The sequence below is a fragment of the Scomber scombrus genome, chromosome 16, assembly GCF_963691925.1.
Source record: "Scomber scombrus chromosome 16, fScoSco1.1, whole genome shotgun sequence".
NCBI classification, from domain to species: domain Eukaryota; kingdom Metazoa; phylum Chordata; class Actinopteri; order Scombriformes; family Scombridae; genus Scomber; species Scomber scombrus.
In genome coordinates, this window is record NC_084985.1 from 11,262,021 (window position 1) to 11,403,551 (window position 141,531).

At 39.1% G+C, this 141,531-nt stretch overlaps 10 protein-coding genes and 1 long non-coding RNA gene across 17 annotated transcripts; 4 read left to right on the forward strand and 7 right to left on the reverse strand.

Moving 5' to 3' along the window:
* Positions 1-30,940: 30,940 nt before the first annotated feature.
* LOC133996135 (adhesion G protein-coupled receptor B1-like) lies at positions 30,941-48,869 on the forward strand. The gene is made up of 31 exons (XM_062435699.1): positions 30,941-31,643; positions 32,575-32,724; positions 32,817-32,915; positions 33,024-33,185; positions 33,641-33,805; positions 35,078-35,242; positions 35,367-35,531; positions 35,636-35,737; positions 35,861-35,967; positions 36,108-36,302; positions 36,476-36,544; positions 37,678-37,786; positions 38,180-38,323; positions 38,416-38,485; positions 38,701-38,803; positions 39,186-39,229; positions 41,485-41,611; positions 44,994-45,097; positions 45,211-45,313; positions 45,462-45,612; positions 45,746-45,815; positions 45,923-45,989; positions 46,096-46,181; positions 46,369-46,540; positions 46,683-46,778; positions 46,893-46,932; positions 47,131-47,753; positions 47,869-47,904; positions 48,021-48,125; positions 48,383-48,433; positions 48,672-48,869. The coding sequence occupies exons 1-31, from the start codon at positions 30,941-30,943 to the stop codon at positions 48,867-48,869; spliced, it is 4,581 nt and encodes a 1,526-aa protein (XP_062291683.1).
* Positions 48,870-59,706: 10,837 nt separating this feature from the next.
* atp5if1a (ATP synthase inhibitory factor subunit 1a) lies at positions 59,707-61,843 on the forward strand. The gene is made up of 3 exons (XM_062436017.1): positions 59,707-59,993; positions 61,359-61,471; positions 61,550-61,843. The coding sequence occupies exons 1-3, from the start codon at positions 59,922-59,924 to the stop codon at positions 61,689-61,691; spliced, it is 327 nt and encodes a 108-aa protein (XP_062292001.1). The 5' UTR covers positions 59,707-59,921; the 3' UTR covers positions 61,692-61,843.
* Positions 61,844-62,933: 1,090 nt separating this feature from the next.
* Positions 62,934-70,575, forward strand: LOC133996086 (heterogeneous nuclear ribonucleoprotein R). 3 transcript variants are annotated; one of them, XR_009927190.1, is made up of 14 exons: positions 62,934-63,090; positions 63,900-64,060; positions 64,152-64,270; positions 64,367-64,474; positions 64,583-64,696; positions 64,907-65,083; positions 65,256-65,391; positions 65,510-65,715; positions 65,801-65,950; positions 66,034-66,155; positions 66,252-66,790; positions 68,937-68,997; positions 70,053-70,113; positions 70,438-70,575. XR_009927190.1 is itself a non-coding variant. In XM_062435647.1 (12 exons), exons 2-12 carry the CDS (start codon positions 63,904-63,906, stop codon positions 68,969-68,971), a joined length of 1,863 nt encoding a protein of 620 aa, XP_062291631.1. In that variant the 5' UTR covers positions 62,934-63,090; positions 63,900-63,903; the 3' UTR covers positions 68,972-69,105. The 3 variants fall into 3 exon arrangements, 2 of the variants coding, with proteins under 2 accessions (XP_062291631.1, XP_062291630.1); XM_062435647.1 differs by lacking the exons at positions 70,053-70,113; positions 70,438-70,575 and having other exon boundaries at positions 68,937-69,105; XM_062435646.1 differs by lacking the exons at positions 68,937-68,997; positions 70,053-70,113; positions 70,438-70,575 and having other exon boundaries at positions 66,252-67,687.
* Positions 69,417-70,915, reverse strand: LOC133996088 (uncharacterized). The gene is made up of 3 exons (XR_009927191.1): positions 70,793-70,915; positions 69,540-70,582; positions 69,417-69,447 (listed from the first exon to the last, which is right to left on the reverse strand). It is a non-coding gene; the product is annotated as an uncharacterized LOC133996088 (long non-coding RNA).
* A 992-nt stretch (positions 70,916-71,907) lies between these two features.
* On the forward strand, positions 71,908-75,077 carry dnajc8 (DnaJ (Hsp40) homolog, subfamily C, member 8). The gene is made up of 9 exons (XM_062436546.1): positions 71,908-71,980; positions 72,469-72,570; positions 73,259-73,315; positions 73,448-73,514; positions 73,669-73,763; positions 73,872-73,943; positions 74,164-74,255; positions 74,408-74,483; positions 74,593-75,077. Exons 1-9 carry the CDS (start codon positions 71,909-71,911, stop codon positions 74,710-74,712), a joined length of 753 nt encoding a protein of 250 aa, XP_062292530.1. The 5' UTR covers position 71,908; the 3' UTR covers positions 74,713-75,077.
* A 144-nt stretch (positions 75,078-75,221) lies between these two features.
* Positions 75,222-77,803, reverse strand: si:ch211-81a5.8 (uncharacterized protein LOC560648 homolog). The gene is made up of 4 exons (XM_062436547.1): positions 76,926-77,803; positions 76,221-76,566; positions 75,796-75,883; positions 75,222-75,699 (listed from the first exon to the last, which is right to left on the reverse strand). Exons 2-4 carry the CDS (start codon positions 76,445-76,447, stop codon positions 75,535-75,537), a joined length of 480 nt encoding a protein of 159 aa, XP_062292531.1. The 5' UTR covers positions 76,448-76,566; positions 76,926-77,803; the 3' UTR covers positions 75,222-75,534.
* Positions 77,804-79,481: 1,678 nt separating this feature from the next.
* On the reverse strand, positions 79,482-88,783 carry clk2a (CDC-like kinase 2a). Of its 2 annotated transcripts, XM_062436541.1 has the most exons (13): positions 88,531-88,783; positions 87,263-87,462; positions 86,775-87,060; positions 85,513-85,603; positions 84,581-84,647; positions 84,045-84,161; positions 83,678-83,844; positions 83,048-83,142; positions 82,630-82,759; positions 82,062-82,144; positions 81,407-81,486; positions 81,189-81,279; positions 79,482-81,062 (listed from the first exon to the last, which is right to left on the reverse strand). In XM_062436541.1, the coding sequence occupies exons 2-13, from the start codon at positions 87,460-87,462 to the stop codon at positions 80,874-80,876; spliced, it is 1,596 nt and encodes a 531-aa protein (XP_062292525.1). In that variant the 5' UTR covers positions 88,531-88,783; the 3' UTR covers positions 79,482-80,873. The 2 variants fall into 2 exon arrangements, with proteins under 2 accessions (XP_062292525.1, XP_062292526.1); XM_062436542.1 differs by lacking the exons at positions 85,513-85,603; positions 87,263-87,462; positions 88,531-88,783 and having other exon boundaries at positions 86,775-86,887.
* A 1,587-nt stretch (positions 88,784-90,370) lies between these two features.
* LOC133997003 (histone-lysine N-methyltransferase SETDB1-A-like) lies at positions 90,371-96,820 on the reverse strand. The gene is made up of 10 exons (XM_062436539.1): positions 96,752-96,820; positions 95,310-95,485; positions 94,486-94,589; positions 93,467-94,342; positions 92,575-92,742; positions 91,960-92,161; positions 91,778-91,851; positions 91,177-91,367; positions 90,926-91,046; positions 90,371-90,831 (listed from the first exon to the last, which is right to left on the reverse strand). The coding sequence occupies exons 2-9, from the start codon at positions 95,477-95,479 to the stop codon at positions 90,954-90,956; spliced, it is 1,878 nt and encodes a 625-aa protein (XP_062292523.1). The 5' UTR covers positions 95,480-95,485; positions 96,752-96,820; the 3' UTR covers positions 90,371-90,831; positions 90,926-90,953.
* A 534-nt stretch (positions 96,821-97,354) lies between these two features.
* Positions 97,355-106,710, reverse strand: LOC133996430 (histone-lysine N-methyltransferase SETDB1-A-like). The gene is made up of 8 exons (XM_062436006.1): positions 106,662-106,710; positions 105,454-105,617; positions 100,737-100,846; positions 99,948-100,634; positions 99,374-99,575; positions 98,850-98,923; positions 98,005-98,195; positions 97,355-97,907 (listed from the first exon to the last, which is right to left on the reverse strand). The coding sequence occupies exons 2-8, from the start codon at positions 105,606-105,608 to the stop codon at positions 97,794-97,796; spliced, it is 1,533 nt and encodes a 510-aa protein (XP_062291990.1). The 5' UTR covers positions 105,609-105,617; positions 106,662-106,710; the 3' UTR covers positions 97,355-97,793.
* Positions 106,711-108,513: 1,803 nt separating this feature from the next.
* On the reverse strand, positions 108,514-113,768 carry LOC133997005 (histone-lysine N-methyltransferase SETDB1-B-like). 3 transcript variants are annotated; one of them, XM_062436545.1, is made up of 8 exons: positions 113,628-113,768; positions 112,095-112,206; positions 111,529-111,891; positions 111,121-111,288; positions 110,553-110,754; positions 110,320-110,393; positions 109,400-109,590; positions 108,514-109,309 (listed from the first exon to the last, which is right to left on the reverse strand). In XM_062436545.1, the coding sequence occupies exons 2-8, from the start codon at positions 112,198-112,200 to the stop codon at positions 109,208-109,210; spliced, it is 1,206 nt and encodes a 401-aa protein (XP_062292529.1). In that variant the 5' UTR covers positions 112,201-112,206; positions 113,628-113,768; the 3' UTR covers positions 108,514-109,207. The 3 variants fall into 3 exon arrangements, with proteins under 3 accessions (XP_062292529.1, XP_062292528.1, XP_062292527.1); XM_062436544.1 differs by having other exon boundaries at positions 111,121-111,261; positions 113,486-113,767; XM_062436543.1 differs by having other exon boundaries at positions 113,486-113,767.
* Positions 113,769-120,330: 6,562 nt separating this feature from the next.
* Positions 120,331-134,611, reverse strand: cers2a (ceramide synthase 2a). Of its 2 annotated transcripts, XM_062436014.1 has the most exons (11): positions 134,213-134,611; positions 128,157-128,330; positions 127,906-128,023; positions 127,622-127,740; positions 125,241-125,298; positions 124,925-124,975; positions 124,692-124,784; positions 123,399-123,527; positions 122,909-123,015; positions 122,040-122,193; positions 120,331-121,946 (listed from the first exon to the last, which is right to left on the reverse strand). In XM_062436014.1, the coding sequence occupies exons 2-11, from the start codon at positions 128,327-128,329 to the stop codon at positions 121,800-121,802; spliced, it is 1,149 nt and encodes a 382-aa protein (XP_062291998.1). In that variant the 5' UTR covers position 128,330; positions 134,213-134,611; the 3' UTR covers positions 120,331-121,799. The 2 variants fall into 2 exon arrangements, with proteins under 2 accessions (XP_062291998.1, XP_062291999.1); XM_062436015.1 differs by lacking the exon at positions 134,213-134,611 and having other exon boundaries at positions 128,157-128,619.
* Between the last annotated feature and the right edge of the window lie 6,920 nt (positions 134,612-141,531).

A 141,531-nucleotide genomic window follows, 5' to 3' on the forward strand; every position in this document is an offset into this window, starting at 1 on the left:
AGACAAAAAGAGACGGAAAATATAGTCCAGGTTGAAAAATGTTTTAAAGTTGGTCTTATCAAATGATAATGTGTAATGTTAAATGACACTCTTTTAGAGAATTAGCTGCGTTCACCTTAGCTTTACCTCAGTTTCAACTCATTGTTTTGGTTTTACTGTTTTGGTTCAGTTTCACTGCTCACGTCAGCCTCATTTGCTGAGGCAGGCTGTTTAAAAAGAAAACAGAAACAAAAAAACCTGTCAATCAGACAAAGTTAGCTGTGGTTGCTGAACACAGTGAAGCATTTAACTACTAATGAGCCAAACAGCTTGTGGAAAGGAAAATATCAACATGCCTCCACATGCCATCAACAACATGCCTGCAAATGATTGCTAATAGGCAATTATTTATTAATAACATTATAAAGTGATAACATTACAATTAAATGCTTAATAACTTGATGCTACAGACTGGCTTCAAAAAGTAAAGTTATGCTGCTTTAAAGCTTCATTAGCATTATTATTAGTCAGGAAACAGACATGACATTTCAGAGGTTTACATGAATATTTGTCTGCACCTGCTGTGACACGAAGCAAAGTTTTATTTTAGCATGCATATTTGCGCCTGGTTATATAATGTGTCAAATAACAGCTTAACATTTTCATTCCAGAGCGAAATGAAGGCAGAGATGTGAATGTAGCTAATCTAAGTGGTACGATGTGATAAATGAATTTAAAAAAAACAGGAATAAAACCTTATCATGTAACAAAACCCTTTCAATTTAAACAATACTTATAAATAAATCCACTTTTGCCAGACAAAGCACTTGTGCTGTCTGTGTTCTGTGTTTTAAAGGAAAAGCTATAATTCACATGCTCATCTTCTGAAGAAATGAGCCGTGAAGGCTGCTTATTTTGAGAAGCGTCCTGGTTTTTTTCCCACCACACGCTGCCAGGACAAAACAGGAATTATTAATTCATACTGTAAACTTGCCAGTTCCTTAAAATGTGCCATGTATAGAGCTTGTGAAGTTGTTATGGTGATAACAGAAGAAGAAAAAAGAACGAATACATGTGTTACAGTATGTGCATGTAAACATCTGAATATTGTAGAACATTGATAACAGATATCAGAGTGTCGTCATTGAGGTCGTTATGAATGAGTCACCGGGAAGCTCCCGCTCTGCTGTGTGTTGTAATGGTTCAGTTAGTACGCTGTGATGTCATTAAGGAAGATGACATCAACGGGAGATTCCAGGACAGGCTGTGGGAGGCCGTCGTCCCCTCCCACAGTCTTTCTGCTTCTCTTTCCCTGCCTTGAAGTGAGGCTCCACGCTACTTTTGCTCCTCCATGCTGATTGCTACATGAAAACATAATCACTGTACCTCTATGTGACCCTCATCTTGGGAATAATCAAAATGCCTTCTGACAGTTTTTTCTGTCTTTCTCACTCCTTCAACATTTCACATCCACCCTCCTCACTTTAAAACACAATTCAGGACTCCTTTATACTATGAGACTTAAAAAAAACCAAAAAAAAAACCTCAAGTATTCTGTATTTGGTGTATGCAAAATAGGTTGTACTTCCTGAGCTCCTAGTGTGCCAGCTGACCACATCATCTGCCCTCTTTCCTCCTCTGATCCACCTACCACTCTCTTTAACTCAGTGAGCCTACCCTCACATTGCACAGTGGGTATTGCATGAAGGAAACCCACACAGATATATTTAGCACAAATCTATGACGAATCATGCAACAAATCTAAAGACACCTCATGATAAATGTATGAATGGAGGAGGGTGAAAGGGGGCAAAAGAAATACATGTATCACCCTGGAATTGATAAGAATTTGTGTGTGCCGGATATTTCTTTGTACGATTGAGGCTCCTACACACATTCTGCTTTTTGGAAACAGAATGACTCGCATGTGTCTGTGTGTGGGGAGGGATTCCATATTTTGAGTAAGTGTATCAGATAAATCACCAACACCCTAACCCTTACATGAAGTTTGAAAAAAAAACAAAAAAAAAACAAGCTGAGGGCTATGTTATGTAAATGATCTGTTGACCTAAAGTATGTAGGACTTTGTGAAGCAAACATGGATACTGTGCACGCCTGTTTGGGACATACTGTTTTCAGGTCATGCCAAAGGAAAACACACAAAAAAATCAGTTTACATTCATTTACATCTTTTCTATTTTTATTCATTTTCCCTTTTCGTTTATATGTTTCATACGCTTGGCATAGCATCATATTAATAAATAAAAAACAGGCTGGAACAGAAAGAGCTGGGGTCTGCATATGTGTCTGTGGTATGCAGATGTGTCCTAATTACATATTACACACTAAGATTTGAATGTGCTGTGTGTTCACACTGGGAAAGTTACTTATTTAAGTATATTCAAAACAGTGAGAATTCATACTAAAATATCAGAGTTTGCTGTTGATGTGCTGTAATGCAATAAACAAAAGAAATGGAAAGTTTCAAACCATTTAAATAGATTTGAGGTGGGTGATGAGACAGCTCAGAAAATAAAAGTATTACATCTCTTTGTGAGGTTTAACTGGCAGTGGTACATTTTGATTAGTGTCTGTTTTATTATATACTGTCAGTACAAAAGCTTGAAGCACACAGCAGATGACAGGGAGAAAATAAAAAAAAAATGTAGAAATTCAGCTACAAGAAGACATGCATTTAATCTTTAAGTCTAAACACTGATTATGAAACACCATCATTTTTGTTCATGTTAAGTGTTTGTTCCCGTGTCCTGTATGATTCATTTGAAACACCCAGATCCATTTGTTAATGACAAATGCATCTAATGTTGATTTGGTAAACACACGTGAATTTAAAGGCCCAATAGTCATTAAAGGAATGACACATCATGTTCTCATAATGCCACAGGAGAAACAGATGGGAAACATTAAGAAACACTGCTTACCTCCAACTGTTCAGATGTGTTCTGTGTCATTTGTCTGACATTACACCCACTGTGTTGGCAAAATTGTTATTGCTCATGCATCTGTGACATACAGTAGAAGTCCATTGTCCTCCATAAAGGTAATAACAACCCATAAAAGACCTATTCCGCTGTATTTTTGGTGATATTACTTTATTAAAATGAACATATTGTTGATTCTTCTCAAGCAGTGTAAAACTGGAACTGTGTCCAGTGACATCTGGCTCACAAAGAGTTGCTACCCAGAGATCGAAAAATTCAGTTGCATAGTTGGATTTGAAAAAAATACCAACAACGACATTGGTTGTGTTTATTGTAATTAGGGAATATGTCATCTTATAGAATAGTTTCTGGATGACAGTGGATTTCATGGTTTTATTTATACATGTACATAACATACTGTATATATCACATACATATCAGGTTGCGGCCACACAACAATTCATTTTATTAACCCTTACATACTGTTCATATTCTGACTCAAAATTAGTCTCTACATCAATTCACATTCATAAATTCCCCATTAGTTATTAATAAATGTTTGATTGATCCTTAATGAAGCTGTCAGGGAACAAACAGTGTTTATCTATTGAAAAAAAGAAAATTCACATCCACTATATTATGGTCCAGGAGAACATTTAATAGAATATGATGATTTTTTAAAACATTTTTTAAATAAACAAAGGTCAATTTGGACATTTGCATATATACAAATGTGTATCGGCTGCAACCAAAAAAAAAAAAAAGATGCTTTTTGGTATATTCAGGTTACATTAGGAAAAGCCCAGCTAACAGAAATATGTATAGGGTGTTTTTACAGCTCTTAAATGTCATGGGTCAGGACCCTAAACAGTATTTAAGGGCTAAGATGTATTCATTGTTGGTTTTGGTCTCCTCCTGGTATTTTTGATAAAACAATATAATGTCATGTGCTGAAAAATATTAGTTTTCTTTCAGTCAAAACAAAACAATCAAGTTTAGACCAATATAAAGTAAAATAGACTTCAGTGAAGGTATTTATTAAAACTGAAGGAAATAAAGTCATCATTCTTTTTTACAGTTTGTTCTTTTTGGTCAAGTTGAATTTATTTTAAGCAGAATCGTAGCAGATGACGACTTCACTATCTTTAAATCAAAACTGAAATCAAATGCAGACAGTGAGACAAGGTGGTAGCAGATGTGAATGACTCAGGCACCGATCAATGGCACATTAACATGTCTGCCACCACTGCATTTGCTTCCCTCATTAGCTCTGGTTAGGACAGACTTTTTTTGTCGATTGGACAGATCTAATCACAGCACAATGACAGTGTTGAACGTCACTTATTAAGTCTTGGCAGTTAATTTTAGGGCACATTGATAGCAGTGATATGGAAAACTACAGCAGCCGGGGCCGGATGGACGGTACCATCAGCAATGCCGTGAGGCTGAACTGTCACCATATGCACACTAAATTATTTGTTGCTTCTTGTGGAAGACCAGTAGTTGAAAATCAACGCAGAGACTATATTATTCCTGATATATTGCACAGCTCCAAGAACAGAGGACATTGGTGCAACAACTTCCCAACAATAAACTAAAACCTGTGTATGAAGCCTTTAAAAAAACAACTGAATTATGACTATTTGAGACCACTGGCAGAAATCAATTTTCTATGGAAAATTGGATCGTGATTCCCATTTGGAAATAAACAACTCTGTTACAAAAGGGGCGTGTGGGCATCACAAAATGAACAGAAGTCACGAGTCCCGAAGAGAGTAGGTACCTCAGTTTCATTTCATTACAGGTTTTGATATCACAACCACGACCTGTAATTCAAGTACACAAAAGCAATGTCATTATAGGTAATCTTGGTGTAAAGCTGAGGCAGTGGCCCTTGCAGCTCTAAATCCACCGCCTTATACTTCTTATCTGCCTCGGAAATGAAGGTAATTATCAGTCTTTAGGTCATTTGGTGCATCAATTACTTTGTAACACTGGGAAGGAAAATTCTCAGAAAAAGATGTAATGTCAGGCTCAGTTTTTAAAAAGTAAGCTGTTACACATTTAAAAAAGTCGGTTTTTCATGCACATTAACTAAAGCCCCTTTATTATTTCCACTTACTTCCAAACATTTTTTAATCCGTCCACCTATCCTTATAACTCCAGGAAATGTAATTGCTTCCTGTTTAACAGAACACTTGAATTATCATTTTTGGAGAGAGAGAAGAAGGAGGGGGGACATGCAGACAGAGGAAAGAGAGACAGAACAAGCGGCAGAACAAATAAGGGCAGCCAGCTGTGGAAGAAGCCGAAAGGATTAAACAGATTATGCTGCTAAACTGAGTCCAACTGGTTCTTCTCCCAGTGAAAACAACTGAATCAAAATTAAGTCTGTCTAGCAATGGACTTTAAATCTCTGCTTTAGTGTTTGGGTTTACTTTGTATTGTGTGTGTGTGTGTGTGTGTGTGTGTGTGTGTGTGTGTGTGTGTGTGTGTGTGTGTGTGTGTGTGTGTGTGTGTGTGTGTGTGTGTGTGTGTGTGTGTGTGTGTGTGTGTGTGTGTGTGTGTGTGTGTGTGTGTGTGTGTTGCATGGGTGGGTGTGGGTGAATCGTGTAGATATGAGTGCCAGTGCAGAGGTGTGCACAGGTGTGGGTGTGTAAGTGTCTTTTCTTTTAACATAAAACCAAACAAAACTATTCGTGAAAACTATTTTTAGGCCCTTGTAATGAATTTGAGCATAATATTTTTATATTGCTGAACAGGCAGAATGTTTTGAAGGTAGGGGAACGACCATCATTTTAAAAGAATAGTTTGACATTTAGGGAAATATGCTTATTTGCTTTCTTGATTATGAGAAGATTGATACGAAGAAAAAGAGCAGTATTGATCCTCTCAGAAAGAAAGTACATACATTTATTTGCACAAGGTTTAAGTAGATAGATAGATAGATAGATAGATAGATAGATAGATAGATAGATAGATAGATAGATAGATAGATAGATAGATAGATAGATAGATAGATAGATAGATAGATAGATAGATAGATAGATAGATAGATAGATAGATAGATAGATAGATAGATAGATAGATAGATAGATAGATAGTCACTTTATTGATCCTAATGGGAAATTTAGGTTTTAGCATGAAAGTAATAAAGCAACAAACGACAGACAATAAAAAGACAGTAAAAGAGACAAGAGGTGTAAGAGTAAATCAAACCAATAGCAAGATAAAAAACCATATGTACTGTCTAAAAATAAATAAGAATACTAAAACTGTTATAAAAACACATGACCCTAATAAAGTGCAAGTTAAAAAATAAAAACCATTTCACTGGTTAAAGTGCTGTATCAAAAAATGCAAATTAAGAATAAACCACTTATGGTACCTCATGACCTTGTGACCCACATGACCTCCCTTGCCCTCCCCTCCCCCTGACTGAACACACAAGAGTCTAATCAATCTATAATATAATTATAATAATAATATCTTATATTACACGTCATATTCCTGTAACTTTTCATTACACAAGCAAAGTTTTACATTCTGCGCGCGCTCCGCAGTAATGGGAGAGCACTGCGTGGTTAATATTTAAACACTGCTCCCAGAAGAGAGCAGGCTCCTGTCTCCCTGTTTATTCCCCCGGCCTCCTGATACGTGATGAATTCAAATAACATCACGTTAAAACGTAGGAAATACAGTAGGTGGCTCCCTGTGACGTGGTGTCTACTCAAATGGGTCCATATTGGAGCCACTCATGGTGATTGTGCGAGTGGGAGGCCCTGCCATTGGATAGCAAACCCACTGATGACTCAAACCTCATGGCACTTTCTACAAGGAGGAATACTAAGTTGTCCCTTGAATCGGGGACCTGCCAGCCGTCGACAGCATGTTCTGGGCATTTGGCCGAGTTGTCAGTCACAGACCACGTGTACGGCATAATGGTTGCCATGTGATGTGTCACACAAGTGGTATTCTGGTTTGGATGGACAGCAACAGTTAGATCTGAGTTCTGGGCAGTGTGGGAAGAGGTGTGAAGTAAATCATCATTAGCTCCCCGCTGTGATGTTTCATCACCGCACATAGCCTCGCGGGGCAGGATTCTTCGTCACTGGTTGTCTGAACAACGCCTCCCAGCATGGGCATGTTGTTATTTTAAGCAGTGCTGGAGGGATATTTCCATTTACATACTGCACAAACACAAACAACAGCAAAGATGAGGAATAAATCATGAGGCAGTAACCTGAGACATCAGAGGGAGGAGAGGAAGGCCTTTAACAAATCCAGGGCCCCTAAAAAGAGATGACCAAAGTTACTTTTGTGACCCTGAAATGCGTATCGACACACATATTTTGCAGACTTACACAACATTGCGCTTGTGACACTTTGAACTCCTAGAATGCATATAAAGATGCACTTGGTGAGGTGTGACATCACCCATTGGTTTGCATCGCAGCCAGTTTGAAGCTTAAAGTTGCAGTTTATGATCAACAACATCATTACAGTTTGGAGTCAGGAACTTCCGAATAAGGAGTATGACGTGTAGCACACTTATTAGAGGGCCCAAATTTAGTGAATGCGACCATAACGACTGGTTGAAAAATATTATTACATTATTTCTAGAGAGAGATATTGAATGGGAGTCAGTTGAAGTCAGCATTTAGTAGCAGTCTGTAGTGTTGGACTTACTGCATTGACTTCAGCCTCAAGCTGTGGTAGTCGCTGCTTGTTTGAACTGAGCACTGGATCTAACATTTGAGATAATCATTTGATCATCAATCATTAAATCAGTACCACGCTTTGATATAAAGGGTTTGCATGTTGTATCTAATGGATTTATTATTATCATAAATTGAAATGAATTAGTGAAATTTCATTCACTAATAGGTGTAAAACAGTCATAGAGCAACTTTTGTGTTGCCAAGTTGTGGAAAATCAGCTGCATGACACTTGTTTTCTCCTTTTAGATAGTACTTGAACATTTGTTTCAAAGGCTATATGTCATTAACATCTATTTTAAACTACACACTTGATAGATTGTTATAGAAACTTTTTTTTATTAATAACATTTATACATTTTCTGCAGACGTGAGGTAGACAGTAAAACTATGACTCTTTATTCGTGTTGTTTAGTGTTTATAGAAAATCTCTATTTTTCTCTCTCTATTTCGGAGTGTGCCATGAACCACTAGTGAAAGTCCAAAAATACTTGACACCTAACTGAGCTGTGACTAATTTTTTTCCTCTTCCCGCAGAGAGCAGACGCCAGCTTCCACTGATTGGAAACACGAAACACTAGACCGTTTGTTCCAAAAGACAGAGGAAACAACACATTCATTTTTTACAGGTGTGATGAAAAACAACTGTGATGAAATGTCAGCCTTTCCACATCCACTACCTTAAAAATACACCTAAGACTTTATAGAGAAAGGTTTAGGAATAAAACATAACCTAACATACCTGATCACCAATAAAATAAATTCATTAAAATGGTTAAGATCATACAAAAACAAACATACATCCAACATATTTCAAACATATTTCCATTGTGGTCATACTGTATGTGTGCTCTTCAGACTGTGAAAATAAACTTAAATGATTATTTGGTAGTCTCCTAAATTTCTCTGTATTTTTAAAAGTCAAGGGAATGAAATAACACATTTCGTACACAGAATGTCAAATGCATGTAGCCATAACCTATAATAAGGATTTTTTTCTTTTCAAGTTAAGTCTAGCAATACACCTTATTTCAGCAAAAGCAACACTCAGGTCTCGCTGTGAGGCATATTCAGAAACTCTGTGAGTGATATTGAAGTAGCTTATATGTCTGATGTTACATATTTTGGCGAGACTAGAGATCAATCCTGTGACCTTTCTATAGTTGAGAGTATTTGATATAACCATGTTGGCTTTTATATACTTTGGGTTGTGTGTGTATGTGTGTGTGTGTGTGTGTGTGTGTGTGTGTGTGTGTGTGTGTGTGTGTGTGTGTGTGTGTGTGTGTGTGTGTGTGTGTGTGTGTGTGTGTGTGTGTGTGTGTGTGTGTGTGTGTGTGTGTGCGTGTGTGTTATTATTATTCATGACTTATATGTTATAAATGGTGTTATAAGAAGATGTAGAAAAAAACAGATATTAAAGGAATAATTCAACATTTTTGGGAAATTCACTCGTTCACTTTCTTGCTGAGACTTAGATGAGGCGATTGAAACCACTTTTATGTCTGTGCATTTAGTTCGGAGCTGGATCCAGGAGCCGGCTACCTTAGCTTAACATTCTGGCTGTAAGCAGGAGAAACACCTAACCTGTCTTAGTGCGAATCTCAAAAGTATAAATACCAACCCTTCCAACATTATGATTACAACCCAAACTGTGGTCAGCAGGGGCATTACATGCTGCCTTCAAGTGCTCCTCATAATTGGAGTGTGTGATTTTGACAGTGCTGAAAATCGTACCTTCAGGATTTCTAAATATCCTTGTATACCACAATACTGTGCTAACCCCAAAAGCCTCGATACATGTTGTATCTGTTTTTTTACACAAACAGACCCATAAAAACAGCAGTTTGAGAAATTACATGCTGTAACTATGTCTGGGTGAACAGCAGCTGGGTGCAGTGTATCATGTTATTAGACTCAATAGAATTATTACAGCATGCAAACCCCTCCTAAAACTATAAATCATTGTTTTTACATAAACAAACAAGATCTAACATGTTAGTTGGTTAACTTTAGAGGTGACTTTAGAGGCAAGCTGTTTCCCTCTGCTTATTGATGTTATGCTAAGTTAGGCTAAATGCCTTGTGGTTTCAAAAATAACACACAAAAATGAGAGTGCGAAAACATGTACTCATATTTCTCAAAATGTCAAACTATTCCTTTAATGTTTTATTCTATATTCTCTACATGAGTCTATGAAACATGATCAAATGAGGGACACTTACATTCATATAGAAAACTGTCTTATTTAAAAGACACAAGACTCTTTAGACTGTAATATACTGTATTCTTTACCTTTCAAAATCGAATAAAAGGGATGTATAATAGCACTAATCCTGACATCAGGTAACAAGAGCACTTGTCTTTTCCTGCTCTCTGTGCTTGATGGGACATGATGGAATCTCTGACGCACATCTCCAAGAGCCAATGCTAATGTGGACGGTCATGGTGAGCTACATCTGGCTGCTCAAGTGAATTCCTTGAGCCTTTTAAAGATGCTGTCATAGTACTTATTGCTGCTGCCTCAATTGAGAGACTCTAATGGTTGTAACAATCCCAGTTCTGTGTGTGTGAGCCAAGGAGCAACACAATGAATCAGCGAGGAAGTGAGAGAGCCATTTAGTGAGGAAGTACAGTCACTGACATTACTTTAAAAGGATTTATATATATATATATATATATATATATATATATATATATATATATATATATATATATATATATATATATATATATATATATATATATATATTTGGTCCCCTGTGTATGCAACTGCAGATGCACAAAATATTTGGAATACCTTTTAATATAATGGATTTCAATGCAACACCACCACTGACTATAGCCTCAGATGTAATTAATATAGAATTAAATCATCCTTAAACACTTACAAACTCAAAAGTAAAGCTGGATGTATTCCAGGGCTGTCCCCTTGTTTTGCTTTACAGTGTGCAGGAATTTCTCTTTTCCAGGTCATTGAGTGTAAAATACGATGTTGATGGTGAGTAATTAATTAATCAGCAGTAAGTACAACGACAAACTCATTTGCACAGATAATAACATTATCAACAGGTGTTGTGTAACCATAAATAAAGCATATCTACAAATGAATGTATTCTTTATAGAGCATGGTAATCTCTTAAGTTAGCACAGTGTTTATAGTGACTTCACGTCCCGACAAACACAAATACTATATAGTCAACGTAAGGCATATATATATATATATATATATATATATATATATATATGTATATATATAACATATATTTTAAATCAAAGGCAATATGTGATGATCCCCTGAGGTCAAATGTTTTTCTGTACATCTTCCCTTGTTGTGGACGTTTAATGTGCTTTAACATGCTTACATGATGATTCTAGTTTAATGTGGAATTTATTGTACAGGTTTTAAACAAGTGTTTGTAGAAAAGAACACCACTGTGACTGTGATGATGGTGACTGGAAGGCTTTTTCTGAAGCCTATTTGTCAACTCTGCTGTCTTGAGGCTGCACTAGCTGCACCACTTCTAGTCTTTATGTGGTTCCTGTCGTGGCTCTGACTAATGACAGTTTTGTCATCTGTCAATGTGAGGAGCTTTACAGAGGAGCTTGTGGAAGTGCAGTCAGTCAGATAAAGACAGTAGAGGAAAAGGGAACGCATGCAGCCCTGAGGTGATCCAGTACTGTGGAGGTGTGCTTTCACAGCCTCACATGCTGCTTTCTGTCTGTCAAGAAGTTAATGATCCACAGACAGAGAATCTCAGGAACTGCCAGCCAGGGGAACCTGGTGTGGAAGAGCTCTGGCACAATAATGTTAAATGCTGAGCTGAAGTCAACAAACAGGATCCTGGCATATGATCCCCAGCTGCCCCCAGCAGGGGGTCAGTGCTTGATTTAAAGTGGGACATGATGAGTCTCTTAGATGATATAAACATATGTTCATGCTCAGGCTGAAAATGGTAACTGAAACATTTATCTGCTTTAGCAACCCTATCTCTTATTAAAAATGTGTTCTCCCACTCTTTTCTCCATTTCTCCTGATAGTTTGAATGCAGACTGTGGTAAGATTGAGTTTACAGTTCTTAATGCATCCTGACATGGTTGAATGGTGAAAAGCTGCATTATAACTGTGGCCTAATAAATGCAATTATACTCATTTTAAACAGATAACAAATTGAAACGTGTTGGTGGCACACATCATTTCAAAGGGACTATGGCGTGTTTTATTCTATTAAAGCATTTGCCCTAAAGTTTCCAAAAACACATTAATTTGGAGCTTTCCATTATCTTCAACATCTAGTGCTCCAAAAAGAACATGAATAAAGTATTTTTGTTCTTTTCTCTTTTGTAGTTTGTAATTTTATCGTATAGTGTCACACTACACAGAGGAATTGTTCTCCATTGTTTCTCAAACAACTCACCGAGATAGACGAACAAACAGAGACAGATGCTTGACAGAGTCTTTTGTTGAGATAGGATAAACCCACTGCCTAACAATATTTTATGTCCATTGCCGATTGACATGAAATACAACTGTTGCCTTTTTGTGTGTGTTTTGTTTTGTTGTCAGCATCCCCCCCGGTATTTGTTTTCTTGTTTTTTTGCATCGTAAATGATGTGTTGATGGTTTAGGTTTTTTTTTGCAGAAAATAAAACATGCTATCCAAGGTACCTGGTTCAAGGAATATGTCTGTGAAGCTCTGAGAAATAAGCATACAGAGTAATTGAATTGCCACCGCTTTGTGTGATCAGTAGTAATGTTTGTTTTTGCGTCTGAAAATAGACAGTTAAAATGAAGGCAGAACATTATGGAGTGTTGTTGGTTCAAAGGGACCAAAGTCAAGTCTGTTGTGAATATGGACTGATCTTACCATTCAGAGGTAAACAAATGTGTCCATCCTTAATTTTGTATGTCTTACTTCTGCAACTAAGTCTGTACTTCTTAAAGTTTATTTTTCACATAGAAATTGGTTAAAAAAAACAATGTGTTTTTACATTGTGATCTGAACTCCTCTGACACTGTTTTTGCAGATCCATAGAACTAGATTGATTAATTAAGGAACATGTGACGTCAAATCAATCAAGGGAGCAACCAGAAAAGCCATGATGAGAGTAAACCCAGCTGAGCAGGAGAAGATTAATGACAAAAAAACACAGCAGCCATTGAGGAGGGAATGAGAGAGATCCGGTATTACATGATAGGAAAATAAATAGTTCAGTCTTTTTCAGCCAATTCTTCTTCACCCACTTCTCACCAGTATCTATGAGTGGGTATTGCAACTGCAGCCAATCAAATTTTATTGCTACCTCATAGACGTAAGACGATCATATGACTATGTGTCATAATCCCACTGAGGAAAATAAGGAGGAAATTCCAATTGATAAAGTTGTTTTCTAGTAGTTGCAAACTGAGTCACAGCACGGCCCCTGTGGATATCATAGGAGAGTGACTTTTCAGCTTTTGAATGAGCTAAATGTTATTAAGCCTGCATTAATCACTTAAAAAAAACAGAAACAGACACAGTGTGCATTCAAAAAAATGATAGATGCCCCAAAGCAACCACTGTTTGTATAGAATGAGTTGCTTTAAACAACAGGCTGTGTTTGGGGTCCAATAGTGTCCTGTTGGTTCTTCTTGGTCTTCACTGATAGTATAATAATGTGTCTCCATTGAATGACAGCATTAATAGGCCACTTTGAAGTTTTAATTTAAAACTCCTGGTGAGAAACTGTAACTTTTCTTCCAGAAGTAAGTTTAGTTAATTAAAGATCGGGCTGAATTGAGTAATGTTCCAAACTGAGGAAACCAATTTAAATTCTTAAAAAGTCTTAAAAAGCCTCTTTAATCTAGAAACACATTTAATCCCTTTCCTGGAGGGTGGCCCAAAATATTTGTGAGAGAGATGAAATGGTACCAGGGGGGCTAACTCGCCACTCCTGTTTCCTGTGCGGGAAGGATGGAGTATGTTCCAACATGCAGTGTGGGAAAATGCAACACTCACAGATCAAGAGAAGTCAGTGCAGCCACCATTTGTATTGTGGTTAACTATTCTTAACAGAGCCAGACACCTGTAAATATTGATCTTTGTCGGACCTAGCATTGTCACAGGTTACTTAAAAATATAATTATTCCCACGAAAATTCAATGCCCACCGCTGTCAGAAACTGCTGCTTTCAACAGGTTGTTTGTAAAAACAGCAGCTTGTTTCCATGGTCTCTATGTTGCAGATATTTGAAAACAACTGCAGGTGATGACATACAGAAAGTAGGGCAAACCTGCAGAGTTCAATGTGGATGAAAACTGTCTTGTCAAAGTGTGATTTTGACGTGATATCCTGCACAGTGGACACAAGAAGCAGAGATAAACCCAACATATTGGACTTTGACTACCTCAAAGGTGTGATGATGAATGCAAACATGACAGCTGAAGAGAAAAGATGACAGAGTACATCCTAAATTACTTTTTTTCTTTTTAAAGCAATTTCTCTGTGTGTGCAAGTGTGTATCTGTATGTCTGTGCATGGGTGAGGGTGGGAGGGGGGTAGTCACACGTGTTTTTGTTTATACACATGTAGCCTCCTTTATCTGAGGACAAGAAGATCAAATAATCAGTATGATTTTAGTGCTCAGAAGATTTTTGTCCTATTGTGAGAGACAAGACAAAAAGCTCATGAATATCTTGTATCCTTGTCACTGAAAGAAATCTGTCGGTCTATCCATTTATTCTTTCTTTCATTTCTCATATCCGCTGTACAAACACACCACATACACCACATAAACATACAAAAACAAATACCATTGCACAAACCTCTCTTCAGTTCCTCTAATAAAAGTCTGAAAAGTGGCTCACCCTCAATCACTTCTGCATCAACAGAGCAGCAGCGCCTGTAAATACCAGAGTGGCACATTTTAAATTGATCCATCAAACATGATATAAAAGAGAAATCTGGCTAATGAATTGAGTGATTCTGACTTTGTGTCTGTTGATATTGTACTTGTGTATCTGTGTTTAAATAAGAGCTTGATGGAAAGAAAGAGGATGCATATAAGAATATGTATGTTTGTGTTTATATCTGTTTGAGCACAATGCTATAAGCCTGATTCATTTTTCAAAGAATCTGACAATGTTCATTGAATAAAAAGAGCCTTGAATAAAACAGAACCTATGTATAATTGGCTCAATATTTGTCCTTGTGATGTTGAAGATACATCACTGCTTGAATTAGAAGTCCTTTCTCAGAAAAATAGTACAGAAGAAAAGAGAAAGTAGAAAAGAGCTCATCATTTTGTCTCTGCATTGCCTGCTCCTCTCCACTACACAACTGCAGAAAAATGGATTTCCGGTCAGCCCAAATATGGTCAGGCAACGATGAGGTGTGCAACAGATGAGTCATCCTTCAGACTCCCACACACCCTGGCCTTGCATGTGTGCAAGACAGAGAGAGAGAGAGAGAGAAAACCGAGTGAGACAGTGAGAGAATAAAGAAGTAAAAGCACTGCAAAAACAGTGTAGAGCTAACCTGCAAATCAAGTAATGGTGTTCTCATTATGACAAAAACACTTTTCCACAAAGGAAACAACGACATCAAGGAACAATAGCAATGGCTGTGCATAACATTACATTTGCATGTTGTGATATAAGCTCTTGTCCTCTCTTCAGATCTGTGCACTGTTTGCACCCATTAAATCAACCTGAAAACAACAAAAGACACCTGCTTATTTGACAGTGCAATGCATTTTGCAGTACATAAGATGCAAAATGAATTTTTGTGTCATCTTTCAAATTAAGGTTAAATTGCATATTTCATGATTATTCAGGGTAGGCTAGACAGTGTAACCTTCAATAGTAATTCATAAAGCTGTGATTTGATATGTAAATAAAGTAATGATAAAGGTTTTGCTGTGAAAGAGCCCCCTTTGAGGATTTAACCTGGATTGGAAAACAATGTTAGTAAAAGAATGAAAATGAGGAATCAAATTTAGTAGTGGTAATGTAATGTTAGTAATGGTAATAAAACTTGAGTGGAGCTAGAGGTGAAATCATAATTTATTCAAATCAAATTAGTTGTAACTTCATCTGTCCTGTATGGAAGCGTATCTGCACCTTGCATTTTGCAAAATGGCAATTCAATCTTCAGTTTTGTAATGCAATTTCAAAATGCATTTGGCAATTCACAATTCAATATGCAAAGTGATAATGCAATCTTCAATACATTTTTAATTATCTCAATGAAAATTAGGAATTGAAATCAAATTATGTGAATTCCATAGTCCTGAAGCTCAGCAGTGGTTTGAGATAATTGCAAACATGCACATGCTAATATTCTTAAAGCAGTATTTGTAAGAAATGGCAAACTACACACCCCAAACTCATTGGGGGCAGCATATCACCATTTTGCTACACTTTAATATGTAAGCAACAAATCAATAGTGCAATATCAGTGCTAATGTTGAGCTAACGTGTACTTGAATAAATCTAACCTATAAGACGATGTGCTACTTCTTCATCCTCTCATGTTGGACTGAGGGTACACCGTATGCTAAAGTGACTCACTGTCACCTCTTGAGGTACAAGTGGATTACAACACAGGATGAGTCCAGTCTAGCTGGTTGCTAACTTCAGTAGATATCTCTGCAACACAATACATAGACGTATTTGACATAACATGAAAACTGTTATTTCCTTACATTCTGTTGATATATTTAGGTTGTTTATTACAAATGTTTTTAACTAAAAAATGTACACACATTTTCTATATTTCATCTTTAATCACTAATTTTGGAGTTTTGAAGGAATTATGGAGTTATTAATTTGTTTTTGAGATGTCATGAGCTGCTGCTTTGGAAAACTTTGACCTGATGATGGTGATCACTGGAAAGTCATGAATTCACCAAAAATCCATCTTCTGTGGATCATGGATGTCTGCACATCCCATCTAATTGTTGTAAAGATATTTCACTCTGGTGCAAAGCCCTGGACAGAAAAGTAGACATCCCCATTTCTTGAGTTAAGCTAGTACTGTAGCAAGGCTAAAAAAGTTTGTGAAAATCTTGCAAGTGTGAGCTCAGATTAATGAAAATTACAATAGGATACAATACCTAGCAGAAGCGTTGATGGAAAACAATCATAAAACAGTAAACAGAAAATGCAACACTCACAGATCAAGAGAAGTCAGTGTAGCCACCATTTGTATTGTGGTTAACTATTCTTAACAGAGCCAGACACCTGTAAATATTGATCTTTGTCGGACCTGGCATTGTCACAGGTTACTTTAAAATATAATTATTCCCACGAAAATTCGATGCCCACCGCTGTCAGAAACTGCTGCTTTCAACAGGTTGTTTGTAAAAACAGCAGCTTGTTTCCATGGTCTCTATGTTGCAGATATTTGAAAACAACTGCAGGTGATGACATACAGAAAGTAGGGCAAACCTGCAGAGTTCAATGTGGATGAAAACTGTCTTGTCAAAGTGTGATTTTGACGTGATATCCTGCACAGTGGACACAAGAAGCAGAGATAAACCCAACATATTGGACTTTGACTACCTCAAAGGTGTGATGATGAATGCAAACATGACAGCTGAAGAGAAAAGATGACAGAGTACATCCTAAATTACTTTTTTTCTTTTTAAAGCAATTTCTCTGTGTGTGCAAGTGTGTATCTGTATGTCTGTGCATGGGTGAGGGTGGGAGGGGGGTAGTCACACGTGTTTTTGTTTATACACATGTAGCCTCCTTTATCTGAGGAAAATCTTGCAAGTGTGAGCTCAGATTAATGAAAATTACAATAGGATACAATACCTAGCAGAAGCGTTGATGGAAAACAATCATAAAACAGTAAACAGAGAGATCGTTTATGAAAAAATTATTCAACATATTGCCTCAAATATTTGGAAAAGGTCTTATGGTGTTAATGTTATTTCAGCAATACAATGTAAAAACTGCAGCTTATAATTTTTGGGCAGCTAAGAGCTGCATTATTTTGCTTTGTGGACCTCTCATTTTGGAGAGATTGACAATAATCCCTTCTGAGCCAGAGCAGCCTGTCTCGTTGCTTTGTCTGTGTCAGGAGATGGATGTTATACTGTTACCAAAATGTTACAAACACAGACATTTGTCCATTGCAGAGCCATACTCCCAAAGGAAGAATTAAATTGCACGTGGAAAAAAATGTTGATTTAATATTTACATCTTTTCAGCTCCAATTGCATTCATCTTGATATATGCTCTGTGAAGACACCGAAAAGCTGTGATATCTACTTTTCATCATGTAGTCAGGTAATCACCCATAGAGAGGTGACACTGTGTGGAAAAACACACTAATAACGTTCATAAGAGGCATTTGTGTCTGGATATATCTTCTATATTTTTTAGCCTGTCGCACTGTTAGCCATGCCAGCTTTAATATATTTTATCTTTCCTGAGAACACACAGACAAATGTCAAGAATTAATACCCTTGTAATACTCTTATGAAGTTTTGACAGCAGTGCGGGCCTGCGGGATGTGCCTATTTATATAAGTTTCCTCCTAAAATCAGATCTACTGTATGCATGACATCATGGAAAATGAAATATATCAATTATTATGTTTCAGTTCCTTAAAGCTAAAGTTTTGGAAAATACACGTATTCAATTTCTGGCCAAGAAATAGTCCGGCACAGAAACCTCTGTGGATTTTGTTGCCTTTTTACAGAGCCAGGCTTCCTGACTGTAGCCTTAACAGACAGATATGAGAGTTGTATCAATCTTTTCATCTACTGAAATGTTAAAACTATTCCTTTAACTGTTGGGTGTGTACCTTGTAAATTCTCAGCTTTTCTCAGTTTGTATTTAATTGTGTTTTCTTGTGTATTATCATGTTGTGTTCAAACTACAAGAAGAAATAAAAGTAGAAAAAGCAGATCTATCTTTTATTCTGTTGTCTGTTGAGTTAGATAAAATTCTTATGTCACTGTCTCTTTGGTTCCCCAACATTTGTCACTCTAAACAAACACCTTAGTCCAAGCATCAAAGCCCTTCAGCTTTTTCTTGAATTTTTCACACTCACTCAAATTGTTTGGGATTTACCAAACCACTCATCCGCAGGTAACACCATGTATGTCTTTCCTGCTGCATCAGTATCAGTGTCCTCCAGGAACCTGTTGTGACCAGGCCTTCCTCTGGCACTCAGTGTAGCGAAACTCCAATGAGTCATTCTGCTACATGCCTACATCTCTTTCTGGTGATTATTAAATTCACACCACCTGCCCCATCGATTCCTAATGAATCCTTGTCCTTTCGTAGACACAACGATGACTAAGAACATATCTGTGTGTGCCGTTGGCTTTCTGTTGTTGTTGTTGTTGCCGTCGTTGTTTAAAGTGACGAACAGCAGGGAAGCCTCCGCTGGATTAAAATGAGCTTTGTGTTCTTGGCAAAAACACTTGTCTTCCTGTTATGACCTAACACAAACACAAACTAATGTGAAGCATTTGCCTGCACACAATCCCCTGTCATTGCAAAGTCAACGTTTTGACTTCAGCTACGTCCAATCTGTCTACAGGGCAGGTGAATCCATTTCTGCTCTTCAGAAAAAGTCAGGGGTTTCAGGTTTCTGCTGGGTGATATACAGAAAATCTATTTCCTGCCTCAACTCAAATAGCAGCATTTCAGGCCTTTACTTCTCGGTGCCTGTATTGATCATCAAGACAATTGTGCAGCCACCCAGGATGTTCAGTAGACACAACAAAAAATGGGGACTGGAGACAATGGCAGAGTTTATGACCAGCTGGTGAACACCATGGGGCCATTGATTACAAGAGTAAAACCTCATCTTACTGCATATCCTGCAGAGTCTGAAGCAAAATGTGTGAATTTTGAGACCTTTAATGTTTGTGGTACTATACCTCACTCATGTCATATCATACTGATAATCCTGTGTCTTAGAAATATTGTTTAGATGTGGCTAATTTTCAACAACAAAGGAGGCAATGCTTCCCAGCTCAAATTTAAAATCAACATGATGAGGAAACTAAGCACAGCACTTTTTTAAGATGGTAGTGTTGTGAACATAGCAAAGTAGCTCAAGACATCTGTCTGAACTGTCAAGCTTCACTACTTTTTTTTTTGACAAGTGTGTTTGATAAAGTGATGTGTGACTAACAGAACAGCCTCATGTTTTGCTTTTTTTGGCACATATTTCATCTAATCTTCAACAAACTTGGTACATACCATACTAAAAGGACACCAGACATAACTTATACATTCATTTTGGGGTATCACACCTACAATTTCTCTGTAATTACCAAACGTTTGAAGGTGTGGCCTGATGAACTGGATAACAGGCCATTACACTCAAATGATAAATTAGATTGCAACTGAAATTGGTATTTTTTACATAGAGTGATATCGCAGAAGTGTGTTACATTTCAAACAATTCTACCCAGAGGAAGGGTTGAGGTAGCGCTAAAGTAACTTAATAACATATTTATATGTTATTGTAATGATATTTCTGAAATTCTGTTGTCTTTAAAAATGAAACTTGGCACACAAGATCTCCATGAGAATATGCATACTTAACCATGGCACCAATAGCTCCAGCTCTCACACATTTTCTTAAAAAAAAATATATATATATATATATTGTAGTTTGGCATTTCTTTTTTCCTTTCCTTACTTTCAGAAAGGCTTTTTATCTTGGAGTGAAGAGAGAGGGCACACTGTACACCTAATAATACTCACACATCTCTTACTGTAATTCATGCCACTCATGAAAGTAGGCTGCCTTTGAGTGGACAGTGAAAGAAGGAGTCCAGGAGGCCACGCATGAGGTCATTGTAAGCGAGGTCATTGTATGTCAATGTCATAAACGTTTATGACTGTTGTCATTAAGTGTCATTTGGTTTTTGTAAAGACAAGTTGACATTGTTTGGGTTGTCTTGATTATGACAACTTGACATTAATCAAAGTGACATGACCAGAAATTGTCTTTGTCATGACAACTTGACATTAAATTTGTTTGGGATGTCCTTATTATGACAACTTGACTCCTTCATGATATGTTAATGACAAATAAAAATGATACCACTTTACTTGAGGTCAAATCATTTCTTAATTACACTGTTATAATGGTGTCATGACAGTCAGTTTTGGGTATCCTGTCAAACATCTATGACCAAGTGCTAGAATTGGTCTGTAACCTTGCACATCTAATTATAATAATCAATATGTCAACTTGCCATAAACACAAAAATAGGTGCATATTTTGTTAATGTCAAGATGTCATGACAAAGACATTTTCTGGTAATGTCACTTTGATTAATGTCAACTTGTCATAATCAAGACAACCCAAACAATGTCAACTTATCATTACAAAAACCGAATGACACTTAATGACAACAGTCATAAACGTTTATGACATTGACATAATGTTTATGACACGTTCATGACTGTGTCATGTAACAGTTATGACAGTGTCGTGTCACTCTTATGACGATACCTTCAAGTAAAGTGTTACCGGTTCTTGTCTTCCGTATATGGTTTAAAAGAAGTCTCTTGTCATGAAAAAAATCCTGTTTTATGTAACTGACCTTTATCACTTAAAGTAAACAGTATTTAACATTTGAATATTTAAACTTTGAATAATATCTCCAGAAAATCTAAAATATATATGCAAATCAAACAATGTTTGAGTAGTATATTAAATCCAAGTCAAGCAAAACAGTTGGAGGACAACAGCACACGCCTGCAAACGCCCACCAAGAGTTCTGTTTTTGTCTTTTGTTTCACGCTCTAACTTCAGTGGTTTCAAATATATCTTGACCAGCTCAAAAAACAAAAACACAATCCACAAATAGTATTTCTCCACATGTGAACAAAATAGAAACGTTGGCAGGTCAGGGAACTGCATCTCCCTCACACTTTGCGTACACAAAATTAAATTATGGTGCTAAAAAGCTTTATACCAGGGTGACATTAGCTGATAAGTGGACGGTCCATTATCATCATTTTTAACTGTCTGCTCTTATCTAACTTAACGACTATATAACTTTTGATTTATAGTTGTTTATTTATTCCTTAAGGTGCAGTTAGTGACTTGATAACCCCTCAGAATATACCTGTTAAGTGTCCTGAGCACTTATTATCCCAGGTATAGTTATTCTTCACCTTTTCCAGGAGACTCCGATGCATTTTAGAAAAGATGAGCTGCAGCAGTTCATCTTCTGTATATTGTGCAGTCAGCAGTACTGAAACCTCTTCAACAGAGTGACAGCGCAGCCTTGTTTATAACTAGTGATTTAAAGGCACAGGTCATCGTAATTGGCCTTGAACAAGCACCCACATTGCCCTTTTTTTCCTACTCTACTATGTGTACCCTACTTCTGCTGTTAGCTGTTGAAAATGAAGAGGTCCACAGAGACATGAAGCTACAAACATTTTTTTTTTTATTAAAAAAAACTCTTAATCACTAATCTTAATCACTCTTAATTACTATTTCTGTGACTCTTTCTCCCTCTTGACTGTCACTCATAATAAAGCTGCAGCAGCTGTGCAGCATGAAACAGACAATATGAGCAGAATCTATTTTCAGCTGTTTGTTTTCTGTGCAGCACGAAACAGACAATACCTTCGATACACTGGCGCTTCAAACTTACAAGCACCTGTAGGATACACACATTGTTACACCACATGACAATAACTGGGAACAAATATTTATTATTTTACAGTGTCAGCTCAAAAACAAATATGAGCACAGATTTCAGCATGCCTAATGGTTATATCACATTAAGTGTCAGCGCTGAGGCTTCATCCAACAAAAGCCTCTTGTAACAGGGAGGGCTTTGAGTGCAGCAGCCATCAGACGGTGCAACACTTTGGTGGAAATTTCCTCAAAATCAGTTAATTAGCGCCTCACTGCACTTACCACATATTTTACATACACGCTCAATTCTATATTCTGTAAGTAAACAATTAAAAGTGAATCATATCAGTCATTTTATACTCGATGTACATGTGTTGCATATTCTACATGTTCCTGTAACCATGTTTCTTATTGTATATGATATAATGTTGAATGTCAGAGTGTTCAAAATCAAACTTATGCATTGACTTGTAGAATTGAAGTGGTTTATTGCAAGAAACCCAATAAATCCATCAAACATCTCATATTTATACACATATCAGACGTCATTTCCTGTTTTTATGACACTGTAGGGCTTTTCACACAATGGTCTATCTAACACCTTTCTCTCTTCACTTCACAGAGGCTGATTTCCAGCCTGCCAATAGTCAGGCTGGCTTTCTCTTTTCTTAGCGCCTGACTTTGCACAAATCAACCTATGGTTAACACTTGAACCTAAAGTGGCCTTGCAATACCATAATAACTAGTTCCTTTTGTTCAATAACACCTCTTCTCTTCTATGCTGGTTTACACAAGAGCAGTGAACAGGCACAACCTGCTGCAACCTCATCACTTTGCAGACTGAAATCATCTAAAAACAGCACCATCTAGGGTCCAGACACCCTCAGTAACAAACAACATGGTTCATGAGATTAAAGAGCAGCATGAAAAACTTTATCAGCCATTTTGGTGTCACTTGAGAATTGCATGTTCTGAAGACTGCACAACAAAGGACAAAGTGTTGAAAAACCTGTGTGGAGAAAGAAGTATTTTTTCATAATTAGTGTAGTGATTGTTGAAATAGTAGTAAATGTAACTCTTATTGCAGCTTGAACACCAGAATCAAACAATCCATGAAATGCTCTCCCACCTCAGTGAAGGAAACTACATCCTGTGATTCAGCTTTGTGGGGATTTGCCTCTCTTTGAACGTGACACTGATACCTATATTGGGCCCATGAGTGCCATCCTGCCCCTAAAATATACCTGTGCAGTAAGAGGGCTGTCCTGGCTCCTGTAGGAAAGAGTGCGAAGGTGATAAGTGCAGAGGCGTGGTGGTGATTCCTCAAACTTTTTTTCTTCTCTTGCACTGACTTATATGGGCATTACTTTATGTAACGGTTGGTCTGCAGCGGCCCACGCCCCCCTCTCAAATAAGCTGTAGCAAACCAGAAGGCTTTTAAGGCTCAAATGAACAGGTGCGATAATTTGATTATTTAGAATGAGAATACTGCTTATTAGTCTATTGTGTATATTTGTTTGTTACTCCCACATGACTTGCATGCATGCACATGTTCCTGCACTTGTAGTTCAGGCCCATAAGCAGTTTTTCTTCAGCAGCTAGAGGTGAAATACATTTTCTCAAAAGCAGATCAGCGCTAGACGATGAACAGAAAGGGTCTCAGTTTGTTATCTATGCCTAAATTCACTTCTCCTGCTATATTTTCTTACTTGAGACTCTCCACCAGACTGACTACCATTGTTTGTCCAGTTTATCCTAAACAACATCAGCTCATTATTTCTCCTGGTCCCTTGTGTCTGCCATCAGTATTACACATGCCGCTGGGGGGGGGGGGGGGGGGGGGGGGCGGGGGGGGATCCTTGAACAACAGGTCAAGCTTGTCCTCAGCTGTCTCACATGCTGGGTGTCTAATAGCTCATTTGATTACACAGTTCACATTCATTTGAAAGCTCTGCTAGAAAGAAGGAGAGGAGATGAGGAGGGAAATGTGAGCCAAGATGAAGTTGAAGTACTTCCTCTTGAGTGAGAGAGGAAACGTGCCAGTTTGGGAATTTTGTGTTAATTATACAGTTTACAGAGCAGCAAACTGGTGGTTCAGTAAGTTTCGTTTTACTAATGATGTCCTCAGTGACAGATCCACTCAGCAACCTGCATGAAACATCCACTTCACTAACAGACAGGTTCAAATGAATTCATGACTAATATTAAATAAAAGCAGGTTAATAACCAGGTTACAATGAAGTGGAAAGGATTGGGATTGTTGTATATCTATCTTTCAATTTATAACATCATCACAAAGACTAATAATAAGTTATTGAAGATATGATGAGATAGTGAAAACATGTGGGATGAAGTGTGACAAGCTGCTCTATGTACTGTATGTGTGCTATGACTTACTATGTTGTAATGCACAGGAAGTTGCTTGTAGTGACACATTTTACTCTGAGGGTGTGCACACGTGTGAAGTAATACTTAAAAGTATACTTTCTTCTCATGATGTTAACGTCATAGCTGCTTGTCAATTTCCAGAGGATGAGGAAGGGGATTTGTTTTTTAACGCTTTGTCCAAGAAACAAATACAATTTCACTGCAGCTGTTCTCATAACTGTCTGGACTGTTATTAAGTGTAAACCACTGAAGGGATTTGGAGTTGCTGTCTTCAGACTCAAATAACCATACTGTCATGCTGTAAGGTGGGGAGGAGGGTGGGGGAGTCAGGCTTTCAAACTCCATCAGAGCATATGTTCTCAACAAGTTCTTAAGAAAAAGTAACGTTTCAATTTTTTATTTTTATTTTTTTTTAAATGTGAAAGTGATAGTTAAAAATCACATTTTGTGCATAACTTAAAAAACAAAAGCAGTTAATGAACTGACATTCAATCAAAGAGGATAATCCAAGGTAGCGTTCAGGACACGTTTGGGGGCACGGAAACGACATCATGACACTTCTGACATGCTGAAAATAGAGCATTATTCTCCAGATTACATACAGAGACATTTCCGTCCAGCAGGTCACGTTAACCACAAGGTCAAGTTAGTCTCTGGATGAATATAGGTTCTCCATCTGTGATCAAGAGTTTGTTTTAAATGTAGCAGGCAAACTAATTAATTGAGGAGGAAATTACTTTCTTATGTTGTTCTGTTAACTGATGCCACACATGACAAGAGAGAGCAGGCGACATGACTCTTCACTCCCACAGGGCTCTGCTTTCTTGGGGGAGACAGAGGGGAAAGCATTGAAGAAAGAAAATAACTGATGATCACTCCTAATCAGCTCTTCTGTTTCATACTTCCTGGCTCACGTTGTTTGGTCAAGGTTTTTTTTATTTATTCGTGACTTTTCTCCCTCCCTCTCTCTCTCTCTCTCTCTCTCTCCCTCTCTCTCATAAAGCTCATGGAGGAACTAAGCCAACATTACACCAACAAGCAGACACCTACGTTAGGTTATCCCTTTCACACTTAAATAACTACCCAGATCCGCCCACATCCCTGGGTTGTGTGTGTGTGTGTGTGTGTGTGTGTGTGTGTGTGTGTGTGTGTGTGTGTGTGTGTGTGTGTGTGTGTGTGTGTGTGTGTGTGTGTGTGTGTGTGTGTGTGTGTGTGTGTGTGAGAGAGAGAGAGAGAGAGAGAGAGAGAGAGAGAGAGAGAGAGAGAGAGAGAGAGAGGTGTGTTTGAGAGAGAGAGAAAGGCGGAGGAGGGGAGGGGTGGAGGAGGATGAGAGGGGGGGACGCCTATTCCTGTGTGCATGTGTGCCTTTGTGTATGTGACTGTGTGTTTTTGAGAGGGAGGAACAGAGAGAGAGGGAGGGAGAGGGGGCAGACAGACAGACAGAAAGACAGACAGATAGATAGACGAGGGGAGCACGCGTTTGTCAGTTTCCTCTCCTGTATTACCACATTGTCTGCACCTCACCGCTACTTTTAATTGGCTGTGGAGATACTCTCACTACATGACAGCCACCGGAACAGACCGACAGACATGCTTTCTGCACAACCGAGTTTACACAACACCAAACATGACCACTTAATGAGTTTATTAATTAATCTTAAAAAACAATAAAGGAGATCATCCCTCTTTATGCTTTCAATGAACTGATGTGTAGGTTTGAGTAGTTGCCTTTAAATGTAGATGGCATAAAACAAACACACCTTTCTTATTAATGGAAAAATTAGTTATAATAACATTTCATCAATAATGCATCTGCAAGTTGTCAGAAGTGAGTCTGTCTGTGCACAGTACACACGTTAGACATCTCAAACGCTACATTTTACATGAGTTCAATTACGCTGTTTATTTCATTCCCTTGTGCACCGATTTCACTGATCCTCTTTCCGGTACCTTTGGCTCTGCGTTGATATCTGCGTAGTTTGGTGTTCATAATCGTTTGTCTCTGTCTCTCTACACAAGTCCCTCCTTTCCCTTCAGATTCATAGTCCCTCCCCTCCTCCGTGCGCTGACACAGTCACTCTCACACTTGCACACGCACACGCGCGCTCACACAAACACGTCTCCCCCGCACACTCCCCCCGTCTTGTTGCTGTCTCATTCACTTCAGTACGCCATCCACGCACTGACTCCAACTACAAGCAGGGGGGGCGGGGTTGGATATATACATCCAAGAGCAGGCCACAAGCTACACTGAGACTGGACCCACTTGCAGTGCAAACACCACAAGCAAGAAGACTCCGAAGCCGGGAGTAGAAGTACCAACATTTATCGTGGAGCTTAGAGAGAAAAGACAAGCGACAACACAGCCTTTGGTTCTACGGACTGTCTGCTGGAGCTCCGATTCAACCAATTTGTCACTCTGCTATACGCCAGTTTTTCTGGATATAGCAACTAAACAAAGTTGGTAGTAAACTCTTTGGAGTTTGGTTAGAGTCATTTTATTTTTTCTTTGCTTGTGAGAGTGGACTGCACTGAAACTTGGGATAGACCCTTTTGGGTCTTGAGTGGACCTGGCGCATCCTTTCCGCGTCTTCAAATACTGCGAAAGTTTTGGCCAGAGTGTTTCCACGGCGCAGATCTGAAGACTTCGAGTCAAGTCAGACTTTGAGATACACTCAGCAGCTGCTACCCGAGCCAGATCCAGCACGCCTGGGCGACCGGATAGAGAGCCACTGACAAGACTTCAGAGAAACGTTTTATTGGTGAGCATAAACAACAAGCTATATTTCTATCTTTGGCTTTTTAAATGTGTGTTTTCTATGTATGTGTCGATGGACGGACACCTGAAAGTTACACAGAGTGAGGAAGGGTGATGCATATGAATGTTGTCTTGTAGCTTCTAAACTTCTTTCAGCAGATTTGACTGTTTAAACTCGTCTGTTGCTGTCCGTGGTGCTGAAACTCTGTCTGTGACGCTGATGCATTGTCCGTGGTGCTGAAACTCTCTCTAAAGTCTCTCAGCATCAAAGTGTATCTATTGCATTGCCTTTTGCATTTACTTCAGCTTCTGTCCGCAACCCTATTCTTCTCCAAACGTTTAAATCATTTTAGATTTCATGCTCTAAAGTTCTTGTATCATATTAAGCTTGTGTAGCCTTACTGTAGCTGCTACATTACTTTGTCATGCTGCTGGGTGAGGCGATGCAAACGCCTGACAGCAGCAGAAAGTTAGACATCGTCAACAGGTTGATCGCTAGAACTTTCTGACGTGCTTGTATCGCTTAGACTGCATGACAGACTGGGGTAGTGATTGTGGTCTATGTTATAATATTACATCCTGCACAATGCAAATCCATAAAGTTTCATACAGTGACAGTTTCAGGCTGTCAAATGACAATGCTTTTGCAATGATGTTTTAAACACCTACAAGGATTTGACTCACTCCTTGTGGGTGTTTGAAAGAAGACTTGTCTCCTTTTAATCAGGGATTTGACAAACTTGCACAGCAAACAGCAAATATTGTGAAACTACTGAAGATGTATTTGTTCTGCTTGTTTCACTCTTCTTCAAGAAAGGAAACATTGCTGTTTCACATAAATCACCATAAACATAGGACCCTTAATCTAAATGATTGCAATTCCTTGCACTGAAATACTTCTTCATCTGTATCTGACCAAACACATGTATTCTTAAAAGGTTTGTCTCAAGATGCAGGGAGTTAGTCTGCAGTGATTGTGTTCAGTTTTGCTGTCACATGGATTTGCAACAAAGCTACAAAGTGGTCTAGTTTTTTGCACGTGTAAGTAAATGCACCGGGTAGAGCAAAAGAAAAGGCGTGAGCAATTTTACAGGATAGCTGTAATGGCTACAAAAATGGCTTTTCTTAAGTTTGCCTCAGCAGAAGGGCACTACCTGCAAAGAAAAGAATAAGGTCAGGAAATTGTTATCACCTGTCCATCTTCCCCTGTCTACAGCACATGCATACTTGTACACGAGGCAAGATCAGTATTAGGGAAAAAACTAATATTCAGACAGAGAAGATACCAACATGTGAGTTTAATTGAAGTCTGGCTGGAAAATCATTAGACTAACTTACACCAGACTTCCAGATGTAGAATTAGATGAATATTTAATCCTATTCACTTAGTTTATTGTAACTTTTTGTGCTATTTCGTTTCATTCTCACAACTGTGTGATCCAGGTAGTCAATGCAAATTACTCAAGCATCTGCAATCATTCATCTGCAGCCAGTGAAAATGTCACTGAGCTTCTTATCAGATGTCTGCACATTTCTTAGCACATCACAACTTAGATTTGTCTTCTCTTGTTTTTGCACCTCATATGAGCTTTTTGATGACACAGGCTAGTTCAAAACTGTGAACGGCAGCATAAATAGAGAACATGTTGATGATGGTAAATCTTTTTCTGTTTTTCACACCAATCTGCAAAAAATAAACCCAGTCTCCATAACAACAAACTGCCTGCTAATTAGGCTGCCTGCTTAGCAGTAATGTTGTTGACGACAGCGAATGGACAAACAAGAGACAGGGACAGAAAGGTTGGGGTGGGGAGGGTTGGGGGGGGTGTTGAGAGACTGTGTAGAAAAAGAGCCACACAGAAACATAGTTCTCCTCCTATGACAGCTGGACCTCTTTCTTTCCACTATGTGCCTCATCAGATGCCCATTCATGGAGCTTCCGGTTGTTGGGAGGCAGGAGAGAGACACCCACCTACACAAAGCAGAGGTCTTTGCTGTGTTGCTCACAGAGAGGAGAGGCAGGGAGGGAGGGAGAGATGTGAAAAGAGATGTGGGGAACGTAATTATGAGTTCTCTGCCTGAAAAGTGCAGGTGCTTCTCAAAGTGAATGTCGCTATAGGCACCAATTGATTTGGTGCTGATGCTGCTGTGCACTGCCCCTAATTTTAACTCCCGGTCACATACAGCAGATGCAGGCATTTATCACTGAGCATTAAGGATTTCTTCATATTGACATCATCCAATTCCTGATCATACCTTATGTACTGTAACTTAGTTTAGCAGGCTGATGTCCATGGTATGTTTTACTGACTACAATCACTGGCAAAGGGAAGAATAAGTATGGAAACATGACAAGTAAGAAGAATGAAATCTTGTGAACGATGTTGCTGGGCAACAACTCCACTTGTCTCAGCTCCAAGGAGCATTTCCCTTCTCCTCAGTCGGTCCAGTCCAGTGTACAGAGACCTTGCTATTTACTCTGCCTCCTTTCTCCAAGCAGGGATAGTTATTCAGTAGCACAGGTCTGTACAAGATAAAGTCAAGTCTATATAAAGCATGTTTGCAAGATGTGCTACATGAAAACAGGCTAAGGTGAAGGAAAATTAAAAATGCTCCATTTGCATGCATATAGCTTCTTTGCAGAGCAGCATGATTAGAGTAGTTTTAACATGCATGCACCTGTCATAATATGCATGCATTTGAATTAATTCTTGAGGGATGTCAACTGTCACCTTTTGTGCATATTTCATCTCAATTTATGGTCTGGTATGTAATGCAGGAAATATTCCCAAAGCAATTTTTAGATGCCAAGGCAGGGTATGTAATCACACTTCACAGGGACACAGATAAACCACTTCTCTTGTTTACTGTGCAACAGGAGGAGTACATTTTACAAAAAACTGAACTAATAAGCATTTGTGGTTTCCAGTGGCAATGCTTCTTTGGACGTCAGACTGACGCACATGATTCACAGTTCAGTTCAGTGTGTGGGAGGAAAGAGCAAGAGCTTGGAGATACCAGCCTTCTGTGAAGGACTGTAATTGCAGTGCCACAGCAATTATGTCCCGAAGAACTGGGCATTTTAGATCACTGAATATGCCCTGAAACACTATGATACTGATCAGAGACAAATCCCTGATGCATAAATATCAGTTCAACAATGGTTCCAATTAAAATGCATCTCATGAATACAGTGGGGAAAAATGCATTTCATTTAGAGAGAGCTCTTATCCTGCAGCATACTGGTGTACTGGTGTTTTGTTCTGATTATTTAGATGATGGAGCATACTGACTGATATGTTTGTTTTTTGCTCTTTTTTCCCCCCCTATTTCTCTGCAGCTCCCTCTCTGATACAGACATGACAGATTGTCTGTTGCACTAAAACCTACAAATCCAACAAGTCTACAGAGAGTTTGCATAAATCAAGTCAAAAGATCTGAGACAAGTGCAGTAACTTGCAACAAAGAAGTCAAAGAAACCTGCTTTAAACAGAAATCACAGAAACAAGAGCAACAACATCCTCTATCTAAGCCGACACAATGGCGTGGTCAGCTCTTACTGGCCCTTGTGTGGCCCTTGTCCTGCTATTCTTCGGTTTGACCTCCTGCACTCCCTCTGGCCCGGCCTCTGCCACCTGCGCCACCTTGGAGCAGAGTCGCTTCTTTGGTGTATTCTCCTCCACAACCACCCTGCCTGACACACCATGCTCCTGGACCCTGCAGAACCCTGATCCCCGCCGGTACACTGTCTACATGAAGATCACCAAGCCCACCGACTCCTGCATACCCCGCCAGATCAGGACCTTCCAGTTCGACTCCTTCATTGAGACTTCTCGCACCTACCTGGGTATGGAGAGCTTCGATGAGGTGGTCAGGCTGTGTGACGCGTCAACCACTGTCACCTACCTGGAGTCCAGCAAGCAGTTCCTGCAGATCCGCAAGTTGGCCCCAAGAAATGCCCTGGAGATTGTGGAGGGAGAGAGCGGTGTCAGTGAGTTCAAGGCTGAGTTTCTGGTTGTGGGGAAGAGGAACCCAAGCATGCCTGCCTGCCAGATGCTGTGCCAGTGGCTGGAGAAGTGCCTGTCCAGTAGCACCCATGATTATCCCTGTGGTATTATGAACACCCCTTGCCAGTGCTGGGAGGCCCCCAAGAGGAAGCCAGGGAGCTGCTACAGGGGTGGTGTCTACGTTGAGAAATGCCTTACAGTGCCCAGAGACAACGGACGTGATGCTGAGATTATCAGTAAGTTTAAAGCATGCTTCATCATTTGGTTTAATTTACCTCAAATGTTCAAATAGAAAGAAAAACTAAAATCTCAAGGGGGTTATCAAACATGTCTTCCCTGTGTTTATTGTGTTGTTTTGTAATGACAACCACCAGCCCAGATTGTTGATAGGAGGTCCTGTTCTCCAGGATCCCACAGCTCTGCGGGCTGTCTCCAGCCCTGCTATCACACAGTGGCCCCTGTTTGTGTCTGAGGGGCTGTTGAGGGTAATGATCCATGGCTGTAGAGCATGGGCACAGGCGGAGGATGTGCACTCTGCTGTCACAAAGTAATGAGAAGTAAATCAAAGGTGTTGGAGAAATTTGTCGATGCATCTTGAGGCTTAAGTGGCGGGACTGCCTCAACCGCACACATCGCCAGCCCTCCATTTTGCCTGAGGCAGGCATGTTAGCTTTAATGCTTGGCAAGGAGTCGGCATTTGGTAAGAGATAGAGGGAATGTTTGTGCATTAGGTTAGGAGGTGGGAGGGGAGGGCACAAAAGAGCACAAAGACCTCACAGTAAGCTGGCAGCGGAAATCGAAGCACACCATTTGTGGTTGGCATGGCAACGTGCCTGTCGGTCTTACACACCACTCTGCTGTGGTTCACAACAAGTGTTTAAAAGCAAACAATCACCATTTCAAATGGTACATCTATCAGTCTGAGTGCTTGGTTCTGCTCACAAAGAATTGTCCTTGCTCATTCTCTTCACATAAAATACATTTGATTCACTTCCTGTTCTTACACAGAAAGTTTAGAGCAACAATGTTTCTTGAGTCATGCCTTTGTGCACTCTTTCTGTGACTCAAACATTTAACTATAATGTTGGTATATCAATTTTTACCAATGCAACTGTGTCAGTTTCCAACTGTGCTCAATGTCTTTCCTCATCTTATCTCCTCCTGCAGAGGGCTGGGCTGGTTGGGGACGCTGGTCAGTATGCAGCCAGGAATGCGGTGGCGGAGTCCAGGTGCGCAGCCGAAGCTGTCAGCCTGACGATGGTGTGTGTGAGGGAACAGTTGAAGAAGGGCGGGCTTGCAACCCTCAGCAGTGCATTGGTAAGCCCACTTGTCATTTATCCATTTAGTTGGGAGTACTCAGCTGCAGGTGGCTCTGTTGCAATAATCCTGCAATTTTCAAATTCCCACAGGCAAAGAGCGCAACAGGAGCCAGGGTCTGCGGGCCATCATCGGTTTGAAGAGAGACAATGTTGATGATTCTAACCATGGAGTTGTTGCAACCCAGACAGGTGAGATAGTTTAGAACGTTGTTCTCAGTGGAAGTTATTTCTTTATATATATTGCAGAGCCTAAGGACTTGTGTGCTGATCCTCTAATTCGTGTTTTGTCCACAGAAGATGCTAAGACAGATGAGTGGTCCACCTGGAGTTCATGTTCAGTCAGCTGTGGGGAGGGCTGGCAGAGCCGCACCCGCATCTGTGCAACTTCCTCCTTCACCACCCAGTGTGTCGGACCCCTGCGTGAGAATCGTCCCTGCAACAACACAGCTGTCTGCCCCGGTGAGTGCCTGGTTGTGTGACAGAAAGAGAAAAGAAAAGAAACTATGATCTAGAAATTGTTAGGAACACTTGGTCTTTTGGAAGTACACATTTAGAAGTAAAAGCCATTATCCCTTAATGATTTCCCTTTATACAGCACCAGCCACAAAGGAAAGGTAGATAAAGAGAGGCAGACAAGTTAGGGAAGCATTTTTGAGCTTTTACACATTTGAGTTTTGGATTATGGGAAAGAGGGTGCAATTTATTACCAAGTAAATCTCCACATTTTATACATTTAGGTCTGTGTCTAAGACATTGTATGGAGGACTGCCCCACCTAGTGGAAAGTTTAAAATGTACCTGTACTGTGTAGCCTGAACAAACTTTAAATGAATCTACAATAATGGTTGCATTTTTTTTAACAACATAAACTACAACTTACCTCATTAAAACATTTGTGTGTGTTTGCATGTGTAGTGGATGGTGCTTGGGATGAGTGGACCCCCTGGAGCCTGTGCTCATCCACATGTGGTCGTGGTTACCGTGACCGTACCCGCACATGCAAGCTGCCCAAGAATGGAGGAGAGCCTTGCCGCGGCCCTACAAAACAAACCAAGTTCTGCAACATCGCTGTCTGCCCCGGTGAGTCAGAGATCTTAAACATTTTCAAATCATTTTTTATAGCTGACATTTGGGTATATATGATCCATAAAAAGATAGATACACAGTCACACAAGAGACACATATAATCAGATTACTTTACCTAAATAAAAGTCACAGAACTTATTATTGCTTCTATGGAGCAGTCTCATTTACTACCACACTAAAAAATTCATGACTTCAGCTATGTTACTTGACCCTGGAGCTGAGTGATTCATATGTGAGCGCTGATAAAACCACTTATTGGCATCACCACCATCACAATCTGCAACTGCAGTGGCAGGTTGACATTACATCTGACGCATCAACAGAATAAAAGCCTCTGTGGGTATTAGTCAGTGACTTGGTGACTCACCTTCCCATGGTCACTCGAAATATCAAAAAGTTCTTTCCTATTCTTCCACCTACTCATGCACTGAAAGGATTTACTCATGTTGAACCCACAGCTGTAATTTGTGCAGCAACTTTTTTCCCTACTGTACACCTAGTTGGGTGGTTGTCATTATCACTTGAGAGATGTACTTCATCTATCCAACATTATACTCCCTTAATGCAATTACATGTTATTATCAGTAGGTGGCTCTATGCACCACAGCTGAGTAACTGTAAGTAGCTGAAGAAGATGGGCTGTTAGGCAAAGTCATTATTGAGAGATGATTACACATTTCATTTGAAATTGAAGGGTTTTGAAAATTGAGTCATCCTTAATAGCCCATTTAGCAAGATAGAGATTTTTTTTATTTTGGCCAGTCTAGCCTTATTTTTGAGACTGTCCACTTTGTTCAATTTATTTTACCGTTTTACAAGGCGGCATTTAATTGCAATTGTGATTGATGTTTTTCTATTTCTAAGTAGTTTCATCTTCTCCAGACCCTAAAATTAAATCTAGAATATGAAAATTGTTTTTCCTGTGTTCAATCAGTATTATGTGTTATTTATGTCTGTGCATCCCTTTATAAAATATGCCAATAAAATATGCCCAATACAGAGTTTTGGAAGGCTTGATTACCTTTTTTAATCAAAAAATGGATTCTCAGATAAGTCAAGTGCACTAAACAAAGTTAATAGAGTACATTGTTATATTAACTTGATCATAGTTTTGAGGACAGTGGACCTGTTTGAAGGACAGACAAGTAGGTAATGTGAAATGTTAATAGCATCAGTGAGTGTGTCTATCATGCCTGTGGCCTGAGGGCCTGTTTTGTCCTTGCGCTCACTATAACTCTATATATCTTCTCCTATGCTTCCCTCTAGTGGATGGATCCTGGAACGAGTGGTCTGCCTGGAGTGCATGCTCTGCTTCTTGCTCCAATGGTACCGTACAGAGGACACGGGAATGCAACGGCCCATCCTATGGAGGCTCTGAGTGCCACGGCAGCTGGAAAGAGACATCAAACTGTTTCCTGAAAGAGTGCCCCGGTAAAAAGAAAAAAACATTTCCAGATTCAGCATTCATTGCAATTCTAGGAACCTCTGGAAAATATAAATTAATTAAACATATCCCAGTCCAGAGCTCATGCTGTGTATTATTCTCTGTCTTTAGTTGATGGACGCTGGCATTCATGGAGCTCATGGGGCAGCTGCAGCAAGACTTGCGGTGGAGGCATCCAGCAGAGGCAGAGAGTCTGTGAAGGACCTTTCTTTGACGGAGCACCTTGCCCTGGTGAAAAGGGAGAGCAGAGGCGTTGCAGTGAGAGGAGATGTCCTGGTTAGTGATGCCAATACGTAGCCTTGTATAAGGGTCACCTCACTATAATACAATCCAATAATAGCTCACTCATCATATAACACATGATTCTTGTAACCTTTTAGAGCCCCATGAGATCTGCCCAGAGCAGAACACTGGAGATGTTGTGTGGAAGAAAACCCCCGCTGGAGACCTGGCTGCCATCACCTGCCCTGCTGATGCCTCAGGTACAGCGACAGTGAAGATGCACACATGCTGGATGTGCTTTATCTGTTTTGATTGGGCATATTTATTTGTTTATCATCCCCCCACCATGGTAACTACAAGTGTGCACTTTCTCTCATCAACAGGTATGATTCTTCGTCGATGCACCCTAGATGCTGTAGGTCTTGCCTTCTGGGAGAACCCCACTCACCACAAGTGTGTCTCCAAGAACTATGAGAACATTCAGATGCTGGTAAGCCCCCTGAAAAAGTGCCCTAATTAAAATGGTGAATGCCTCATCTGTTGTGCTCTCATATGGCTAATTTCCCAGAAGTCTAGTCAAAGCACAGAATGTCAAAGATTTGGATTAACCTCTTGAATCCCCTCTTGTAGTCAAGGGACTACATCTCCAAAGCACAGATGGGGCAGAGCATGGACGGGGTCGCTGAGGTGATTTCGCGCCTGAGATTCTCCTCCGATGAAGGGGCCAAGTACAGCGGCGACCTCTTGGCTGTCATGGAAATCCTGAAGAACACCACTGAAGTGTACAAGGGAACCAGACTGAGACTGAGCAACGCTGATGTAGAGGTACAATTACAAAAAAGGATTTGTTTATTCTTGACAAGGTGTTACATTTGTACATATTTTTTAAATAACATTATGTAGCACTTTCTCTAATGCTTTACTGGCCAAAAATAGTTTTTTATTAAGGTGTATTTGGTATGTTCTTACACCTCTGCCTCCATTTTAATGATCTGCAGAACTACGTCCAGACCATCAGCAACTTACTGAAGGAGGAACATCGTGACAAATGGGAAGAGGCACAGCTGGTACGTGATAAGAGGGTGTCTGTATGAGTGGTCTAAAGTGAATATGAGCAGGGGAGGTAATAAGTCTGTTATGCTAACGTTCTTGTGATAGGATGAGTGTGTAAGGGACAAATTCAAGGAGTTATTGTGAAAAATGTGAAAATGAAGGGGGGAAAGAGTGTCAGTGACTGGTCTGCTCACACTGATTAACACTCCTAAATGTCCTTTTACTTGTGTAAGAAGGGTATGGCACCTAGAGCTAAAATGATCTAAGATTAGACAATTATATTAAAAAAACATGCCTCAAACAATCATCTATTACTATCTCAGATGTTTTTTAGACATCACACTTCAACACTTATCTATAGTGCACATAAATTAGTTTAAACTTACAGTAACTTAGTCATATTTGACCACTAGTTGGCATATTTGCTAAAGTGAATTACAAGTTATTGAGTTCCCTAAGAAAGATAATACACTTGTAGAAAAGTTGGACAAACAAAAAACTTCCCCTGCAGAATATACAAACATTCATACACAGATTGAAAACTGAATGGTGAATTGCCAATGCCACTGCAACATGAAAAGTGAACACTTCAAGGTGACAGCAAAAGAGAAAAGAGTGAGATTGAATCAGGGAGAATCACTACGCCCACTCTACAATCTGTGAGTCTCTGTGCCATCCTACATACCAATGGCAGTTGTAAAGGGACACAGTGAGCACATCACATAGGAGCACACACCTTGCGCCCACATCGCTGCAGTTCTGCGTCAGAGACACGCAAGTCAGGCAGCCCTCCCTTCCAGTGTGTGAGAGGGAGAGGACAAAAAAACCTGAGTATGAATCAACAGCCTGCCCATTTATGGCCTTAAGGAAGCTCTGAGGTTGCATAGCAGCAAGCAGTGTGCTTTTTTCTTTTTTTTCTTCTTTTTTTTTCTTCAGTGCTGAGCGATCTGAAAGAAATTAGTATAAACTCGACTGACATAGGAATAGGAAATCTAGATATGGGCATGTGATCAGTAGCCTTACCTCAAGTGTTCAATTAAACCAATTGTTGAAATTGCACATAATTAAACTAGAGACCCAACTTGACATTTTCCCTTTTCCCTCTCTCTGACTCTTCCTCCACCTCTCTTCTTCCTTTTTTATCCAGATGGGTGCCAACATTAAGAAGTTTCTCCGCCTTGTTGAGGACTTTGTGAACATGATCGGCATGCAAATGAGCGGCTTTCAGGACATTTATGAAGTCACAGAGAATTTAGGTGAGCCCTAATATCCCCCACCAGCTGCTCTCTGCTCATGTCTAGTCAGGATGAGATGTCATTTCTCCATCCAGAAAGTGAATTAATCTTCATCTCACCTGTGAATCTGAGTCCATCAGTTATCACTTTGACAGTGTCAAATCCATCAACCAACACCATATTACTCCAAGATGCTGTGAATCTGATCATAAGTACATTTGGCATAATTCCAATATGGGCTTTACATAAATTAATCAATCTCTCAAATACTGTAAGAATAATTGTAAACTTGACACTTTGAGTCACTGTGTGACTGACTTAATAAAGGTCACACTCACAGACAAATGTTTGTGGAAGCAGATGGCCTCTAAGTGCTGTTCACTAAGCCTCTGTCCCTCAATTTCTGCCCCTCAGTGCTGAGCATCCATAAGCGCCCAACGACCACAAGCTCCAACTTCACCTTCCCCATTAAAGGCTGGAGGGGCATGCTGGACTGGGTTAGGACCTCGGAGGAGAAGATCTCAGTGTCCCGTGATGCTTTGTCCATTGAGCAAACTGGTAAGACCTTAACACTCTTAATGAAACAAACTTTTTTATTTAGGAGATTGACCGATGTGCAGTTTTGTGAATTTGAGTTTTTTTCTTTCCAGATGCCAATGATGCTTTTGTGACCGGCATCGTCCTCTACAGAAACCTTGCCTCTATTCTGTCCTTCCAGAGGTAATACAATTTATCTGCTTTATACACAATTGGCCTTTCATGAAATATTGTTTTTGGTCACAAGATGGCGCCCCACGTTGAAAGACTCGCTACCTCTATAATGTTGTTTTCTCTAGTATTTATTGGCTCAGTTTTTCAGCCTTAAAGATCCCTCAAATCAAGCTCTGGTATGATCATTTGCACCACACTGACTGTAATTTACTCTCTCTCTGCAGCAACACCACCTTACTCAACTCAAAAGTGGTGACAGTGATCGTCAATCCCACCCCAAATCTACTGTCAACCCCCGTTGAGATCGAGTTCCCCCACCTCCACAACGTAAGTCCCTAATGGTTACCCAATCTAATGGAGATTTGCGAAAAATATCAGCCCACCTCCGGGTGTTTGCCCTTGCAGTGCACAGAGCCTGACATTTTGTTGACATTTGCAGTCACACTGTGACTTTTACTTATACTTGTGTTAGTTGAAACCCACAAAGATCACAGCATAACCAAGCGGTCAGTTGGCAATGATGAGAAATCACGCACTGTTTTTAGTTTTGTGCATGCCTTATGGGGGAGGGTGGCGAGACACGTGGGCAGGTGGCTGGCTGCAAGCTGTTGCATCTCACACATTAATAGTACGGTGTCCCAGCCTACATGTTTCCCTTTTCTGCAGACATTCCTCACATTGTCTTCTCCATCTTCCTCTTCTTTTGCAGGGCACCATAAATGAGACATGCCTCTCATGGGACGAGAGCGAAACGTAAGTGTCAACTACAGTTGTTTTTTTTTCTTAAATGTGCATATTCTCTGTCCTGGGTGGCCGTGTCAGCTGATCTGGCACTTGTTCTTGTTGTTTATCTTTTCACTCATCACCGAGGTCCTTTCAGTCATACATCTGTCACTGCATATGAACAGTCACCCCCCTAGACCTACACTCATCAGAGAAAGAGAGCAATAATGTTTAATCCGTTTTTCATGTCAATCATTCCCGACAACTAGGACAGAACAACGCCACAACATGTTGACCCATCTCTCCCAGCCAGGAGCACTAGGCCTCACTCAGCTGTCAGACATAGCCTACTTACTGCATGACACACAGACTTAAGAAATGACAGCCTCAGTGATGATAGGAGTTCTAGCTGAGCGACACCTCACTTCGATCCTGCACTGTTTTAAATGAACCACATCCGGGGGGTGGATACACAGGCAACACTTCTAACCTCATTACATACATCAGTGAGTAAATTCAATGGAGCGTCCCTATAGGTCAGACAGCAGAGTGTCAATTTAAAGACAATGGCAGCTCTCCTCCTTCGTCTCTTAGTCATGTTCATATGTCATTGCTAAGGTTAATGGCTACATCGTGGGGGAGTTTTTAAAGATGCTTAAGATGCATTTGAATGACTTATGAAAGGAGCTCCCGGTCAGTCCCTGGATGAATCGGCCTCAGGCCCACTCTGCCCCCCTGAAGAATACCATTTGCATTTAGATAGATTTGTACACTTGTGGAGGACAGATAAGAAATGAAAATGCGTTAAACTCTGCCTTCACCCAGAACACCCCCTCCCACACACACCTATTCACATAAACCAAAGACAAAGCAAAAACAGAAATGAATTGAAGGAGAAAATGTAATTAACTCGTATACTTTCAGAGGGAGGGCGATGTGCCTTAAGTCAAATTAGATTCATTTTTGATAGCGGATGTGATTAATGGCAGGATGGAGACAGTGGAAATGGCAGAGGAGGAAGCTCTGGCTGATGGCAGAGTTTGGGGTCAGTACTTATGTGCATAGCTGCATATGTTTGGTTTTAGAGCGCAGGCGGATCTCAGGAAGTGCTCCATTAGCTCCTCCACCAGTGAATCATAACTAGGTGCATACAGAGAAAATGAGCTCCTTGTGACATGAAAATAAGAGATGAAGGGCAGCACATGCTTTTTTCTGCCTATTTCGCATCACAGTTCACCACACAGCATTTAACCCATCTGCATGATATGACAACCACACACATTAATCTGTGCAGCCAAGCCTATTTAGATGCCAATTCCAAGTTAACTGCCATGATAATTTTGCCCCGTGGCCGTCTGCCCATGACACTCTGTACCAGGCTGGACCTGCTGGCTGTGTTGCCCCCTCTGAATTCACCAGTCAATTAGAGCCTGAGGGTGCTGTGCTCTGTGCCTTAACCTGTCCTCTGCTCTCTGGCATCTGCTGCTGCTGCTTACACACAATGGCAGATCCTGATTTGTTTGGCCAATGTCCCTGAACAAGATCTGGGCAAAACACTGTAGATTCAATGACTTGCAGAGGCTGATTTGCATTGGAAAGAAAATCCCACTACTTGTTTTTTTCATTTATCCATTTTCTGGATAAATCAGGCTGGACAGGGATTATACACATGTATCGCTTTAGTTAGATTTAAAGTGCATGAAGACAGATTAAAATCAGTTGGACTGTAGATTTCCTCACTATGGAGAAATAATCATAATTCACATTGTCTTCACATTCCCCTCCTTCTCCTTCAAAAGAGGGAACACTTTGTCCTTTGTCCCTCAGTGCACTGGCCAAGTGTTGCCAATAATCTCTTGTCTACTGAAGAAAGATTGCCCATAGCAAGAAATAATAAAGATTATGCTAATATTGAGATTTATGGCCTATCATCATTAATCATGGCACAGATTAATCACAAATGGAAAAGCCATAATCAAGGCAAGATGCAACTGAGCACTTCAAGTTATGTACAATAATGTTTATTTTTCTGACACTGGACCACAAAACTATTGATTAAATATCTAAATGTTATGTAAAATGTGAAAAATATGTAATTCTATATGACTTCTTGAAAATTCAAACATGATGAGCCCTTTATTGGTATAATCTTCTCCGATCATAAATATCATATAATAGAAATTTCATTAAGAGGCATTCACATATGAGATTTGTCAGATTTTAAAGCAGTCAGTCTCTCCTCTCCTAACCCGTCGCTTTCCCTTTCCCTCTCCTTCTCTGTGCAGTTCCTCTCTACTTGGGTCTTGGTCTGCTCGGAGCTGCAGAGCGGTCCCCGTTCATTCATTCAGAACCAAATGCGTGTGTGACAGCCTCTCCACCTTCGCCATTTTCGCGCACGTCAACTCCGACTCGGTAAGTCTTCTGTCTGCTCTCAATATATGCTCATGTTTTGGGTTTTTTTCCACCTTAACTATGCATCTTAAATGTTTTCGTGCAGTGTGGGTGAATGCGGTGCAGTGTGAGCGTATACCATAGCCAGCCTACTTGTTGTTTTCGAGCGATTTGCTGTAGCGCTGCCTTCCAGCACCTCTTTGTCTCCGTGCAGGTGATACTGATCGGAGAAATATATTATGCAGGAAATTGCATTTAGTATTAAAAACGGGAACATTATGGATTGCATATTGGCACCTCGATTTGTTTTGGGGTTTGTGTTTTTTTGCACGAGCTTGTTAATTTAACGCTTATTTGCTTGCATTCAGCTACATGTAATTGGCAAAAATAAAGATGATTGCAGCATTGGGGAAACAGCTTAGTTTCATTCAAGAAAATTAAGAAACATTGATCCCAAAATTTTAATCAAATCGCAACAAATGACTTTTGAGTGTTGCATAATCTGGGTTTGCATTAATTGGGGGGGGGGGGGGGGTTTGCATGATTTTACATAGTTTGAGCAAGATAACTTGATGATGCGCACTGGATGCTTTTAGTACCGATTTTTTTTTTGTCATCGCTGTATTTTATGCGCAAAGACCATGTGTTATTTTGCCTCCATAGACTGTGGTTGCCTCTGAAGCTGCTCGCTCTCCAGTTGCCTTGGTAACGGCTTCTGCAGCGCAACATCGGCCTGTGTAATTTTTGATAACTGAGATGCTGAGGGAAAGCAAAAAAACACACACACAGAGCCCCCTCCTCCCTCATTTGAACCCCCCCCCCCCCCAGGACAGAGGAAATGGTCTGTCCATCTCTGCTGTGCATAAGATTGCTGCTGCACACACAAAAAAAACCCAATCAACAGATGTCTATTAGTTTGAGGAAATGTTTATTATAAATGTGCATTGTGCTTATATCCCCCTCTCTTCACTAGACTACCAATGGCAAAACAGCTTATGAATTTGGACTGCAGTGTTTTTCTGCTGCTACATCCATTCAGTCTCGTCTTTTTGTTCCCCCCCAACCTGTTGTTTACATCCTAAATTTGATTTGTCTTGCTGTTGCCAGTCTTAACAGCACCTCCCATATTTGTTATAGGCTGCACATACCCCCTCTTTCCAACCTCCCGCGACAGCAAAAAGGCAGCCGCGCCAATCATTCCGTCTGCCAATATCTCTGAATTCTCGATTACGTCCACCCCCCTCCTTCTCCTCCTCCTCCTCCTCGTCCTCCTCCTCTTCCTCCTCCTTCCTCTTCGACCACAGCAGCTAGTCTGAAAATGCCAGAGAGGCAAACCAATGAGAGACAGACGTCTGGTCGTGCATTGATGGTCCCCCCCACCCCCACCCCACCCCACCCGCCTGCCTCTCCATCCATCCTTTGATGTGTGCCGTGGACATTTTCAATAACATCTTCCTGCAAACTGTGTGAGGAACGTCAGTGAGAAGCGAGGGGCAGAGAGAGAGAGAGAGAGAGAGAGAGAGAGAGAGAGAGAGAGAGAGTGAGGAGATATGAAAAACAGCTAGATACTGCAGTGTGTTAGCTCTCATTCGATATGCTTTACAACTCCTGCACCAGCATTTGTGTTGGGCATATGATGGTCCAACTAGTTAGTGCAGCAGATGCCCTTGACCGTTGAGTGTGCGCACAATCAGCTTAAAAAAAAACAGCTACGAAATGTGGGTCTTTCTTTGCACTTGTAAATGAGAACATGCAATTTAGTCAAGGACAGGCAAAAGACATGCTTCATATTTAGGTCAAACTGGCTGTCTGGATTTCACTCAGAGGCCCATGGTGCAAGCGTCAACCCAGATAGAGAGACTGGGCATAGAGGGAACAGAACATACTGTATCGCCCTTGTGATTTTTTGCTCTTCCCCCCTGATTCAGTAAAGGCTAAAGCGAAAGGCAGCTCACTGTTCTGCTATCTGCCATCTGTTTTGGGGCGCTTCTGATGTAGTTGGATAGATTTTGAAACAAATTTGCCACACTAATTTAGTCGTTGGCTGCCACAGGCTGGACTTCACCAGCTGTGCTTTGATATCAGAGAACGCTATGTGGAGCACATTACGATGGAGAGGAACAATTCTTCAAGGCTCAGTATTGTACCATTTAAATTCTGATACACTATATACAATCGCAAACGTATTAGAAGGAACACCTCATGTACGCTTGCAATATACGAATTTATGGCCATCATAAATCAAATGAAGGCCAAAGCAGCTCCCCTTTCTTCCCCTTCTATCTGCACTAATTTGATACCTGCAGATTTATTATATTTCAGGACATTTTCTCACTCACCTTATGGCGCCACTTAGCCCTTTCTCGCCTTTTTCTCTCTCAACACGTTACACGCCATTATCAGAAATGTAATCGCACCATTTGTCAATGAGGGTTTCTTCATTCAAAGCCTCAAAGATTTTCATCCAGCTCACACGCTTTGTGTGATGCCAACTTGATCAGAGGTGTTAGATTAACTCAAAACCTCATTAAAGCCACTCGAGTAGGTGTGAGACAGACAAAGATTACGGACACAGTGAAACCAGACAATTAGCTGTTGGAGGTTTATAGGTGTGTTGGCCAGGCAGCCGGGGCCTTGTGATATCTCAAGGAGCTGAGATTTGTTCGTGCAGCGGCAACCCGTTGGCCCTCCAGGTGAATCTGCAGCAGGGAAGACAGGCAAAAGACAATCCCCCTCTCTGTTCCTTCCAGCAGAGGTTTGGTGCGAGGGCCGTTTGAAACATGGGACAGTCACCACCGCTGGCAGCGGCAGGCGCTAAGCTGCTGTCAGGGATCAGAAGGGCAGGTGGTGGCAGATTAATGCACAGGTGATAATGGTCCACCTGTTCACTCCTGCAGGGACGGGCCAGGAGCTGCTGGTTGGCACAAAAAACACCAACGTAGTGAGAAAATACTAAAGGGGAGAGAAAAAGATTAGCTCAGGATGTGTGTCAATGATTAGAAGGTTGCTGTAGCAGCTTAAACTAATGACTGAATACAGCCCCCCCTCTGAACTGCCCCTGGGAATTGAGCAACCCCCCTTCCTGCTTAGCGGAGAGAGATATATGTGCAGTATCCTCTTCGCCTCATTTGCTGACTCAAAAGCTCAATGGAGAGACGCAGTGACCCTGACCATTTGTTTAGTTTGCCGCTCCATCTTTCTGACATGTTCACCTTGAGGTCACCTTGCCTCAGCCGTGGCCTGATTGTGCCACTCAACTGTTTGCCTACAGGGAGCTGTCTGCTATTCCAGATAGTGCATGCATGTGTGTGTGGATCTCAGTGTTGGTGCATTAATGTGTATGTGTGTTTATAATCAGAGTACAGCTCTAAGAGGCATGTTTGGTCTTGTCTCTTCTCTGTAGATCATGGACAAGGCACTGCTCCCATCCGTGACTCTCATAGTTGGCTGTGGGGTCTCCTCTCTCACCCTGCTGCTCCTCATCATCATCTACGTCTCCGTGTGGAAGTAAGTAACCCCTACGAGCAAAGATCAGCCATGTCAGCCTCTAACTCTAAATGCTGCATGCACTTTCTCTACCTTCTGCTCATGCTTTATCTCTCCCTTTTTCAAAACTCCAGGTACATCCGCTCCGAGCGCTCCGTTATCCTCATCAACTTCTGCCTGTCTATTATATGCTCCAATGCCCTCATTCTCATCGGACAAACTCAGGCTCGCAACAAGGTAAGGCACTCTTCTGGCCCAACTTAAATCCTCTTTTAAAGCTTTCTGAAATTCACTGCTTTGGGGACTTTAAGAAATAGCAGCAGCGCCCCTGACACAGATTTCTAATTTTTCCTCCCTATCTCTCCCTCCTCCTGGGCTCCCACAGGTCGTGTGCACTCTCGTAGCTGCTTTCCTGCACTTCTTTTTCCTCTCCTCTTTCTGCTGGGTGCTGACAGAAGCTTGGCAGTCCTACATGGCTGTCACTGGTCGTCTGCGCAACCGCATCATCCGCAAGCGCTTCTTATGCTTGGGCTGGGGTAAGAGCACCAGTCATTATGTGCATCTCTCTCTTTTTCTTTTATCTCTCTTGCATCACATTTCTCAACAGCTTTTTGGTCCTGTCAGAATCTAACTCTTTCCTCCCCCTTGTGCATATTTTCTATTTTGCAGGCCTTCCTGCATTGGTGGTGGCTGTGTCTGTGGGTTTCACAAAAGCTAAGGGTTACGGCACTGTCAACTAGTAAGTCTCAGCCTGCCACTTTTTGTCTTTCGCTTTTCTCTGCATATATTTTAAAAACCTAGTCCCTTGGCTCAGGCATTAATATTCTTCCTCCTTCTCTTTTCTAGCTGCTGGCTGTCTCTTGAGGGTGGACTCCTCTACTCCTTTGTTGGCCCTGCCGCAGCTGTTGTTTTGGTGCGTACTCTGACTTGTGTCCCCATCCACCTCAATGCATAGTCTGTTTATAAATGCATTATCCATTATTACTTTGTCTCATCCATTTTTTCTCTCTTTCAAATAGGTGAATATGGTCATTGGTATTCTGGTCTTCAACAAGCTGGTATCCAAGGACGGCATCACCGACGTGAAGCTGAAGGAGAGAGCCGGGTAGGTTTTATTGATCTTCTCTGTACACCAGAGTATTGCGCTTATCGCCCTCATCAGTGCCATTACAGGTATATTGATGATGTGCTTTGATATCAAGCCTCACAATCAAACAACAAGCGAGAATAAAGCTCCTAAGTTCATTCTTGTGCTGTTTTGCCGAAGTCTTATCTATTTTCTCACCCTACAGGGCATCACTGTGGAGCTCCTGCGTGGTTCTGCCTCTCCTGGCCCTCACCTGGATGTCTGCTGTGCTGGCCATCACCGATCGCCGCTCTGCCCTCTTCCAGATCCTCTTTGCTGTCTTCGACTCTCTGGAGGGTTTCATCATCGTCATGGTCCACTGCATCTTGCGTAGAGAGGTAAGGAAAAACCAAACAATGAGATAAGATAAAGTAACCGGAGTTCAAATAAAAATGAAAGTTGGTTTAGACGATTTTATTTAAGAGGTTACATGAGCTGTGGTTTGAATGCAATTTCCTATATTTTACCTTCTTCCATTAGGTTCAAGAAGCTGTAAAGTGCAGAGTAGTCGACCGCAAGGATGACGGAAATGGAGACTCTGGCAGTTCTCATCACAATGGCCACACCCAGCATATGGTAAATTTCTTGGCTTATTGCCTTTTTAATGTCTTGAGTGCCTCTTGCATTTTATCTTAAAATGAATATGTGCATACATTAAGCACTGATAGAACATTTTTATTCTTTTATCAGCAGTCTGATAACGAAAAGGATGGAGATTCAAGCAGAATAGGTAAGCCCCTTTTACACCAACTTTTTTGCTCTTGCCCTTAACCATTTTTCCATTTGCATTTATTTTTTTGTGAGACTTGCACTTAAAACATCTGATCATGCATAAAAATAAAACCTTTTTTATTGGACCAATTTTTCAGGCTTGCTATGGCTATTGCTGTATTATTTTCTAACTCGTTTGTACCATTTTTCTTAAAAGGAATGAAGAGCTCCTCTGAGGAGAAGATGCCTCCTCCTCAGCTGCCTCTTCCCATGGGATCCAACTTCCACACCCTGCCATCCAACCCCAATAAGAGCCACATGCAGGCGGTTCCTGAATATTCCAGCCACACGCTCACCTTGAAGAGAGAGAAAAGCCGTCTGGCGGGCGGTATCGACCCATCCTGCGGAAAACCTGTGTATGTGTGCGAGGGAGAGCTCTTCAAGCAGCTGGACGCTGATCTCGCTCGGGTTCAGGCTGAGGGCAGCCTCTCCGACGGCAGCGGTTATGTACTCATGCCCAACACTACCTCCACCCTGAGGTCCAAGCCCAAAGATGACCCAACGAAATACAATATCAGTGTGGAGCAGCTGCCACAGGCCAGACTCATGCACCTCAGCGGGCCCTTTGCCGAGCCACAGGCCGCCTTTGGGATGAAGTCGATCCCCGCTGACCAGGTCAGCGTGTCTTATTCAGAGAGGGACTCACCAATCCAGAACATCCACAACATGTCGAGTGAGTCTCACATCACCCACAGCAGCCTGGAGAACACCTTTGAGTCCATGAACTCCATGATGTCCAAGAGTGAGACGATCTCCACGCTGTCCATGAGCTCCTTGGAGGTAAGGCTGGAATTATGTCTCCTATTGCAAAAAATGAATAAATAAATAAAAATTCTGCATTTATTTGAAACATTTATTCACGAAACTAACCTTCTTTGTCTTCTTTTCTTTGCAGAGACAGAAATCTCGTTATGCTGAGTTGGACTTTGAGGTAAATATTGTTTGAATTGTGTTTGTTCAAAAATATTACAAATGGCAGGATATTATATTAAATGTGTAATTGCAATAATTTTTTTGAGTAAATTGTTTTTTCTTTGTCTCCTGTAGAAAATCATGCACACAAAGAAGCGCCACCAGAACATGTTCCAGGACCTAAACAGGAAGTTGCATCATGCTGAGAAAGACAGAGAGTCACCCGCTTCTGACAGCAAGGTAACCCATCATAATAATATGCCCATTATCCATCATCATAGAGAAATACATTTCCAGTAAATACCAAACATAATGGATGAATATTAAAAAGAAATATATAGAAGAGGCAATTCTAATGTTAAAGATATTTTGAGCAGAGCCTCTTGGTGGTGTAAAAATGACCTTAAAAGCAACCAGTGACTTGTGTATTAAAATATGGTTGTCAATACCTTGAGGTCATTTGAATAAGGATGCATTTTCTTCCTTCCTTCTTACAGTCTGTGAGATGGAGTGTGTCATCTGGAGGAAGTGACAAAACGAACCACAGCGTGAGTGTTTATATACAACCTCACAATCTCAAATTTACTGCCTATAGACAAGACACACCATCAGATATTACACTTGCCTCAAGAACGAATAATTTCCACCAAATCACAATGTGACTTTCATTATTATAGAATCACCACAGATGTAATGAAGCCCATTTCATTTTTGATTAGATCACGAATTGCTCAGGGCTTATGTGTGACACCAGTGCTAATGTGGCATATCTTTGTACCTCAACAGGACAAACAGCAGGGTCCTCTGGAGAGGCCATGGGAAGGAGTCCGGGGATTACCGCAGTCACCCCCTGCATGGGTACGCAAAGACCTGGAGCCCCTAGCTGCCTCACCTCTGGAGCTGCACTCTGTGGAATGGGAGAAGTCCAGCACCACCATCCCTCTGGTGGGGCAGGATATCATCGACCTGCAGACGGAGGTCTGAGGAGGAGGAGGGGGGCTTGTGAAGCCACCCGATTTCACCTCAGTCACCTTTTTGGTTTTGGGAATGGGATCCTGTATGGATAAAGTATGGGAAACCAAGAAAGAAGGAGGGAAGTAAGAAAGTAGGTCCCAGAATCTATGTCTTCAAACCCTCAGCCAGAGCAGGAAGAAGAGAGAGAAGGAGTGATGGAGGAGAGGTGGTAGAGTGGTAGTGATGGGATGTTTAATGTAGCTTCTCTGTGTGGACTTAAAGCATCTCTTGTCTGAGTGCTCTGAAGGTCAGAGGGTTAGTGGAGTGATCAGTGGTTTCCATGATCCAGGACTGGCTGTGGTTCCATTAATGCTTCACTGGGAGTTTCCTGAACCCCGAAGCCTGGGTTTCAGAAGATGTGGTCGACATGTCTGTGCTTCTTTTATCCTTCAACTCAACATTGGAGAAAATTAAATAATATAAAACGGTGTGTCCTCCCTGCTTCTTGGGAGGAACAACCGGGACTCTTGGCTGCTCCTTTTCCAGCCAAGTTACCTTCCAAAATAGGACAAGGCAAGGGAGTACAAGGGACCAGTTTCATGCTTGGAGTCCAACACTCTGCACTAATAGGGCACACATTTTGTTTCTGTGCTGTAGGTTATTATATTTTTTTCCTGTTTGTGTGTTTATTATTTGCGTACCTGGGACTACTTCTAAGGAGCCGAATATGAGACTCTATACTGAGAATACAACTCCACTACTGGAGAACTGGCTCAATCACACTAATTGCTGTTACAACCATGGTTATTATTATTCCAGTGATTACTGTCAGTTTTATGATTATCACTTTATTACTTGATTATCTGTTAAGCCTATATTTTCATTTTTCATTCCCCTCATGACTGTCAGGCACAAACTTTAATTGTTTCTTTCGTGTGACCTACAACAATAGGCTCCAAAAAATGATTCAATACATTTGCAATGTGTTGTGAGCCCATATGGACTGCATTGGGAAAAACATACATGGAGTGTTGATGGAGGTGGTGGTGGTTAGATATGTCCTGGTTTCTCCAGAATTCTGCTTCAATACCAAAACACCAGCACCAGGATGAACACAGACTCTCACACAGGAAGAGCAGTGCACTCTGGAAATTGCTGGGTGGAAATGTAAGAGGTGGGGGGATACCACCCCTCTCAGCTGGCACAAGATGCAGGCTCTTCCATGTCGTACATGTGGATTCAAGGGTCAGCGAGACCTTTCATCATCGCCCTTTTGTTTCTCAGCCTTGCAGGACTCTTGGACCGAGCTGAGGCTCCTGGCGCTGATGTGACTTCCAATGCAGTGCCAGGTCCTCAAGACTTCAACACATTTGTGTTTTAGCCATCAGTATGAAATAGTGCAATATGATGGGCGCTTGATGATCAAGCAAGACTGATATTAGGATTTAGGCGGAGTTTTTTCTTACAAATGTTTCAAAATTTTTATACCATCTTCCTCATATTTACAGAGCATATAGATGCTTTATGAGAATATTGTATAACAAATCTGTATTAGTAATTCAAAGAATTTATTCACTAGAGATTTGTTAGCACAAGACTCCATATTTGGAGGTCTTTGTGACAGGTAGATAATTGTACTTCTATAAAGCAAACATTATATAGAATGAATGATAGCCTATGATTATCTCTAAACTGTGCTTCAGGACATTTGTTATTACTCTCCGCTGTGTAGCGTCGAGTAATTGAACCTCATGTCTTCTGTCTTCTGTCTGTGTTTTTGATAACCCTGTCAGTAACTCAACAGTATGTACAACCAGCCAATTCCCCTGTTCCTTCAATCCCTCTGTCATACCTTGAGTTACTTGTATTGAATACCCATTTGTATTATCTTGTCACAACTTTGTTTTTTATGTTCTGTTTACCTCCTGTAAATGTACAGTTTTCACAGCACAAAATGAATGTGACTTATTTCTAATAAAAACACATCTATATTACATGAAGAATTTCGTCCTGGATTATTCAGCAAGGGCAAGTTATAAAAGGTGGAACACAACTTTGAATCTTCTGTGAAATCTTGTAAAAATGTGTAAAACTAACTAACTTTTAGGTTTCTTTTTTCAGAACAACTTATAAAAAAATTATTGTCTGACACAAATATCTGAAGTCAGAAAGTAACAAATGAGCAGTGTTGCAGTAAGTAAAAATAGCTGGCAAAAAATACTGAGATAAACAGGACTTGGAGACACGGATTGTGTATCAGTAATGTATTTTTTCATAACCAATGCCACATTAAAGTCTCTGGCAACATTTCGCTCCCTAAATATAGATATGATTTGCAAGCACAAAAAAAGCAATCTCTTAAGATGATAAAAGCGCAATTCTCCTCTGTTCTATTTTCATGCTTTGCAGAGAGGCGAATCATTACTGAGAAAAAAGATCTATGAAGTTGAGTAATGAGAAAACAAACATATTTGACAGAGGCCAGAAAATGATTGTGGCCTCTTTAAAAATAGGAAATGTTCTCAACAGTTTAAATTTAGTTCTGCCTGCTATGTCTGCAGTATTGCCACTCTGGGTTTTTTTCTCTCCTCCATAATCGGTTCTTGTTCTTCCTTTTAATTGAAGCAGTGTGCTGTACCTCTGCTGCAAGGCAAAAGCAAAAGGAGATTTACATCATCCATTTGTTGAACACTGCTCATTTTGAGAGGTCAGCTGGAGAGCTAACCAGCTTGTGTGCAAATGGTGCTTTATATAGGTACTATTTTTCACTGCATTCCATGTTTCTTACCACCTCACGTGATAAGCACCATTTTCTGAATATTTTTTTGCTTTGTGGAACATTTCGTGCTAATTTATTTTCACACCAAAAGTCATCTGTGGCACATCTACACCGTCTCATGACAATTCAGAGAGCTAATGTTGGAACTGATTTCACAGCATCTGAAAACGTGACTCCTAAAATATACTATATGGGTCACTGTGGACCCTCATTATTTTTTATTTTTCATCTCAGGACCTGCAGACGGTTGCCATCAGCAAGCAAGAAAACAGATTCAAATTGACTGAAAAATAGAGAAGCAGGCAAACAGAAGGGTAAACATGCAGCGAAAAGGGGGAAAGTGCAACGCTTGCTTCATGTGTGCAAATCCACACGTTTCAGTGCTATAATTTATGCTCATATTGAACAAAAACATGAATGTTAAACGACACAATCTTGTGTTTGCAGCCCTGCTTCTTCAAGATACACAACTTAATCTAAACATGCACACACACACACACGCACGCGCACACACACACACACACACACACACACACACACACACACACACACACACACACACACACACACACACACACACAGCACTAATCGATTGAGGCCACTTGCTGGTTCATGTGGTCCCTGACAGTCTGGGACTTTCATAGTATGTGTATGTGCATGCATGTTTAATGTGTGCGAGTATGAGTGTCCACACCCAGGTGTGTGTATGTGTGTTGAGTATGAGAGAGGCGGTTTGACAAGTCGCTTTCCCTCAGACATCCACTTCTTTAATATTCTCCTCCGTCCCTCGCCTCCACCGTCACACACACACACACACACACACACACACACACACACACACACACACACACACACACACACACACACACACACACACACACACACACACACACACACACACACACACACACAACTTCTAATTCTCATCTCAACCCCCTACCCCTCCCAATGTGAAACCCAGTATCAATTAGTACCTTGCTGACAGTAACAGCGAGGTCCATGCTGTCTCTTAATTGAAGGCTGTTGCTATAGAAACAGCAGATGCTAATCCCCAAGATGGGCGAGGAGGAGGAGAAGGTCTTTAAAACTGTCAAAGAGTGAAAAAAAAAAAACACAGAAAGAGAAGATGTCGTTCATTTTCTAATGTCTCTGTAATGACTGTCAGCAGTACATTAAATTATTATCATTATTACGAGTGAAGCAGTGAATATTAACTCTGGATTGTCTTTGTCTCTCATAGTTATTATTTTAATTTTGAGGAAATTTAAGACAAAGAAAGAGATCAAGTTTGATTAAATTGATTTTGTTTAAGGCCTTTGTTAACCCTGTTAACAGCCTGGGATGTGATAGGTGGTAGACTCGAATAGCCTTATTAATACAATACATTTGTACAATTATGATTAATTTACTGTATAACTTTGTTTCCAAACTGATATATATTTTGATGTTCCAAATGTTTTAAGATTTATAATTGTTTGTATCAATCTGACGAATTATACCCCAAAGTGTTTCATGAAATGTATTGTCGAGAAATATGCAACAATACTGGTGCTTCAGTATACTCCATCTAATTGACTTCAATACTTTAATCTCTACCACTTTCACAAGTGCTGTTCTGCAAAAGACAATGTGCTCCGACCTCCTTGAGGTAAGGCTGAAAAAAGCTATGACCTTTGTAGCTAATGTAGTATGATAGTTAAATACCATTCATGAATTCTAATTGATTTTATTTAGAATACTAAAACATTTACGTGTTAATTAGTACGTACTTGAGCTCGATGTCAATGGATATATAAAACCCTGCATATTATTCCTGAATTTGATTTGATTCTGCTGCAAAAGCTATTTGCAGAGCGCACAATACTATATAACATAGAAAAATAGAAAAGGCTGAGGGGAGCAATGGAAGTAGGATATTGTCTATGCATGGAACTATTATTAATGCTGCTATCGCTTTCAGCATGCTGTCAATTGTATGACATTGTTAGGCAGCATTTTGTCTGAGAGTCTGGAAAGAACAAGTGATGAGAAAGATTTTTAATTCACCCATAGATTCAAACTTGCCAATAGGTCTACGTGCACACTCATGCTAAACCAGTCACATTGAACATCCCCATCATGTCTGCGCTCTGTTATATAATGTAATGTGATGTTATATTATCTTAATTATAAGCCTTTACACAATAAATGGACACAATAAAAGCAGTATCATGCACAGTGAGTTCAAATATAAACAATAAAGCTGAGATTCAAAGTTCATTCTTGACCTTAAAAGCAGCAGCTGAGAAATCCCAACATTTAGTAGCTACTCTGGAGCTTTTGGTCATACTACAGTTGAAAGAATTGAAGATATTAAACATTTTTCTTTAAGGGTTTAGACCAAATTGAAGATTGAACATTTGCAGATCCATGACAACTGGGCAAACTCCATTAGCTGATGAAGATTATGTGACTGAATAAGTGGAATAAATATTACGTTTCTAAAGATTATAATGTTCAGATATTGTTATGACTGTGTCTGAGAGGTTCCTATTCAAATCCATAGCAATTTTTGTGATTTTGGTGGATTGAATATCTTTATACTTTAAGATTTGTCTTTAACTGGGGACATGGATTTTATATTTACAATTTATATATTTAAAAATGTTAGGTATCATACAAAAAATTACACTAAAATAGAGGACATGTTCGCTCCTTTCTGACAGTCTTAAACAAAAACTCACTACATTGTCGCAGCTAAAGGTATTGTGTCTTGCTGTGTTTGTTACAAAACTGGGTCATTACTGGGAAACAAAAGTTCAGCTCTGAAGATTAGCTCCATCTATTGTTTTCAGCTGTGGCACAGCATGTCCTTCAGCTCAAATTATGCTCCTGTCTTACAGAGCATGACAGATCCCAAAGCAAGACTCCAAGACGCTTAAACCTCTGGCTCGTCTGCTTCTGACAGCAGAATTTATCTCCGATGTCAATACATATTTAAAGCAATCACACACCATTCAGAGAATTGGCACAGGGAGCAGGAGCAAGCAGCAGGATTGTAGAGGTTGATATTATAGTCTCTCATTGGCCTGAGATAAGTACTTTCACGTTTCTATACAAACTCTAGTCAGACTCCTTCTTTCTTTCTTGAGTTTTTCCTCCTGATTGGGGTTGATAAAGTATTTCTTTGCAACAAAAAAGAGCCCCCCCTGTGTGGTTCGCTTACCTTTGAATGACAAAAAAACAGACATGGTGGATTTTAGCTGTGTTTGTATTAAAACCTGTACTTTTAGACCCTTAGCTAACCCCAGGGGTTGACTGGAGCTAGGCAGGCTAATGACCAGCTTTGGTACTGATGGAATGCAGAGGGTTGCGATGTTGAGGGGAAAGGGACATTTTGTATGATAAAAAATCTGCTGGAACCTGGAAAGAGACCCAATCTGACTTCAAGTGAAAGAGTCAATAGCACGGTGGCAAGCAGTTGCCAGTTCATTTCGAGTTATTGTGTAACAACATGGAAAGCAGACATTGCTTTGTGAAGAACATATGTACGTTTTCATACACATGTGCCACCGTTCCAGCTTTGCGATTATAAAAAGTGGCCAATTATCAAACCATTTACGTTGTAATGCAGCAGTTAGTGGATGCTACAACAGTGCTTTGAGAGATCAATTTAAACCTGTGCTGCCAGTTTGGGCTGGGGAAAAAAGGGAGGCAGCAACCATCTCAAAACAACTGATTGGCTCTTTTTGGACGCATCCTTCATATTGCAGTCAGTTTGCTAAATGAGTCAATTCCCCTTTAATTATTGCCAAGCTGCCCATGAATCCGGCATATAATGTCTGCTGCAGATCCTTGGCCAAAAGACCTTGTATGTTCCAAACACAAAGAATCTGGACCCCTTTATCACTCCTGGTGGGCACCATGGCAACAGCGGCAACATCCAGGCAGCTCATGAGGACTATTAGCAACGAGGAGTTTCAGCACCAGGAGAGTCTGAGAAAAATAGACGAGTTGAACATACATACTGCAAGCAAGAAGTATAAATACTTTTGACATGACAATCACAGCTTCACTTAAAATGAAAAATATCATAGCTTTCAGCTTTCCTGCATTACAGTTCAAATGCAGGTGAATTACCATTTACTGCATGTTTCATGAATGTGCACCACAAGATGGGATTTCTAGAAAACAAATGCATTCCTCATTTGAATACTTCTTATACTAACACAACCCCACGCAAACACATACTATTATCGCAGCAGTATTTGTTGAAACACTGCAACAAATGGTACAGTTACATCCCAAGAGCTATATCAACATGCCTTTCCCCAGAGGTATGAATGAATTTCAGATGGGAGCGTTATTTTATGCAATTATTGTTAGTGCTCTGGGAGAAGGGGGCAGATTATAAGCACTACGCATGATATGCAAACATGTTACACTGCACCAAAAAGGCTGATAATAAATGGAGCTGTGCAAATGTAATGTGAGTTCACATTAAATGTCATATGAAGCAATAATGTAAAAATGCTGAAAGAATATTATGTCAAAATTATAATGAATGTCCTTGCGAGCTGAGGTTATGAAAATGGATGGTTTCATAAAGAAACATTGTGCCACATCTTGTTGTCGGCATGACCTTACTTTGTCTTTGCTCAGGTTAGTGCTGTTGCCAGGATACTATTTCCTATGGCAACACTTGAGCCAGCGAGGTGAGCAGCTCTGAAAGGATCCAGGTAACTGGCTGCTCTGTATCCTGTAGACCGGAAGTCCGTACATGACCACAGAATAACATGCACAAAACACGCACAGCCACACACATAACTAGCCCTCCAAGTTCAGTCTTGCTCAGTGCGGTAGCTTATATTTTCTCCCTGACAAAACAAAAATGACTTCCGGTGAAATACAGCCATGATTTATCATTTCCTCAGGGGTATTGCATGCAAAGGTGTTTATTTGGAAGTTATAAACATGTCCATCAATTTAGGAACTAACAATCCATCTTTTGAAGGATTTTAAAGCTATTTTGCCAAATTATCAATTTGTTCATTCTTACAGTTTTCAGAGTCGAATTATGTGTCAAATGCATCAGAATCAGTTGCCTCTGCAAATACTGGAGCCTTCGGTTCAATAATGCTTATTACACTGCAGTATTGTTTGTGCATTTCAGATTAAATTCATTTTTAATCCTCGTTTGAAACAAAGTGAAAGCGGCAAATGTCCATTACAAAGGAAGGAGGAAGTGTTTTATATGAATGTTATATGTATGGTGCTCAGTATTCTCTGCAACACATAGCAGATGCTCTCCATCTGTGTGAGAGCATACTGCCACCATTTGTTGCAAGGATGGTACTACCTCGGTGGTACTACCTCTTACTGATGTGAAAAACTCTAAACTGCATAAAATAGCACTTCATGGGAAAACTGCCCATGTCATTTTTCATTGACCCTCTTATTCTGTTGCACAATCACCAGGTTGTGTACAGGCCTTAATACTTTCCTTCTCTAAACAGATTGACAGGATGCAATGCGTCATTAAAGCCACGCCACGCCTACACTCGCTCATTGACCATCAACTCTGCAGGATTCAGATGATGAAAGTGTGTGTCAGGGACAGTGAGATCATACGACACTGTGCAGGGTTGAGCATTGTCTGTCAGGGAGAGCTCTTCATCAATGGGACTCCATTATGACTCATTTGTACTAAACACCCACCACCTCCCTTTGTGCAACAGAATGCCTCATCCAGCACTTCAGAGATGAGCACTAGGTCTTGTCTTTTTGTGTAATAGGACCACAACACAGGGAGATCTAGTTGAGATTGCTGCACAGTGTATAGACAAAATATGCACATGAAATTTGGGGCACGTGCAGCTTCTGGAGTATAATCAATGAATGCAAATGACCAAACACAAAGGAGGGAAAACCAATCTGCATTTTATATTGATGCAAAACTTGAGTAATCATCTGTATGACTGCATGAGACAAGTTTACAAACCTGTGAAAAACTATGTGGGTTTGTTTTCTGTCTGTTTGCATTGTGCTCCACTTATCTGTCTTGGACTTGAGACATGGCCAGAGTGCACAAATACGCTCTGTGTGTTGTGGGGTTCAAGCCTCTGGTTATCTTGAACAGGATTTATTTGGTTGACAAAAGGAAAAAAAATATTAAATGTCTATTTCCATACAATTCTCCAGTTGTATGTGTTGCAAACTGAATGGAGCTTCAGTTCCATAAAACTTAATTGTGTGGGAGAACCATTGAATACAGAACCAAAAGCATCCTAACCTGGGTTTCATTTATATACACGTTCCATGTTTGGTAACGTAGCAACAAGGATGATGCTTTATCTTGTAGGTGCTTGGTTTTCTAATGATTTCCAAGACTTTTCCTGGAAAGAACTGCTGTGTGATTGGATGCAAATCAGGGAAATTGAGACAAAGATCAGTCAGCACACAAACAATTATTTCCCATCCAAACCAATTCTTGTGCAACCTACGGAGTCTTTTAGTCAGTGCACAGCAGCTGAACATGTAAAAATGTGAAATTTGTCCATGAACGAGCAGTTCATAATATATGAAAGATTAAGCTTCCCATAATGAAAATGAATAATGCAAGAACATGTACTCGGGTTTAAATGTGGCAGTTATTTCAAGGAAAAATTATTTACACAGCAGAATATGCCGAAGTGCAAAATGGAAATGCATCAGATCTGCGATTTGTTTAACCCTTATTCTGACCATTCACTGCTTGCCCTCATCATTAAACTGTATACTAAACTTCTGAATGTCAGGGCCCGGTTGTGTTGTGGTGTATTTTTGTAGGTTTGGTTTTTGTCTTGTCTGCTTCCTGTTTTATTTTGGTGTGTTTCCCTTGTCTTGTCTAGCTTCCTCCCCTCCTGTTTGCCTCCCTTCCTCTAATGTGTTACACCTGTGCCTCGTTGTTATCCAGGGTATATATGTGGTGTGCTCTTTCCCTTCTGTGCAAGATCGTCTTGTCAGTTTCTTATCAGTTTCCTGTCAGAGTTCCAGCATTCATACCTCAATATATCTTCTAGTGTTGTCGACCGCAGTTTTGCCTTTTGGATTCCGAGTTTTGTACTTCTGCCCTGTGTTTTGGATTTCCCGGTTTTGACTTTTGGACTGATTAAACGACTAGAGAACTCTGTATTCATCCATGTGTCCCTGTCTCTGCATTTGAGTCCACCTGGTCTGTGCTTGACAGTGAACCACAAATGTATTTTTCATTCATAAATATTAATTAATGTGATTAGTACTTAATTCAACTTTCAGAGAGCTGAAAGGAAATGTTTTTAAGATTTATACTCTTTGTTTATGGAGGGAAAAACATTCACAATCACAATGTTATTATCCTGTATTACAAAAAGTAGGAGGACATAACATCCATAATGATTTCAATGAATGTTCTTCAACATTTTTAATGCTGATTTTTTAAAGTTTTTTTTTTTTTTTTTAATTTAACCCCGAACACTATGTATAAAATGTATATCAGCTGCAAAAAAAGAGGGGAAAAAAGTAAAATGTTGACATATTTGCATTTTGGTAATATATTTAACAGTCACAACAACAGTCATTCTCACAAATTTGCCACTTTATGATATCAGAGAATATTCAAGGTTTTTTTCGCAAATTTGCGACTTTATAATGGTAGAGAATATCCAAGTTTTCCCCCTCAAAATATACCTCCCCCTCCCTCCTCCTCCAGATCTTTTTTTTTTTCCTAACATAGATGGCCTTTTCTTCGTGATATAAATATAAGTTGTTCTTTTTGCTCAGCTCCCTCTTTTCTGGCATTCTGGAAAGATGCTCCAAATGTGTCATTGACATCTCAACGATTTCACATTATCATATGATCTTATTATAGTCAGATTATTTGCCTATGACAGAAGATTTGAGATAAATGCATATTGTTTTTCCTAGGATGGCAAAGTAATGCTCGCCCTACTCTGCCTCTGATTGGCTAGAGTTCCTTGCATTCATTCGTTTAATTGTTAAAGGGTCAGTCAATCAGAGGCAGTGTAAGGCGGGTCATGACTTTGCCATCCTAGGGAAAGAAAATAACCTCCTTTACCGTCCTTTACATGTTTTGAAGGCATCTGGGAAGTGCCCTGCTTGCTGCAGCTGTCGGTCCCCGCCCCTGCTGCTGCTTGCTTACCGATTTCGCTCACTTTCCGCTCACTTTCCAACAGTTTGTCGTCAAAGCCCGACGCAGACACACTTCCTGGTTGCTTGGTAGAAACACTATAACGTTTTCTCTTACTCTTGTTGCATTTGCACATCGTGTCAAACACTGACGGACAATGTCGAGGTTTCTCTTGAGAGCAAACCTCAGAGGATGCATCGCCTCTCAGATCAGAATGGCATCTGATCAGGTAAATAATGCTGGTTAGCATTAGCTTGCAAACATCTGCTAATATATTGTCAGTGAAGCCTCATGAAGCTAGGCTAGTGGACTTTAGTATTGTCATGAAGTGATGCAGCCAAGTGTACAGTGTGCTTTTAGAAATCACTTTTTATACATAGTAAGTTTTCAAATACAGATGTGTTGATCTATAAGTGTACAGTAGGAAGCTCTTCTATTACTGGGTGCTTAGGCCTTATGTAATGACACAGTGACATGGATATATCTGTAAAAATGATATTAAAAAATGTAGTGCAGGGGATTATCAGTAGTCCATACACAGTTAGCAGATATATATCAAATATGCTTCACGGCGTCTTGCAGAAAAAGTAGTATTTCAGTGCTTTTCTTTCTGTTGTGTACTTGGTTGTTCTAAGATTGTGCAATTATTTGTTTTATGTTATGTTATTGCTCTATGGACACCTTCTTTTTAAGCTGTGAGACTTTCTTAAAACAGTCAAATGCCCAAATCAACAGTGAAATAGGTTTGTCTTGCCGTAATCATTCTTTTCCTGATTAGACCTGCTATCAAAAGATCCTTTCAAAGTAATGGTTAAAAATGTATTTAAACGTTTATGTGAAGCTAATATGAAGCTTCAGCTGTCCAAATGAGTCACATCTATGTAGATATATTTCAATATCAGGCCTACAGTCTTTTTAGTGCCAAGGTCTCTCTTTCTGTTACTATATTACCACCACAGTTCAACAGGCAAACACAAAGAGTTATTTGATGCTAAAAAGACTATAAATGTGGCAGATATCCACTTGATATTACTAGCTCAGACAAATGGAGTCTCACATAAGCTTCATATAAACTTTTAAATGCATCTTTGCACAAAATGACAGTGGATTTTGCCCCCAATCACTTACATGGGAAGCACATTTGAAGGTGACCTTTTACCAGTCAGTATGAACAGGAGGGAAGATTACAGTGAGGAAAACCTCTTTCATAGTTTATATGTTGTTTTAAGACAGATTTAAAAAATGTTGAACACGCCCTTTTTAATAAAGCCTGAACTAGACTGAAAAGGGTTAGGGTTAGGAACATTGTTTGATTTAAAGGATGTGACACTCCCCTAACAAACAGGTATAATACGTCTTAGACAGTCAGAAATGTTTCTATGTCAGTTTGAACAGAGAAAAACTTTCTAACGAAGTAATTATGTCACCAAAGCAACTGTATAGTGACAAAGAAGAAGAAGAAGAAGAATATTGATGAAGTGTAAAGTACATTTATATACCCAAGATAGTCTGTCCAGATGTGCTATTTGGATACAAATCTGTCGACCAAATTGTGACATTGTGACAATAAATACATTTCCTCTATTTATTCCAGCTTGGCGAGTTGGGAAAGGGAGCAGGGAAAGGTGGAGGTGGAGGAGGCTCTGTGAGGCAGGCAGGGGGTGCGTTTGGAAAGCGAGAGGTAGCAGAAGAGGAGCGGTACTTCAGGTGAGACCGTACAATGCGTGCCTGCATCCTCGGTTTTCTACAAGGTGTTTTACCCCGGTTCCCTTTTTCACCTTGTAGGCAAAAGGAGAAGGAGCAGATGGAAGCACTGAGGAAGCATCACGCGGAGGAGATTGATCACCACAAAAAGGAGATTGAGCGCCTACAGAGGGAAATCGACCGCCATAAGGGAAAAATCAGAAAGCTGAAACATGATGACTGAAGCGGTTACCATTTCTCTTCCTGAAAGTCCGGCCACCTCATTGCCAAGTCAATGATGATGATCCAATATTGATTGATTTACTGCTGCTCAGGGCAAGTCCTGTATAACACATCATGAACATAAAAAGTACCAATAAAGTGCTTACTTTTTCACTCAGATTCTCTGGATGCTTTTCAACACATGTCAATCAATCCATTTTTATTTATGTAGTGCCAAATCACAACAAAAGTCAAGTTAATTCAAAGGGACCCAACATTCCTCCATGAGTAGCACTTGGCGACAGTGATGAGGAAAAAAACTTCCCTTTAACAGGAAAAACCTGAGGCTGAACCGGGCTCTAGTTGGGCAGCCATCTGCCTTGAGGGGTTGGGGTTGAGGGAGAGAAGGTGAAGGGGGAGAAAGAAGGAAAATTGAAGAGGAAAGGGAAAGAAGGAGAGAGTGACACTCTTTATTGTCAAAATCAGGGGCAGAGATAGGGGTTGCTTTTTGGGGCTGCAGCCCCAAATGTTTTCTCAAAAGCCCCAGATCAATTTTAAAAAATCTGGTTAAAGTCCCTTTTTATGAACCAGCTGCTGACTGAATCTGAGTGAGTTTATAACAATTATTATTAAGAGTGAAACTTCTGAAGACATTTCATTTGAGGCAGAGTTACAAAGTGAACTTAACAATATTTTTTGTTTTCCTTTTAGTCTAATTCCTTATTATTTATTTATTTTTATGTGCATTGTTTTTGGGAAATTGTTCATAAGGACCAAACAAATCTATTACTATTACTACTACAACTAATGTTTGCAGTAGTCATACACAGCAGTAAATTGTCCCCGGCTCTGGGTGCCTTGAATAACTGTGTTGTTTTTTTTAAAGAAAGAATGAGGTGTGACCTGCATTTTAATATGTACAGAAATTTGAATTTCATTGGGCAAAAGTCATGCCAGTCAAAGTTCAAGCTCCATTGTTGGATAGTTGATGATGAAGCGCTCGTTTTTATCCACTAAGCTGCCCGCTAACAAACTACAGGCGGCTCAGATTGAAAATATCAAACTGTTCACCGTGGTTTTACATCTACTTTAGCTTTTCTTTCACCTTTCTTGTAAAAGTAAGCGTGTACCATGACCATGTTGTAGGTTGTAGTCGGGGTTTATGAGGACGTATGTCTCCCCGTGTCTTAAAACAAACACACCCGCCTCTCTACTGCGCGGTTTCCACTCAGATCTCGCGATGTTTGCCGGTCGGTGGCGTTGTTCGGGCGAGTCGACGACGAGACCGGAGCTGTCTGGAAATCTGTCTCGTGGGTTAAGACTCAAACATATCCTTCATAATAGCCATTTTTTGTACGTCCTGACACGCTAATCGTTTCACATTTCAACACACGCCACTGTTAGTTTCCTGAAACAGACTGGTAAGTTTCGCTAACTATCTGTTTGCAGCTTGTACGGAGTGTTTGATTTTTTAAAGGAGTCTTTCTGCACGGCGCGGCCTTCATAACGTTACCTATAAGCTCGTTAGCTTTAGCCCGCAAGCACATAAAACGCTAATGTTTTTCTCAAGATGAGTAGGTTTTATGGAGATATGTGGGCGCTCTGCAGCTACGCATCTTTATTGAGTGTAGAAATCAACCAGTGAGCACATGTAAATATGAAAATGAAAGGTGTCTACCTCGCTAGATAGCAGGCTGCATGTGAAGGGGGCGGGACGCTGGTTTGTTTAAGTGACCGGGTTATGTTACAGTACAATACTTAAGTAATTATTAATTATTCTTTTACTGTTTTACTTCTGTGCATTTTACTATTTTTATTATTGTATTAATACTTCTGTGCCTCTGTCGTATCTCTTTGCTCCTCGTTGCCTTACTTTTATCTGCCTTGTTTGGTTTTATTTCTCCTGTAAAGCATTTTGTAAAATAATAGAGTTTAAACATTATTATGTCAACGTTATAACGTCGATTTAATTAATCAGACAGTATTTGTAGCTCATGCAGCTCCAGCAGCTTGATGCAACTGTTTTTCCCTTGGGTCATATTTAAAATTGGTATAATGATTTTAAAGATACATGGACCCCTTACTACAAGCCACATCACAACAGTGTGGTTGTGAGTGTGTATAATGAGGTCTTATAATCGTCTTCATTTAAACATTCGTTTGGTATCAAGTAATTACAGTATTTGTTGATCATCAGTCCTGAAGATGAGTTTGTGCTGGTGTTTTACAGGAGAATGGCTGCCGCTGAGGTGAACGGTAGTTCTGCCCCGGCAAAGGAGGAAGAGGAGCCCATGGATGTGACAACAACACACACAGAGAACTACCAGACCCTCATTGATGCTGGGCTCCCCCAGAAAGTTGCTGAAAGTCTAGATAACATCTTCCAGACAGGTGAGCGGTTGGGCTGGAAGTTGCTTAGAGATATGTTTGCAAGCAGTGTTAATTATTGTTGTTGAGACTAAAAGTGACCACTTGTAACTAGGTTTGGTGGCGTATGTTGACCTGGATGAGCGGGCCATTGATGCACTGCGTGAGTTCAATGAAGAGGGAGCTCTTACTGTGCTGCAGCAATTCAAAGAGAGCGACCTGTCCCATGTACAGGTAAACACATGAATGGATCTTTCTTTGTCTTTAAGATTAGTTTTATGTTGTTCTACATTCTTGTAAATGATGATCTCTCTCTCTCTTTTCATGTAGAATAAAAGCGCTTTCCTTTGTGGAGTCATGAAGACTTACAGGCAGAGAGAAAAGCAAGGAAGTAAAGTTCAAGAGTCCACCAAGGGCCCAGATGAGGCGAAAATAAAGGTAAATAAAGTTGTTTGACTTTGTTTTGCTGTAAAAAGTAGGTCAGTACGAATGTCATAACACACACGTGCAGCCATGCAGTGCAGGTAATGTTTTGTGTTTTGTCAGGCTCTGTTGGAGCGGACAGGATACACTCTGGATGTCACCACAGGGCAAAGGAAATATGGAGGCCCCCCACCTGAGGATGTGTTCAAAGGAACACAGCCAGGGATTGGGACTGAGGTAAATATAAACAAAACACGTGTCAGGCTTCATTTTCCATTTGTTAAAGAAAAGTTGGATTAAAGTCCACATGTTTGAAACCTGTCTGTCATGATTGTCAAGGTTAAAATGGGTGAGAAGTATAAAGTCTGTTTACAGTAACATTCATAAAGAATCATAAACTGCTTTACAAATCCTTACACGTGTCCACCTGTTATTCTCGTTCATCAGGTGTTTGTTGGAAAAATCCCAAGGGATTTGTATGAAGATGAGCTGGTGCCGCTCTTCGAGGGTGCTGGTCCCATCTGGGACCTCAGGTTAATGATGGACCCTCTTTCTGGTCAGAACAGAGGTTACGCCTTTATCACATACTGCAATAAGGATGATGCGCAAAAAGCTGTGAAGCTTGTAAGTTGGATGGCAGGGTTATTGGAAAAACTTCAATTCACATTAAATACTCAAATGAGCAATTTTTTTGTTATTTTAAAGACAAAGAATTGAAACTTGAGTTGGTAAATTTGTTGCTGTTCATTTAACATTTATTCCACACAGTTGTTGACATCTCTGTTTTATTTTTTAGTGCGATAACCATGAAATCCGCCCTGGCAAGTACTTGGGAGTGTGTATATCTGTTGCAAACAATCGCTTGTTTGTTGGATCAATTCCAAAGAACAAGACCAGAGAAAGTATATTGGAAGACTTTGGCAAAGTTACAGGTCAGTTTCCAAAGCACAGCGGCAAATTTGTGTCAGAATATTCCTTAAAAAAAATCCTTAATCATGAAGAATGAAAGTCGTAACTGGGGATGCAGTAAAGAAATGTTTTGTCTTACAGAGGGTCTTCAAGAGGTGATATTGTACCACCAGCCAGATGACAAGAAGAAGAACCGTGGCTTCTGTTTCCTGGAGTATGAGGACCACAAGTCTGCAGCACAGGCCCGCCGCCGCCTAATGAGTGGGAAGGTCAAGGTTTGGGGGAATCCAGTGACTGTAGAGTGGGCCGACCCAGTCGCTGAGCCAGATCCCGAGGTTATGGCCAAGGTTAGAGTCATGTCTTGTGCTTCTGCTCTTCAAAACACAACACTCTGTTGTTCTGCGACTCTACATCCTGTTTTTTCCTACATAGGTTAAGGTCCTCTTTGTAAGGAAGCTGGCCACAGCAGTTACTGAAGAGCTTCTTGAAAAGACGTTCTCTCAGTTTGGAAAGCTGGAACGAGTGAAGAAACTGAAAGACTATGCTTTTGTGCATTTTGAAGAAAGGGATGCTGCTGTAAAGGTGGGTCTTTCATTCTTTGGACAAGGTTTTTTACATGTCTGATGAGTCTATGAATGTTATAACAATGGATTTTTTTATTTTAGGCAATGGATGAGATGAACGGGAAGGAGCTCGGAGGGGAGGAAATTGAGATCGTCCTGGCTAAACCCCCAGACAAGAAGAGGAAAGAGCGCCAAGCAGCTCGGCAGACCACCAGGAATACAGGGTGAGGCTGAGGGACCACGACATGTGACTGGTCACCTGCCTGACTTGTTCTCAATTAAGGAATTGAATAAATTTAAGTTTATCCTTCTCTCTGTAGGTATGATGACTACTACTACTACCCGCCTCCACGTATGCCACCTCCAGGCCGAGGCAGGGGTCGTGGTGGCCGAGGGGGCTATGCCTATCCACCAGATTACTATGGATATGAAGACTATTATGATGACTACTATGGCTACGACTATCATGACTACCGTGGTGGCTATGAAGACCCTTACTACGGCTACGAAGATGTGTACAGCATGAGGGGCCGTGGTACTCGTCCCAGCAGGGGGGGGCCTCCTCCACCTAGGGCTCGTGGAGCGCCACCAACACGAGGCAGGGGGGGCTATGCCCAAAGAGGGCCACCCCTTGGTGGTCCGAGGGGTGGCCGAGGAGGGAGGGGAGCCCCTTTCCAGCCGCAGAGGGGCCGTGGTCCTCGTGGGGCCAGGGGCAATCGCGGGGGAAACGTCGGTGGAAAGAGGAAGGCAGACGTGTTTAACCAGCCTGACTCCAAGCGCCGCCAGACCAACAACCAACAGAACTGGGGGTCCCAGCCCATCGCCCAGCAGCCTCTGCAGCAAGGGGCCGACTATTCCGGTAACTATGGTTACAGTAATGACACCATGGAGTTTTCACAGGATTCTTATGGGCAGCAGTGGAAGTAGATGCACCAAAAGGTATTTGGCAAAGTGACAACAAAAAAAGAGAAAAACAACAATAAAAACGGAAAAAAAACAAAAAAAAAACAGGAGATTGGCCACAATTTTTGATTAACTTTTTATTCATCATCCCTCATCAAAAAAAAAAAACTGTATATATCTCTCAAAAAAAAATGGACAGACCCCAGAATTGGCTCGAGATGATTGGCTGGAAAGCCTTTTGGCTGAAGAAGTGATGGTAACCGTTGTGGTGAATCATTTCTTACTCCTGCGGTTACATTGGGACATGTGTCTTTAAAAAAACAGCCCACAAAACACTTTTATTGTTACTTTTTGTTCTTGGTTATTTTAAAGCCAACAATGAACATTTACAAAAAAAAGTGGACATTCATTTTCAAAAGTCTGAGAGGACATTAAATAATGATATTGCCTTGCAGGAAGTTTTTGTCCATGCCCCTTTCCTTCCCTCCCCTTCTTGTACTCCCTTTATTTGTGGTTTCTCATAGTTGCTTAGGGACTTGCTTGTAAATAAATGCATATGGTTAGAGCTTCATACTTTTTCATTTTTTGCAATGGTGGAGAAAAGAATCCACAGGAAGGAAGAAATCAAAGTTTTGTAATGTTCAAAGTGTATGCCTAGCATTTCTAGAGTTAGATAAATTGTGTTTTTTTAAACTGATACCATAACTTCCTATGTTTTCTTTGAACTTGCCCAATAGAATTTGGTTTGGCTTACCTTAAGCCATAGCAGTTTGTTCTCTGATGTTCTTTGTATTTATAACTTTTACGTTTGTTCCGTTTCAATAAAACTCAGCTGAGCATCAGTCAATTGTCAGATACTCAAATTCAGTGTTGTCATTCAGTATTTGATTTAATATTTTTTACCTCAATTCTCACATTGGGATGAAGATCATCTTTTCCAAGTCAAATTTTTTTTGCTTCAAAGGATAATCAAAAGACTGAAATTGTGCAATCAGACAACGGGACAACAGAACCTGAAGTTTTTTGGGTGATAAAGTGATTTAAACAGGATTTTAACCCTTTACTTTTCAGCGATCATGAGACTACAGTTATTTCCTGCACTCAGAATTCACATAGTTGCTATCACAGTCATATCAACAACTAGAAAAGGACCAAACTGTGTACTTTGCTTGCAGTTACCCAAGATTGTACCTGCCTTTGAAATTTGTGTGCATAGATGTACAGTGCTTTAGTGAACCTCAGCCTACCATCACTAAATGCTATTCTCTGCCATTTATGATGAGAAGTGGAAGTTATACATTGAGTGCTTGACAGAAGTATTTTATCTTTGTGATAATTACATGGATGATCTCCGTACTTGTACGGAAAGTTTGCTAAAGGTATTACTCCAGTTATGTCCTTTTTTGTCACAAGACCTACAGACTCACCTTTATAGCAGGTCCAATCAGAGCCTACCAGACAAATATTTTGTCCAATGGGATGCAGCCAATGAATATTATTACTTGTGCTAAAGCATAAAAAAGCTTGAGATTTGACGTTTGTGCGCGATTTCTATAGTAAATGAAGTAAAAGTTACCATCTGTATAATTCTCACAGGGGTAGATTACCTTAGTATGAAGTGTGTTTTTCACACCTTTTTTACATAAATGGAGGCTGATATTTACTGAAACACACTGTACTGTGTACATCTTTTCACACACATTTTAAAGACAAGGACAATCTATGATAATGTGAGATATAAGTTGCACTTCTATGGTCCAGATACTGCCACATTTGTAACAGTTAAAGCAACATATTTGACTCCTAATGGATTTGTGCCAAATGTTAAAATCTTTACTTGTTTGCTGAATTTGTCTCCAATTCCTTTTCATTTCCAAAATGTGCACATCTTTTCCGCCATCTTTTCTCTTCTTGTTGAAGACACCAAGGATCTGACCATCCAAAGGGTTAAAATTCTTCAAATTCACATTGTGTTCCTTTGCAATTGATCCACCTTTCAGAAAGGTTTTGTGTAGCAACATATTTGTAACATCTGCCTTTTGATACCATGGTATCATTGTATTTTGTTTCATGTGTCTGTCCTCTTATTCCAACCTGCCTAGGTGGAGAAGCATTGAGAGCGGCACCACTAGAATGAGGAACTCACCTGAACGGTACTCAAGGGTGAGCTAGCCTTGCACAGAGTACTGTCTCTTCTCCTGTAGCTAATTGTAATCACTGGAGAAACACTAGTCATAATTATAATGATTTTTTAAAAATTGTTTCCTTACTAATATAATGCACTACGATTCAAAATTTTAGTTGTTTTTTTCTTTTTCAGCCAATTAATTATAATTATTAAGTCACTGCAGTTGACTGAAGAATTGGATTTTTTTTTTTGTATGATTGTTTCTCACGGATTTTTGGGGTGTAAATGGCATATTTTCTTTGCAGCCATAGTGTGAATTTCCCCAAAACCAAATGCCTTTATTCTTAAGAGACAAGTGGCTGCTTCTTTAGACTGGATTAAACCGCCAGAAGGCAGGCAGTCAAGGATTTGGTAAGCGCTATAAACACCAAAAACCTGCAAACACCTGTTGCCAGTTTTGGCTTACTGCATCACAATCACCTCAGCTGTCGCCACACACACACACACACACACACACACACACACACACACACACACACACACACACACACACACACACACACACACACACACACACACACACACACACACACACACACACTATGAATGGGGTGGGTGGGGAGCGGTGGACATTTCCCCTCCTATGCCACTAGAGGGGCATATACACACAAGCACTAGTGGTCCATTGTTCCTTTACCCGACGCTGCATTTATTGGTCATTTCCAGAGCTGTAAAGGTGTTAATTAACAGATCAATATTAACTAGAGGAGAGGTTTTTCAAATTCAATCAGATTTCAGCAGGGTCGCTGAATCAAATGTTGCTAAAATTGGCTCACGTTGTAACAATGGATGTTCCTCATAATCATGTCTTTACCCTTTAACACCACAAGATGGCAGTAGGTGGGCTGCACTATTTTATATTACACAGGTAAGACATGGATGTAGGGACCACAGCATTACAGCAGACTGCTGGTATCAGTTGACATACAGATTTTGGTTTGCATTAAAGTGCCATCCAGTGCTGGAGTGTCCTTTTTAAACAGCTTCTCATATCAGAACTGTGTCTTTATATGTTGCCTCTTGTCAGCAGGCAGTAAAGGAGCTGCCCTGATCCATGTGAATGAGTTCACACAAATGGAAAGGACTGATTGGTAAGATTGTTCATTATCTGAAATAACGCTCAGAAAGTCTCTATGTGTTTGTATTTTTTAATTTGTTATACTTTAATACATGTTTGATATACTAGTCATCTCTTTATTGACCTATTTACTTCCTTTACTTGACTTTAATCGGCAAGTCACAAATTGGCAAATGTATTTCTTTAATTGAATAATCTTTCTATATTTCATTGTATTAAGAGACAATGAAGTCAGTTTTTCTGGTCATTCGAGTGGGGTTGATGGTCATGTTGATGCTTAGAAACTGATCAGTCTGCACTAGTTAACATGTTCTTGTCTGTGTGGCTCCTTCTCTAGTTCTGAGTCAGGGGACGGTTCTCCCCAAGGTGCGATCCGGGGTCGTCACAAGAGTCTCAGAATGAAGTACTGTACAACACTGAAGTCTAGTACTCATGGATACTCTAACTGGTTTCCATCTTCCAGCAGAAGGATGAGGTAAAAACTAATCGTGGAGTAGTCCGGTTAGGCTGGTATTGTAGTATTTACGTAGCTTTGGTCAAGTCACATTTTTTTTAATTGACTTTTCCATTTTCAAAATGTCCATAATCTAAACTCATCAGATAATAATGCATTCACAACATTAGCACATTGTAGTCTTAAGAAAATGTCTATATTCTAATGTTTAATGTCTTTTTGCCCAATGCAGAAGCACAGGAGGATACAGCTGATGGACATGTCATGACCCAGAGCTCCATTCAGCAAACAGCTTCTTCTTTTATCCACACTAAAGAAATTAAAAATTTAAATGTAAAGGAAAAATTTTGTTTCTCACCCAATACATTTCATTATGCAAGTAAATGTTTGTTTGTGTATGCATATTTACAGATATATATATATATATTTTACAACTATTTTTCATATTAACATAAATATCAATTTATTTACAAGCATTACAGCTTTTTAAAAAAAATAACATGACAGCACAGTACTTGTGTCGCCTCTTTGGAAGTCATTCTGAATTTTGTGCATCGTGGAGCTCATAAATTCAGTAATGGTTTCTTCTGACTATAACTAATAAACTACTTTCTTATTACACACCTCACCAGTCAAACACATGGAAATGAGGGTGGACCACTGTAACCTGTCAGTGTCACCTCTGCCCCTCAATCAGTGGTTAAACTTTTTGTAGATGCACAGGTTTTATATGACTGCACCAAATTGGAGAAGAGAGTTGCAAGCTTTTAAACCCTGATAACATTACATAAGTAAGTAAAATATATGTCCACGTTTTTATGGGCCATCTCTAATACTACAAATTGGATTTCACATGCGGTTTTCGTTATAGGTACGTTTGTATTTTAAGGTGTTGAATGAGTATGTATAGCAATCCTTACACAACCGTGGCTATTTATTAATTTAAATTACACTTTATTGCGTTTCATTCGCGTTAATCATTTCAGGATTTATTTGTAATGCATGGAGCACGTACTAGAAAACTAAACTGGTCAATGAAATGACGCGTTCGTATTAATTTAGGATCGTGTTTATATGGTAACCCCGAACTCGTGAAGTATCTCGCGAGAGTGACCATTTAAACCCGCAATATGAGCTTTCCGCAACCATAATCGAGTCATATTTGGGCCTTAACCTAACAAGACCTGTATAATCACAAAGTTGTCACGTCTTAAAATATAATTATTTTATTTAAAGCGCATTATGTGGAAACAACGCGTACAAATCTCGCGAGAGTTTCTCAAATATAGGGTTACCAGTTATTTTAGTTGAATGGTCACGTGGTGTCTTACGTCACATGTAAACCACGGCGAAGATGGCGGCTGCCGGGGGAGAGCCTTCCTCTCACAGCGTCTCAGATGATTTATTTCAAAGCTTTTACACGGAGGTACGATTAAATACAAGTGAATTAAAGTACTTTGAATGTGTTGTTCGCTCTCTTTACATCAGCTCAGGTTGGTTATTATCGTATTCATAACCCGGCAAGGCCTCCAAGATGTGAGCTAACGCAACGACAGAAGCTAACAGTGGCTGAGACTTAATTTCAATGCGGTGGTTTGGACACCACGAAACAGCGATCATGCTTTAAATTGTCTTATTCCCATTCATTACAAATCAGTTAGGCTCACGCTGAATCTTAGCACTTATTTAATCATACTTAACACGGCTCCTTTTAGCCCTCTATCACCTGCAATGCAGTGCACGTTTGACCAATAACACCAAATATAAATGTATCAAAGAAAAGATGCAGAGGTCTTTCATCACATTTTACTCACCATCTTTCACTCCTAAATGCTGGTTGTGTGCAGATTGTTTTTTCATGTAGGTTGAATCTTTGGCTGTATTTTGATGGTTTCCTTGATGTGTTTTTGACAGGTGAAGCAGATTGAGAAGAGAGACTCTGTGCTAACCTCCAAGCAGCAGATAGAAAGACTGCTCAGGCCTGGCTCATCCTACTTTAATCTCAACCCATTTGAGGTAACCAATTACACATTTATTAGGTATTTACATAATATATGTAGTTAAAGGCTGGTTCCTAACTTGTCAAGACCCTCTTACAGCAATAATCAGGTGCTCAAATGATAATTGACATATATTTGTAATCATTCCTCCGGTTCACACTGGTCATTGGAAGATGCATTCATACTGTAAAGCACTTACAATGGAAGTTATGCGGGTTAAAATCCACAATCTGTGCCCAAATGAGTCAGACGAAGTAGAAATCTTTCGTTGTTACAGCCCTTTAAGTGCCAAAGTCCCTCTTTTTGTTACTATACCTTCACCACAGCTCAACAGTGAAACACAAAGAGGGACGTTTCATTGTTCATATGGGCACCTGAGTGTTTTAATAAGGACTTGAAAAACTGAACTTATTTTACTGTATAAATGTCACAATGAATGTTATATTACAAATGTTTGGAGCTCAAAGTGGCAGCTTTAAGATTGGTTTATTTAGTCTGACAATCAGGCTAAACATCCAAAGTATTAACTTATAAAGATTGATTTTAATTTAATTGAAATAAAAATAAATAAGTAGAATAGCAATTAAATTTATGTCTCAAGTAATCAGTGTTTTTTGTTACATACTGTCACTATCACTCTCATAACAATTGGATTGCAGCAAACTAGTAAACTAATATTGACATTTTGTCATTAAAATGTTCAGGTGCTGCAGATTGATCCCGATGCAACAGATGACGAATTGAAGAAAAGATTTCGGGCGGTAAGCAAAACATCTTACTGACGTGTGAGATTAAAAACCTTTCTTTAAAGACATGACCCATCTGTGGAGATAATGATAGTACACATTTGTTGTTTCATAATTCTCTAATCTTTGGTTTCTATAATCTTGCAGTTATCCATTTTGGTCCATCCAGACAAAAATCAGGATGACCAAGAAAGAGCACAGAAAGCTTTTGAAGGTATAAATGCTCATTTTTACTTCCCTCATATTTTATATATAGTTTAATCCATGTACCTTCCGTATCATGATGTCCAAATCATATAAAGTGGTTGTGTATGATGAGTAGTAAATGAAACATGTTTTAATCCATGTTTGTATCTTATGTGTTGTAGCTGTGGACAAGGCATACAAACTGTTACTGGAACCAGAACAGAAGAAAAGAGCTTTAGACGTGATTCAAGCAGGAAAGGAATATATTGAGCATATGGTGAGTGGTCGCTACATCCCCCTTACCTTACTTTTACATTTTTTGTGTCATCTTGATTTGTGTTTGTTTGGTAACGTTTTATTTTCTTTCATTGTGTGCTCCCAACAGGTAAAGGAGAAAAAGAAACAGTTGAAGAAAGAAGGGAAGTCATTGGATGTGGAGGAGGATGACCAAGAAGTGGTAAGTCAAAGGAAAAAAGAAAATGGGGCATACTTTCTTTAAATGAGGATTGATTTGTTAAAAAACATAGCTGGATTTTAAAGTAACGGTCTTTAAACAATTGATACCATGTGTCACATTCTAAAATCACGGTTTTAATATGTTAAAACTGCACATTTGTCATAACTGTCCTTCAAAGCTGAACTACATGTGAGTTATACTTTCTTACTTCTTTTTCCAGTTCAAGCAAGCAGTGTACAAACAGACCATGAAGTTGTTTGCAGAGCTAGCAATCAAGAGGAAGGAAAGGGAAGCAAAGGAAATGCATGAACGGTAAAAGACACAAATTATATTTTGACAGTATCTGCCATCAGTATCTAGTTTTTCTACCACCAAATTATGTCTGAAAATTATTTTTATTTTATTATCGCCAAACTTCATCCAGAATGTCATGTGTTAATTCATCTTTCTCCTTGTTTCTTCAGGAAAAGGGCAAGAGAGGAAGAAATTGAGGCAGCAGATAAAGCAAAGCGAGAGAGAGAATGGCAGAAAAACTTTGAGGTGTGTCCCTGCACTATTTTACTTTCTGATAATACACTGAAACATGTTGGCTTTGTTTTTGGCACTCAGTTGAAATACTCTTCTTTTTTTAACAAATGTGACTCCTCAGGAAACAAGAGATGGGCGTGTGGACAGCTGGAGGAGCTTCCAGGCTAAAGGCAAAACTAAAGAAAAGAAGAACAGGTCCTTCCTCAAGCCCCCCAAAGTAAAGATGGAACAGAGGGAATGATGCTGTTAAAATCGGACTTCACTAGATTAAACCCCCCAGTTCTGTGTACCCCCCCCATCCACCCACCCACCACCCCCTTGTCGTCTCCAGTCAGCGGTGTAGTCGCCCTCACGCAGTCATCAGGATACACGTCGTACGGCAACTTCTTCATCCTGACCAACGTAGTTTTGTACTTGGTTTTCTAATGTACATATTCGTGATCTGGACCCTGAGATCATAACCTGCCTCATGTCAGAAAGAGAAATGATGCATCTTCCACTTATGTAACTGACCAAAAGAGAAAAAGAAAATGTGGTTGGTCATTGAGTTTGCTTTTTGTTCTTTATTTTTTAAATACAAAATAAAGCTTGGTGTTAACAAGCCTACCTTACAGTGTGGAGTAGATATGTCGTCAGATTAGTGCACACGAGATATTTCTGGAGAGGTCGTCACCTCACAGAAACGTCTGCTGCAGATGTTTTGCACTCTACAGTATTACATGCCCCTATGAATAACCCGATTAGATTTACATTTGCATTTAATAGACATAGTTCTCATTTAGCAGACAATTAGAAATAGAAACAGTACAAAGATTGATTCATCTGCAAAACACGTCATGGAATCAAGAAATGTTTTTCTAAATAAAATCAACATTTCTATAAATGGACGTAAAACCAGCCATCCAAACATTTTCAACTTTTTTTTTTTTAGGTAACAAGGTGTTTGAACTCTAAAAACACATTTCCTCCACAAGCTTTTTCACGTGCAGGTCCCTCTTTGGTCAAAGTCTCCTTGGAAGGATAATCTTTCGAGCACAGCCTGATTGTCTTTGAATGTCGAGTCTCACATAACCTTGCACTGATCTCCTCCGGCAGCAGAAGGAGCAGAGACGGAAGGAGATCCGTTTGTGCCTCCCAACAGTTCATCCAGACTGAGGCCCTGGAAAGCTCCAAAGAAGGAAGCATCCTTTGCTGCTGATGATGCTGGTTTCCTGACATTGGTTTTCTGCTAAATGTGGAAGAGAGTGGAAGAGTGATGGATTTTTTTTTAAGCTGACAGTGATTTAAAAAGATCATTTTTAACTTCCATTTACTGCTCACTTACCCGTGGAAGGCAGTGGTGGCTCCTAAAGTGAGCTGTTCTCACGGACCCGCTGGAGTTCTTCTTGGCCAGTAAATCCTGCTGTCGTTTCCTTTTGGCAGACGACACAGAGGAACATTAGGAGCGGCACATGGGCAAGCAGCTTATTCATGTGAGGAAAGATCCCTCATCCTCATTAAGCCAAGTCATGTCTGGTCAAGAGTCTCAGCTGGATACCAACAACAGCAACTGAAAACTTTTAATTCATTTATCAGTTATTCACTATAAGAGCACATTAAGGCTGGTCTTTATAAATGATTTACAGCTTTGGACAGATGTTTTAATGTTTATCCCTGGATGACCATAAGAGACTAAAAGGCCCGTTTTAGTGCTGATCACTATACTTAACAGATTATTCCCATGAATCTGAACTTTTGGAGCCACTCTACCTTTCTTTCTTCAGTTCAGCTTGGTACACTCTGAGCCAGGAGTCCTGGACTTTCTGGCTGTTGCAAGGAACGCTTCTCCTCCTGCTGTTGCAAGGAACGCTTCTCCTCCTGCTGATGCTCCTCCTGCGGGCTAAGCTGTTTCTGCGGACAGGCTGGCTCCTCTTGGCCGAGGTGATCGTTCCAGACACGCAGCTGGTGAACTGCTTCAGCGACCTGAAGGAATCCATATCTAGAGTTGTCTTGTGTCGATGTTGTGCCAGGATACAGGATTTACACTTTTATCCTCACTTCTACTAATCCTAGAACAATCTTTCCAGTTTAAACCAGGAATGACGTGTCTTTTTATCTGCAAGAGAATAAAATCATCATGAATTAACAGCATTTTAAGGTTTTCTTGTGTTTGTATCTAAAGTCAGTCTATGGCTGTGGTTCTCAAAGTTGGGAGAGGGAGCTGCAGGGGTCCCCAGCAATAAAACAAAGGGGCATAAATACATGTAATAAAACATCTAAAAGCAAAAATCTTATCTAATGGGGCTCCTTGGTCTCATTCATGTCAGATTAGGAGTCCTTGCCATCAAAAGGTTAAAGAATCACTCTCATATGCTCAGGTCATCTTGCTTTCTAATGCTATCATGTTAACATAATGTGCAATTTAACACAATATATATGATACAATAATACCCAAAAAGAAACAATAAGACAAACCTGTAAGTGGTAGATCTCCTTTGGACAATATCAGCTGTTTGTATCATTGGTTGAAGCTGTGAAGTGCAGCATCCGTCCCTTGCATCGCTCCCAGTGTATTTACTCTGCTGTGTCACTGTCTGCTCTTATGGGGGATTTAACTGATGACCTCTGAGGTCCTCGACCCGGGATTAGCTGAAGACGCAAAAGTAGTTGATCCCATTAACAACAGAGCAGGATAACAGCTGCTTGTTTACACGTCGATCACTAAAATAGCTCATAGAAATGTTTATTTTTTACAGGTGAAAGGGGGGGGCTTTGCTCACGTTTTAAAAGTCATGTTCGTCATTTAATTTTTTTTTATAGTTATGTTTGTGTTTTAAGTCGCAGCTGTTCAATGTTGTTGGCCAGGAAGCCAGACAGATGGACCGTGCTGGCTTTTTAGTAGGGTGGTGGTGGTGATGGTGGTGGGCCTCTGCGTCACAGAATCGTCACCCTCTTACCTTTCAAACACAAGGATGCATTTTCATTGACTGGCGACATTAAGCACGTGAGTCAGAGACAGGTGAATGACTCATGATTTCATTCACTGATTCATTCATTCAGTGCTGAGTTCAGGGGCCAGATAACGATGAACGATGCATGCGCACAAAATACCACGCAAACACCTCACATCAGCTGCTGTTTCTATCTAAATACAGACTGATGTGATGAGGAAGAGATGAGGTGTAAAGATAAAAGGCTAAATATGTAAGTGAAACATCATTTAGTCTGGCAAAAAGCTACACAATGATTTTTGGGTTGTAAAATGCCTTCAAACAGTTATAAACGTAACATTAACAACTTTTTGATTGCGTTTTGTATATTTTTATTTCATCCTTAGATAAAGTCGGTTTAAATACGAGCTACAAACTATTCATTGAGTACATTTCTGAGCTATAAATGCTGATGATGTTTTTAACAGATCCGTGTGATGAGTTAATGATAAGGGCGGTACAAAGAGACGAGCAGCCGTGCGTAATGGTCGTGCGTAATAACAGCTGTTCTGTAATAACAGCTGTGAAACTGCACGACTTCTTTCCTGATTGTTTCACTGGCAGATGTAGAGACTGGTGAAACGGGCATCATGATGATACGGAAACAGCTGGTTCAGGACGAGTCCTCACCCATTTATGGCTCATTGCAGGAGTGGAAATCAGGCTTGTGCACATGTGGCCAGTTCTACAATGGCTGAGATTTAGAAAACAGAGAAACATGCATACGCACAGATTCATCAGTCTGACGACACAAATGCGTATTTATACTACTGGCCTTGTGCCTGCACAGTATTACGCATCTGGCCCCGGTCTGGAGAGGACTCTTAAACCAGATACATCCCAGCAAGATACTCTGATGCCTCGGACTGCTACTTAAATGCCAGTTAAATCAAGATCTGTGTCATCTACACATTGGTAAATGAACACTATCGGTTCCATATTTACTAGTGGTGGAATGTAACTAGGCACATTTACTCCAGTACTACACTTAAGTACAATTTTGAGGTACTTTGCTTGACTATTTACACTTACTTTATACTTCTCCTTGACTACATTTTTACACTGTGTTATTGCTCCTCTTAATTATTAAAACAATTTTTTAATCGGAATACTTCCTCCACCGCTGACATATTTTACCAATTTCACTCTTACAATAAAAATGACAGATACTCTTCATCTATGAAGTGGCATTTTCTGAAATTGAATGTTTGATATTTATATCTGGTCCTAATGCCCCCCGACCCCTGTATATTTTTGCTGTACAGCCCCCCCCCTCCACCCACCAAATTGTTCCAACCATCCATGGATAGGTCAAAAGTAACTTAAATGGGGACAGCGAGTGAGGTTACCTACCGACAGAAGGATAGAGCTTACGTGACGAAGCGTTGATACACCTGTTGTTGCAGATCCTCGGGGCCTCCCTCTATTCCTGTCCTGACAGGGTGACAGCTTAGCGTTGGTTTATAAAGGGAATAAAAGAGAGGTTAGTTTCCAACACAAATTAACAACCAAGACAGCGGGAACAGGCAAGATACTGAGAATAGGTTTCCTGGCCATGTCAACAGTGATTTGATTTTGGGGAACAAATCCTTCCTAGAGTGCTTACAAGCTTTTAAATATCCTCCAATTCAAAACCAAGGTGGATTTTGGAGGTAAAACTAACATGTAATTGTCTTTAACCAACCCTAATAATATACTGCTCTGCATGCTGAACTGCTTTCTAAAGAAAAAAACATGAAATTAACTATCTTTAATCAAATGTTCGGTAATTTTGTCCTTTTCATATGTACAAGTTAAAAGTACATTTAATTTATTGTACTAATTTTCAAAATCAATCAATTAGTTCCCTTTTTTCAACAGGGAAAATGTATCTCACTCCTGAATCTCAGACACACCTCTGAGCTTTTTGCAAATCCTCCAGCAGTGGTGTTAGTCAGTGAGGTAAGAGATGGTCTCAGACACAGTTATGGTATTTCAAAACAGAGCGCCTCCCTTTAGCTACAGAGGCCCAAACCAACAGTGAGAGCACCATGAGCCTTCAGAAAGGAGGACTTAACTTTAATTCTACACAATCATACATATATACAGTTTTATATGTTTTCATTTCATACAAAAAACCATGTACAGGTTGGGGGTGTGGGGACAATGACCTATTTGAGCTCGAAAAAACACCATAAGAAAAAATAAATATCATCAACAGGAGTGGTGTGTGGCTCATTGCAGCCACCAGGAGCTGTGTGCTTAAACCTCAGTGGAGACCACCAGCCTGTCCACGTCAAACGACGAAGGCAGTTTGTTTTTTTTGTTTGAATGTGTGAGAATGTTCCCATGTTTAATGCTGAAGAACTACAAAGAAGTCAATGAGCAAAACATTAACATAAGAGTGTCACCCACATCACCCCTACACACACTCACTCACACACGCGCACACACACACACATACACAGAGAAAGCATTGCATAACGTAACAAACATATATCTATCAATAAGACAGGCTTTAGAGGCCCGTGTGTGAGGAGTGTCCATCACCATTATCATCTCATTGGCGAATAATAACAGGCCTTTAAGGCCAGATATTGAGGGCAAAAGTCTCCATATAGGGGATAATCTTTTTATACATTAAAAAAAATATAACATGAAAAATTATGACGCACTGCAAGCGCTCACTTATCAAAAACGTAAACAAAATTTTGAGACGCTTGCATTTTGCATTGTTTTTTTGTTTGTTTTGGAATAAAACTTGAAGAAATATTTTAATAGTTTGCCCTCATCAATCAAAGCTCAAGCAATATGATATTAAATTTTAATGTTTGACATTAGCATAGCATCTGGCTGATGGCAGGTGCCTCGACATAATGTGTTTACCATTATGTGGGTGAGGACTTGTGCTGCACATACAGCTCTGTCTTCTTTTTCCTCTTTTCTTTAACTTCAGAATCTGAAGATATTTATTCTCCAAAACTGAGTTGGTTTGTATGACCGGCTTTAGTAGTGCTTATTTAAAAAAGGTGAATTATTTTCTTTACATGTGCTGAAAATAAACGGACGGAAGGAAGGAGGGAAGGGAGGATGGTGTTTCAAGAGGTCAAAAGGAAGATGAGCTGCAAAGAGGGCTACTTTGGGTACAAACAATCTTCTGTTTAGAAATTTGTCCTCTATTGAGGTTTTGACCGGTAGAAAAAAATCATTTAGGCTCTTCACCAGTCGTCTGTGGGTTATTTTGGTCTCTGCTGCAAAAAAAAAAACATGCCTCTCGTGACTTGCAGAGTTTGACAGAGTGGCGAGGTGGAGGAGCAAGAAGTTTAGGTGTCCATGCTTTAATGACATACGACAGAAAACATCCAAAGCCCCACGTTATTCAACAGTTCACCTGCTCCACATATAAAAGACTTTTTCTTCTCAGTCATTCAGTCTTTAGGGGGGTTTTTTTGGGTCACCGGCTGATGTCCCGGTTGCCCTCCCAGTTCTTGCTGCCTGCCGCCTCGCCAATCCCCCCGCTCTCAAAGAAAGGGTGCTTTAGGGAGTCGGCCAGCACCAGCCTCTTGGAAGGTTCATATTCCAACATACTTTCGATGAGGTCAAATAACTGGTGGTGCTCCTCCGCCTCCGACAGCAGGTACCGCTGGCAAGATACAAAACAAAGACATGAAGAAGAATATTCAGAACACGAAGAAAAGAACAATAAACACCACTTTTCCTTCAGTACAGCACAGTTTTCACTTTTTCCACTACCCAGTGCTGCTCTTACCCGTAAAGGTTTGCAGTTTTCTCTGACGTATTTCCCCGCTGACGAGCTCTCGTCCCAGTCCAGGCGGCCCCGATAGAAATACTTCTGCTTCCTGAGAGTAGAGAGGGATCCGTGTGAGCAGCATTCAAGTGTGTGCATGTTGATTTCTTCATAAAAAGGTGAATGCATGAGTGTGTCACGTTGAATTTTATCATTGGTTGTGTTTATGTTTTTCTCACCTCGTCTTACGAATCATCCTAGACGGCACTGGTCCCAGGATTCTCTCCATCATGGCCAAATGCTCCCTGTTGTCATGAGTCTGAAAGAAATTCAGATTGATTTAGAAAACATCATCCAACACGAAAGAGAAACAAAGAAAAGACAAAAAAGAAAGAGGCTTATTCGGAAGATGATCAGGGTTTAACTACAAGCTCTGCAGCTACACACAGTTTCAAGACAGTCAAAAGCTAACATAGCGCATTAATTTCTACGGGATTAACCACTGGATTTACTCCTTGCTGCTATGCACGCCATTAACACATTCTTTCTTTCTTTCTTTGGTGAGATATAGGCCAACATTTATCAAGCATCTCTGAGTAGGTAATCAGTCCTAATTGGGCCCTCATTTTTTTTAACTTATTTTACTAATTATTTTATTTTATTTATTCAGCTCTATTTACTCACAAAACTACTCTGATCTCCAGGATAAAAGAGAGCTAAGCAGGTACACAGTTGGGCAGGTGGATGATGGATGGATTTTTTGATATTCTTTTTAATAAAGGCCCAGATCAACTGATTAACTATCTCTCCTACTTTCCATAGCCTCATATCCTCAGGCCTTAATGAAGTCACGCATCTTAGTTACAGCCAGCTGGTAGAAGTAGGCTGTTGTACCTGAAACAAGGTGAAGCCCAGGTAGTATTCAAACAGGATACAGCCAATGCTCCACACGTCACAAGGATGGCTCCAGCCCAGCTCTGAAGAACAAAAACATGTGATGAATTATTGAAAACACCAAGACCAATGCGTCCAATACAGAGAGTACTCCAGGCTGAGGTTAACGCTGACGCATTATTTTGCAAATGACTCAGTGCTGTAGCTAAATTTTTCTTTTTGCTTGTACTCCTCAAAATAACCCAGACCCAATTAATCTCAATACCTATTTCTCCCTGACAGTGACTTGCTGTTGTTGCTGCAACTGTTGTCTAATTTACGTGAATTTTATTGTATTGTAGGAATGCTGAGCTTAATCGATACAAACAGCCTGTTTCAACAAGAAGTTGCAGGTAAATGTTTGATTTACAGAAATGTAGAAAAAACAACTGAGCTGTGCCAAATGAAACAGGTACAGCTGTTAATCTCCAAGCTGATTTTAAATATAAGGACATCAAATAGAACTTAGGGAGTATTATCATACTCGTCATGTCTCTTCTAAAATGTAGTGGGATTTTTTTGGCCTCACCTAGTATAACCTCGGGGGCACGGTAATGCCGCGTCGACACAATGGTGCTGTGATGCTCGTGGTCAAATGTAGCACTACCAAAGTCCACCACACGTACTGCTGTGCTCTTAACCGTCCTCTCTTCTCGCTTCTGCAAGAAAGAAAAATCACAAATTTGGAGCTTAAATTAATTTCTCTATAAATTATTATGCAAATGATGTCTGGAAGCAGCATGTGTGCTGCATAGAGAGAGCATTGTTTCCCCTGGTATTTCATATTTACTCAGATCTCAAAGCAAAAAACAGTGACAAAATTTTCCTCCATCTGCATGGTCAGTATCAAAGTGGTCAAAAAGGTTTTTTAACTAAACCTGCCACTAACATTTGTAGACAAAGATAATGTTTCCTCCGTGTTTTTCTTGCAATCTGCTTTAACTTACCTTCTCTACATTGTACGACATTGTGAAGTCTGAGTTGACGAAAAGGATGTTTTCAGGCTTCAGGTCTGTGTGTGTCAGCTTACTGTCATGGAGAACTGTGAAGAGATAAAAAAACATGTTATGAGTTATTGTTTCTTTGCTCTTTCACATACAATAAATTACATTCAAAGCTACTTTTAGGTTGGATAAGAATATTATTCACACGTAATACTAATAGTTACAATATAAATACTGATAAGATACATATAATCCAATAAATAATCAAATTAGAGCATTTGGAATAGGAAAAATCAACAAACTACACGTAGATACTGACATTTGGGACAAAATTCAGGACATACTTCTTTGTTTTGCTCCTGAGAGGCTTGATTGATTAATAGTCACAACAAATCTTTGGACCTATAATGCCATCATGTGGCTACACAGTGTATAAACCACAAACAACAGAGGCTTTCATTCCTGCCAACCCACATGTAAGCATCTGTTTGTTGGGATGCTACACTTAAATTAGACGTGTTCAGACCAAGTGCTTTATGACAGAAAGCGGACAAACAAATTCATTTCCCTACTCTTTCAACTTTCTTTCTTAAGTATTGAAATCAAATAAGAGGACTTAAAAAAATAACTTACATTTCACAGCGAGACAGACTTGGTAGGCCATGTGTCTGACGTGACCAATAGAGTAGGGCAGGTAGTTGTTTTCCTTTAGAAAGTCGAAGGTGCTGAGAGCTAACAGCTCGAAGGAGAGACACATGTGACCGTGGTAGTCAAACCAGTCATACATCTGCACACACAGGCTGAAAGGTAAACAGAGTACAGCAGGTTGGAAAATGTAACACTGCTTCACTGCAGTTAAACCAAAAGGTTTTAAGGGTCAGTCGGTGTCAGTATTGGTAGATTGAGCCTTAGCAGTGAGGACTAGGGCAGTTCACAGTTTTTAGACCGTGGACATGATCTTAATTTGACTGCCGCACCACAATACTCAGCCACAACTCACAATTTATTGTCAGGGTCCTTCTCGTTGATCTTCTCTAGTACGTTGATCTCCAGGCGAGCTGCTTCCTTGTATTTCTCCACATTTTTGATAATTTTCAGAGCAACATGAGCTCCTCCCCTGTTACAAATAAGAGAAAGTATTCAGTAAAACAAAGGTTTTAAAACACCAAAAATGCTTTACATGTATTGTATGTAAACCACACTTATAGATGAGTTTCATACAGAAACACCCGAGTGTAACACCACAGTGACATTAACATATATTAGGGTAGGTATCTTTATTGATCTCCAAAGGATAAATTCAAAATAGGCCCTTACCCTGCCCCTGAAAATTTGCTTCACGTACATTTCTGATAGAAGAATTTTAACTGATTGAAAACAGTAATACAGCACTAATCAATGGTAAGTTCTCATTGGCTCAACACTAGTATGACATAAAACACACTTGTTTCTATACATTTCAGTGAATTGTGGGTCTTGGAAATAAGCCCTCAGAGACTGACAACTCTTGTTTTGTTTTTTCATCTTCACACACACCTGCGATGGTCAATGCACTGCATCACCCTCCCGAAGGTGCCTTCCCCCAAAGTGCTGACAATCTCATCTGCAACACAACACAGAGAGACAAGGAAAAGAGAGGGAGAGCGGGGACAGAAAGAACAGGAGAATTAGACATGTGGACTTCAGCGGCAATACATAATGCAAAAGTGTAGACAGGCGTATCAATGCTAGCGCCCATCCCCTTTTCAAATGGCTGCCTATTCAATCTGGGCAGGCTCGAAACACTTTGATGTAATCTATCACGATAACTGAACGCACTACGATACATGTGACGAAATAAGGGGGCAAATGTAAAGCGCTCCCTTTCTTTTTGATGACCAATTTGCAGCCATCGAAAATGAGGGCACACCCCTCATTGAAAAATGATCAGTATTCCTACTAAACAATGCATGATCCTAACAATGCTAAAAGTTAAATAAAATGTTTATAAATTCAGTGTCTACAGTATATGTGTGTGTGCTGGTTGCACTAGTCTTAATGAAAAAAGACTAAATAAGTGATGCAGTTATGTGTCCACTTAAAAAAAAAAAAACATAAGAAAACCCCTAAAAACCGTCTTAATGGAAAAATGACTAGCTTAAGTTACAGATTTAAAACTGTAACTGTGTTTTTAACTAAAAACGCATCAGAGACAAACAGCTGCAAATGAGATTCTATGTTTTAGAAAAGTCAAGTAACCTGTGAAACATAGAAAATGCTCCACATCTTAAAATCCTAGAACAAAAGCACGAGGTATCTAAAGTCCCTCTCAAAATCTTCAACATTCTTGCAATCCACCCTGCTATTTCAGCTAGAGCGAAGAGCATTCTAGCAAGGCATCATCATCAGGCACTCCCATGTCATGTAAATGCTCTATGCTTTAATACTCATATGGAGAAGGGTTACGATAGAGTAGTGGCAGTGAGTACATCTCTCTTGCAGGACGTCCCCACTCCGACAGATCAGGTGCCCTTCCTCGTCGTCCCTCACACTCACTGCCCGCGTCCGGCTGTTGCTCCGCTGTATTCACACCCAAACCGCCATCAGCAGGTCACGACACGACCGAAGGGAACAGGGGAGTTTTCAGGGGCAGCCGCAGCCATGGCGTCAGGCGGTACAGGTAGACGAGGAGGGAGGAGGAGGGTGGTGTTGGTGGTAGTTGATGTTGTTGTGGTTGTAGGTAGGTTTGGTGGTCATGGGGCGATTCACGCATGACACCACGTGAAGGAAATATATAACGATAGGGATATAGTGCAAGGGAACAAGTCAAAGATCACATGTTGTCCTCTGCTCCTCTCCCCCCTCTACCTTTAAACCACAGCTGCTTACAAACAAGGAAGCAACTGGCATATCCATTCATCAACGCAAAAACTAGTTAAAGACAGTAATATAACTAATTCAAAGCTTATCAGGTTGACTTTTCAGGATAAACAAAATGGAAAATAAAAAGGAGAAGACCATATGTAATTAAGCAGGAAATATTTAAAAGATATTACATTATAAATTCAACCACCATCTCACCTAAAACTATACTACCCAACATATAAGTGCGGTGATAACCCACTCACAGCTGCATTTGAATAAATCTAAGACATTTCAAATGCCATTATATCCATACAAAAATCTTCATTCACTTAAAATCTAAATTTTGCATGGTGTTTGGTAGAACATTTTCACTTTTCAGCCTACCTGCACTCAAGTTTACAAGTAGCTGCCCAACTACTAGAACAGGCATTAAGGCCTTTTTAAACTGTCAATATAAATTGTAAATATACTAAATATAACTTAATGAAAGGTAAGGCCACAGATTTAAATGTGACTGGGTGTAATTAAAAAAGAAAACATTAAGAAAGTGGTGGTGAGGGTGTCTTTGAAGAGCAGCAAGAATTAGTGGTTGATCGTTAATAAACTACTAGAAAAATGTGTTTGCATAAAAATGAAAATGCTCTCCCAAAAAAAAAATCTATTTAAGTAAAACCCACTTAAACAAAAAGAAAAAACAAAATCCCTCTGACAGACAAAAAAACAAACAAAAAAAATCATAAAGATTGTACTACTTACCAAGTCCAGGAGCTGTGAAAAACAAATGGTTAAAGAAAGAAAGAGACAGAAAGAGCTGAGCGGAGGAGAGAGACGGAAGGAAACAGGATGAGGAGAGTTAAAACACAATCTCGGGTCTGGCTGTACTCACCGAGGAGGATGGGCTATAGGACCTGGTTCTACGCCGCCTTCGTTTGTGCTTACGCCTGCTGCCTTTCCGCCGGTACGACTCGTCCCGATCACGCTCCCTTTCGCGGCCGCGACGGTAGTCGTACATGCTCGGGGTGAAGTCGCGTGGATAGTAACTCTCGGCTGCTCCATGTGGCTCCCTTTCTCTGTCGCGGTCTCGATCTCGGCTCTGATCCAAGCGTCTGGATCCCTCGCAGTATCTTCGGTCAAATGGTCGGTGCTCCGTCGACCGATTGTCATAGCTTCGACTGAATCAGAGGACAGAGGCATGCTTTGAAGTCTAATAACCAACTGAGACTTAGACAAAACTAACTGAAGAACCAAATAAAATACTTTGAGAGTGTGCAATTGTTTGACATTTTGCTGAGAGGCAAATGTTAAATACAAACATGCAAACTAAAGAACCACATAAATAAATTAAACTAAGCATACACCCACACACACACATACCTCCTTGAGCGTACAAAACTTCCTTCCTGTCTGTGTCCCCGTCCCCTTCTGTCTCGATCTCTGTCTCTGTCACTACTTGATGAGTAGGTAGGTGATCTTCTGTGCCGGTGTCGTCGCCCTCTGTCTCTGTCTCTGTAGCGGTCTTGGTAGCTGCTTCGACTGTCTCTGTCCGAAGACGAGTACCGTCTCGTGTGAGGCATCTGTGTGGAAATTGAATTTTAAAAAAACATAAAGTTCATGACATTAATTTGGACTTAAAAACCACTGGAATTACTGTTTTGTTAGTTATCAGAGTTACATGTCAGAGTTAACAGCTATCCACTATAGAGCACTTAATAGTGATTTATGAGAGTCATTTGAAGGAGTGGCAGCTGACAAAAATGTGATGAAAAGATAACACACTAGATTACTTGGAGCAATTAAGTGTTTTGGGACTGACTCCTGCTTTCTTCAAAAGCCACAGGTGCTGATTAAATAATAGCAGCTTAGTAACATTTGGTAGAAACGTGGTTGTGTAGGGAGGCCTTCATGTAGATATGAACCACAGAAACACACAGTTCAACACTTTTCGAGCAACAAGATACAACTTGAAGCCACTTAATCTAAAAAAATGCAGCAAAACAGATTAACAAAATATAAAAGCATGCTTGGAAATGTGTTAAAATAGTGATTAAATGCAGGGGGTGTATTAATAACCCTGTTGCATGACCCTAATCAACTATTTACGACCCACCACTGCTTAGACTAATCACAGCGGTGCTGAAAGCTAATGACAACAACAAACAAACAAGAGTTCATATACACGATTAAAGCTAACGTTATGTTACTTAGCAACCACTACAAGATTCGAGTGGCTAGATTCATAACACAACAACATCCCAAGTTCATAAAATGCTCATGTTTTTCTTTTCTTTTTTTCTCTCTCCTTCGCCTTAATGTTAACGTTAAGACGATGCAACACTGGCGTTTAGCAAAGCAAACAATGTTACAACAAACACTTAATAGTAAAGAAACATCTCATGTACAAGCAGCAGTAATATTAACAGTACGTGTATCTTTAATCACGAACTATTGCATCGACGTCTTCTTTAGCTGTTAGCATGCTCGGCTAACAGCATTAGCTAATGTAAATAATTTGACCGCCATCTTAGCTTTAGCTGCGTTCATCGGGCTACAAGCAGCTGCTAGCATGTACCCGCCGTGCTAACCCCCTGTTAAATGTTAATGTGGGCTCTTCATTTATACTACATACATGACATGACATTTACCGTTTTAGCAGCGAGGCCAGTACGTTTATCCCACAAAAAATCCGTGGTGGCGTTCCAGTTTTCTTTATATATATATCCTGGTGCTAACTCAGTTTTTCAGAGCTCCGTTGCAAAGCGAGCAGCTTATTTTTCTGACTGTCCGTCCAGCAGAAGCAGCAGCACAGCTAGTTCTGGTTCAGACTAGTGCTGCTAACGCCTCCCTGCGCCCAAAATGTAATTCAGTGCTCTGAGTTGTTATGCAGCTACACACACGCACACCAGCACACGTTACAAATACTAACCTTCAAGCAGTGAAAACAGTGAACTAGTTATAGATAATCAGTGTTGGGAGGGTTACTTTTGAAATGTAACAGATTACTAAGTACCCCATTTAAAATGCAATAAGTAATGCAACTATTTCAATCACTTAATCAACGTAATGTAGTACATTTGATTACTTTTCTTGATATACTATAAGAAAAGTAAAAGATTTATAGAACATTATAAAAATATTTGTTGAACTCCCTTGAAACTACCCCTTTTCTGTACTGTAAATAGTTGTTTAATTTATGTTATTCTTTTTTAGTTTTTGTTTTAAATTGAGTTCTTACTATTCCTTTTATTGTTTTTATTTATTATTTTATATATTATATTTGCGCATGATTATATTGTATTTTAATAACTGTACAGCACTTTGGTCAACTGAGGTTTTTAAATGTGCTTTACAAATTAATCTTGACTCGACTTGACTTATTGTAATGCATATGAAATGTATTTTTTTCTCCTTATTTATTTGGTTATATAAATTTATGTGCATATATATTTTATTATATATTTATATTTGTGTACATATGTATTGTAGATATATTGCTCTGTCATTGTTTCATGTATTAGTCGATTCTGACTTTGTATATTTTGTTAAATAAAGTTTATTAACTGTGCTAAAAAAACAAATTAAAAAGAAAAAGAAAATAAATTGATTGCTTTTCTAATTTTCTAGCGGATGTTTTCAGCTGTTAGGGTAAGTGAATTCATTGAGCCCCTCCAAAATCTAAGTTCAGGTGTCTTTCATGGATACTGACATGATGTGTAAGGTATATCTTTTTTTTATAAGGTAAGATTTATCTCTCATTTGAAAATGTATTCATTAGTTCATATAGATTTTGGAATATTAAGTAAAGATATTTTATTTAAAAAAAAGTCAAAGGTCTGGCATGGCCCAACACCGTTTAATCCCACGTCATGATTTATTTACAAAATATTGATTTTTAAAAAATAATAACAGCAATATATGTATTCAGTTACATGTTAAATATTTAAAAATGAGAAGATTTCAGATGTAACCCTCTTTTGCAATCATCATTTTCATAAGTAACCATAATTTAATACCATGTTTTCTCAGTAACTGTAACGTGCAGATAATGCACTTAAAGCCAAAATGTCACACTTAGAGAAGTTTAAACTAATACAAAATGTGTTGTTTTATTGACAGTGAGTCAGTAAAACTTTTGATTTGGCATCTTCTTTTCATTTGACTAATTATTTTTTAATTATGTCATAATTTAGATATTTTTTGTTAGAATGCTATAATATAATTTTGATTTGGGACAGATAATGATAGACAATATACACTGCAGGGAGAGCCAGAAAACCTGAATGGGCCTATTTAAAGCCTCCACCTAAAAATGTATATATATAAAATAACATTAACAAAAAATAAAAGCAAAAAAAATAAGTGTAAGTGTGTGCACATGTGCATGTGTGTGAGTGTGCAAGTGTGAGCGTGTGTCTACGAGGGGGACACACGCTCACACTTGGACACTTGCAATGGAAAAGATTAGGCTTGAAGAAAATTAAACAATATTTTTATTTCAAAACACAGACAACATCAATAAATGCTCATGAACAAATATTTGCAATATTTCAAGGTTAAAAGAAAATGGACAATTCTCAGCCACTCCAGTGAGATGGATACTTCAGTAGTAATGTGAGTCCCATCCATGGTGCCATCACCAGTCTGCAGGAACACTGCTAAACCGAATGTCAACAACAAAAGAGTGTGTGTGAAGAGATTTTGGCATAGTGGTCACAGTCTGAATTTGCGGGTCACTTGTCACACACCGAGCAGGTTTGATCACAAGGGATTCTCTCTGGAGCCAACTCTCTCACAGCAGGTTATAATGAGACCCTGCCAAATGGCTGTACTTTGATCTGGCTGCTTTAGCACATGCACAACACAGCCATATCTGCGGGTGGAAGATCACTGCAATGTGTATGCTCTTAACCAGCACAGCCAGAGAAGATGTCCAGGTGTCCAGGTCTCTTAGGGAAATACAGAGAAGACAAATAAAACATTAAGAATAACTCTACAAGCTCCATGCTTTCTTTCAGAGTAAGAAGTAAGAGTTTAATTTACCATGGCCTGAAAAAAAAAACTTTTGCGGCTACTCCTTTTTCAACTCCAATTTCTCCCTCATACTAATCATGTGTTCCAAGCGTATGGAACCTCGGTATATCCATTCCTTATGTTGATCCTCCTGAGTATGATGACACAAATTACATTAAATCATACATTCTTAATAATACAATAGCAAAACAAACAACAAATAAACACCAACAATCCAGTTGGAAATAATAGTCTAAAGAACAATATTGAATGGTACTGACCTGAAAAACGACCTGTATCAAACTGCTGTCAATCTGCACCACCTCACATTTCTTTTGGGCTCCATTTAGCTCTACATTAACGGTCCGTCCAACACTGTACTGGGTCTGGGGCGGGTAAGGCCAGGCCTTCATATAGTCCCTCATGAAATACTTGTGTGTGCCGTCCGGAATATCGTCCAAAGGGTCCGTCACTAACACAGAAAAAAAGAAGGCAGTATAATAAAAGGTACCATAGACAGCTATCGTTCAACATGTGCAAGAATTTGAGGCTTGGATGCCAAATTAGCTGACTGAAAGGACAGTTTACCACTGAATGTACACTGACTACAAGAAATCGTACAAATTATTTGGTGCATGTATCAGATACAGATGCTGCTGTCCTATGTATGGAAACTAAGCAGAATACATTTAACTAGCGGAAGTAAAAGTAAAGGGTTCATCTTTGGCAATTTTTCATCCCTTTTATCAATAATCTAGTTAGCTGGTTTACTTCTATTGGCAATAAATATTTTGTTTGCCCTGCCTTGAAATTGTTAAACTGCTGCAAGTGGACTGTTGTCATCCTACTGGGGGAAAAAAAACACAAAATACTTAAACTTACATGGTCTGCACACCAGATGAAGTAAAGGCAAACCAACATAGATTGGTGTGTGATCATCAAGAAAGACCAGAAACCTGGAAAAGAACATATTTTCCATCAAACCATGCTTTGGCCAAAGCAACTGAATTTTAACTAGGAAACTGTGATTTATTTCTTTCATTATGTAAAACACACACACAAACCTCATGCGGTTTTTCCTGGTGGGAAGCTCTGCCAGGACACCAGGGCAAAACTTGGGCTCGTCACCTGGACATTTGACCACCAAACGAGCACCTATAAACAGCTGAGTCACCTTTGGCACGCACTGAAAAGCGATGTGATGTCCAGAGACAAGCATCTTCCCTTTGTCCTCAAAACTGACTTTGTATTTCATCCCACCATCTTCTGCAAAAAATAATTATTAAAACAATAATAAACAGTATGTCAGTTTTTCTTCACTGTGTTTCCAAATTAATTATGAAAATACACAACATAACTACATAGTATATATAGTAGTCTATACTGTCTTTGTTCCAGTTTGAGGTGGGTTGACTGGCTTGAGAAGATGCTCAGTCTGGGCGCTGCTTGATGTAGGCATTTGTCACAGTCTGGGTTTTTTTGTGGATTCAAATGTCATTATGTGTGATGGAGTTGGGCAAAATAGAGGAAGAAATCCATGTATTGGTGTAAACATGGCCTCAGCCTTAGCTCAGATTGAAAACAGTTTCACACCAAAACACCATTTTTACTAAACTGGAGCATTTTAAACTATAAACTGCTTAATTCTTTCCTTTTTAATTGTGTAGGTTTGTACTTACCCCTTTCTACAATTTCAGTGATTTTCCCACATTTCCAGCGGACAGCCTTCCTCCTGGCCAGGACAGTCATGCCCACAGTAATCTTTTCTTGTGGCACGCTAGGAGGGACCTTAGTGTCTTTGTCAGAGGATTGGCAAAGAGTGGATACTATGCACACAGATGATACTCCTGTCAAGAGTGAAAGAGGAACACAACATGTTAATATTACAACCAATTTTTAAAGAGAAATGTATTCTGTATATATTTTTAAATGTGAGGAAAATAATTCACTTATATCTTTAGTCCTAATTCATATGTAAGTAAAGACACACAGCTCCACTAGCATGGCTATAGGCTCTTAATCAGTGTCCCAAATCCATACTACATACTAATTTTAATCAGGTTTTGAGTATACTCAAACCACACAGAATGCATATTAAATACAGTCAATGTTTGAGTGTGATGTGGGTGGAAACACCATTGTCCCGTAATGCAACTGGCAGCATAAATGGATAAGGGAGGTAAGATGAGAGAACAATAAAACACGCCTCCTTCGTCCCAGCCTGCATGAATCTCATTTAAAAAAGAAACACTGTTAAAGGAAAAGCTGAAAAAATGGCAGAAGATGAGACATCAGCTCATTGGCTAGCGGTTGTCACAGAGGCTTTAACATCTGTTGCGGGAGGTATTGCATAGGGGCCGCATATAATGAGATGTTTAATAAACTTCATTAATTGTATAACGGCCAAAACAGTATACTGTGATGAGTAGTGTGTAGTATATAGTATAAAGAATTTATTTGTAGCAAGGATTCATCTTGTTGTGTGGTGTGTTGTTTTTGGCCATAACAGTTGGTGTTTGCAGGCTTTGGTGATGTGTGTTGTATTGGTCTTGGTGTAGTTATTTCTGTTACCTTTGGGTGTTGATGTTTCACCTGAGTTACTTTTGCCGTCAGTATTTGCGCTGGTTGGTGTCTTCACTGCGTTGCTCTTAGCATCAGTATTTGCGCTGGTTGGTGTCATCACTGCGTTGCTCTTAGCATCAGTATTTGCGCTGGTTGGTGTCTTCACTGCGTTGCTCTTAGCATCAGTATTTGCGCTGGTTGGTGTTTTCACTGCGTTGCTCTTAGCATCAGTATTTGCGCTGGCTTGAGGTGTTGATGTTCTGCTCTTAGCAGTTTTTTTACTATTTTTATCATTTTTTCTCCTCTTCTTTTCCTTCATTGTAGTACTCGAGACAGAATAATCAGGATCAGATGACTCGTCCTTTATTTCCAACTCCATTTTTCTTTTCTTGTTTGTGATACTCGTGAAACTTGAGGTACTATTAGAATCAGTTGAGTCATCTTTTTGTTCCAGCTCTATTTTCTTCTTCTTGTTTGCGATACTCGTCCAACCTGGGATAGAATTATCAGAATCAGCTGAGTCATCTTCTGGTTCCCACTCTATTTTCTTCCTCTTTTTTGCGTTACTCGTCCAACTTGGGATAAAATTATCAGAATCAGCTGAGTCATCTTCTGGTTCCCACTCTACATCAGAGGAAGTAGGGTGGGAACAAGAGGATTCATGTTCACTGTACTGATTCTGAGGTGTTGGTGGGCGTAAAGCATCAATCTTACATCTAGGAAGTCTAGTCAAGACCACCACTGGTTTCCTTTGTAGACCAAGACAGCTTTTTTTGCATTTATCTTCATTTAGGTTAGCACTATCCTGTCGCTTTGGTGATGCAGGAGGTCTGGGCACTTGAGTCTCAGAGTGAACAGAGTTGCATGGGGACGAAGGTATATTACCTATTAAGGAAAAACCAAACAGCTTAAATTGTGGCTTTCAAATTAACCAAAAAGCCAATTTTCCTTGTTGAAAATGTCAGTTAGCGATGGACACAGACATACATGTGCATGTTTTTTCATTGACTTAATGATTTGCATCTTACCAGAGCCTGCAGTATTATCATCATCACCAGAATCTCGTTCTCTGTACTCCCACTGCAGTACAGAGTATAGTTTCTTCACAGTTTCTTCACATGCTCTCACCGATCTGAAAGACACCAACATTATCCATGAAAACATGAACATGAAAACAAAAAGAAACACTGAGGGAGGACAACTGTACTTAAACTACAGAGGAGGTGACCAATGAATCCTTCTTCATTTTTAAACACAATAGTCCCTCCATAATCGAGATATGAATACCTCTTTCATTATACAAGTGGCCTGGTATTGTTAAAATATGTTGGCTTCGGTGGTCCATGTTGTGTAGAAGTGACAAAGAGCCATGGTGAAGAGGAAAGGTAAAGGCGCTAAAGTGGATCCTTGTTGCATGTCATCCCCCCACCACTCCCTCCACTGTCACCATAATTAAGGCACACAAATGCCCTAATATATATATATATATATATATATATATATATATTAAAGACTGATTTGACATACTTACTTATACAATTTCACAAAAAACAAGTGGCTTGGCTTTAGAAATCAGGTGCATTAAACTGTGCTAGATTAACTCCTAACCCTAATCCAGATTTACCTTTTGAGATTTCACTGTTTTCATTTAGGTTTGATCGTATCAGTTTTGCTTCTGCTGTCTTATTTGTGTTTGTGTTTTTCCAGTTTGTTGTTTCCAACCATGTAAATCAGCATTATAGATGCATTATTCACAAAGGCGGATGATTCTACACCAACACAAAGAAGAGAAACTGTATTTTTACATGAAGAATGGTCAGTATAAAAGTAGTAGAGTAGATTCAAGACTCACTCGCATAGCTTCAGGAAGTTGGTGACTTGTACTTCCTTCCTTATCAGCAGAGACTGCAGCAGATCGCATTTGTTTAGAACTTCTGGGGATATCAGCTCCATCTTCTTCACCCTATCCCTGATCCACATCTGAAGCTCCTCTCTCGTCATCTCAATCTCATCCTCCTCCATTTTTCACTGCAAAACACACAAGGTTTGATATAATGTGCTAAAGTTGAGGTGAACAGTAGTAGTGTAGTTTTGGTATCCCTCTTTTGTATGTCCCTTGCTTTTGTTTACTTTGAGGAGATGTTCAATAAATGAGGGTGAGACTAGGTGTCTGTTGAAGAAGATATCATTATTAAAGCAGACTACTTTACACTCTATCAACCTTTCAAAGCAAAAGTATAGTTGTAAGATGTTTCGATGCCTCACTTCACCATGCCAAATATCTGGGTTTCTGTTACTGGTAACGTTTTTGCTGCACTCAACCCAGTTAATTTAGTTATATTCTTTATTACAGTGGCTAATTACCTGCTGTATTTTTAAACTTACGCTAGTTCTGCTCGCTACTTAACCCCTATTTCTTTATGTTTTTATATCTAATGTGCTGATCATTGATTAGCTATCACATAGCATAATTGTTTTCCTGATCTGGCCTTACAACTTGGGCTCCTTACAGTTCCTTGAATGGCTACTTGAGGGCATCTCCAGAAGTGAATCATTCCTTATAGACCCCCGTGTTAAAATGCCCTACTTTACAACATTTTTAAAGCCTGGTAAAAAAAACAGTTTTAGTCTCTATAGATAATTTACCCGTTAATGACAACTGCACAAAAGGGAGAATTTTCATAAAACTCACCCATCACAATTTCAAAATTAAGCATAATTAAGGGCGTGGCTGCTTTGACTGACAGGCCGATGATGTTACAGCTGTGACTGCCTTTATCTTATATCATGTCTGGAGATGTTGCTGCGCCAAGCTCCTGCCTGCCTCTTCCTCAGCTATAACTTCATCTGAAACAAACCCTCAACAGACATTGTCTCGTCCAAACAAACGGCCCTGTCCCTGTCTGGATCGTCAGAGAGAGAGAGACAGCCACTGTAGATGCCTTCCCTCCACCCCAAGCACGGGGTTACGCAGAGGATCAAATTCATGGCAACTTGAACCTCGTTGAGAAGAGATGCCAGCTCTTCAGGGCTATTCGTTGTCCAAGATCCACCAGACACATGGCTTATTTTCACGCAAATCTGCTGAAGGTGGAAAGTTTCTGGGTGCTTATTGAAAGTCAGATTATAAAGGCTAATGTTTGATAAGGTAATGTAGCGAGTCAATCTTCAATGAGTGTGAACATCCGAGACATTCATCCAAACTTGATGGTTAATCCTCATCCTTAAAGTGTTTTCTCTTGTAAAAGCGTAGCAATGTGTTCTAAATTGATTAAAATAGGGTTTAAAGCTCACCTTTGTTGTGGCTTTTGCCAAGTTGTATTCCTGGACAGTGACTTCTTCTTCAATTCAACTTCCTCCGCGGCTGTGCTAAGCTGTGATGTGCTCACTGCTGCCTCCCTGTGTTCTCCCAAGTAACGAACATGTCTTACCAGTGAGTGAATTAGTTTTAGTTTTTTTTGCCGTTTCATAAAATAAGATAAGAAATATCTTTACTGATCCCCCTTGGGAGAAATTCAAATTGACACAGCAGTACACTGAAAAAAAAGTAGCAGCATAAGGGTGAAAATGATCAAATAAATAAAATACTATATACAGTAAACAATCTGTGTAAATAAATCTGCAATATATATAAAGTTCCTGAGATTATATACATGTGTGCAATGTTCCTAGGATATATATTGTAAGAACAGCATCAGTCTTTTTCAGTAGGAGTGGGAGGTACCGGTGGCAGTCTGATGGTATTCATATACTGTATATTAATATTAAATTAATTTAAATTAATATTTATTAGATTAGTCAAGTGGTAGATACATTGGTACACACAAGCAGAAAGACAACAAGTTTAAAACATGTATTTTTTAATACAACAACTTTGGAAATGAGACAGGAGACACTTTCAAATGACATGCTAACATACAATAATATGTCAATAAAACAACAATAAAACATCAAAGATTGAGACATTTATTATTTACAAAATTGAAACAAAAGACGATAAAAGAGGAAACCCATCTGATATTTAGAAAATGCTGATCCAGACAAAAAACCTATAAAAAGCATCTCTGGACAAAAAAAGGCAGTAACTTGTGTGAATATACATCCATTTGAATATGCTGAGAAAGGCTGTTAAAAGATAACAATTTCTGGACAATCTGCACAACTGTAATGGGAAAAAATAGTAAACATTACATCTGTAAGCATTTCATAACAGTAAATCCTATTTTGGGCTGAGATGGTTTCAGTTTATGTTTCCCAAAAAACAATCCATTGGCACATCACTTTGGGGCAATAGTTATGGAAACTGAACTGAACATTTCCATTTTCCAGGCCAACATTATAGTTCACCTCTTTCATCTTTAGGCTCTTCCCCACTCTTTATTCCCAAAAACCTTGCCACATTTTCCACTCGTATGGAGCCTCGGTGGATCCACTCAATATGTTGATCACCCTGGATTTAAACACAAAAGCTACATTACATCACATCTAGATACTAACAGGAAAAGAACATCAGTAGTTTAACAGCAGCAGTGCAACATGATACTGACCTGAAAAACAACCTGTATCAAGCTGCTGTCGACCACCTGAACCTTACACCTCTGCAGGACTCCATTTAACTCCACATTCAGGAACTGTCCAACCCTTCCCTGGCATAAATGTGGGTACGGCCAGGCCTTTAAGTACTTCTTCATGAAATACTTGTGAGGGCTGTCTGGAATGTCATCTAAAGCATTTTTCACTGTCAGAGAAAAAACAAAACAAATGCTGCCACTTTTCTTACTGGGATGTCTGGCAGTTCAGTGTACATATCATGGATGTATTACAAGAGCTGCATATGACGCTGCCGCTCAGCCTTGCAGCCACATTTTCCCAGTGGCCACTTACAGTTCTACAGCAAAACAATCTCCTATACGGCCCAAAAAGAATTTTCCCCACAGACCAATATTGTAAGAGATGTCTGTGAAACTGTTAATAGGATACCTCAAACTGTAAACAAGGTAAATTATGACTTTCTATGTCTCCATGAATTTTTTAGCAGAAAAAAGCTATTTAAAAATCTGTCACAATGTAAAGTTTGTGGGTAAATTCAGCATAATGCATATATCCACAGCAATTGCCTAGCGATTGCATCTGTACCTGGTATGCTTTTAATGTAAAACCTCTGGATTTAGTGCTGTAGAAATGTAAATAACACTGATTTCATCAAGACATCAAGTAAAGCGAGAGACAGAATTCTCAAATTCGCTAATTCACTATTTCCAGTGAAATAGGTTGTTTCTTCAGTTAAGGAAATAAAGGCCCAGTACTCAATTTGAGAATGTAGACTATGTAACTCACAGGGATGATGGGCTTGGATATAAAATAAAAATAATAATAAAACACCCAAACTTACATGGTCTGCACACGAGGTGAATTAAAGGTAAGCCAACATAAACAGGTGTGTGATCATCGGTAAAGACAAGGAACCTGGAAAATCAAAATATGCTTCATGTTAAATCAAATCTTACTACAGCGTTTGTCATTTCCATAGATTGTGAAGTATACTTGTTGGAATAATTGTATATACGTTATCTCATATTTTGTCTTTATACTTTCTAACCGTGTTATTAGATTGTGCAAGAGTGTTGTGTGCTTGAAGTTGTTTTTCAGAAAGTTACACCTGGCTGACGTGACTGCAGGTCGATGACTCAGCCGCTATAAGTGTCAAAAGAGGAACTGCATCCTAACCGGGACGTCAAAAGAGGAACTGCATCCTAACCGCGATATCAACCGAAACCAGATAATAACTGGTTTCCAGGGCGATGTCGAGAAAGGGAACGTCATGTGCTAGAATGTTCATGTGTTATTATGCAAATAGAAATTCATCAGGATAGTTGTCCCATAGATCCAGGGACAAGCACACCCTTAAACACTCACCTTGACTGGTTCTTTCTGCATGGGAGCTCTGCCAAAATACCAGGCCTGAACTGGATCTCATTATCTTGACACCTGACCACCACACGAGCACCAACATATAGCTGACCCACATTTGGCACGCGGTGAAAAGCGATGTGGTGTCCAGAGACAAGCCTCTTCCCTTTCTCCTCAAAATGTATCTTGTATTTCACCCCACCATCCTCTGAAAATAATTAAATAACATAACCATAATAACAGTAACAATAACCATAATAATAATTATAATAACACATTTTCTTGTGGTTCCTAATTAATTATATAAATAAAATAAATGACATAACTCTCTACTGTATATATAGTGGTCTATACTATTAGCAACAAATCAGAACATGAAATTTACATTTGAAAGTTTTAGTTCAGCCATTCCAGCTCAAACACATTTTGAGGTGGGTTGAGTGGCTTGAGAAAAGCTCAGTCTGGGCACTGTGTGGTGTAGTCATTTGTCACAATCTGTTTTTTTGTGGATTCACAGTGTGAAGTTGTTGGCCAAAATAGAGCAAAATTACATGTACTGGTTTAATTGGTCTGTCCTTACCCTTTTTTACAATTTCAATGAGTTTCCCCAATTTCCAGCTCATGATCTTCTTCCTGGCCAGGACATTCATGCCCACATAGATCTTTTCATTGGTGTTTACAGGCTTCAGTGATGTGTTCGTTGTGTCGGTCTTAGCGTTGGTATTTCTGTTGCCTTGGGGTGTTGATGTTTCCCCAGTGTTGATTTTGTCGTCATTACTTGTGCTGGCTTGAGGTGTTGATGTTGTTGTTGACTCACTCTTCACAACAGTATTTCCATTGGCTTGAGCTGGCTTCGTAGCAGTATTTCCATCGGCTTGAGGTATTGATGTTTTTGTTAAGTTGCTCTCGGCAGTTTTTTCATTATTTTGATCTATTCTTCTCCTCTTACTTGCGCTCGAGAAACAGTGATCAAAATCATATGAGTCATCTTCTAGTTTCAACTCTATATCGGATTCCAATTTAATTAAGGATTCATGTTCACTGTACTGTTTCTGAGGTGTTGGTGGATGTAAAGCATCAATCTTACATTTTGGAAGTCTGGTTAAAACCACCACTAGTTCTCTTTTTAGACTAAGAGAGCTTTTTTCCTCATTTTCTCCATTTAGGTTAAGGCTGTCCTGTTGCTTTGGTGACAGAGGAGTGGGGCCATTAGTACCTTGAAGGCAGGGCACTTGAGTCTCAGAATGAACAGAGTCAGGTATAGTTCCTACAAAGGAAAAACAAACAGCTTAAATTGTTCCAAGAAGCCAATTTTTATTTGCATACCAAGTGTATGTTTTTTTCATTGACTTAATGATTTGCATCTTACCAGAGCCTGTAATATTATCATCATCATCATCATCAGAATCTGTGTCTCTGTATTCCCACCCCAGCAAAGCGTATTGTTTCTTCACAATTGCTTCACATGCCATCACAGACCTGCAAGACACCAACATTATCCATGAAAACATGAACATGAAAACAAAACGTAACACTGAGGGAGGACAACTGCACTTCAACTCCAGAGGAGGTGACTAATGAACTGTCTGCTTTTGAAGCAAATTAAGGAAAACCAGTTTTCCTTCTTAATTTTTAAACACAATAGTCCCTCCAAATATCCAGATATGAATACCTCTTTCATTATACAAGTGGCCTGGTATTATTAAAAATTAGTTGGAAAATATTGGAATATCAGATATTGGCAAAAAAAATCCAGTGATCAGTTCAATAAGATTGTGAAAATTGCAAATTACAGGAAGATAATGAATATTTAACTCCACATTCAGGAACTGTCCAACCCTTCCCTGGCATAAATGTGGGTACGGCCAGGCCTTTAAGTACTTCTTCATGAAATACTTGTGAGGGCTGTCTGGAGTGTCATCTAAAGCATCTTTCACTGTCAGAGAAAAAACAAAACAAATGCTGCCACTTTTCTTACTGGGACGTCTGGCAGTTCAGTGTACATATCATGGATGTATTACAAGAGCTGCATATAACGCTGCCGCTCAGCCTTGCAGCCACATTTTCCCAGTGGCCACTTACAGTTCTACAGCAAAACAATCTCCTATACGGCCAAAAAAGCATTTTCCCGACAGACCAATATTGTAAGAGATGTCTGTGAAACTGTTAATAGGATACCTCAAACTGGAAAATATTGGAATATCATATATTGGCAAAAAAATCCAGTGATCAGGGTTCAAGAAGATTGTGAAAATTGCAAATTACAGGAAGATAATGAATATCACTGTGGACTCACTGTTTGACCAATCTGTACAACATTTGAAACACTTCTAACCAAAGAATGTCTGTGTCATTTTATTAGCATTTGAAAGAATATGTTCACTGATTTAGCATATATTGAAAAATATAAAATGAAGGACTTCTGAATGGACCATAGGTTGCAATGAAAGTGAATGCGCTGAAAAAAAATAAGCTCTGTAGAATATACGCATGATTTATTTTAGATTTTTTTTAAAGTTTGAAATGTAAAATGTCTAGAAAATCTTAATTGGTTGTAATAAGCCACTCCCACTTTAATCAATCATTATCAAATGTTATGCATCTACCGAGTTGTGAGGCTAGATCGTATGAACTGAATTTCATATGAATCCATGTTGCCAATTACAAGATATAAAGATTTCATATTTGTGGCGCCCCCTAGTGGCAGAATATCCCAAGATAGTGTAGTGAAGCTTGGGCATAGCATACAAACATGTACCAACATTAATTTTACAATCACTTAAGCAAATTTTGATTTATGAGCATTTAAGTAAAATTGAACTTAAAAAGGCACAGGTCTAAAAATGTAGAGAAAAGATGCAGATGAATTGAAAGATTAAAATTATAAAATAATTTTGACACGAAGCCAAGCCGTTTTAAAAATATAATTTACACCATGAGGTCAATTAGTATCATTTTATGTGTCTGAGTAGGGGTTGGAATTTCCTACCCATCTGCCAATTTTGGTGACCTTTGGTCTCATGGTTTTTGCAGCACAAGCACTTTTGCGATGAAAAACAATAAGAAGAAGAAGCTAGAAGAATAATAAGGACAAAAACAGCTCCAGCAGCGAGCTTCACTGCTTGGACCCGTAATTAGGGAATTGTTTGACATACTTACTTTGACAATTTCACAAAAATCAAGTGGCTTGGTGTGTACATATTTTCCATCATTGGCATGCACTTGGTCAAACTAGGCTTTGCGGTCATAGCAAGGCCACACCAAATATTTGTTTAGACACTGTCTCCCCTTGAGTGGTAAGCAGTGAGTCTGCTCCTTTTGGGGAAAACAGGAGGCATTCTGATAGTGTTTCTATAGCAGCCAAGGTAAGATATGCGTTTGCCTGTTTTGCCTGTCTGAGTACAGGTAACTGTAGTCAGAGGTTTGAAATTGTGTTGGATGGAGGAAAAAGGTCCTGAGAGGTGTCTAAGCACTGTTTTGTCTGTAGACCAGTAGACTAAATTCTGTATTTTGTAGATGTGTTGGATCTGCCCATATTTGGGCATGGCTCAACATGTGGCATTATATGTGTGGTTTAAAGTATGTCCCTGGAGGAGAGAAAATTCAGAATTGAAGGGAGCATCAGAACATAATGTGTGCTTATCATTCATTCACTTCTCCTTGATCAAGTAAATAAACCTTTTCAACGCAAGATATCCTGGACTCCTGTCTACTCTCTCCATTGACGTATGGACTGCATAATTAAAAATCTCTAACAAATTGGCGTCATCGAAGCAGGATGTCAACATAACAACGACTGGGTAATTGCTGATTTGAAATTTTTTGCCATACCATGTCAGTGTTTGACGAGATCAAAATAAAATAACCTTTTGATTTTAATTTTGCAAATTGTCAAAGGCAAAAGTAAGATAGCCCATAAATTGGCATTGATCAAAACGAAATATCCATTTTACTAAAACATGGATACTGTATCAGAATCAATGTGATTGAAAATGATTGATTGTAATAGCAGAGTGTGTGGTGTTGGAGGGACAGACTGCGTGTGGGTGTTTCTGACCCCTCGTAGGGCCACACACAGGGGAACCCGCCTGAGGTTTAAGCTGTAAGAAAAGACGTTTTCGGTGTAGTAATTGACTCTACCTTGCTTAAATCAAGATTGGGGACTATCTGCTCTGTGTCCTGTCGGAAACGTGACTCTGTTTGGGTTTATGATCCCAGTGTCCCAAATATGAACCCAAATGGCTAACATGAATGTTAATACAAACATGGGTAATCCATCCTGGAACTTTGCTTACATGAGAGAATGCATGCTACTGTGGATAACTGTGGCTCATCAGAGATATGGAGTGTATGTGGATGAGAGAAAACCTGAAAGGTGCTCTGCTAAGTTGAAAGCTGCCATAGAGAAGCCCGTGTAGAGATGCATCATATTCCCATGCTGGAAGTGGCTTTGCAGAAAAGAGCTATTGAGTTTGTTGTCTCTAATTATTCTAAGTATTTCGTCGTTCGAAAAATGTTGAAGTTCCAAAAAGATTCAATCAAAAAGTCACCAGGAGTCATCCAGCTGAATGCAGTTAGAGTTTTATTGTCGACAGCAAAACCCGGAGCCAAAATACACAGACAGAATCTATGTATAAATGACACACAGAACTCAAAACTGGGGTCTCTTTTATACTGTCTATATTTCTGACCCTTGAAAAAAGTTTCAACCCCCTCCCACGGTGGAGTGAGTTTCAACCAATCCGCTTCTTCCAACCCCACATGAACTCACGTTCTTGGCACCCCAGCCACTTTTTGTGGCTGCTCGATTCTCCCCATTCATTCTATGCTTGCAGGTGTTTCGCTCTAGGGGAATTTTGGATTACATAATTCTCGGCCTTGAGTTCTGTTCTTTTGGCTCAGTTCCCCACAGCTGCTGTTAGCTGTGTGAGCAGTGTTTATCACAGATTTCTTCAAGTTCAATATTACCCAATTACTTTTCCTACTGCATTCTTTTTCTATAGTAACAATAATATAAAAGTATGGTATATATATTCACATATATTGTGGTTTCTTATATATATATATTCAATCATAAAGTACTTAAACTCCTCTTTGTTTAACATAATGCCTTCAAATTTGATAATCTTTAGCAAATAATAGTCAACAATCAAGTACCCTTTTAGCAGATACAACATTGCTCATTGTTAGTAATTATCACCAAAATGTTACACTACAAGTTAACTAACATTAAGCAAAGTCATGGTGATAACTTGCCTGCGTGTGACACAACTATTATGTATAATTGGGCAAAGCGTAAAGCTAAAATTCCCTAACACATATTATACTCATAATGATAATTACATTTAATAATGACTATACTAGAGATTTAGATGAAGTGTTAAGGATGAAGTATGTTTATTCCACACCTTCTGATTTAGTTTGCTGTATTGTTACCCACAGATGTGAAATGTAGCAAAAAAAATGTGTGTGAAACAAGTAACCAACTATACATCATTTTTGCATTGTTTTTGAGAAATGCAGTAAGAGAAAGAACAAAGCATGGTGGTGTATGCTTGTATAAAAAATGGACCTGCGTCAAGGTCAGGTTAGATGATAAGGGGTTAAGACAGAGCTTGTATGAAAAGGGGCCTGTGTTGGAAGGGTAGACGAACAAGTGTGTCTTGTATGAACAAATGAAAAACCAGGATGGACATATTAGGGCAAGTGTGGTATTTCTTAAAATGGTTTAAGAAATACTAGTGTCAACAAAAAGTTAAGGAAGAGATCATTGGAGGAGGCCTTAACATTTTTTTAGCAAACATTAGCATAAACCATGTCTGTGTGTGATCTCAGGTTTTGCTGGCGGCAATAAAACTCTACTGCATTCAACTCAGAAGACTCCTGGTGATTTTTCAAGACTGAAGAATTTTTTGAACAACAGAAAAGGAGACTTGAGTCTCAGTGTTTTGTGACACAACATTGGCTTTAGAAATCAGGCACACTAAGCTGTGATAGATACATATAAGCATACAAAATTTTGAGGCTGAATTTGCTCTTTCACAACTTTGGTCAATCAATGGTCAATATTAAAGAGGAAGACTTACTCGCAGAGCTTCAGGAAGTTGACGGCTTGTTCCTCCCTCATATCCAGTAGAGACTGCAGCAGATTGCATTTCTCTAGCACATCAGGGGAGATCAGCTTCATATTCTTTACCATATCCCTGATCCACATCTGGAGCTCCTCTTTGGTAATCTCCATCTTCTCATCCTACATATTCAGTACAAGACACACAATGTTTCATATAATGTGCTAAAGGTGAGGAGAACAGCAGGAGTGTAGTTTTGGTGTCCCTCTTTTTTTTTATTTCCCTTGCATCAAATATCAAAACATGTTTGCTTTGAGAAGGTCTTAACTATTGGCAATTAAGTGTTATCATTTGAGATTTTCTTTTTTTTTGTAATTTAAATTAATTATTTGAGATTTTCATGATTGTATTTATAAAGTATTTTGAGTCTATCCAACTTATCAACAATAAAAAATTGGATACATAATCTTTCTTTTTTTTTGTCAAGAAATTTGACTTCATTAGCTACCGTTTCTCTGAAGTTAGTTTTTAAACTACTTCTACCATTTGTCCTGTTACCGTGTTGAATGTATCACCCAGCTGAAACTGAAATCATGCCTATTATTTTATCTTTATTTCATTTCAATGTTTTCTGTTATTGTCTTAATGTCACTCATGTTGTAAGTGATGGTTTCTACAAATAAAGAGATGAAATTTAGGGGGGAAAAGAGTGTTTCTAAATCTGCCATGTTAGGTAAGTATTAAAGTTGCAGAAGAGTAATTCCGGTTGTTCAATAAAATGCACAGCTATTCTGACTTATTTATACTGACTTAAATGAAGAAATAATTAAGAAAGCATATTATAATCTCAGGCACAGATTTAATTCAGCCCTGCAGGTGTCACCATTTTCACAGTGTAAAATGTTTCCAAACAGAAAGCTTTGTTTCCCGCACCACCATTGTTTTTTCCATTTATCTGTGGAATAAAAACTCAAATATAAACTACTTACATTCATCGAAGTTTCTCTGTGCTCACTGAAAGTCTGATTTTTAATAGAATATCTACAGCAGGGACAGTTTCATCCACTGACTGTGTTGTTACCATAGTTGCTACCAGTTTTTAGCCTCTCTTTATTGGTGTAGGTAAGAATAACTGAGATACATTTACCAAATGTATCTTCTAATCCTCGTCTATAAAGCCTCTCTGGTTGTTCGTAAACTACCCTAAAAATGAGTTTAAACCTCACCTATGTGTGTCTTCTCTGGGTCCTGCGGGCTGCTTGCTGTCAGTTGTTCTTCGTCTTATTTTACTAACTTGGTCAAGCTGTGATGTGCTCACTGCTGCCCCCAAGTGTCCGTCCATGTAACCCACCTACATAAAAAGGAAAAAATTGAGATCAATGCACGCAACAGAAAAAAAGAATGATAAGAATGTTTAAGAAAACTTTTAAGTAAAATAAATGAGAAAAAAAAACATGTGGAAACCAATTCCAATTTTATTTGTATAGCCCAATATCACAAATAAAAAATCTACCAGTGGACAGCAGTGTATGAAACAGAAATGGATGGGAGATCAACCCTGTTTTATACTTTCTGCGTTGCCTGATGTGATCTTGTAGAGACCTAACCGAACAAAAACAGAAGCATGTGGAAACCAATGCCAATTTTATTTGTATAGCCCAATATCACAAACAAACATTTGGAGCTATACAATCCATAGACTAACTTCTGCCCACCTTTAGAACATTTAAAGAGGGGGGAACATTTTGAATAAACTGCTCAGAAAAAGCAACAGAAGAGGGATCCTGACATAATAGACATAATAAATTCCAGACAAATTCCAGAAAAATAGCATGGGATACAGGGTAACAAAATCATAATGGATTTATAATAGATATATGAAGAATGTAATTTGTTTAAGACATATCAATACATGACATGAGCAGCCATCAGGACTATCAGCTGCAAGATTAATCTACATTATGCTAGTATTTACAGTAGCAGGATGGTGTAACTCAGTGGAGGTTGGATTTCCAAACAGTAAATAGTATCTTTTTAATTGTCTGTTAGAGGAAAACTAGATTCTGTGAATTCTCTGCTGGGGGGTTTTGTGAAAAATTTTTAAAAAATGCTTTAATACATGAATCCACTGATTTCTGGGTTTGGTTCCCTCATTTGAATATCACATTGCATGCTTTGATGTTATGTGTTCTCTGACAGACGAAGACCGTGTAAACAAAACACAAAGGTTAATGGTTACATTCACAGTTTTCAAGTCTATCTGAAAACGTTAAACATTACTTTCTCCTTTCAATACTGATCATGAGATCACAAATATATAGTTTGTTTTTTTAAACGCTCAGTAATTTCCTAAATCACCTGGCACTGTTGTGTGGTCTGGTTTCACTTTCAATTTTCACATTTTGCATTATCTCGTGACAATAATATGAGTTTGACATTAAAAAAAATAATGCAAAAAGCTACACTCAAAGTATACTTCATTTGCAGTAAACAGTCTAAAACACGTAAAACCACTTGTGGCTCTGTGATACCATGCAAAATATGCAGATAATTATGAATTGTAATGGCATGAGGGAAATGATTGTATGTATAAATGCTTAAGTGAGCTTGTGAGAGATTAAAATGCTTAGTGATAGTCAAAGAAATCATGTTTGTGTCTGAACAGGATATTCCTGAGTGAAAGAACAAACAAAGAACATCTGTTTATTCTGAAATAGATCCTGCCATGTCTTTTTGGGTATATTGTAATAATAAATAGAGTAGTCACAACTTCCAGAAGTATTCACCTCATTGTTTGGGGCTCACTCCTATACAGCATCTTCACTCCTTTAATCTGCCTTTTTAGTCCAAGAACTGGACATTGTGTGCATTTACAGCCCTTAAGACATGCACAGTGGTGTTTACAGTGTATACTGGTTTTACTTGTTTTCATTGGAGCAGTTGTGTCATTACAGCTAATATCCTGGAGGACAACGCTGCTATGTGTCTTACATGTGTATTTAAATGTCCAGGTGGAGGTAGATTCAATACAGAGAATGAAGGTTACATATGTAATAATTTATGTTTATTGCACAAAAAATAAATATTAGATCTGAATTTCTGAAATGTTCTCTTTTTAATTTAGTGGTAGACATGTTGGAGCACACAAGCAGAAAAAAGACAAGGTTTAGAAATTGCTTTTTTTATGCAACGATTCTGTAAATGAGGCTGAGGGCACTTGCAAATTATGTCCTAATATACAATAATATGTCAATAAAATAAACATAAAAACATGATTACTTTTAATATTTACAAACTTGAACAAAAGGTAGGATGTGGGAAGCTACATAAAGCAAAGAAATAATTGGAAACCAAATTGGATATTGAGAAAATGCTGATCCAGACAAGAAACTATAAATGGCATCTCTGCATAAATTGACAAAAATAAAGACTCATGATTTGTACTGATTTGTTTTGGTTATCCATTATTATTACCTTGTATATTTACAGTGTTTTTTTTTATCTGCATTTCCTGTTTCCCAAAACTTTCAGCACAGCAGCAGATACACATCAGCAAATTTCAACACATCTTAAAGACTCCCAACAACTTTCACGTTTACACTCGCAGTTGCATGTGTATTATGTAACAGAAGTGGACCAATAAAAAAAAGATTTCATGTGTCCCCCCAAAAAAAACCAATCCATTGGCATATCACTTTGGGGTGAAACTTATGGACTTTTCCCATTTTCCAGACCCACATTATAGTTCACCAGTGTCTGTGGGCTTTTCTATTCAGTCATCTTTATGCTCTTCCCCACTCTTCAGTTCCAAAAACCTTGCCATATGTTCCAGCCGTATGGATCCTCTGTGAATCCACTCTTTATGTTGCTGACCCTGGATTTAAACACAAAAACTACATTATATCACAACAATCTGGATACAAACAGGAAAAGAGCATCAGCAGCGGTGTTACCTGATACTGACCTGAAAAACAACCTGTATCAAGCTGCAGTCGACCAAGTGCACCTCACACCTCTGCTGGACTCCGTTTAATTCTGCATTAAGGGTCTGTCCGGCCCTGTACTGCGTTAAATGTGGGTAAGGCCAGTCCTTAATGTATTGCTTCATGAAATGCTTGTTAGGGCTGTCTGGAATGTCATCTAAAGCATCTTTCACTGTCGGAGGAAAAACAAAACAAACGCTGTATATCTTCGTACTGGGATGTGTGGCAGTGCAGTAGTAGATGCATAAAGATGCAAATGGGAATAGCATTTATTACACAAAACATGAAAGCAAATGTATATAGAGGATCCAAAAGTCTGACACATTGACATTGAAACATTGGAAATCTCTAATATTTCCACATAAATGGGAAATAATCAGAAAGTTTGAGGATTCAGAAACATTTAAAAACAAAAAAAATTACGACATGTAAAATGAAGAGGAAATATCTTAGGATTCTGCACTGTTTCTAGGTCAGTAATCACATTTAAGCAAATTTGTGCCACTGACCAACTTAACTACTTTATACAAAAGCTCGGATTTCCTTGAGTTGTATCTCTTCCATTGAAGCGTTCAGATAACACTCACGAGGATTTGATCTACTTATCCGAGGCTCATTCAAGTAATTTAGCTGGCAGCCAGTGTTCACCTGTTGTAAATATGGCTGTGCCTCAAGTTTCCAGCAGATCATTGCTTATTAAGCAGCATTGTGATAGTGGGAAACATGGCGTCAGAACCAAGCTAAAGTGTAAGAGGTCAACTTGTTATTCTAAGCAAAGAGGGGCATCAAATCATGGCATCAAATCATGGCTGGACTAAAGGTTTCTACGGGGGCACTGCTACGCATGGTTGTCTCTGCAGTTAAGGTAATAAACACCCAAGTTTAAAATACCCAAACTTACATGGTCTGCACACCAGGTGAAGTAAAGGTAAGCCAACATAAACAGGTGTGTGATCATCAATAAAGACCAAGAACCTGGAATATCAAATGTTTTATGTTAATAAAATCTTTAGCACAGCATTTGTAATTTCTGTAGATTGTGAGGTATAATTTCTTATAAATGCATTCTTAAATTTAAACATATCATAAACATTTCATCCATTGGGTATAGTGGTTCCACCCTTAAACACTCACCTTAAGCGGTTCTTCCTGCTGGGGAGTTCTGCCAAAATACCAGGCCTGAACCGAAATTTGTTATCTTGACACCGGACCACCACTCGAGCACCAACATACAGCTGCTCCAGCTTTGGTGGGTGGTCAAAGGCGATGTGGTGTCCAGATACTAGGCTCTTCCCCTTCTCTTCAAAACTAACCTTGAACTTCAACCGTCCGTCTTCTGCAAAGAACGAAATGTCAACCAACGGCAACTACATTTTTGTATATAAAGTACATTTCTGACCAGGTCGTGACTTTCGTTCTCTTTATTTCTGTATGAGATAATGTATCGGTACTGAAAATGGGACTCCTGCACATCATGTACAGTATTATTCGTTCTCTGTTTATATACATTCTACTATTGTAAAGTACCATTTCACTCAGTAAAATAACACATTTTCAGTTTTTCAGCTATTTTCTGTAATTATTTACCCACCTACTGTATGTAGTATATTTTAATGTGTGGGCTTACAACAACTGCTCTCCCATGTAAGGATTTCTAGATCCACTGCTGCGTTTTTTCTCACCAAAGTAATTTCTTTCTTACCTTTAGCAACTATTTCCACTATTTTCCCCCGTTGCCATCTCATGCGCCTCTTCCTGGTCAGCACCATCATGTCCACCTTGACCTCTTCCTCTGGCAAGTCGGGGCGGATCTTGGTGGTTTCATGAGAAGAATGGCCAAAAGCTGATGATTCAATTATGGGGTTAGGTTCTGTCAATGTGGAAAAAACACAGAATCTGTACAGTACAACAAAATGTAGGAGTTTTAAGGATTATAAAATATGAATGGAAATACAATAGATATTCTCCAACATTTTTCTGTTGATAACCTACATTTAGATATTCACAAACCCACCCAGAAGAAAGGAGATTCCTTTAAAAATGTCATTTGGTATTTTAATGAGTGGTTTTGGTGTTCATGTTCATGTGACGGTGTTGTCTGTGGAATTACCGTGGTTGTTCTTGTTGTTGTTGTTACTGCTGGTTTGTGGTGCAGGTGGTCTCGTCGTATCATTCTTTGGCGGTTTTACAGCTTTCTTTCCATTGTTTGAGGCAGAGAAATCAGAGTCACTAGAATCATCCTCCGGTTCCCACTGCATGTCTGAATCAGAGCTGCTGTGGGATTCGTCTTCGCTGTAGAACTGCTGCGGCGTCGGTGGTCGAAGAGCCCTGATCTTATATTCAGGGAGTCTGATCAAGACCACCACAGCTTTTTTTACACTGAGAGAGTCACAACCGTCTTCCACTTGTGTCCTCTTGATGGGAGTTTCATTTGTGGGGGGAACAGACTCACATAGGGATTCAGATGTATTTTCTACAAAAGAAAAAAAACATTTTATACATTTTCACATGCACAGATTTCAATGAAACCTAAATTGCCTAACAAACAGTCCACAACCAAAATGTGAACAGTTTACTATCATAGAAGACTAAATAAATGAGAAAATATTCAAATCTGAAAAGCTGGAATCAGAGAATGATCAAAATAGTTAATCAACATATTTATTAGCGTCTTACCATTATCATCTTTTTCTTTTTCAGATTGCATCTTTCGCCTCTTCTCCACCCTCTCCCCGAATTCGTGCAGCTCCAGCATGCTAGCCTGCACCTCATCCAGCTCCATACTCTTCTGCAAAATACACAAGGTGTCAAATAAAAACCTGCACTAAAATTAAAGCCCTCATTACACTTTACTTGCTATGACAGTGGATGGGCCCGAGGTAAAGTGCATAAGAGTTCAACCTACGTAATGGCATGATCAATATATTAGTACATTTCATCTTATTCATGCAAATACTTTGTCTATTTACAGCCCAGTTTGGTTATGCAGTATGTTAGACGGTCTCAAACAGGTCAAGGCTGCTTTAAATTCAACAAAAAACAGATTACTGTGGTATCTTTATCTGTGCTGAACATCTGTCCCCTCAAGGACAAGAAATATCATGTGCGGTGGCCTCTAGCTTACACTGAATAATTACTCTCCAGAGACTGCACACATGATCACTGTTATTACTTTGGATCTACTTCTAAATAAACTACCAGGCCTAAACTCTTCATAACGAAACAGCATTAACTACCTGTGTAACAGTGTGGCTCACGTGATTTTAACATATATATATCAGTCAAATTCATTGTTAGTTTGGCTATGGGCATAAGATTTGTTGACAAGAAAAATACAGAAAAGTATCTTATCCTTTACCAATCATAGTAACCTCCTCATTCACGGATTTGTTTTGCCTAATCACACATCGACCATTTTATTTGACCTCAAATAAAATAATTCATAATGAAGCAACTAAAATATTTGTGTGACTAAATTCAGAGTGTCACATAGTTTCTCCTCCAGCGTGCACTGCCTGAGTTAATTTGAGAAGAATAATCCTAATAGATATAACAGGGTTCTAGCAGGTTCGCTGTTTGCTCTCTTGGATAATCAAGTCCAGATTTGAGTATAGTGATTTTTGATCTGGACCTAGTCTGAAAAAAGCAGTGAAATCTCACTTTTTGCATTTGCACACACAGACTAAAAGCTTCCACAAATCTGTGACTGAGTTTTAAAGAATCTTTAGCCTCTTTGGGACAATCAACTAACTAACTATAGTGGTTTTTGATCTGGACCTAGTCTGATGTGATCAAGATATGAAGGAAGCAGTGACAGCTTCTGTGTGCATTTTCACACATATAATAACAAATCTGAAACTATTTCTTAAAGAGGCTCTGGCTTCTCTGGGATAATCTAGTCCAGAATTGATAAGTCTAGGTGTAGTGGTGTTTTGGTTTACAAAAAAAAAAAAGAAAAAATAAGTGAAATCTCCCTTTTTTGCACTGCTGATGCGGAAGCTGCTAATCGAAAGCTAACTTCAACGTCATTAACATAAACAAGTAACACTTTAACACAAAGAGGTTACCTGTGGTTGTGTCCCGGGTCTCTGCTTGTGAGGCATACAAGTCAAATCACACCAAAATGAAAGCAGTTTTTTAAAGTATCGATTAAAAGCAACACCTGAAGCTAACTGCAGGCTAGTTTACTAGTTAAAGGAAAAAACAAACCGTGTTGTAGAAACAGTCCGGACTCACTGCAAGTTATTAAACAAGACTTGCACTGACATTTTTCTTATGCTTAAAACTGTATTTAACTTAAGTAACACCATGCACAACTTCCTCCATTTTAGACTTCTGCTAATGTTGTTGTGTTGTGCTTCGTCTTCTTCTTTTGTTGTTAATGGTGTCTGCAAACAGCTTTTGTGCGCATTGCCGCTCCCCTTCAGGACTAGACCAGAACAGGTACTACACTATTACAATAATTACTCCTATTAATCCAAGCTTTTCCTTTTCTACTTTCAGGCTATGACCATGTGAAATTTTGAGTTATTTTACAGCACAGTCTTAGAGAAAATTACATTACACCAGTCATCATTTTCTCATATTATAAAGGTGTTTTTTTTTCCTTCAGGAGGTTTGCTGGGTCCTGTTCAGGATGACCATGACCAGGGTTGGGAAGGTTACTTTGGAAATGTAACAGGTTACAGAATACTAGTTACCCCATTTAAAATGTAATAAGTAATGTAACTATTTCAATTACTTAATCAAAGTTATGTAACATATTACATTTGATTATTTTTTTCTAATTTTCTAATGAATGTTTTCAACTATTGGGGTAAGTGTACCAATTAAGCCCATCAAAATTTAAGTTCAGGTGTTTTTCATGGATACTGACATAATTTATAAGGGAGATGATTTATATATTTATCTCTCATTTTAAAATGTTTTCTTTAGTTAATGTAGAGTTTGGAATATAAAATAAAGATATTTTATGAAAACAAGTCAAAAGTCTGGCATGGGCTTAATTGGTACTGTGACACCATTTAAGCCCATGTGTGCTCCAAATAATCCCACTTCATGATTTATTTACAAAATATAATTATAAAAAATATTGATATTGAAAAACCCTCCTCCTGAGCAAAATCAAGTTTTGACTTTGGATGTAACCCCTTTTGTAATCATCGACATTTTCATAAGTAACTGTAATTCAATTACATATTTTTTTCTCAGTAACTGTAGCAGATTTCATTTATATTTATTTCGTAATTAAATTACATAACACCACTACATGTAACTAGTTACTCCCCAACACTGACCATGACTAAATTGAGAATTATTTCACTGTACAGCTTTGGAGAAAACTAAATGGACTGTCAGCTCAAATAACATTATACCATTCATAATTTCCTGGTATTCCCCTTTAATTTTTCTCTGAATCTGTAACAGTAACATAGCTGACAATGTCACATGGCTATAGTTAGTTGGTTATAGTACATTGAAATCTCAGCAAACCTCTTAAAGAAAAAAAAGCATCCTCAATATGAGAAAAATATGAATGGTTTAATGTAATTTGAGCTGACTTTCCTTTCATTTTCTCAAAAACTGCACAGTAAAATGTCCAACTCCAAATACTCAATGTATCACAATGTCATTTGAGGTGACTTTACCTGTACAGTAAGGTGCAGTGACACAATTTACAATTTTATATGGTTAAAGTTAGGAATATTATGGAACCTATTATGGAAACAGTTTTATCAAATTAGGACTTTAGTCACATATTCAACAAAACTTATATAGTATATGATTATAATGTAATTTAAATTTGGTATGTAAAATGTAAGACAGGAATGCTGCACAGCACAGTCTCAAAACTAGATACTGGATTGTATCCAACTTTTTAAATAATGCCTTTGCCTGCTGATTCATATATTATGCATCCATAATCCAGAACTGACCTGATTAGACAGATATATTTAGTTTTCAAAGCAGACCTGTGGATCCACAAAAAAGAAATCTGAGAAACTTGGAGGCCGCATCGGAAATCAAAGATAATCCATACAAATATTTTTATTGTACAAAAAACAACAAGAAACTCCATCATCATGAGTCGGTGTGTCTCTGTGTCTTTAAAATGATTGTGTTCATTCAGAACCTTTCCTATCAAACTATAAGAAGTGTATCTTCTGTATTTTATCACTTTTATACAATACCACACCTGCACACTAATGTTCAAGATATATTTTAATTTGTCTTTTGTCTTATCTTCCTCTTTTCTCTCATTTTATTATACTACTCTGACCAGAACTGGAGCTTGAAGAAGCTACATTTCACTGCCTTCATGGCATGTAACAATAAAATCTCTTGAGTCTCTTCTGGGTGACATGCAAAAGCGAGAGTTCATTCCTCTGTTTGAGCACTGCAGTCACAATATTTACCCTCAGGAATAGGATCTGTATGACTTCTCATAACAATCTCATTCTCATAATAATATAATGGTGCAGTAAAGCAGAGTGAGATGTTTAAGGAGTCTTGAGAGAAACATGTTCGGTAGCAACTCCATTAAGTTATTGGACACTTTACACTGGACACAGACATGATAAAGCTTTACTGATTTGAATTGAGCAATGTAGGCAGCTTACTGTAACCTCAATGTGTACCATGCAGCTGTATTATATAGGAAAAAATGAACAATTATTCTAAATATAAATTAATTGCTCTTCAGATTGGCAGGAAAAGAACATGATAGAGCCATCACTACTTTTGACTGAGCTCCTTGACTTTCCAATAAAATAGTTCTTGTTGTAAAGTCAGAAACATTCAAATACACCTGCCACACATCTTATGACTTTCATGAGAGTGTAATGATGATTTACTTTTGTTTGAAAGTTGCTTGACCCCTGTGTGCGTCCTGTAGAGTCCTATTTCACACAGATTTCACAGATTTCGCCCTCATGTTATCTGCTCCTCCTGGTAGGTGGAGGTGGAGATGGAGCCGTAGGGATCCATCACCGTCTGGGCGCAGCGCACCACCGTCGCCATCAGGAAGAAACACAGGAGGAAGAGAAAGAAGAGAGCGAAGCCCAGGTCCACATCCACCTCAAACTGCGGCGCAGAGCGAGTAGCCTGGTCCATGTGGACGATGATGACCACTGATCCCACTTTTAACAGTTCCTTCCTGTTATCAGTTAAACAGCGCTGCTTCAGGGAGAGAAGAGGGACGTGCACAGCTGCTCTCAAGATGATGGCAAGGACTTCATGTCAGGAATAAAAAGCAGAAAACAAAAGTGAAGAAGAAACAAAGATTCTGAGGGAAGAGCCAGCACATCACACTTGCTATTAAAAACATCCTAGTGATGATTATTTTATTTATTGATTAATCTGCAGGTTATTTTCTCAATTAATTTCGTCTAAAATGCAAGAAAACTGTGAAAAGTATCATCACAATACACTGGAAACCCAAGAGGATGTGATTAAGATAAGAAACTGAAACCAGAGTATATTCTATATTTTTTGCCTAAAAATTATTCAATTCTGGCTTTAGACCTCTGCTGCATGTCATACCCCTCTTTGTTCCCTGTCTTTGTGCACTTTTAGCTCTCAAATAAAGGCAGAAAATACCAAAAAATAATCTTAAAAGCACCCAAATGGTCACAATTAATCAGTTAATCAAGATGATCTAAATTGCCTATGAATTTTCTGCTAATTGACCACTCATTTATTTGATTAACCTTCTCAGCTCTGCTATTTTGATATCCAACAAGTCAACGCATCCATGACATATTGTTCAAGGTAATGTCTATCTTGTCCAAACTTTACAGAAAGCTGACAGCACCAAAACAACTTCAAGGAGGAGTAATTTGAAAAATAACTGAGTTAACTTTCTATCAGCTGATTTAAAAAGATATAACGTCATACTCACCATTCTCCCTGCACACTACTGTCTCTGTCTTTTCCGACACCTGTCCAAACTTCTGAAATCCTTTCATAGCACCTCTGTGTCGCTTCCCTCAAACTCAAGTTACATAAGACAGTCATCAGTTTCCAAAGTCTTTACTGTACCCTTCTGCTCATGATTATCACAAGAAAATGAGCTGCCCACAAACTAGCTCCTTCACTTACACACACAAACAAATACAAACACACACACACACACACACACACACACACACACACACACACACACACACACACACACACACACACACACACACACACACACACACACACACACACACACGGATACACATACAAGATACACAAGCATATACTTGCACCTTTGCGACCTCCCCTTGGCGTGTAAAGCCTCTATTAATACTTAAGCAGGAATTGGATAACAGTCTACACAGTTCACAAGTGAATCAAACACCCCACAGCTTTTGTTCTCCTGTCAGAAGGACCTTCACCACTGTCACCAATTAGACTTCACACCACTATAACTCACGCACCTTAGGCGACACAGGGATTATTCATTACACAAGGATGAATAGGTAAACAGAGGAAGGAAGAGAGAAACCTTAATGTAAAAGGAAGGCAAAGATTTCGGGAGGAGGAGTAAGACTGGACACAGAAGAAGGAGGAGGTAGGGGGTGGTAGGGGGGGCGTGGAAAGGAAAGCCCAGACGTTGGAGCAGGAGAAACAGGAGATGCATTAGCAATTAAATTGTGAAGCCAGATGCGAGCGCAGGGTGGAAATTGACCCTGCCGCTTTAAAATGGAGATTGTTACAATGAGGCTGCCAGTGACGTGAACAGAAGTGCCAGGCACGGATGTAAAGTGATCTCACTCAATATGCAATTAGCCAAGGAGGCCTTTTAGGGCTGCGGCGAAAACTGTAGGGAGAGTGGCCCATGGAGGGAGGAAGAAACAAGAACTGGTCTCTCTTTTTCTTTTTAGGATGGACCTGAACCTGTCTGACCTTCTCAGACTGGAAGATTGTATGAAGTTTTTCCTCAACAAACTTCAAGATAATTATAGGCTAAAAAAAACCCCCACTTGAGACATTTTGACACCATTGGCAACAGTCTGCATCCCAAAAACGTGTGCCAGCCAGGTGCTGCTCAGTATGCCACTACTAGATGATGCCATCTGGTATTGTAATAGCTCCGTGGTGCCTTCAGGTCTACATTACACCAGTGGAGTCAGTGACTGATGGTTGACTGCTTCATGCCAGACTGTATTTACTCAACTTCCACAGCAACAGATTGTCTCCGAGACTTGTGTTTTTATGTTGGTATGAGAATTATAAAGGCATATTTCTCAACCTCTCTGGAGCCGGGCTGCTGCTGAATTGTGGCTGTATTATTTTTGGAGGATTTGTCCAAAGACAGAAACAGCATAGTCTCTGAATCACGTCCTCAAAATGTCACAGGGAACGAGGACTATCACATTCCTCCCACGAGGTCTTTTCACGAGTTTAGGAAGGAGGACAGGAATGAGAAAAGATTAAAAAATAAAGAGAGGACACATCTGCAACTACTTTCATTGCAGTTTTATGACGGGGTTCAGATGAGGTTGATGAGTTTAATGAGGTGGAAAATAGATTTTTTACTATCTGTATATATTAATATAATAATAAGATCAAGTTAGACTCACAGTTTAATAGATTTGAAGACGTAGTTTTAATTGAACATTGACATCTGACATTTCGAGGTTTCTTGAATATATTTCCAAAGTGTGAAATACAGGTGAAAAGTAATTTACAAAAAGTGGATTACAGACTATACATTACTTATTTATAAACTGAATCAGGTTTACAGTGTGTTAACTGACATGAATTGGTTTATACATACATTTGATTTTACATTATTTTTTGGGTTATTTTGGTTTACATTTGTATAAAATGTTTATATGTATACATTTATGTGAAGTTGTGTGCATATATTTCAATTGTTGAATGTCTTATACAGTATGTTGGTGTTTAAATTTGTATAAAATCAATATGAACTATACATATATATATGGTAGTTCTGCTTAGCTGTTTACTGTCTGAATAATCAGATGAGTGAAGGATCAAACACAAAACAATAAAACTATTGATTCATTTGTTCACATTTTAGCTGAGAACATGCTGCTTTTGTCTTTTCACGTCACCACCATGACTGGACCATTAATAGAGCATCTGACAATCAGTGATGTTGATTTTTTTTTTTTTAAGATTTAAATGATTAAATTACAGAAAATTTCCTGACAAATTATCGATTAATCATTGAAGTCATATATGCAGCAAAAACACAAAATATTCTGTTACTCCAGCCTCTCAAATATAGTGAGAATTTGCCGTTTTTCATCTTCATTTTTGGATTTTGGACAGTTGAGATAAAAACAAGCAATTTGAAAACTAGCTGAAAATTGCTTTCATAATTTCCTGACATTTTATACCCTTAACTATTATCAAATACAAAAAGAAATGACACGCAATCACTCAATGTGTCTGTAAAGTTTGCTAAAAGACTATTTCCTTGACTTTTGAAAGAAATTAACTTTTGATTAACCTGGATGTATTAATGATGGGTAAACTTCAGCATTACTTATCATTCATTATAATTTTCTTTCTACTTAAGTGTTTTATGATTTGAGTAAAACTTTTGCGTGTTAAACATCTTGATCTTCATGTTAAATGATCATTTCAAATCAATAGAAGAAACAATGAGGGAGACAGAATAGTTATCCACAATTATCTTTATCATCATCATCATCATCTTCATGATTTTACGTCTCAGCAACACATAATGCAGGATAAAAACACTTTTTTTTTTTAATAGAAGCAAAGCTCTGTTGAGGGAGCTGCGGGCGATTGGTCGTCGTAAGTCGAGGCATTAAGGAAAGTGAGGTAAGGAGAGGCCCATAGCGTTACAGTGCAGAGTGTTGGATGTGTTGGGGCACAACGATTACAAAAACAAAGACAAAATGACAGAAATGTGAGTGTTTGTTGGTTTTCTTTTTTACAATTAACTCTTGAAATGATGAAGGCACTTGCAGGGTAATAGAAAATGTAAACCATACTTTGGTGTTTCATTTGACTTCTTTAAGATATCATTAAATTCTTCTTATAACATTTGTTTTTCTTTTTTTACAAAATGATCCAAAACACTGACAAAAAGGAAGATCTTGGGTAGATAGCAGAGAGAATAAATATGAAACAAAAAATTCAAATAATCCAAACCTTTCTAAAACAGAAAAGAAAATCAGGTTTGGATTTAAAAATAACACTAACAGTAAGTTTCTTTACTAAATAGAGTCAATGCTGATCCATACAAGGAACCATAAAGTGCATCTTTGGATGGATGGGAAAAACAACACTGAATGGAAATGCTATTGACTTTTTCAGTCCATAAATAATCATTCAACATATATTGATTGGTTTGGGTTACACTCAACAAATTGCTCCCGAATTTTAAACCGTCGACTGGACTGAAAACAAATAAAAACGCAAAAGCAAAATAAAATCATAAAACAAAAAAAAAAATATATTAAGCATCAACAAAAACAAACATTTAAAAAAATGATCCGGACTCTGTGCGTGCGTTCTTCCCGAAAAGGCAAAGCGTACAACAAAACAAAAAAGGCACATTTCAACACGCACGACAGATGAGGCACCTTCTCTTTCGTTCTCTCTCTCTCTCGTTGTCTCTCTCTCTCGCTCTCTCACACTGTTAAAAAAATTATTTACCACCAATTATCATCATTATTATTATTATTTTTTGCTTTAAACATTATCGGAACAAATACATTTTTAGCACCTTTGGCTCAAAACTGTTGACAAGAACCAAAGTGACAAACGCACAAAAAAAAAAAAAAAAAAAAAGGCAGCTGCAAAATGAACAAACTTACAGGTTCATTATTACCTCTGGACGCAAGTAAACAGACTTTAATCAGGTTGTGGTCCGTGGAAAGACAGCGCCTCATTTCCCCTCGTGTCGCCGACTTCAGTGTGGTTAAGTTGAGCAGAAATCAACAGTCAAGTTTAAAGGCAGTACTACTAAGAAGAGTGTTAACCGACTGCGCAGGAGGGGGTGGGGGAGACACCCGCACCCCGCCAAACACGCAGCATATCTTAAAACACTTCCAGTAACAAGACATAAAGCTACAAGCAGGCAGGTTTGGCATGTGGCAACTCGGGTCAACACAGCAAAATCTGTTCCTCGCTCTTCTTCTCCTCGTATACATTTTAGTGTGGAATTGAAATTATCCACATTGGACTACCAGGATCTCAGAAATTAGTGTATGTATTTATGTGTGTGTGTGTGTTTTTTTTTATATGTGTGTGTGCTGCCTGTTGCCTCTTTCTAACATGCCACGCTCCCGTTCTTTGGCTTTTTTTCAAGGTGAAGGCGGCGTGCGAGGGGCCCGTATTTTAACTCCTCACGCTGCCTCAATTCCAGCTCTCCCACGCTGTCCCCAATCAGTCCGTCTTACTGCGGTTGTTGTTGAGAGGAGTGTGGCCGTTCTGCACGTGGCCATTTTTAGACCTTTCCCTCCGCTCGCGATCGTTGTCTTCATCTTCGGTCTCCGTTTCATCTTTGTCACTCCGCTCGTCCTCAACGATGTCCTGTCAGGTAAGAAAAAAAATAACAAAGTAGTGAGTTTTTGTTGCCGTTTTGGGATGATACTCTGACACGATTTGAAAATGTGCGGCTCTTACGTTGCCGGGCAGAAACTTGATGACCATGCGCAAGATGAGGCCGGCCCAGAAGATGTGCAGACACAGCAGCACTATCATCAGCCCGTTGAAGAAGTAGAAACCGAAGAAGGGGGGGTAGAGGGTAAGGGGGTACACCCACGTTGTGTGCATGATCCTGCACAGGGGACAAAGGCACAACAGAGAGTCCAGTCAGAGCCACCTACACTCAACCATCAAAAGCCCATTGAGCAGGAGCCAGGACTGTAGACAATGTGTCTGTTGTTGTGTTTTCAGCAAATTTGTGATATTTCTGCAAAAACTAAATAATAAATCAGAGCTTCCATCATCTACCTGCGTGCTAAAATACTCAAGAGGATGTGACAAGATTATATATTTAAAGTTAAGCACCAGTCACTATGATAGATTATGACATATCAGTGCTGCTTCCCATATACGATGACATCTGAGCTCTTGTATTACATGAATTTGTCTCTTCTGATCAACATGTACCCAGCTGCTACAAACGCCCTCACGCTCTTTACCTTTGTTCCGTCTTCGGGGCTTTTTGGTGGAGCGGAGGCATGTAGCTGTGATTGGCAGCATAACACACTGTAACACGAGCGAGTGCTTTGTGTATAGTAGTAGTGGGAGCAGGAGAGGGTACTGCAGAGTTGAGATGTGTTTGATGTGCTAACTTGTCTACCTCAGCTTAACATAATAATCTTTTTAGGATATTTTTCCCCCAAAATTTCTGGCCTTTTTTTAAATGAGGTTTTTAATGCATAAATAACACAGAAACCTTGTGAAGAATGGCTGTTAAAAAAATCCTAAATAAAATAATAATTACAATAAGTCTGGTGTAACTAATATATATATATATATTTTTTTACCAGAAAGGGAGGATTATGAGACGGGTGACGATGAAAACCGCAGCAAACAGGGTGAAGATGAAGTTGCAGGTTCTCCTCCAGCCTGCGTAGTTGAACATCTTGGCTGACTGCAATGACAGAAGGGAGAGGTCACAGTGTAACATTTCCATGTGTTCCCCTCCAGAGGGCAGACAGTGAGCTGTGTGAGGACTGCGACGCTCTGACCTAAATATTGCCATCGCTGAGCTAAACATTAATGATAAACGGCAGGAGGCTACACCGGAAGGAAAGGAAGGACTCTTGATACTTCAATGATATTTTCATGATCATGATACTGCTGTGCGATGGGGTGAAATCTAAAAAAGCCAGATTACCCTTTTCTAGGTCTGTTTCACAACTATTAACTTGGAAATTATTTTTTGTTTTCCTTCTTAGAGAGATTATACAACAAGCTAATAAGTGGTGTAGTTAATGGAGAAATGGAGAAAAACTTTCACTCCTTATGTCATACCTCCATTAGATAGTCTGAGGCATCATGCACCAACATGATCAAAGTCCCTCCCCGGATGTAGTTGACAAGCCAGGAGAAACAGAGAAGGAAGATGGTGGCTGCGTGGTGAATTATCTGCTCTTTGAAATCCTGGAGAGAGAGAGAGAGAGCAAGAAAAAAGAAAGAAAAGTGAGAGATGGTGTAAAAACAAAATGTACCAGTGATTGGTCACTTATTGATCAAGCTGCAGAGATTGGTCACTGATCAACAGTGTGTGTCTCATTAATGGTTTTTAGTAAATGATTAACACTCCACACGTAGCAGATTACACAGCTTTACAGTTATGAAAAGAAGCAAAATCCATACACAAGGGGGGAAAAAGTAACTTAAAAGTTACAACACAAATCCTTTAAATCAAAAAAATCTATTTCAACACAATGGCTCACCAGAAGAAAGCCCTGAGAACTATTGTTATGGTTTTAAAGTTCTGTGCGGTACAGTTTTACAACCGCGGTTATAAAACAAGTGTTGGCACCGAGGCACGGAGTAAGTTGCTGACAGGTTTGAAAGTCTGCCAGCTTTCACAACAACGTTTAGACCTGTGGATAAAATGGTCAATCTGGCTCTCTGTGGTGAGAGCGCCGGTCACACATTAACTCGAGAAACTCATCACTGATTGGAGAAAAGGTTTTATTTGTTGTCTGACGACTTCACCAAACTGAGAGAGTGGAAGGGACGAGAGGAACTGGTAATATCATTTAAGGCGTTCTGAATGTGAGCAGCTCCACTCAACACAGTGCATAAATTCAGGATATCTTAATGGAGAAATCAATATTCAAACCTCAATATACAATATCAACCCAACTGATTAATTATTTGTGAATGATTTGGAGAAGTTGTTTGGGACCAAAGAACTAAATCTGTGAAAGCAAAAGAAAGTCCACATACTGTAGCTCCCAATGTATAGTTTTATAGTTTTAATGGATATAAAGAGTGTCGTTTCGAGCATCTCACTCTTCTTCACACTAAAACAACAATGTGTAGTCGCCATCTTAAATAGATCAAGGCCTGCGTGACCTGACAGTCACATGATCTGTCAATCTTTTTCCATATTTACAGGTGTACATACAAGTGTAAAAAAGATAATATAACACATAATAATGTCTACGATAAAACAAAAGATAAAACTATATGTGATAAATAAAAATAGAAAAAAACTAAACTAAACATATATGTACAAAAATAATTATTTGGAGCACTCAGTGATACCTGCTCAGATATTTGTAAGTTTAGAAGACGGCATTCTTAACTTACCTTACGTTTGACATCTGATGCTACACTGAAAACCAGCGAGAGATAGAAGCCCAGTTCGATCATGTAGTACCAGTACTGACAAGACAACAATGGCTGGAATAAAAAAGAAAGAGACGTATATATTTTAGAATGTTCTGCAAATAATTATACCTCTTAGTCAGTTGAGAATAAGAAAATTAGCAACATATACATTTGTAGAAATTGAGAGAATATTCAAATATGAGCCGGCATACCATTTTCGGGAAGTGTTCCCACATCAGCTTCATATCGTAAAACCATGGTTTCTGAGGTCAGACAAATATTCAATATTAATGAAGGTTTGAGTGTCCAACACAACTCAACAACCACTACTGAGCACAAACAACAAGCAGACACACACAGAAGAAAACAATGTTTGTGGGCGGCATCCAAAAGAGTTTCAACTATGTTTCAGCTGCCATTAGATCGATAAAGATGTTTTCCAGTTATGAGGACAGTCTGTTTTTATGGTCGTATTTCTCAAAATGTTAAACTTATTGCATTAAAACAAGAGTCTGACAGAGCACTTACGTCAATAAGAGTCGCCAGGCCAGCAAAGAAAGCAAGAAGGTAAAAGGTAAATCTCCAACTGTAAGAGACAATGTACAATTATCTCAAAAAACATTTTGACTGAACAGAATTTCACACAACTCAAGAAAAACCATCAACATCGTTAGTGCCCTCATCAACCTGTAGAAACCTCCAATTACCTAAAATCACACGTAAATGATAAATGACTTAACAAATAATAATCCTCCTTATTAACGTACATAAAATGTCTGAAATACAAACTTTACTGGAATTATTCCCAAAAAAAAAAACTTCTGGTCATATTCTGTTAGAGAGTTTTCCATATTTAGGGTCATTCTCTCTCCTTGAGACGGTGAAGGCAGTTGTCAGGCGTTTTGGGAAAAGTGGGAGTCATATATTGACTTTGATGACGTTGACACAGCGTTGCTGTGGCAAACCAAGGTCAGAGGATAAGATTGTCTGACTCCCTTAACCCGCAGATGGGTAACAGTGTTTCCTTGTTTGTAGAAAAATGAGCCAATAAGCTAATTCTATATGCTGTAGATGTACTGAGTATGACCATTTATGGGCACACAGTATTCGTGGCACTATCTGTGAAGGCGTAAGGACGATCCACGGAGGACAGTGTGTCAGAATTGTGCATCTAAGGATAATATATGTTTTGATAATATTTGATTCTCCTTAGCCAAACTTAAACACTAAACATTTTCAGTGTAAGACATCCTGTGCTCCGGAGCACTGTCTCTACTGATGAGTTAACCATTGAAAAACAAATTCTCCATGACACATTCAGTGTGAAAACATGCAGCAGGTTTCTGGTTGAACAGTCAGTATGTGTCCTCCCATCACGGAGAAATGTGTGGTAACAGTTTTTGGGAAGTGTTCACCCTCATGATGATGAAACGGTCATAAGTGCACGATGTGTGCATAAGTGCATGAGGACTTTTATTTTTCCCCTTTTTCAGACCGTAAAATAAGAGCTGCGACAACAGGATAAAACACTTGTGAAGACCCAACATCATCATCATCATCTTCATCCCACCACACACACTTTCTCATTCAAGTGATTAGGAAGGTGTATCAGGACATTTCACTGATACTTGATATATACAAATATAGACAGTATGTATGCAGGTAACACAACTCCATATTTAATTAATTTGCCTGTGATTGTGTGATATAAACGGTGTGCTTGTGAAAGTTCGTAGTAATCTTGCTTTTGTGAGAAAATACATGATGACACAGCTATTGAAAGGTGTAATAAGTGGTGCAACAGGATTATCTCATCACTTTACTGTGACAGTATAAAACTGTGATATTGGATGAATAAGCAGCATACTGACAGTTACTAGGATCATGTGTTTACATCTCTGGGTGTATTGATATGAAAAATCCTCCTGAGTTCTTTCTCCAAATGAGACTAAGCAGCATGTGTTTATGCTTCTGTTTGTCTCACAGTGCTCATATAGTCGAGTATTGTTTGATGAAAGTTTAGGTTGAGACTGATTGCCTAAAACATCTAAAATAATTTATCATCATGCTCTCACGATACTTGAATTCTTCACCATTTTACATTTAACACATTACATATGCACTGTTTTCTTCAGATTTAGCAGTTAAACATTAGTAGCAAACCAATTTAACGCATATTTTTACTGATTTTTATTCCCCATTTATTCCCCTTTTTTTTTTAAATTGTCTCACGGTGCCCCTGTTGGAGTTTATGTGCCTGCTACAAAACTAATTGTGAAGAAAAAGCTGCCTGATTTGAGGGCAGCAAAAGGTTGTGTAGCAGTATCATCTTATTAGCATTTCAATGGTTAAGTTTTCAAGTATTAAACTGTAGTAATGGATGAAACAGCAGCTAGTGAAAAGATTTGACCCTCATTCACCTGTTGACACATAATATTACATACATACATAAATATTTACATGTATTACTCATTGTTCTTATCTGTTTCCTTGTGTCGTGCACCGCTGCAACGAGCTGCAGCGAATGTTCTCTCTTGAGATCAATAAAGTCTTATCTTTATACATTATTAAGTACGGTATACCTAAAGAATTGCTTTTAATTTGCTGTATTAGGAAACAGTTCTAAAGTGCAACATGTTGAAGGTTTGCTGCAGCAGCAGGTCTCTACTCTGTAAGATTTGCCCTTTAAATAATCTGGAATTTTCATACAAAAAAAATCCCTTTGCAAATCCTTTGAACTGAAAATATATCAAATTAAGATGCCATCACTTTCCTTGTGACTGAATTTCTGATAATGGTGGAAAATACCTTTTGTATAAATATCCTTTATGATTCAAAGCAGATAACTAAAAAACAGGGAGATTAGTATTTAGGGGTGTATGGACTTTGTGCTGTAGATTTATAGCTACCTGGCTTCCCGAAACTTCTTGAGCTTGCTGGGTCGCTCATGGTTTCTCCGCCGCCTGAACCACCTCTGGACCTGTCGCACCGAACAGCCCGTCTGCTTACTTAACTTCTCTAAAGAGCTCTGAATAACAAACACGGGACAAGGAAGAGCAGAGTCAGCGCCGGTCTCTTTAACGTCTGGAGTCATGAAATACCTCAATTACAAACATCTTAGTCGCGTTACTGCCGAGGGATGAGCGACAAGTACGAAGCTGTGCTCGTTTCTTAAAGCATGCGGAGTGATTACCTGTGAGGGATGCTTTGATGTGCTGCAGAAATGGGACTCCAGGATGGGATTTGGAGGTGCTTGAACGCGCGGCTTGTCACTCACTCCCAGTAGAGAGGCCAGAGGCTTCGCTACCGTTCTGAAAACAGAGAGTAAACACACTCCCTCACTCATCTTTATCATATTTCTCAGATAGAAACATGCAAACAGGGACCGGCAGAGAGACTGATTATTAGTCAAATGACACAGAAATGATACAAACAATGACTCACCTCTCGAATATCTGTCTGATGACCAGGAAGCAGAAGGCGATTGGGATGGTAGCCCAGAGGTCCTGAGCTTTAGGGAAGACTATGCCATCGTGGTCCTTCAGGTCATTCCAGCCGTGGCCTTCAGGAAACCAGAGCCAGTCCGCCCATAAAAGCTCATACATCCGAGACAGCATCCTAAAGGATTAAAGAGAGAGAGAGAGGAAAAAAAAGGGGATTTTGTGAGTATTTTATATCTTGCACAAGGAAATTAAGAAGAAGGGAAACAAAAGCAATCTCCATTCAGATTGTCCGACAGATAAATATAGCAGCTCACTCAGCCGTGACAATATCCTGAGAGGAAAGAGAGGAAACAAGAGAAGGCTGAGAGGAGGAGGAATGAGTATTGATTGGAGGTGATTAATCTCACTGGGCATCTGAAACAGGCATTGTGTGTCTTGGTACTTCCTATTCTAGATGAAGCTAAGATCTGTTGTCTAAACACAATGTGGCCAGAAAAACCTGCGAGGTTTCATCTGAGGCACTTATTTTTAGTTCTTTTTTTTTTTTTTTTTTTACAGCTGGATGACAGATGTAATTTAACAGTTTCTTTAAAAAAAATGCAATTTAGCAGTTTTTTAAACATCTGTTAACATGTATCTGAATTAAGCAACTTGAATTTCACAATCAGAGTCAATCAAGTGCCGATGTCTTGTGAAATATTTCTAACCGCTCACCGTCTGTTAGTCATTTCCAATATAACCTCTATTATAAATAAGTGATGAAACAGTCGCAGCTCAGAGGAACTTTATCAAACTAATCAAACAATTAAACAACAATTCTGCTTTGATAAGTCACTGACATAAAAAATAAGCTGACATGTGATAAAGGCTGAGGTTAACCTACTTCAGGTTTGCACTTTGTCCTAAATTAGAGAATTACTAATCTAAGGATCAATAACACAGTCAGCAGTGCTTTATACACATGTTGAACTTTTGCCCTGTTTTAATAGCTTTGGGTAATGATTAGACGATTAATTGGAGGACAGAAAAATAATCAACTATCTTGATCAAGAAAGTTTAAAGATTAAATGATAAATTCTCTGATTAGAGCTTCCTTTAGTTCTCTATGATCAGAAATTGCATATTTTTGTGATCTGTTGGTCGGGGAGAAAACAGTGATCGTAGTTTAGGGTATTTCAGAATTAATTTAAAGAGGATCCCTACAAACAAATGTTGGATTATTGTTTAGTTTTCTTCCCAATTTATTTTCATTTCACCTACAGCAACCATTAAAACATCAAAATGTTCAGCTCTTTAAAAACATTTAATACAATATATATTTATACTTTTTAATTTCTTTTTTTAAATAATAAAACTTATAATGGAAAATCAATGGGAGGAATGTTTTAAAGTTAATATCACCAAAACTAAAATTATTATACTGTATTACACAACATACACTATAAGTATTAATACTTTATGGACAGCTGCCACATATGGAAATGCTTAACATATTAAAACATGGTACCTATAGCGCCACCATGTGGTCATTAATTACATGTTTTATGAGTTGGCTAATAACTTGTTAACCCTGAAGTGAGTCAAAACAATATTTGCACAGTGTGTTTCACATGTTTTTGCTTCTGTTGGCACATATTTAATCTAATCTTCACCAAAGTTGGTAAAAACATATTTAGATGACTTCAAACTAAAGTTTTGAGTTTGTTTTTGGTTATCACTCATCATTTGTCTGTAAGTGGTCTGGTATTATAACCATATTTTTGAACAGTCCGTAACTCTTCAATTAACTAAACTGGAATGGAGCCAGATTTGGGTATATCGTTAATAACGTTTCATACAATTCTACCCAGTAGGGGGCGCTACTGTAATATTATAAAATTATACTTCTGCAATTCTGTTATCTTAAGTTAAATATAACTTACAACATACTGAATCATGGCACAAATAGCCCCACTTTGTACTTTGTGGTCATTCACTCTTCTGACTCTGTGTCCACCTTTAAATCCCGCCTGAAAACGTACTTATCCGAGTGGCATATTCTGTCTCACACTGACTATGTAGTCACATTCATATTTATTTATTAATCTTTGTAAAATTATACTAACTTACACATCAGTGTTAGTAGTAGTAGTAGTAGTAAAACACCACTATACTACTTATTAACTGTTATATCTCTTTAATGTAATCAATTTCTACCGGACCAGTTAACGCTAACAGGTTTGGGACTGTTGTATAGTCAATTTTAGGATCTCACCTTTCGACAGTGAAAAATTATACCTGGAATTTCTCACAACTTTCATTTCATAGACAAAACTATTTAATTAAACTGTTAATTAAAATAACTTTCAGTACAATTCCTTAAAAAAGATACCGATACATTTAAGAGCTGACGTAATATTCAGCTAAAACTCTGTATTGTGCATCCTTACGTAATGGTCACATAATCTCAATGCTGACTACAAAAGGTGTTTGACACCAGACACCAGGTTTACTGTTTTGTTATTAGAGTGTAGAGACAGTAACAGGATCTGATGTCAAACAGGCCTTAGGCGGCATCGGTGTGAAGACACTTACTCATCTGTAGACTCACTGGATTAGTCAGATCGGTGGATTTTGTGATAGAGTCCAATCATAATAAGACAACTGCACCTTTGTTTCTGCAACAACAAGGGCGGGAAAGTAGGACTCATGTCAAAGTATAAGCGTCTGTCTGAAGATCATTAAGAAAGGCGGAAAATATGAATAGTTTTTAAGTAAGTGAGTAAGTGAGTAAATGAGTGAGCCTGACCAAAAGCAAACTAAGCTGAGGGGCTTCACTGAGAGCAGCTAGTCACACACCTCCTAACAAATATGTTGATAAAGACTTTGGGTGTGGACTTTAACCTATAATAAGCCTGCATTGAATTCACAATAACTCGTACAGGCTGCACTTTGTTAGCAAAGGTTGTTCACTTCAACGGGGCCGCTGTGTGCTGAGTTTCAAAGACAAATCATCTCCAACGCGGCAACGCAGAAGTCCCGTCTGTTAAAAAGTGTATTAAAAATTGACAGCAGAAGAGAGCGTGACTAGTCTTTTTTTCAAGTTTGGAGGAGTCAAACTTTTACTACACCTGTGAAGAAACAGGAGAAAAAGTGACTGAGCTCTCTGTGTGGAGTCTGTTGAGATATGTTAATGAGTGCAGGTTTGCATTCAGTCCTGGGCCAATTATAGGATTTGGGTGAACACACACACACACACACACACACACACACACACACACACACACACACACACACACACACACACACACACACACACACACACACACACACACACACACACACACACACACACACACACACACACACACACACACACACACACACACACGGTTTGTCTATCTAACAGGGGGAACTGGAAAACAACCTTGGGGCTACAGAAGCTAACAGGCGTACATCCCCCACAAATGCAAAATAGATATTCAGCCTGAAATAATCTGATTCAGAGGGAAGCAGACGAGGTTAAAATCCCAAAGTAGCAGCATTAGAAGCAACCGAAAGCTAAAAATGTGCATGTTTCATGCAGTGAAGAATCTCCAGATGTTAATGTATGACAGCTCTAAAGCACGTGCTGTGTTTTAGAGCAAAGGGACTTTAACAGTGTGGCGTCTGCTCCCGCTGGTGAATGACTTTCTTTTACAGCTTTTCTTTGGCCAATGAACGGGTTTGGCACCAACGGCTCAGCAGGTGCGATCGCTGCGAACTAAAATAAACCTGCATTTCATTTTGTAGCCAAGCCGTGTTGACATATCACCACAGGTACAAAAGTTTAACTAACAAGTAAGACTGGGCCAGCACAGTGTGATCACAGCTTAGGCTTTTATAATATTTTTGGTTTAAATCAAAAAATTATATTCCCAAACGTTTTTGGGTCTTTTTAAACCAAAAACTACAAGCGTCTGCCAACTGTATTTTTGAAGCTATCACTAAGAGATGCCACCTGGATTAACTAGTTTGTCAAATCGTCCACCATCTGTTCTGGTACTGGCTTGAATTTTATGTGTAGTTTGCATTTTTGTTTTACCTCATCAGGACAGTTTTTGGAAAGACTCGTGGCATTAAAAATACCAAATGATTTGGTATCCAAGAAATAGGGGTGGTGTTTTTCCACCGGGTGCACCAGAAAAGTAACTTCATCACTTTTTTTGTATTTTCATTCACATCTTTTCTGTAAGCTCAGCAACATTCTTGCACTGGAGAGACAGTTTCTCTCCTCGCTGCTGTCTGAGTAGTTACAGCTTGCTATTGTTTGTAACAGTTCTTACATCATGAGCTGCCAGCAGTATGAATGGCTTCATCCTCCTCTGGACTCTTTCCCCCTCTGTGAGTGAATGCTATCTTTTTCCTCCAATGTGTGTGTGTGTGTGTGTGTGTGTGTGTGTGTAAGTGTCATCCATCATCTTCACATCTAAAAGTTGTCTTCACTGATCCATATTCTTCAACTATGTTTAAATTTATGTACTCTGCACCTATGATAACTTCTTTACCCAGTTAAAATGACACTGTCCTAGAGCTGCAATGATTAGGCAATTAATTTAAAGACAGAAGATTAATTGGCACCTATTTTGATCATTCGAATAATCATTTTAGCAACTAAAGCTTTTCTTCATCATACATAATAGTTAACTGAATATCTTTGGATTTTGGACTGTTGTACTGAAATAAAGAAGATATTTAAAGACGACACCCTGGGCACTAAGAAATTAAAACATGCATCTACCAATATTTTCAGATATTTAATAGATTAATCAAGAAAATGATCATCAGATTAATCAATGTCAAGATAGTCAAGATATCCTGACTTTAAATCTGTATTATGGGTCAAGCTCTAAAAACACTGGATCCTACACTACCTATAATGTAACTCAATAGCATATAGGCCTATTTAATTAATTCCCTCTTTGACTGAACTTCATGTGTAAAAAAAATCCTTGCAATGCCTCTTAAAAGGGTATTTTTGTGTTGTTTTTGTCAACTAAATGGAGGGTGCTCTTGTGTGTTGTATTGTTAAATTCTTGCAGTCAAATGTGTGATGTTTAGGTATGAAAATAAGATTGATTTGCCTACAGGAGGACACATGAATAGCCCATATCTAGTAATCTAAAACTGCTACAGGGCACTAAGAGCTTCTCGGTCTTATGTGAAGCCTGTAGTGTTAATTTCAAGTGCAGGATTACTCATCACACTGCTACTTTTTAAACGTGTGCCAGTCACTGCTCTCTACGCTGTCTGCGTAAAACTCTCGCAGGGAGTGGCTGAGTGCGTACACATGGCGCAAGCGGGGAGTCTCCCGGACATAGCGGAACAGACGGCTCGACTCACTGAGATGGAGCTTCAAACAAGTCCCCCCCCCCCCCCCCCCCCCCCCCCCAACACCAAACTACCTTATGTTGACGGTGTATTACCATTATCACAGATGACACCTTTAATAGTTTACCAATCGCCCTTTTTAAGTTCAATAACAGGAGCTATAACTTTGCTATGCCACATCTCAGTTTACGTTAGAAAACTTTTTTGCGGATTTATAATTTGCAACATAAACGGCGTTAAAGTTAAAGGCCCTTTCCCCCCTTCAAGCAAAAACAACTTCTGTATCTCCTCAGATGTGGTTATGTGCTCTGTAGCTCAGACTTGAAGACTTTTAATGACCTTGTTCTTATCTCGGTGTCGCTGAACAAACACCGCCGACAAGCAAAAGGCCCGTTAAAGAAACTAACGTTAAACTTTGACGTGCGGACTCGTAGGTTAACGTCAACGTCTTCTAACGGCAAGACGCTTTCAGTTGGAGAGTCAGACTCAGCGAAGTTTTGATGTGTTAAAACTTCACATAAATCCTCCAGGGAGCCTGACTCTGACATTGATATCTAAAAATAGCAGCCTAATGTGTGTGTGCCGATGTGAGGAACTATGATTTAAAGCTTTGAGAGGAGCCCGCATCGAGATTTTTTTTTTTTTTTTTTACATTTTTTAGAGACACTTAAACGTTTAACTGTCGTCCATCATGTTACGTTCACTTACCTCTGTTCACTTTAAGCAGGCGGTTAATGTAATGTGCAGCTGCTCTTCTTTTTCTTCTTCCTCGGTTCCTGTTGCAAAGCTGAGGGGATTTCATGTAGATCTCGCCATCATAAGACACTCCAACTTGTAGATCGTTACACAGTGTGATCCACCGATCCGCCTTGTTCTTCTCTGTGTCTCTTTAGTAAGGACTCAGATTTGCCACATTGTCTGGAGTGAAGGAAAAAAAAAACTGTGTCGCACTTTATCTCCACCAAATTCTCGCTCTCTCTTGAGTGGTGGCGATTTCAAGCTGGTCCAAAGTGGAAAAATATGTTTACTTTTTTCACTTTTTCGTCCGGTGAAAGTGGGCTGTGTGGGCCTCGGTTTGTCACCGAGCTGTTCAATTGGCTGAATGTAGTGGATATTATGGTAGTGTGTTAAAACAAGGCCGGGGGCGGGGGGTGGGACGCAGGCTATTTAAAGTGACGTGAACCTCTATTCTGTATGAGGTGTGGTTAATGCCACCAGGCAGAGCAGACAAGGAGACACTATACTGGGAAGACTGGGATACAAATATTCAACCTTCATGTTGTACAATATGGTGAATATTGTGCTAATATTTATCAAGTTTTCAAAAATTCACACAGGAAGTCGGTATTTACAAACCCCGGATGTGTAGAGACCAGGGGCGATTCTAGGCTTAGACCTTTAGGGGGACTCAGCTCCTAATGGGAATTTGCCATACAATGCCTGCAAGTGTTTAACCCCCTGCTAAATTACTCATTTCACTGGAAAACGTAAAGTATAATAAGAAATATTAATACATAGTAGAGTGATCTACTACTAATGTATAACAATAATAATAATAATAATAATGCTTCAGAATAATCAATCACAGATTTCAACAGAGAGGAGCCGAAGATAGTTAATGAACTCTGAGGGAAAGACAATATTAATGACATAAATATCCAAAGTACATTAAACCTGTTAAAAAAACCCATTTGAACCTGTTGAACCTGAAGTGTCTGTCCCATCTCTGACAGACGGGCATGCAAGATAATTAAAGTTGTATAAAATACATTTTAGGAAAAGAAATTCAATAATTATTTATTGATTTTTTAGGGGTGCTGAGATCAAATTTAGGGGGGCTTGAGAACCCTTAAAAAGAGGCGGGAGCTCAGTGGCGCCATGGATGTATTATAAATAATAATAAATAGTGCCCATTCAGTCCTATAAGAATTGCTCGGCTGTCCAATATGCCAAAAAAGTTTCTAGCGTCCAGGTTAGTAAATTTGAGTCACTTGACTTGTGCTGGCTTATTACATCAGTTTAAAGTCAAAACTATCTTCCTCCTGCTTCAACAGTTATTATTTTTAAATCATTGTTCGTCTAAACATCTTTTTGATACTCTGCAAAGTACTATTTTATAGCAATCCAGCCGTAAGTGTTAAGGTGTCAAAATGAAGTTTTCACCTTGCTTCATTCATACAAATTTTACCACTGGACCTTTTATACAGACATTAGCTGTAAACTGTGACTGAGCTCACAACTCACCAGAAACTCCAGTTCTCTCTCCTTCTTTTCATATTTTGGTCATATTGTACAATATAGTGAATACTGTGCCAATAATATTCTCATGTTTTCAAAAATGCACAAAGGAACTTGGTATTTACGATCCATGGATGTATAAAGAGAATAAGAATATTGTGGATATATTTACACAGTCAGCATTTCGAACACTCAAATAAAATGGTGGAAGGTAAATGTAGTGCACTATATAGTAAATAGGGAGTGATTTCGGACCCAGTCCTTGTTTGCAGTTCAAGGTGTCCTGTCAACAGTTTTACACATGTCTCCTTTACAATGGTGGTCTATCGGGAAAATGGTCTTTGGGTCGCAGGTTGTTTTTTGTTTTCCTGCAAAACCACGAATGACCACTTGCAAAAACTGTCTGCGAGGCTGCTACATAATATACACTGACTGGAGGAGTCAACAGTAGGCTGAAGAACAGGTCTGGCACCAACTATTTAGCAGGTGCAATTACTGCTAACTAAAATAAACATGAGTTTTATTTTTTGACGAAGTTGTATTGACACATCAGGCACAAAGTCGTTACTGGTAACTTACATGTACAGCTTAGCACATCCAAATTCTGGACTATATTTATGTAACACAAATGTTAAATTAGCAGACAAGTAGAAAACTGTATAAGGTAAATATTGTGCTAAGAAAATGTACTCATGTTTTCAAAAAAATCACACAGGGAGCTTCTTGCTTGTATACCATGGTTGCAACACCATCTTCTTATCCTTTACATATTCAAATAATAATTGTAATAATGATGCGAGGGACTGATATGATTAATTCAAATGAAACAAAATTAATATCATTTGTGTAATTTTATTTGGCTATCTCTTACTGGTGTATTGATTGTTCACCCTGACAGTTTTAGCATTAGTTGTGCTGCCTTATGTAAGCATTGGTAAGGTCGTGTTCACGCTGACATCAGCTCTGCATACAAAAACAGAGACACCTCATTAAGTTCAATGAAACCACTGTGTTGACAAAGTGAGGATGACACAGAAGGCTTTAGTAAAATATGCAGGGTTGATTGGCAAAAAAGTTTAACCTGGCACAACTTCTTCGCAATGCATTGGTCAATTAAATAAGTGCAAGTGCTCATTTCTGATTAACTACTTTGTAACGTGAACAGCATATTTCCACGGTTTAACTCACGATCATCATGATGTAGGATTAAAGGACGGTCACCATGATAACTAGTCTCTAAAGTTGTAAAATCCTTTCTCATATTATAAACTATGCTGCAGTGTTTCGACGTTCAATACACCTTTTAATTCAGTTTTACTGATCAAAGTTTGCTGTCCATTATGTTAGAAAACAGCAGTCCAAATAAGTCCAAACAAATGTGCATCTTGTGCTTGGGTGAATTTAACTTTAGATGGGTAATTAACTTGATAGGGAGACTTGTGCTGGCTCATTACCTCAGTTTTAAAGTCAAAACTGTCCTCACCCTTCTCCAACAGTTAAATCATTGCTCATCTGAACATCGTTTTGATGCTATACACAGTACTATTTGATAGTACCTTCAGACAAAATAACAATTTTGCCTTGCTTCATTCACACAAATTTGACCACTGGACCTTTTATACAGCCCATGTTAATGCACCCAAAACAGCACACCTACAGCCTATACAGACATTAGCTGTAAACTCTCTGACTTAGCTCAGAACTCACCAGAAACTCCGGTTCTCTCTCCTTCTTTTTATCATCTCTGTATGTTTATGAAGCAGATTCATAAAACCCAGGATGGGCAATAATTTTTTGCTCATGTTGAAACCTTTTCCACTCGCGCAGTTGCATCTTTGCCTTTAATTCACTTTGGATTCTGTTTTACCACACAGTTGGAAAACCTCCACTTTGCTTTTTTTAATTCAATTTTTTTTAAATTAATTTCTAATCTAAAGTGCTTTTGGTTGAACTGTTTCAAAAGCATTATTTGTACGCCAATGTTTTCCAATCCCAGACATGGTCATGCATTGCTTTATGTTTTCCAGAATTAGTTAGTTTGTAGTATATGTATTAGTCTATATCAGCAAAGTTGTCTTTCTTAGACTGCAACAGGATAGTAACTCTTTTCCAGAGCAAAACTATTTCCTTATCCCACTACAGCTATGTGACACTTATCGCCCCTCATACTCCAGGCATGCCAAAGAAGGCCAAGGCGTGTTTGAACGCATCAGAGCAAGCCCAAAATGCTGTAGCAGAGAAAGTCTGTAACATCACAGACATGACTACAACACACTTAAGCCTTTTTCATCATATTCATATCTGAGCTGTTTACTCATTCATGTTGTGTCATCAGTAAATCACGGTGGGAACTTGCTGAATTACTTTCCCACACAGCTTTACACAATGATTTCCATTTATAGTTGCGACAGACTCCATTGTTGCTGCATTCAAGCAGCTCCAAAGAAAAATGCTTCTATATATTTTAATCTAGATATTTCTTATTTAATAATCTTATATAATCACTAGCCTTGGTGAACTTGCTCTGTTGTATCTGTCTTGAGTCCAGATGTTTTCTATTTCCCTCAGTACTTGTTTAGGCCTATAGAGAGCAGCAAACCCTCCTGAATTGCTCATTAATGGTCAAACACTGAGACAATATTTTATGTTGTCTGTTCAAACAAGTTAAACCAAAAACAAAAAGTAATCTTCAGGTAAATCACATGATAAGCACACAGTTCACACATTTTTTTTCTAAATTGTACTTTATTTTCTTTTAAAGACATATGTTTTAAAACAGCGATTGTAGAGAATAAATAAAGAAACATTATGTTGTCGTTTTTTTTACTTCCATAGGTACATTTATGTAATTAAAAACTCTATAATAAGTGTGTTCATAGTCTTGAAGACCACAGGAATCCTCTTTTTTTCTTTTCTTAAATTAAAAAAGGAATTGTCGCGTCTCTCCCCATCGTCAAATTGATTACCAAATAAATTAAACGTAAAAAATCAAGATAGAAAAATTCCCAGCCCTTCCTTCCGCTTTGTTAATTTGAAAAGTAGTGGCAGCAGAGAATCTTAACACATGAAGTTTTAAGTCCTTTTTAACTCCATTTTTAAAACCAAGGTATGTACAGTGAGAGGAAATCCGTTTCTCTTCCAGTTTAATTACCCCATGTTTTTTTTAATTTACGTATAAATAATAAAACTAACTCTACATAACAATATTACCAATGGTAATCATACAGAATAGTATTTTCTTTTCCCTCCAACTGTGTAGACTGGCCTTCTGTTAACGCCATAGACCACAAATCACACTATACAGTAGAACCCTGTTCAGTAGAATAACATCAGTGATATGCTTTTTCTTAACATGTAGATCTTGTTGCCGACAATAGAATATGTACATAATATAAATGAATCCAGCTGTGGAATGATAGGAACTCTGGAGCACTTCTGATATTGCGGGTGCTGATTCTGTCTGACGTGTTTTGTTGTTGATATAACTGCTGTTGTTTAGTTAAGCGCATACATGTGATACTGCTTTTTGTGAAGTGTTGCTCCTGTGCTATGCGGTTGGTCAAACAACCAAAAAAGGCTGGGGACATCCCAAGTGGTTTTTCTTGATTGAACTCTTAGGTTTTCCTGGAGTTAAAGAAGAGATGAGAGAGAGAAGAGAAAGAGAAAGTGGGGGGGAAACAAGAGCAGAGCACATTTTTAAACCAAATTAGAGAAATAAAACATTCATACATTGCAGTCTTTGGAAGTGGAGTGGTGTCTGTAATACACACTGCTTGCACTGATGCCTCAGGGGAGTCTCAGTAATCAACTAGTGTCCATGCAACTCAAACAGTGACAGTCATACTGCTGCAAGTGTATGCACGTTCTTGGAAAATAGATTGTCATCTTTTCTTTTCTTTTTCTTTTTTTTGACAGGCAAATTAATTCAGAACATGCACAGTAGGAATTCTGGTGGGGGATCAACTCTCCAAGTTTTGGAGATTATCTTACATTTATTCTAATAATATTCAAAATCATGTCATTCACCAAACTGTAGTCTCTCAGGAAGGTGCAATTTCAGATTCAGCATTTTCTTTTTTTAAAGTGATTTCTAATCGTCCGTCAGATAGTTTAACTGCAAACAGAGCATCTGCAGATACCAGAAAGAAAAAAATGTATTTGAGACTTTTTCAGACCTTTTTGACTTTCTGTTTTAGCTCAATTTAAGATAAATAGTGTGTCAGAGTAGGAAACCTGAATCCTCTGTCCCTTATAAATATTAAAAGCCCCTTAACATGCAGCGGTCTGCTGAAAGCCAGTCATTACAAAGTCATGCTGTGCAGCCAAACTTTGCTCAAACCCACTTTATTTCAAATACTAGCTCTAATTTTAGATACCAAAATTTCCAAACATGTCAGGATGAATTTTAGGGAGACCTGTGTGCAAGAAATCTGCAGTATTCCCATTTAATGGGGCATAAAAACATTGAATCTTAACAGAAAACAACATATAACTGAACTTAATGTAACAAAAACTTTATATTTGAATAAATAGATAAATTACATGCAATAATACCACATATTAAGAACAATTTATTTAATTACTATATCACTTTAATGCTACATAGCAGTTCAACTGTATGTTAAGGGGTTTTAAACAACCAAAATTGGTTTGCGGCAGCAGAGTTTTGGTTATTGGATATCCATAAAATGGATTCAAACTTTTTATATTTGTGTTTTTTTCACGGCCAGAAACATCTTCAAACTTTACATATTTATTTGAAGTAAAACATTTAATCTGAGAGGGTTTTTTTCCATCTTTGTTTAATTTGAACTGATTTCTTACTATTTCACACTTGTTAATGACCTGCAGATACCCTTTGCTACTTTGCATGAGACACATTTTGAATTTCTTCATTTTTGGACATGTTATTTGAACACTATGAGTACTTTTTAGTTATTATTGTTGTGTTTTTGTTGTCCCAGAATTTCTACAGAGGAATATAGTTCCTCAGCCAGCAGCACGTGTCACAGGAACCAAACAGCTTTACCCAAAACCTTCTAGATTAAGGTTAGTGTCTCAGTTGGTACAACACCCACACACACACACGCACACACATTCACTTACACACAAACATAAAAATATAAATATTATCCACATATACTCAGTGCAAAAACACTTGCACAAACATAAATGCAGCACACACCGTGTCTTCGTCTCCCATTCGGGCGTACAGACAAAGACACACACAGTCAGTCGTACACAAATACTATCTTGTCAACATCTTACAGGGACACGTTCAGTACAGTTTCAGTCTCACAAAAACCAAACAAAGTTCAGGCACAAAGTCACTTGGAATTGAGTTAACCAAACAAAAACCCCGCACTCACCGAAAACTACCACACCAACCAACTAAACAAAGGGGATATGTAAGAATGATAATCATGACATACGAAAAAAAGGAAACTAATCAAAAATCAAAGAGCCTAAAAGGAAAAAATTCTAATATATCCATATTTGATGGACTAATTTAGCTTTTAGAGGACTTAAAAAAAAACAGCATGTCATGATAATCAGTTACTTACAGATGCTGAGGTAAAGTGACAGTTATTGATCAGTGTTTGCAAGGATTAAAACCAGGACAAAATAATAACAGGAAACTCACAACGCACCAAACACAGTTCATGGTCGCCACAGTAACCCGCCATGCAGTTGAGCATGGTGAATCAAGGCAACGGCCCAAAATAAAAATTGCTAATGGCAACCATCACAGGCAATATCGCCACAGCAACCAACACAGGCCAATTAAC

Excerpts from the sequence above, each read along its gene's own strand:
- LOC133997005 (XM_062436543.1), bottom strand. The coding sequence starts at position 113,521 with ATGCCTCACAAGCAGAGACCCGGGACACAACCACAG. Across the intron at positions 110,394-110,552 it reads AGCAGGAAGAACCGCTTAAG|GTTCTTGGTCTTTATTGATG; the intron begins GTGAGTGTTTAA and ends TTGATATTCCAG. Across the intron at positions 109,310-109,399 it reads TGATACAGGTTGTTTTTCAG|GGTCAGCAACATAAAGAGTG; the intron begins GTCAGTATCAGG and ends GTTTAAATCCAG.
- clk2a (XM_062436541.1), bottom strand. The coding sequence starts at position 87,462 with ATGCCTCACACGAGACGGTACTCGTCTTCGGACAGAGACAGTCGAAGC. Across the intron at positions 82,145-82,629 it reads TGCCCCCGAGGTTATACTAG|AGCTGGGCTGGAGCCATCCT; the intron begins GTGAGGCCAAAA and ends TTTGTTCTTCAG. Across the intron at positions 81,487-82,061 it reads TGGGCTTCACCTTGTTTCAG|ACTCATGACAACAGGGAGCA; the intron begins GTACAACAGCCT and ends AATTTCTTTCAG.
- dnajc8 (XM_062436546.1), top strand. The coding sequence starts at position 71,909 with ATGGCGGCTGCCGGGGGAGAGCCTTCCTCTCACAGCGTCTCAGATGAT. Across the intron at positions 73,316-73,447 it reads TGAAGAAAAGATTTCGGGCG|TTATCCATTTTGGTCCATCC; the intron begins GTAAGCAAAACA and ends ATAATCTTGCAG. Across the intron at positions 74,484-74,592 it reads AATGGCAGAAAAACTTTGAG|GAAACAAGAGATGGGCGTGT; the intron begins GTGTGTCCCTGC and ends GTGACTCCTCAG.
- si:ch211-81a5.8 (XM_062436547.1), bottom strand. The coding sequence starts at position 76,447 with ATGGATTCCTTCAGGTCGCTGAAGCAGTTCACCAGCTGCGTGTCTGGA. Across the intron at positions 75,884-76,220 it reads GCTGAACTGAAGAAAGAAAG|GAAACGACAGCAGGATTTAC; the intron begins GTAGAGTGGCTC and ends GTCTGCCAAAAG. Across the intron at positions 75,700-75,795 it reads GCCACCACTGCCTTCCACGG|CAGAAAACCAATGTCAGGAA; the intron begins GTAAGTGAGCAG and ends TTCCACATTTAG.
- atp5if1a (XM_062436017.1), top strand. The coding sequence starts at position 59,922 with ATGTCGAGGTTTCTCTTGAGAGCAAACCTCAGAGGATGCATCGCCTCT. Across the intron at positions 59,994-61,358 it reads TCAGAATGGCATCTGATCAG|CTTGGCGAGTTGGGAAAGGG; the intron begins GTAAATAATGCT and ends TATTTATTCCAG. Across the intron at positions 61,472-61,549 it reads GAAGAGGAGCGGTACTTCAG|GCAAAAGGAGAAGGAGCAGA; the intron begins GTGAGACCGTAC and ends TTCACCTTGTAG.
- LOC133996135 (XM_062435699.1), top strand. The coding sequence starts at position 30,941 with ATGGCGTGGTCAGCTCTTACTGGCCCTTGTGTGGCCCTTGTCCTGCTA. Across the intron at positions 41,612-44,993 it reads CGCACGTCAACTCCGACTCG|ATCATGGACAAGGCACTGCT; the intron begins GTAAGTCTTCTG and ends TCTTCTCTGTAG. Across the intron at positions 45,816-45,922 it reads GGTTACGGCACTGTCAACTA|CTGCTGGCTGTCTCTTGAGG; the intron begins GTAAGTCTCAGC and ends TCTCTTTTCTAG.
- cers2a (XM_062436014.1), bottom strand. The coding sequence starts at position 128,329 with ATGCTGTCTCGGATGTATGAGCTTTTATGGGCGGACTGGCTCTGGTTT. Across the intron at positions 123,016-123,398 it reads CCTCAGACTATCTAATGGAG|TCAGCCAAGATGTTCAACTA; the intron begins GTATGACATAAG and ends CTGTCATTGCAG. Across the intron at positions 122,194-122,908 it reads CTCATAATCCTCCCTTTCTG|GATCATGCACACAACGTGGG; the intron begins GTAAAAAAATAT and ends TCCCCTGTGCAG.
- LOC133997003 (XM_062436539.1), bottom strand. The coding sequence starts at position 95,479 with ATGGAGGAGGATGAGATTGAGATGACGAGAGAGGAGCTTCAGATGTGG. Across the intron at positions 94,343-94,485 it reads TGATAATACTGCAGGCTCTG|GTAATATACCTTCGTCCCCA; the intron begins GTAAGATGCAAA and ends TTTCCTTAATAG. Across the intron at positions 91,368-91,777 it reads TCATCTGGTGTGCAGACCAT|TGACGGACCCTTTGGACGAT; the intron begins GTAAGTTTAAGT and ends TTTCTGTGTTAG.
- LOC133996086 (XM_062435646.1), top strand. The coding sequence starts at position 63,904 with ATGGCTGCCGCTGAGGTGAACGGTAGTTCTGCCCCGGCAAAGGAGGAA. Across the intron at positions 64,271-64,366 it reads GCGACCTGTCCCATGTACAG|AATAAAAGCGCTTTCCTTTG; the intron begins GTAAACACATGA and ends CTTTTCATGTAG. Across the intron at positions 64,697-64,906 it reads AGCCAGGGATTGGGACTGAG|GTGTTTGTTGGAAAAATCCC; the intron begins GTAAATATAAAC and ends CTCGTTCATCAG.
- LOC133996430 (XM_062436006.1), bottom strand. The coding sequence starts at position 105,608 with ATGGAGATTACCAAAGAGGAGCTCCAGATGTGGATCAGGGATATGGTA. Across the intron at positions 99,576-99,947 it reads CATTGAAATTGTAAAAAAGG|AGGATGGTGGGGTGAAATAC; the intron begins GTAAGGACAGAC and ends AATTATTTTCAG. Across the intron at positions 98,924-99,373 it reads TGCAGAAAGAACCAGTCAAG|GTTCCTTGTCTTTACCGATG; the intron begins GTGAGTGTTTAA and ends TTGATTTTCCAG.